This window comes from Podarcis melisellensis (assembly GCF_964234715.1).
Source record: "Podarcis melisellensis genome assembly, chromosome: 7".
Taxonomy (NCBI): domain Eukaryota; kingdom Metazoa; phylum Chordata; class Lepidosauria; order Squamata; family Lacertidae; genus Podarcis; species Podarcis melisellensis.
In genome coordinates, this window is record NC_138539.1 from 43339519 (window position 1) to 43483697 (window position 144179).

At 41.7% G+C, this 144179-nt stretch overlaps 2 protein-coding genes across 4 annotated transcripts; both read left to right on the forward strand.

The window, feature by feature from the left end:
* The first annotated feature begins 23851 nt into the window (after nucleotides 1-23851).
* CHST9 (carbohydrate sulfotransferase 9) lies at nucleotides 23852-80121 on the forward strand. Of its 2 annotated transcripts, XM_081918556.1 has the most exons (4): nucleotides 23852-24174; nucleotides 34888-35099; nucleotides 72579-72616; nucleotides 78732-80121. In XM_081918556.1, exons 2-4 carry the CDS (start codon nucleotides 35000-35002, stop codon nucleotides 79830-79832), a joined length of 1239 nt encoding a protein of 412 aa, XP_081774682.1. In that variant the 5' UTR covers nucleotides 23852-24174; nucleotides 34888-34999; the 3' UTR covers nucleotides 79833-80121. The 2 variants fall into 2 exon arrangements, with proteins under 2 accessions (XP_081774682.1, XP_081774683.1); XM_081918557.1 differs by lacking the exons at nucleotides 23852-24174; nucleotides 34888-35099 and adding an exon at nucleotides 67465-67676.
* Nucleotides 80122-100342: 20221 nt separating this feature from the next.
* AQP4 (aquaporin 4) lies at nucleotides 100343-116294 on the forward strand. Of its 2 annotated transcripts, none has more exons than XM_081918566.1 (5): nucleotides 100343-100466; nucleotides 105375-105789; nucleotides 108775-108939; nucleotides 110212-110292; nucleotides 112010-116294. In XM_081918566.1, exons 1-5 carry the CDS (start codon nucleotides 100432-100434, stop codon nucleotides 112286-112288), a joined length of 975 nt encoding a protein of 324 aa, XP_081774692.1. In that variant the 5' UTR covers nucleotides 100343-100431; the 3' UTR covers nucleotides 112289-116294. The 2 variants fall into 2 exon arrangements, with proteins under 2 accessions (XP_081774692.1, XP_081774691.1); XM_081918565.1 differs by lacking the exon at nucleotides 100343-100466 and adding an exon at nucleotides 100775-100949.
* The last annotated feature ends 27885 nt before the right edge of the window (nucleotides 116295-144179 follow it).

A 144179-nucleotide genomic window follows, 5' to 3' on the forward strand; every position in this document is an offset into this window, starting at 1 on the left:
TCTCACATTGCCTTCATCTAGGCACCACCTTAAAGCATTTTTATTTCACCAGGCCTCAATTGCTGATCAGATTTAGTTCTGATATGAATACCTGATTCTAGAAGGTGGTACCAGACTTCAAAGGGTGTTTCTCCAGGGTTGGCCAGCGTGGTACCCTTCAAATGTTGTTGACTCCCATCATCCTGGAACATGGGTCGGCAAACTAAGGCTCACGGGCTGGATCAGGCCTAATTGCCTTCTGGATCCGGCCCACAGACAGTCCGGAAATCGCCACGTGGATCACCAGCATGCATGTTCTTTCCCTCTCCCTCACACGGCGGTGGTGGCGGTGCCTCATCCCTCCCTCCCTCCTCCTGGCTTTTCCCTGCCCTGCCTAGAGGAAGAAGGGGGCTGGGCTTTGTTGGTGCCAGCAGCAGCAGCACTCGAGCAGCTGCTATTTTAAGCAGCCCCTTTTAGGAGCCCTTTTGCACGCTGTTCATTGTCCCTCTGCCACCGCCACCAGCCCTTGCTGCTCGCAAGACACAGGTAAGCACCCACCAGGGCTCATCCGGTGCTGTGGAGAAAAGAGGGGAGAGGACTGGCCCCCTGCTGAAAAAGTTTGCTGACCCCTGTCCTAGACCCTTGGCTATGTTGGCTGGGACTAATGAGAAGCAGAGCCCAACAGCATCCAATGGAGAGCCCTGCATTGGCCACCCATGTTCTAAGCAACAAAAGATTTGCTTTTGCCTTAATTCTCATTGTTCAGAGAACGGCAGGTGCGCTATGCAATAATTAAACTCCAGATGGTAGTTTCAAAGCAAACCTTAAATGTTTTGTGACCTTCCATTGTAATTTCTGAAGCAAAAGCTGCGCAGATGTGTGACCTGCCTCTGCTTTAGCACCTTACACCCAGGATGATGAGGTTCCTCTTGATGATGGATGGAAATGTCATTTTGTCCCAAATCTGCTTCAAGTGAAGCCTGCAAAATTCATCTGTTCAACATTAGTTTTAAAAGTTTCAAGGAAATAAAAATGCCTGTGTAAGAATGACCTTTGCAAACCTGGTGGAAATCAAGACAAATTTGATGTGAGCTTCCTACGCATTGTCTGATATATGTCCGTTTTTATAACACATTTGCCACCCTAGAAAACCCTGTGAAGTTTATGCTGCTAAAAAAAGTAGTCGGTCTCTTTAGTGAAATAGTTCCATGTTATGAAATTCTAATAAGTTCTAGAACTTTAAAAAGCATGCAAATGAATTGTAATTGCTCTAATTAAAAGAGGGAAATGCAATTATTATTTATTTTTATACCCTAGGACTTCCAAAATGTTCTTTGCAGCTTGAACTAGGCAAGCAACCCTCTTCCAAAATGCCAATGTTCTCTGCTGACATCTGCCAAATGGCTAGCTCTTCCTGTTTGATTAATTCTTTCTGAACATTTTGGAAATGTTATGTTGTTTCTTCATGTTTTACAAGTTATACAGCGGCTATGCCAAGCAAACAAAAATAAGGCTACACACGCCAAAAAAGCTAATGAATAGCAGATGAATGCCGTCTATTATTATTATTATTATTATTATTATTATTATTATTATTATTATTAGTGTTTGTTTCCAGTAATTTTGGACTACATTTTCCACAGACAAGCAAACAAACAAAACCATGCATTTACATAGGCTAACTACTGTTTTCATACTTTTTTTAAAAAAGGAAACATGACATTACTAAGATATATCAAGCAACAATTTTGGGGCATGATTTGCAAGATAATATCTGCATAAAGATGGCCACACTGTCTTGCATCATCCTCTATTTCCTGTCTCCTTTCTTTCATTTTCTTCCTGTGCAAACAAACCCCTGTAACTCATTGAGCAGATACAGGCTTGTGTTTGATTTAGTGTTGCCAGATGCAAAAGAGCACTGGGCTTGTGCACCTTTAGTAATTGTATAAAAGAGGGAATTTCAACAGCTGTAGCTAGCAGCTGGACACATGTTCTGTTTCTAGTTTGTCTCACTTTTGCATGCACGCATTCATAATTCTGTTCTGCTTTGTTTTTACATCAATCTGAGAATTTAAAAAAGGTAAACTTTCGTATTTAAATATTAGGGTATGTGTGTTTATAAAAATATATTTCTAAATACGTTAATCCTAACATATGCATTTGTAAACATTTTTTATATATTTATTGAACTGAGAATTGCATTGCAAAATTTGGATATGTGCAAAATGCAAAAGATAGCTATCTTCCAAATGACACATTAATCTGGGAGGTGCAGATCAGATCAATTCATACAAGAATTCACAATGATCCCATTCCTCAAACGTTCCTAGGAGCGCACCTGCTGAAAATTCTTTCTTTGCAACTATGAAATGTTCAAGATCCCTGTCTTCTTTGGTATCTGGCCACGCTAAACAAAGACTATCAGCTAATAACAACCACACTTAGATATTACTGATTAACATCTCTGCTTAGAAGTAATCTCCACTGAGTTCAATGGGGCTTACTCCCAGGTAAATGGACATAAGTTTCCAACCTTATGGAGCAGTCCTAAATATGGGAATCCAGTGTATTTTATGTTGGCTTAAGTATATCTGGAGTAAAGTGTGCCAATCCAAATTCTGTTCAGGACCCAGCCTAAGCCTCGCAGAGAGAAAACAAACCTTGAAAATAGAGTTTGACTTGCACCACACTTTTTCCTGGTGCAAGTTTTGGCAAGTTTCCAGGTCATGTTATGGCAGGGCATTCCACTGGGCAGGGGCTTCTACTAAGAAGGCCCTTTGGGTGGTTCCCTGTAACTTCACTTCTCACAATGATGGAAGCACCAGAAGACCCTTGGAACTGGACCTCAGTGTCTGGGCTGAACAATGTAGATGAAGATGCTCCTTATGTCATCCAGGGCCAAGGTCGTTTGGGGCTTTAAAGGTCAACACCAATACTTTGAATTGTGCTCAGAAACATAGTGGGAGCCAATATAGGTCTTTTAGAACCAGTGTTATATGATTCCAGCAGCCGCTCCCAGTTGTCAGTCTGGCAGCTGCATTAACTATAGTTTTTGAGTTACCTTCAAAGGTAGCCCCACGTAGAGTGCACTACAGTAGTCCAAGTGGACTACTTGGATGTGCCACTCTGGTGAGATGGGGCACAGGAAGACAGGGTGTCAGCCAGCATACTAGATGAAGCTGGTAGACAGCTGTCCTGGACACAGAGTTGACCTGTACTTCCATGGACAGCTGTGAGTCCAAAATAACGCCCAGGCTGTGAACCTGGTCCTTTAGGAAAACTGTTGCCCCATTCAGGACCAGGGAGTCCCCCACACCTGCTCACTCCTGTCCCCTAGAAACAGTACTTCTGTTTTGTCAGGATTCAACCTCAATACATTAACCACCACCCACCCTCCAACTACCTCCAAACACTCACACAGGATGTTCACCATCATCAGAAATCAGAAAGACAGAATGGATCAGAAACTGATCATGTTGCTTCCAATCCTATAGATTAAGTCAAATCTTGTGGCTGGTGCAAACCCCTAGTAAACACTTTTATTTTAAAATATGTTACTAAGATTAACTCAGTAAAGGAAGTTTTATATAAAAATCAAATCCCAGTGTATTTGTAGAGCACTGTTTTGTTGTTATTAAGAGCCTATGGCACATTTCATTTTAAGATTAGTATTAATCATTGGGTTTGAACAAAGTCCTCTGCTTGAGTCCACTTTTTTGAAGAAGGAAATTGCTTGTACCTAATTCAAGGCTGATTTCAGCCTTGTATGAAATTGCTGGATTTGAATGGTTTATAATTCAGAGCAGGATTTGGCAAATAAAGACAAAGTAATTCAGTTATTTATTGGAGTGAATGATGATGCAGATGTGTTGCTATAGATAAAATTACAAATGCAACACTGATGAACAAAGAAGCAACATTTAAACAATAATATAAATAAGTTGCCATGAATATATTTTTTTAAGTCAGTGTGAATTATTAGACATGACTCATGAAAGAAAATTGCAGGTTTCTAAACAGACTTGGTACACATGTTGGTGCATATCTTGGCATAGAATTCACAAATTGTTCCTTCTGCGTAATGTAAAGCCGGGGAATACCCAACCCTTCTGTTTTGTTTACGGCTGTATCCTTGGCTTCAACAGCAAATCTTCCATTCAAAAAACCTTTTGAACATTTCAAGGATGCCTCTTGATTTATTGGCTGCTGCACTGCTGATATGATGAGGGACCTTTCCTGTTAAGGTGTTTTAGTGGGGAGACTTAGAGTGCTAAGCCATAGACATAGCTCAACACTGCATTGCATTCTTTGTATGCAAAAGATCCCAGGTTTTATCCCCTAAGGCATCTACAGGCAGGGCTGGAAAAGCCATGGAGAAACACTGCCAGCAAACATGAAATAACTGTAAGGACTAGACTCCACACTTACTAGAGAGCCAGACTCTAGGATGCAGAGGGAAGGCAGCAATGCAGGAAGAAACAGCTGCTCCACTCCATGATGCTGCACTGCCACCCCAATCAAGCTTATGGAACAGCAGGCAGTGTCAAGTAGATGCAAGTGAGAACTAGTTGGGAGGGCAGAGCCAGGCAAGGGCAAGCCCAGATTTTCTGTCCATTGGTGGAAGTAGCACTAGGCAGGAGCTACCGACTATCTCTAAGGAAGAGGAGGAGCTGCTCTTCTCTCCCCAATCCAGCTCTTCCTACAAGGATGGTTCAGTGTCGTTAGACCCTGCTGGATCAAGCCAATTGCCCATCAGGTCCAGCATTCTATTCCCACAACAGCCAATCAGATGGACTTGGGAAGCCTGTAAATGGAACTTTGCTTTGGTTCCTCAATCCATCCCTCTGTTGGTGCATCTCAGGGCCCCCATCCTTAGCTTCAGCTGAAGTCCTTTGATCCTTCGCCACTTCAGGTGTTTCCCCAGCAGAGGTATTTCTCCATGCTTCCTTACTTCCAGGAAGAATGCCAGCACCGTGGAATATCAACCCCATTGTCGCCAACCCTATTCCTTGCATTTGTTCATCTACTGAGTATAGAACTAAATGCAATGGCATCATAACCTGATGGTCTGGACATGCCGTTTCTTCTCATAAATTTGTATTTTTTTCATAGAGCATGCAGACTGGGGGACAGTATTAAATGTCTCTGTTGCAGAAATGTAAGCTACCAAGCAGAAGTTATCAACTTGATTGAGCAATTTATTTACAAAGCATTGCATTTTGCTGTTTAGCAGCAGCAACTGCAACTATAAAGTATATTTGTATTCAATATTTCCATTTTAAAACATTTTTTCTTCATTTCCATTTATGGATCACTGTCTATAAAAGACCTCAAAGTGCCTTAACAAAGAAAATATACCAATTAAAATTATCTCATATATAAAAAGCAATTTCATATCCAGTATAGATAAAGACTGGGGTAAAAATCTATACTTAAAAGATTTTTACTGTATTTTTATTTTTTTTAAAGGAAGATCTTCAATACACATCAAAAAGACAATAGAGATGTCACGTCCAAGTGGCATATCAAATGCAAGCAATATGTTGCCTGACATCCTCAGAATTCAGACTGCTTCAGATTTCATGGGGCAGAAGATTCAGTTTATCCAAGATCATCTCTAAATGGGTGCTGTTAAACCAAGTAATATGCTTTGCCCCCAAGAAAGTTTCTGTTTTTTTTAAATCAACCACTATTGCTTAAAATTAGCACACTGCAAGAATCTAAGGAGGTTATTTTCAGCTTGAAACAAAAAAAACAAATTTTAAAGTAATATATTCTGATACACAAAGTGCTTTGTGCTGAAATGTCTAATCATGCGAACCAATTTACATAGCCACCCTTTTCGTTAAGGGTGTTTCCAGACACAGAATTGGCGCTTTTAATTAGTTTTTCAGTTCCTGGGGGGGAGGGGCGAGAGACAGGCTGAAAGCTGATAATTTAGTCTTGCGTTCAACTTAGTCCTACTCAGAATAAATCCACTGAAATTAATGATCCAAATGAATCCTGTCCATTAACTTCAATGGGTCTACTCAAAATGGGATTACTGTTAAATGTTATGCCCAAGGCCAAAGTTAGACTGGAAAGGCGGGTGGAACACCTAATAGCATTTTACAGCAACATGTTGCCAAGAGTGAAAGAAGTTCCAGACTTTTATATCAATGATACCTTATTGACTCTATCATGTCACCTAATTAATGCCCCTGACTAAGAAGGGTAAGGGTTGTGGGTGTGCAAATGTCACTTCCAGAATTCTGTCATGTTACGCTAACCTAAAAATCAAGGGAGTGGTGACTGATGTTGTCAGATGTGCCCTGCTTTGTCCTTAGCTGATGATATAATTGGTTTTGTTGATGCTACCACAGCTGCTCTCTCTCTCTCTCTCTCTCAAAGTTCCATCATGGCCCTGGGGGATATGGGCCCTCTGGGTAAGTGTGTTACCTAGCTACTAAGGTCAAGTAGCAACATATGTTTTTATGCCTAGTGGGTGGGTCCTCTTCTCACCTGAGCAGCTGGGTGGCTGAGGCTATTGGCTCTTTCTGTCAGCAGTAGTACCTGGGGGGAAAACACAGAAGGGATGGGTGCATGTCATGCTACGTATTCTCAATTCTTACAGGTTATTGTTTATTTAAAAGAAATGTCCACCATTCGTGAGAACTGAAATAATCGCAATCATGCAATATTTATTTAGCATGTATATTATCACTAGGATTATAGTGACAATCCTTTTATATCAGAATGTCTGCCAATAGGAGAGTCAAGTTTCCAAAATATGTAATTTCAGGATACACTGCAAAGCTGTACCACTCAAAAACCTTCCCAGCAAACAGTATGCCATTCTTGGGGACATTGTGGTATACTTTCTGCAGAAGAGAGAAGCCCACAGAGGACGTAAAAATATGGCAGTGGACTAGTTAAGATCAAGGGACACGGGTGGTGCTAGGGACACAGGTGGTGCTGTGGATTAAACCACAGAGCCTAGGACTTGCCGATCAGAAGGTCAGCGGTTTGAATCCCCGCGACGGGGTGAGCTCCCGTTGCTCAGTCCCTGCTCCTGCTAACCTAGCAGTTCGAAAGCACGCCAGTGGAAGTAGATAAATAGGTACTGCTCCGGTGGGAAGGTAAACGGCGTTTCTGTGCACTGCTCTGGTTCGCCAGAAGCAGCTTAGTCATGCTGGCCACATGACCCGGAAGCTGTACACCAGCTCCCTTGACCAATAAAGCATGATGAGCACCGCAACCCCAGAGTCGGTCATAACTGGACCTAATGGTCAGGGCTCCCTTTACCTTTTCAAGCAGTGAATGATGTGCATCGTGGGTTGCCAAACCTTTTCATTCCATTAAAATTCCTTCCAGTAGCACCTTAAAGACCAACTAAGTTAGTTCTTGGTATGAGCTTTCATGTGCATGCACACTTCTTCAGATGTACACGAAAGCTCATACCAAGAACTAACTTAGTTGGTCTTTAAGGTGCTACTGGAAGGATTTTTTTTGTTTTGACTATGGCAGACCAACACGGCTACCTATCTGTAACTTTTCATTCCATGAGCACATATGCATAGTGGATAAAGAGTTGGATGCACCCCACATGCACACACACACCCGAGGTACACATGCCATAACCTGTTCTTTTGGTTACAACAGAATGCTTTCAAGCCTAATTTCAGTGGGGGAAGAGGACATTGGAGCACCAAGGAAGACCTCTGTGGTTACGTGTGCCTGTGAGTGCCACGTTGGCAAACCCCTGCTGTATATAATCTGAAACATAGCATTTCCCAAGCAGGAAGTGACTTTTGAAAGTGAATGCTATCTGAAATGCAGCTTCTCAAATGAGATGGGATAGTCTTCTGCTGGAAGGCGGGGGTGTGGAATTCATTCTTGTGAACAAGCCCTGCCTAGAGCAGCTCTTTGGTTCCTGGTCATTATGTTGAAAAGTAATTTCCTTTTTGCTTTCCCCCACCTTCTCTCCCACCCGCAAGTAAAGAGGTTGAAATGCTATGAATGAAACACTTCGCTTAGAAGCGCATGATGGTTGGAAATCCTTTCATATCAAAAGCTAGAAAAGCTTATGAAAACAAAGCCTTGCCGTTTTTTCTAGTATTGAGCAAAGAATGATAAGAAACTCGGATTGTGAATGTACATACGCAATACAAATCTGACAATGGTGAAAAGAATAAGAAAAGAGAAAAAGAATCTTTTTCTTTTCTTTTTTAAAAAAAACCTCTCATATTGAGTCTCTGTTTGAAGTTCAAATGGTATTTTACCAATATTTTTTAGAGGTGACCTACTAATTTAAAGAAAAATGGGTTTCTAAACGAAAAACAACAATAAACTATTACTGTTTACTTGGCTATGAAAGGGATGTTTGTTCAGAACCAAATAATGGGAAATTACAAGTTGACATTTCTAATAGTAAGATCTACCAGCACCCAAAGCTTCAGGCCAAGCTAACCACAGTTCCCTGGACACTATTCTTTGTTATTTAATGCATAAGTAATGAATCTTTAATCATGACTGTACTATAGCATGTGTGGAATGTGCTTACCATTTTCACCCTAGGTGATTGTGTTTATGTAAAAAAAAAAAGGAAATGTATCAAGGCGTAAGACTAGTGTCAATATTTGTTCCAGTAATTGCAAAGCTGTTTCCACCTTGCATGTATTAATCTTGACACTTTGGTTAACAGAAAAGTACAAAGTCAGTACAACAGCAATGTGCAACCTCAAGACATTGTAGCACAAGATCACAGTGTCATGAGAGAGAGAGAGAGAGAGAGAGAGAGAGAGAGAGAGAGAGAGAGAGAGAGAGATTTCCTTTTCCTACATTTCAGATTAAACATTTTTCAAACTTTAAAATATCCAATGACTTCCCTCCTTCTTCTTCCGTGGTTTATATTACATATCATACTTTCCTGCATATTTTACTATAACCATTCAAATCAATTTTCCACTTTTACATCAATCAAATATTGTTTACTCTGTTGGATTTATCTTAATGCTGCCATTTCTTCTCTTCTTTATATGTTCTTCTTGCTCTCTTAAACCTGCAAGTTCTGCATATTCTGACATCCTAAATTGCCAATCCTCTTTTGAAGGAACCTCACTCACTTTCCATTTTTTGGCTAACAGAACACGGGCTGCTATTATTGCATACATAAATAAACTTTTCTGGCACCTGGGATTTTTTTTTATTTTTTATTTTTGTTTGTTATTCCCAACAAAAAGGACTCTGGTTTTCAGGGTAGGTAAATTAAAACCTTTTTTTCCAACTCATTATAAATCATTTCCCAATATTCTTTCACCTTTCTACGTGTCCACCACATATCTGATTCTGCTTTATACATCTTAACCAGCCAACTGGGAGTTGAATACCATCTATGAATCATTTTCAAATAGTTATCTTTCAGAGAATAACACACAGTAAATTCCAAATGACTTCTCCAAAGTTTCTCCCAGAGGTTTAGGTCTACATTGTGTCCTTTATCTATTCCCAGTGTGTCATTGATTCTTTAACTAGCTAATCATTTGTTTCCCACTCTAATAAGAAATTATACATTTTAGACAGAAGTTTATTCTTGTTTTGTAACAGTTATTTTTCAATTTGTGAGTTTTGGTCCAAAAACCCATTTTTTTGTCTACCTTGAACATATCATATATCTGGTGGTATTGTAACCAATCCATAACTTGACTTCTTAAGTTCTCCCTAAGATTCAGTCTGGGTTTGCCCTCTGCAAAGTCCAGCGCTTCCCTGTAAGTCACCCATTAGCTCTCTTAATTGTAATTGTTTCAATGGGGGATAACCATAAAGGTGTTTTTCTTTCTAACAGATTTTTATATTTCTCCCAGGCTCCATAGAATTCTTCCTGAGAATGTGGTTCGTAAAACTCTTATAGATTTTTGCTTTCCCATACCATACATGCATGCCAGCCGAATTTTAAGTCTTGGCCTTCCAGTCTAAAAGATCTGTATTATCCAATATAATTCATTCGTTTAATCAACACAAACAAGCTGCCTCATAGTACAATTGCAAGTCTGGCAGGGCAAAACCCCTTCTTCCTCTTGTATCTTTCAAAATTTTATATTTAATTCTTGGCTTTCCCCCCGCCAGATAAATTTACAAATATATTTTTTCCATTATTTGAAGGAGCTTGCATTATTTACAATTGGAATTTACTGGAATTAAAACAGCATCCTAGGAAGTACATTCATTTTAACCACTGAAATTCTACCTAGCAGGGAAAGTTTCATCCTCCCCCGTGTCTCCAAGTCTTTCTTAACCTCTTTCCACAATTTAATATAATTATTTTCAATTAAGTTGAGGTTCCTTGCTGTCAGCCAGATTTGACTTCTTTTTTCCTATTTTTAAGCCAGACAACCATTCTAAAACTTTTTTCAACTGTTTTTGACCAACATTTTTGTTTTATCTGATTTTTTTTAAAAAAAAAAAACTGCCACTTCTTCAAACCTTTTAATTTCTTCTAGAGCTTTGGAAATTCTCTCCAATAGTTGTTCCAATTTTAAGACCACATCAGCAACAAATGCCCTTAATTTATAGACTCTGCATCCCACTTCAATACCTTTAATTTCCCTATTTCTCCTTATATTCTGAAGCAATATTTCTAACGTTAAATAACAACGGAGATAGGGGACAACCTTGTCTAGTTCCTTTTCTTATTTGATATTTGTCTGAGAGAATATTATTTACTAATATATTTGCTGACTGATCAGTATAAATTGCTTTAATATCTGCTAGAAACAAATTACCTGTCTCTCTCCATCTTTTCTAAAACCTTGAGAATAAATGACCAAGAAATATTATCAAAGGCTTTTCCCATGTCTAGAAAGATCAAAGCAGCCTGTTTTTTATTCCTTTTTCCCAAGTACTCAATTAAATTAATTACATTTCTTATATTATCTTTCATTTGTCGGCTTGGTATAAAACCGGCCTGGTCTCTGTGGACTCACTTGGTCAATGTCCTTTTTAGTCTATCAGCCAAAATCGTGGCGAAGAGCTTATAGTCACAGTTCAATAAGGAAATAGGTCTATAATTCTTAAGTCTTTGTTAGGTCACTATCTTGTTTAGGGATCAAAGTTATAAATGCAGCTTTCCCAGAAGCTCGGACTGTGCAAGTCACAAAAATTCTTTTCATATTGTCCTTAAGTGGTTCTATAAGTGCATCCTGAAAATTTTATAATAAATTGTGGTAAGTCCATCTGGTCCCCGTGCTTTGCCCATCTTCATTCAGTTTATTGCCATCTGCAGTTCCAAAATAGATATTGGGGCATGCAATAATTTCTGGTTTTCTTTAGACACTCAGGGAATATTACAATTGCTCAAATAAGAGTCAATTTTCTTAATATCCTCTTTCTCACAACAATATAAAGAAGTATAAAAAATTTCAAACGCTTTCCTTATCTCTTTTGGGCTGGTAAGATACTTATCCTCATCAACAATATTATTTGTTATCCTATTCTTTCTTTCTCTTTTGAGTTGCCATGCTAACAATTTACCCGGTTTAATGGCAAATTCAAAAAAATTCTGTTTTGTTAATTTTCCTCTCAATCTCTTGATTAACTAGCATCAAGAATTGAGCTTCCAGTAATTTTTTTAGCTTGGCGCACATCTGTAACCTCTGGTTTTACAATTAACTCATTCTCTTTAGTCATTAGGGCATCTAATATCTCCTGCTTCTTTTTTCCCTTTCTTTCTTTTTTTGGAAAACATTTTGTTGAATTAGAAAACCTCTCATCATTGCCGTCATTTACTTTTTTAAATTAGCCGGATATTTTGTTTGTGTTTTAATTAAAGAATTAATCTGAAAAATGTCAAGCCAATGAAAGTTAAGCCAAACCAAAATGAGCTAATTGTGACATTCATAAACAAATTAAGGTATATAAACCTTTCAGCATTCTCCCTCCACTTTCCATATTTCCCCTCCTGGATTGAGATTTGAAATGCAGCTGCTAGGGTCTTAAAGGAACACCCAGATTTACATATATTACACCAGTATTGAGACAGATCTATACCAACTGCCTATTAAGTAGCATCTCAGAAAACGTCAGGGTTTTGTTGTTGACATTTAGAGCCCTAAACAACTTGGAACCAGGATCTCTTTCAGACTGTTTACTTCAGTACAGAGCAAACCATTCAGATGATGAAAGCTCAGAGATTCATCAAAACCCCTGGTCTTCACTTCCCATTAACTCCTGAGGGAAGAGAGCTGAACAATAAACTATAGTTTCCAAAGTATGAGGTAGATTTCCCTTCACAGTCACAATTTAATCATTTTAATACCACAATTTATTCCATTAAACTTTCATTCCATTTAAAGTTTTATCTTGGTCTCTTTAGGTGCCTCTGCTGCTTCAGACACCTGTAACATAATCTTTATGCTTCAATGGCTTGTTTCCATTTGACATGTCTCAAATTGTCTTACACCCTTATCTACACCGAATGGTTAGGGAATACTTCACTCAGCAGCAATGAAAGAAGTGAACCATTGAGGGGAAATGTACATTTAACTGCATCCAGCAGCTGTAGATAACCATTTAGGGTGGCAAGTATGAAATTGGAATTGCTAGGAAAATTTTAAGCAGCTACATAATTACCCTAAATGGAACTGAGCTCCAACTTTGGAGCTTATTATCAACTTGGGCGTTATTCCTAGACACCCATATTACTTCAGCACATGCAGCAAGAGTTAGTACCATTGAGTTATGCAGTATCTGGAGGGAAAACAACAACATCTTCTTTTTTAGACATGGCATACATAGAATTATACAGTTGTAAGGGATCCTGAGGGTCATCTAGTTGAACCCCCTGCAATGCAAGAATCAGAACGGCCATCCAACCTCTGCTTAAAAACCTCCAAGGAGGGAGAGTCCACTAAATCCCAAGTCTGTTCCACTGTCAAACATCTCTCCAACCTCTGCTTAAAAACCTCCAAGGAGGGAGAGTCCACTAAATCCCAAGTCCTCAGGTACCACTTTCTCAGTCTACTGTCCCATGGGGGAGAACTCTAAGGAATCATGAACCTTGAAAGTTTCCCCTCTTATGGTAAATTGAAGCTCTGGTGGGCTGGGGTGACAACTGAGAGAAAGAACAGAGAAGTAGGATTGAAACAAAAAACATCCCCCACTGCAACAGCCCCAATCTGAATAGGGTTCCCTTGCCTTTTTTAAAATGTAGGAATAGATTACAGAGCTCCCAAAATCCCATTAAGTCCATCCCTCATTCATTAGCCTTGGTCGAGGTTTTGCATGAGAAGCTCTGTGAAGCAAGCAATATGAAAAGAACAGTAGGAACAGATGTGGCTCTGCAGCTGCAGGCATGTGCTAAAATGAGCTTTATTTATTATGCATTTAATAGTACTACTTAGCATTATTGTAGGGATTTTTGAATGTCCAGAGTGCTTTAAGTTCATGTGCATCAATTGATTTCTAATTCCAACTACGCTCAATAGGCCTCATCCCCAGGCACGTGTGCATGGGATTGAAGTTGAAGGCTGCAATCCAGCTAAACTGACCCTAAACTAAAACTGACACTAAACTTTTCAAAGCAGTGGTATAAAGTATTTAATCTTCATGCTCTCCAAACTTGGCTAATCGATCTGTTCAACAGCAGTGTTAGTGCTGGTCAGTCAACCACTTGTAAGCATTTTCCTTCTGTTCTTATCAATTCCATGTATAAATAGACTCACTGCCCTGCTAATTTCATTTACTGATGGAAACTGTCAACTGTGACCAATCAGATTTTGTCAGAAATATGATGGTTTTGTGTACTGCTAGTTGCACCTGTTGCATACAGTGGAGTTACACTGAAATATTTAATGAAGCCAGCAGGAATTTCCAGCTGAGGTCCACAGCTGAGAGTCCTGGTGTTTGAATTACAAGAGTAACACATGCTTAAGAAATACTTATTTTTGGTTTAATTTACCCAGATACCATGCGTGTCATCTGACTATATAGCTGAATCTTTAGGAAAATACAAAGTGCTTTAAACTTTGTATTTGAACAAAGAAAGGGAACACTTGCCCCATATTACAAAAACAAGTAAGATTCTTTTATTATGTAAGAACTGCACATTGCTCTAATAAGTCTTCCTATTCCATCTATACTGTGCAGGCATAAAACTTAACTTAAACATTCTGTGCAGCTAAGAGAATGAGACCTAGCAATTCCTAATCACTCATTAGCCATCTGCATCATGATACGTGGCGCAAGAAAAACCTATTATGAAAGGCTTGCCCTGAGGCTGAACTGCTTTTTTATCGAGTCAGCTGAAACATGTAGCCGTGCCAGCTTCAGTGTATCAAGAATCATGTTCTCTTCTTGTCAGTCCTTTTGCAATGCTGGTTCCATATTAAGGAAGAAAAATCTGACTATGCAGGTATGCTCTGATATATTAACTCATTTCGGCAATGATAAATAGTGCTGGAATTTGGTTATGGAAATGTGTTTTAGGCATTGTTCATGCTGGAACAAATCTGTAGGCTGTGCAGTTCATACTGTTGAACGCTTGAACGAGCCTGTTTTGAGCCAAAAGTTCTATGCTCATGAAAATGCACCTATATGGACTGAGGGAAGAACAAAGTGATATGTGGAGGAGAGCCCCTAAGAAGGGGCTGCTGTATTAAATATGTGTTCTATGAATCAATGTTCCAAGTGAAATCTAGATATTATAAATACTGGGAACAAACAAGCAGTAGAAATATGTCAACAAGACAGGTGACTTCCCTATAGTCAGGCATTATATTGTGTGTTGTGTGTGTGCTGTATCTGTGTTACACCTGTGTGTGGCAACCACTTGGGCCACTAGCCCCTTTAGCCCTGCCATGTGGTCCTTGGATAGTTAGCTAAGCTGTTGAGGCCCTTACCTCATTGTGGAACATTGGGATGAGAAGGGCTATTGACATGATTCCCCCAGAGTACCTGGCCTGACATGGCAGAGCCCATTGTGCAATTCGGTTCTTTTCAGAGTTACAAGCAATGGAGTAGGCTGATCAATGGCTAAAGTAGAAATCACAAATAGGTTAGGTACAGTAAAAGGCAGCAGCAGACATCCAGAGTCTGTGCTCCTTCCAGACCCTGCACTCATTGCCCAGCTATCAGGGACTGGGCAGAGGAGGAATGGTGGAGATGGCCTCCCCAGCCTGACCCTTCCAGAGAAGAGGAAGACAGATCAGAATTGCAACAGGGGTTTGAGGGAGGTCATAGCTCATGGGACAATGAGGGGGAAAGCTGGGAAATAATGGGAGAGGAGGAAGAGGAAGCACAAGGGGGTGACAACTGATGGACACAGTGTCTTTAGAAAGCATTCCAGACCCCCCCCCCCGAACCTGGTGAGCCTTGAAAGTAGGAGAGCAAAGAGCTTGGAGACAGAGGGCCCTAAGCAGCACTCATAGAGGTGATGACAGTGACAAATGAGGAAGTGGGAGAAAAGTGAGGTGGAGAGGTGGGACAACACCATTATCCAAGAGGCTGTGTTCCAAAGTCTCTCTCTGTAAATACCGAATAAAAAGTGGATGGTAAGAAACTTTTCCTTGTCTTTGTACGTTCCTGGCAACTGGCCATGGGAGTTCCTTGCAGGTGTCTGACACCAGCCACCAGGCACCACAGAGTGCCAATTGAACAGACATCCTTGGTAATAGCAGATAACCATTTACCTTTTTATTTAAAGATCATTTGAATAGATTCGAGATGTGTGGTAGATTTGGGAAGTGCAGTTGTGATAATATTTTCTCTGTCTCTCTCCTCTGTTAAGGGGAACACAATGTGCAATAAAACCACAACCACTTCTGGGCAGGCAAAATAAGTGAACTAATAACTTTTATTAGACCCACCAGGTTTCAAAATGGAGCCCATTAACTTTTGAGTGACATTTTTTTCTTCTTCAGGGTAGATTTTAAAGAACAATATATAACCATCTTTCTTTTTAAAAAGGAAAGAAACAAGGTTCTGGGTGGGAGCATGTTATCAAATTCAGTGCACCATTGGTCTCAAAACTAGAAAAAAATCCTTGTAGACATTTTTTTCTTCTTCAGGGTAGATTTTAAAGAACAATATATAACCATCTTTCTTTTTAAAAAGGAAAGAAACAAGGTTCTGGGTGGGAGCATGTTATCAAATTCAGTGCACCATTGGTCTCAAAACTAGAAAAAAATCCTTGTAGACATAATGAGATTAAAACTAGGATCTAGTCTTAACTTAGGAAGTACTTTCTCCCATATAACTGCTAAAGCATGTGCAAGGTTTTCAATTATTCAAAAGTCTTCTGGGACAGGACAGTAATGGAAGAAGCTCCCTCTGAAATCATTTAAAAAAGTTATAGACCAATCTCTCTCAGTGTTCTCAATGCTATTTGGAATTCATAATCCCCTTGAGAGGCAGAAATAAAGAAAAGCAAACTAACTGGCCTTTATACTAAGAATGCTGGAGGTATCCTAGAAAGGGTGTGCTAAGGACAAAGGCAACAGGAACTAAATCTACATTTTAACCCAACACTTCCTCAAAGCAGTTTGCTTCCCTCAATCATTGTGTTTTCACAACAACCCTGTGAGGTAGGCTAGGGTGAGAGATAATGACCTGATTTAGAACACATGCTGAACAAAATCTTGGTATTTTTGTTTTCAAAGCTAGCATGTCACAGAGAAAATGACATCCTTTCCTATGTAGTGGGAATTATTTTTATGGAGAATAATACAGTATAAGAATATAAACTCCCTATCTGCAGTCTGAAATGGTACTGAAGAGACACACATTAATCATCTCAGTGAGAAATTGACCTTAATGTATATTTTATTTACTGTGGGTGATAGTAATTCTTTAAAGATGGGACCAAATTCAATTACTTTCAACTTGTGTTGCCTGACTCACTATCTGTGATCTGCACTGCAAAGCATTTGAGTTTATGCTGTCACTGTCATAGCCTGTGATCTGCCATAAAGAGTTTCTGAAACCTCACAGAGCAATATTTCCTATTCTTCTGGGGCTGTACCCTCACACGTGTGTGTCTGTCTGTGTGTGTGTGTGTGTGTGTGTGTGTGTGTGTAGTCCTTAAAGCTACGATATGAAAACAATGTAAGCTCACTCTTTCTATCTACAACCTTTAAAAACCTAACCCATTTTAATGAAATAATTTCAAACATACAAAATATTGAGCAGCTTTCTATATGTACTCTATACTTTTGTGGGAGGGATTCAACTGTATGCAAGAAATTTAGGTGTACATGATTAAAATGGATTCATGCATGCTGGCACAGTACATCAACTTTAATGGACTCTTTGTAGTTAGGAAAGTGATGGGAAAATGCACTAAAAAGTGTGGAATAGATAACTGATCAACAGGAATACATATGACCACCGCACAAGTAAATCAGAATGAATACCCATTGATGTACAATCTCCCGGGGGGGGGGGTCAGAATGAACTTTCAATACATATATTGTGAAACTTGTACATGAACTTTATAAAGGCACATCAGAATGAATGTTCCATAAACAAGTTGCTTGGAGGATCCCTCCATATCCAAACTGAGCTGTGTCACTAATACCTGCACTTAATTCAATTAAATTGTTGTGACATTTCCTGTTGCAGTTGTCAAAGCCTTCAAGGTCATTCACCAAAAGGATTATGTCTGCCACCAGGTGAGTGGGAAATGTTCACCATCTTCTGGAAACACTTATCCATCTTTTTAAAAAATGGGAAAGGAAGGATACTGGTGCCCAGACAGAAACTCTCACAGTTTCTGCTTGGTGTTATGCTGGGAAAAGCAAGGTGCAGCTGCACTACAGCTGCTCCCCAATCATACCATATTCATCTTCGATTCTGAGACTCAGAGCAGTCACAGCTCTCCATACTTTCAGAAATAAATGGTAGACTGCTCAAGTATGTTTTCTCAGGGCCCAGCCCCCTGCCTCTGTCAAATACCTTTGGGGGAAAAACACATCCCAGTTTTGAGATATTGGCAGATTGATTGGCATCCTTTGGCTTCTCTTAGTTCATTTGTTTAAGCTCCTTCTGTTTCTAGCTGCTGGATTTGGATTAATAGTCAGACATGACAGTTTGGTATGTGCATATATCTACTATGCATGGCAGACACATGCCCTTTTGACACCATTTCCGGTTCTTGAACTGTTCAGGCAGGAGTGCAGAGCCCCAGCTCATTTGCTCACATATGTGCTGGGGCAGGTAAATCCTGTTAGCTACATTGGCTCTCACTGCCCCCGGGATACTAAGACCATTGGTCACTTAGCTTAGTATTGTATGCACTGACAGGCTATCATTCTCCAGGATTTCAGACGGAATCTCTCCCATCTTGGGCCTACTTAGAGATGCTATAGATTGAACCTGGGACCTTCCACATGAAAAGCATGTGCTGTTTCATGAGCCATGGCCCTCCCCACAATGTTCCTGATGATTATGATGTGTTATAATTATGAGACTTCTCCCTCCCTCCTTCTGCCAGTATGATATCATATAGACTATTGGTTCTGTTTTGGCCACAGATGGAACTCTGTGACTTTGAGTTCTTGAGAATCCTTGAACAACAACTTCTAGCATTTCATGTGTTTCCTTTTTATGTTAGAAAATGAGCAGCTCACTGTTCAAAATATCGCTTGTTTTGTTTGATCACTGCTTCTAATTGGCTCCACTAAATCTCACAGGAACTGGATACCATAAAGAAGGAAAAATAAATTTGTATAGACTCTCTTAAGAATAAAATACATTTTAGCCTCAGTATTCTCCTTCACACTAATGGCTATGCAGCATTGGCTAGAATTTGCTGAAGTCCATTAAAGCGTGCCCATTTCTACTCCCACTTCATGCTTAGGACCAGTAGAGAAATGAATGTTCCAGCTAGAAGAAGGGGCTTCTGGGATCATTACTGAACTTAATAAACCACGGGCCCATTGTTCTCACTGCTGTGTCCCTTTGGAAATTCTGAATGAGATATCCTTTTTGCCATCTTCTGGGTAAACTTTCTGTGCACGAACTGTATAGGCAATAATTTTTTTGGTGCTCATTTTTGTAAGGATCCTTAAACTTAAAACTGAAACATTTAAAGTTTTGCTCCCATTTGGAGCATCATATTTATGTGAATTGGGATTATCATCAAGGCCTTGCTTTCTTTTTATTGTAATTATCTGCATCTGCAACAAAACATGTCTCTCCCATATTGGTCTGTACAGCCACAGCAGGCTCAGTAACCTTCCAACAGTTTGACTTCACCCTGAAAGGTGCACTCCTCCATTGTCTCCCGAGACAGATAGATTCCAACCACTATACTTCTTCTGTTCAATCTCACATAAGGACATTGACTGCTGCCAAACAAGTGCAAGTTTTTCATGGTTAATCTAGACAAGGTAGTCAGAGACTCCTGATCAGATCTCCCACTGTATTTTAAAAGTTAAAAGCAGCTACACTGGGTGGTGGACGAAGTAAATTGGGACTATAGAACTGGGAAAAGAGCTTTTCAACCTTCATGCTTTTCTCACTATTGAAATTTCCCCCTAAACTGGATATTTCCCCTTTTGTTTATTCTCTATGAAGCCCTTTCTGTAAGCGGCTGTCAGAAGCTGTGAAGAGTTGCAGCAGAACACATGCTTTGCATGTAGAAGGTCTCAAATTCAACCCCCAACATCTGCATCAGAGAGAGACTTGTCAGAAAAGCAAGGTACTGGCTGCGAAACAAAATAGCTAGAAAGACCAATGGTCTGACTGGGTGCAACACAAGTTCTTTTGTTACTATTAGATGGCAGACAGCTACGTATTGTGTTTTACCAAGCTCAGGAAGCTGAGATAAGATTGCTTTGTGTTTAGCAACTTGAGTGGTTGGAAACTCATGAAACCCAAGGGTACAATGGAGCAGTCCAAGTTGGGCTATTTTCATAAGTAGGAGAGGGGAAACATTTTTGAGGGCTGTGTTGTAAATAAAAATATGCCCTTTTCCCTTATGGGGTCTCCAAGAGCCCATATAGAGTCCTTACATAGGTTCCCTAGCGGTAGGAGAAAATAACAGAGGCCAACCAGAGAATATTGAGAAGCAAAGCAGCTAGTAAGCTTGATCTTTATTGATCTGTTGCAACAGGGTGCTCCCCTCACATGTAGGAGAGGAAGAGGACCCCCAAAAATGCTATGCAAGGGCTTATAAAGACTTTTGAAATTCCCATCCTCTAGATCAAGACCACCCCCAGAAACATTATGCATTCATCACAGAAGGGGTGTAACCTAAGACCACTCCTCAGATAATGCGGTCTAAAACAGAACATTTGCATGTTGTTTTCTCCTGTCGCTTTGTTTATTTCCTGTCTGGCAGGTTACTTGATTGGATTTCTTGGGGAGCCTGGGCAGTCTTGTAATGATAAGGCTCACACCCTTAATCAAACACAGATTAAGACAGGATTTGTGAAGGAAGAGACAATGGGGAAGCTTTTCCATTTTCACCATGCAGAGAAACATTTGCTCAGTTTAGGAATCAAAATGGTTCCAGGTTGGCTTTCCTGTGCTGATCTATGTACGTGTGGTTATGAACGTTGCCATATATCTAAAACCATAAAATTCCTATCACAGCTGCTTATTGAACACCATTAAATACATGCATGGGTAATATAGCAGATATATTGTTTCACAAGGCTAAGATTGCATTTCTATGCACCACACTTTCCCGGGATTACACCCCGCTGAAAACAATGGAATTAATGTCTGTGCAAATATGCATAGGATTTCACTGTAAATGTTTCAATCCTAGGATGAACAAGTCCATTCAACATCACACTTGCAAGAGGAAACCATGTGCCTTTCACCAGCAGTCACTTGGTAATTCATCCTTTTGCCAGGTAATTGATATAGAAAGAGGAAAGCTATCCCTGACCAAAAGAAACACTTGAAAACAATACAAAGGTCAGGGAAAAACCTATACAACAAAATACTTTATTATCACATAACAGCATATATAAAAAGAAAACTAAAATGTTTAGAGTACAAACAGATATATGCAGTTCATGGAAACTTTACTCAAATCAATCTCCACACACATTTTCTTTGGGTGTAGACGGAAGATGAGAGTTCAAATCACCAACAAACACAGGAGATAATAGGCAAATGGGATTTAAATAAAAATAGATTGAGGGGGAGCACTGTGGCTACATTCTTTGTTCTGGAAACTCACATGTTTGTGTTTGCTTCCACACACTAAGCCATGATTTGGTTTAGCATTATATGCAAACTTGGTCACTGTGTGTTTATCAATGCTCAAAGTAAAGTATCTTTCTAAGAAAGTATCTCATAAGAACATGTAACCATATATTTAAAAATAAACATACCCAAAATACTTCCATTCAGCTAATTGTTTTGACAAAATGATGTTTCCAGAGTTTCACCTATATATGTGAAATTGTAGCAGGGTCTAGGTTTAGAGAAAATGCCTATATAGAAGATTGTATTTCCTCCTGACATGTAAATAAACACACAGTAGGTTAGCACATGCACCTGGTCAATGAAACAACAGGACACACACACCCTCCCAAATTCCAAACCTTTGTGGGCGCCAAGGCAAGGCAGCACAGCGAAATAATGCCCCATAACTTATCATCACAATATCACAAAAAAGTAAGAACAACTTTGTTATCTAAACAAAATCATTGAGCACAGAAAGTCAAGTTCTAGTTTGGCCTGAATGATTCAAAGTGTTACATGGCTGAAATACAAAAATAAATAGTTCCGTATTCCTCGGCAAAGATGAAGCTCTGCCAAGAATATTTGGGGCAACTTACTTTGATGTCTGTAAATTGTGGAGGATTCAGAGGGGAACAGAGAGATTATAAATGGCCTGGAAATCCTTTGCCATATTTCTCTCTGCCTAGAGAGAAAAAGATTGAGGGCTAACACAACAACTTCCAGGACAATGTAATAACAAAAAATAGAAGGGGGTGAGAGGATAAAGAAAGCACAACATTAAAACTGCAGCTGTAATTTAGTTTGGCCAACAGGGAAAACATCCTAACTTTAAATTACACAAAGCCTCCTGCCACTGTGCAAAACTTCTTCCTTTTTCTTTCGTAAGCTGCAATCCTATACTCACTTCCCTGGCTGTAAGCCTCATTGAACTCAATGTTCAAGTGGGGGTGCCTAGCAGGAATCGTAAGTCCTCGTGCTTGATGCTAAACTCCCCAAGATGCTATCAATTTTGGCAACAGCATCATAAAGAAAAAATTTAACTGGCCACAGTTTAAACCTCTCTGCTCAGACAAGTGGCCTGATGGGGATAAAAATGGTCCCATCCTAGTCATCATAACCCTGGTCCTCAGTTGAGAGAAGGGGAACTGTGCACACTCAGTCATACCCAGACTTACCTGGGAGCAAGCACCACTGAGCATCATAGGCCTTAGGTAATAACAGGTAATACAGTTAAACAGTGTCTCTTGCTATTATGAGCAGTGCCACAACTAACCATAACTGTGCCCAGTGCGAACCGTATATTGTGTGCCCCCCTCAAAATGCTATTTGTATTAATGATCAAACAAAAAAAATGTAATTTGCAGGACTATTGTTGTTGTTGTTAATCATATTCATGAACCACATATATGACACAAGGAAAATCGTAATTCTGATTTAACATGAACAGCAGCAAATGCCCCTTTATCATTATTTATTAGATTTGTATACCACCATTTATCAAAAAAGGTCAGGGCAGCTCACAAGATAAAAACATTGCACCCCATGTTGGGACACTTGCCACTTGGTCCTAGCTGAGCAACTCGTGTGTCACAAAGACTTGACCCTTCATATGGTTCATTTGCCTATCCAGTTGTGTTTTAATCTGTTCATCAATAAATAGCCTCTTGTATTAATGGGTTATGGGCCAGATGGGTGGGGTATAAATAATAAAATTATGATGATGATGTTAATGATGATGATGTTTGAGTTATGTTATGGTGGAAGATACATTTTTAATGAAATCAGTTCTGAGTGCTCACTGGAAGGACGGATCCTGAAGCTGAGGCTCCAATACTTTGGCCACCTCATGAGAAGAGAAGGCTCCCTGGAAAAGACCCTGATGTTGGGAAAGATGGAGGGCACAAGGAGAAGGGGATGACAGAGGACGAGATGGTTGGACAGTGTTCTCGAAGCTACGAACATGAGTTTGACCAAGCTGCGGGAGGCAATGGAAGACAGGAGTGCCTGGCGTGCTCTGGTCCATGGGGTCACGAAGAGTCGGACACGACTAAACGACTAAACAACATGGTGGAAGAGGGAGGAAGGGGGAAATAAGGGGGGGCCAAATCTTGTTAATAACTTATTACTTATACCCCGCCCATCTGACTGGGTTGCCCCAGCAACTCAGGACAGCTTCCAATATAATAAAAACAGTGCAAAACATCAGTTATTATATTTTTAAAAATTCTTTAAAACCTATAAAAACATTGTAAAATAAAGCTTCTTGTTCTGAGCCTGCAAAGCAAGCAATCCTATCTTTTATCACACAGAAACTTAGCACCTTACTTCTCTGCAAGCATGCACAGAAAGTCAAAGTATACTTTTGAATAACTAAACCTCACTGGCTTCAACGGAAAGCGAACCTTTAAAAAAGTTTATATGCAAATCCAAACCGTGTTTCCTGAACAATTCTCCTTCGACTTACAACGCACAACTGTGCACCTGTGCCCTTTCTGCCTGTCACGTCGCTCTGACAAGTGGCAGGACCCCTCGAGGGGTGGGCAGCGCTCTCAGAGCGAGGTCTGCGCGCCTCAGGTTAACCGAGCAGCGCATTCCAAGGAGCGCCCCCCTCCCCCCGGACGCGCGCGCGCTCCGCGTCCCGAGAACTGCAGCCTCCGTGCAGCGCCAACTTCTCCTGGCAGAAAGTAAGGGCGAGGGGGGTGGAGGAGGCGCGAAAAGGAGGCGGTGGTGCACGCGCAGCCGCCTCGCGCCCCGACCCTGGGCGCGTCGGGAAAAGGAGACGCGCTGCTGGGGCTTGTTCCATTCCGCTCTGGCCGGAGAGAGGTCTCCGAGAGGGCGCCGCGCGCGCCTGAGGGGAACCTCCCGACACTTTTGCGCTCTTCTGCCGCCTCCGCCCCGTCCTCGGGTAGGTTGGGAAGTTGGCAGGGCGGGGCTCGGCCAGCCGAGGAGGAAGAGAGAGCCGGGGAATTCTGTCCCGCCCGGTGCCATTCCACAGCGAGCCGCGGGCGCGCCAGCAAGGTAAGCTGCCCTCTCCGGGGAGGGGAGGGGGGAGGCCGGCAGAGAGGAGAACTCGCTCGCGCGGGGTAAACAAGCGGCTTCTTTTGGCGCGTCCGCTTGCAAGCCCCTCTGCCCGCCTGCGAGGCGAACTCGGTGGCCGCAGCCCTCCCTGAGGCGGCTGTCCGGAGTCCGCCAGCGAGGAAGGGGGCGAGCTCGTCTCCTCTTCTCGCCCCCTCAAACTAGAGCAGAGGAAGGAGCCTCTGGGGCACCTGCTTGCCTCTGCTTGCCCAAGCCTCTTCTGACAGGCTCTTTCGCCACGCCCTCGCCGTTCCCACATGGGAAGCCTCGTCCCGCGGCGCAAACCCCCGCAACTTTTGTGCTTCATGAGGGGACCGCTCCTTCCCCGAGAGCCTGGGACTATTCTTGGTGGGTGCAGGTTGAGCGGAAGTTCAACAGGTGCTGCCCCTCTCGAGTTCCTGCATCTGTTAAGGGCGAGGGGGAGACCGTCCTACGGTGTCTTATGGGTCCATCCCATAATGAGCAAGTGTGGGAGCTGGAGATTTCCTTTCTTCAAAGGCTGCACACAACTCAAAGGGGTCGCTCTGGGCAAGGGAGGGGCTGTCAGCTGAACTCCACTTTCCCATCTGCAGTGGTGGTTTCGGTTTTTTAAAGAAATTTTAAAATATCTGAAACAGAAGTGTGAACGCTGAATGCTTGAAACGAACTGTATGGATGCAGTGTTGTTAATGAGGCTAAAGAATCCATGCACACTGTTGAGGATCTTTAGATGACCTTTAGGCACTTTGTCACTCTTTTAACTCTTGTCCTGCGAGAAGGACTTAAGGATCTCTGTCATCAAAATGGTCCTATCTAGATTCTCTCCTTATTGGGTGTGATCCTGATTTTACAAAGAGTTATTCGGGAGAATGCATTGCATTGTTCCTCAAAGCTGGTGCAGAGTCTGTGTTTCCATCTCTTAAATGTGTGTCTTTAAAAGTTTGCACATATTTATAGCTGCATGGGACAAAACCCTTTGAGAGAGAGAGAGAGAGAGAGAGAGAGAGAGAGAGAGAGAGAAATTGTGATGATGGTTGACACATGAAATCTTTGAGTTGTGCATTTAGGTCTGACATCACAGTCTACAGACATCAGTGGAAATATAGCAAGTGTCTTCAGATAGCTTCAAATTATTCATTTCCCTCCTGTATATTCTGAGTATGTGTATAACACCTATCAAGATATCACAGGAGAATGGAATAACTAGGCTGTTGCAGAAAACCCTTAAAAAGAAAGTTTGCTTTTTAAGGGCTTTGACGTGCATTAAAAGAAGTCTTCAAAGTTAAGGAGAAGTCGGGGACTTAAGTGATTCTTGTGAGAATGTCACCTAGACACTATTTTCCAGATACTGCAGTGCAAAACTTAAACGTTAGTCTCAAAGCAAAAAGCAGGCATAAGTGACAAAGACAAAGTTTCATGGGATACTGTCAAGATTGCTTACTTGGCATATATAGGAACTGAGAAAATAATGCTTTTTGGATAATTCACATCATTTTGAGCATCTGCTGTTCAAATATTTATATACGTCAAAAATTCACTAGCTATATTTTGAAAATAAGCTTCTATATGGAAATTACTTGAATATAAGTTAGTTCCATATAACTGGTTGACACAAAACTCTTTAAAGTTGCTAATAGTGTGACTGAAACAAAATAGAACAGGGTTGTTGTTTTTCTGTACTGTATGTCCATCTAAAAGGTCAAAATGGCTGTCCATTTTGCTTTATGTGGATCTATTTGATTAAAATCGGTTAATCAGTCAACTAATTTTTTTAAAAAATAAAGTGGCTTTTGGCTTCTTATTTGACTGAAAAATTACCCTGCTGGATGCAAATGGCTACCAAACATCTTTGGGATGTTCCATAACTTCGTAACTTTTATTCAAAGTGGAGATAACAGACAAAGACCACTTTAATCAGTTATGGAAAGAATTTCTTGAATTATGGGACAATTTTGTGATTATGATCCACGTACAACTGAACTTGCAATCATTTCCTATCATGTATATTGAGAATTAGGAATATAGAAAGCTTCCTTATAGTGAGTCAGACCCTTGCTCCATCTAGTTTAGTATTGGCTACACTGACCGGAAGAAGCTCTTCAGGTTTTCTGACAGGAGTCCTTCCTAGCCCTACTGGAAAATGCTAGGGATTAAACCTGGGACCTTCTGCATGCAGATCAGATGCTGGGTCATTGCAGACCCAAATGTATAGTGTCATTTTGCTAGTTAAAGTTTGCTCCAGTTTATGATTTATTGTTTGTTAAACAAAAAAGTTTTAACAGAAAAAGAATGTGTCCGACATGCTTGCTTAGAAGTAAGTCCGGCTTTGTTCAATTCGGCATAGTTTTTAGTATGTGCTACTGCAGCTTCTGACTTCACTGGATTACTAGCTAGTAGTCTGCTTTGTGTTGTGTTTTGTTTTTAATACTGTTACAGTTCTGTCCTCTGTTTCCTCTTGTAAGAAAGAAGTGAAATACTCTCTGAATGTGTTTGCTGTACTTGTCAGTGTGAACATTTCTGTATCTCTGCCATCTTCCTGTCCAGTGTTCTGTACCCCCCAGCAGAGAGAACAAGTATAGGTGTCATACATTCTGACAACCCCTCCTGCTTAATATAAACCACATTTTGACACTATTGTAGCTTTAAGCAAATGCTTTTTTATGTAGAAAACTACAGCAGTATTAGTAGAACAGAATTGTTTAATTTTACTAATATTAATAATAGGAAACAGAAGTGTTGGTGCTTAATTCTGTCTAGGAGATACAACCTGCAAAATTAGAAACTCTTGTTCCTATTTGCAGGTGTGACTGAAATGTTCATTCTCTGAGTCCCCCTCTCTAGTGGCAAATAAAACACTTTTCAAGACTGGGAAGGATCTTCAAGGTGCAGTCTAGGGCCAAACTCTGATGAGCTTCAGCTCAGGTTGTTGCATATTTTGAATAATTAGCAGGGGACTAGCAGAATTAAGGTTTCAATAGTATAATCAGTGGGTGGTGCTGTGGTCTAAACCACAGAGCCTAGGGCTTGCCGATCAGAAGGTTGGCGGTTCAAATCCCCACAATGGGGTGAGCTTCTGTTGGGAAGGTAAATGGCATTTCTGTGCACTGCTCTGGTTCGCCAGAAGCGTCTTAGTCGTGCTGGCCAAATGACCCGGAAGCTGTACGCCGGCTCCCTAGGCCAGTAAAGCGAGATGAGCGCCGCAACCCCAGAGTCGTCTGTGGCTGGACCTGACGGTCAGGGGTCCCTTTACCTTTACCTAGTATAATCAGAATCTAAAGAAGATAACAGTTAATTATCAGACACTCCTCCTCCAATTTTTCAAATAAACATTCCCTAAATAAACTGACAGTAAAATTTAAAAAGAATTTTAACATAACTTAAGTGCTGAATTAGAGTAATTCTTTTAAAAAAAACTGGCAAGGAATGACAGGTTGTTGTTTTGCATAAGAGGGATACATCAGTACCAATAAAAGGTTACTATCCTGAATAGGCAAACAATTGATAGGCAATTTCTCTGAGTTCAGCCTCCTGTAGTGAACAATTTGTTCTTTAAAAGACAACTCTAAAAGATCTCTAACCCAGTTTTTAGCTGTAGGTACAGAACAATACTCCTATAAAATAAAAAACTTTGATACAGATTGCCAACATCTCTTGTAACAGGTATGGGGATTTTCCAGATCATAGTGATAGACGGCAGTTTAAGCTGATTGTATGTGGATTCTAGCTTTAATGACAAGCTTAAATGACACTGGCATCATTCTAAAGGCTTCAATAACACAACTGATATTGTTTGTTCTGAAGCAACTCTGGAGCAATCACCACTCCATCGTATTTTAAAATACCTATAGCAAAACATTTTGGAGACAAGTACAAAATACCACCTTGCTCCACCTTTTTGTTTTTGCTGAGTAGGCCTAAGAGCTAGCTTATATTGTATGTGGGAAAGGGCAGCTACTTGAGACCCAGTGTGAGTAAGCCCCATTGAATTCAGTAGGGCTTGCTTCTGAGTAGAGAAGGTTAGGATGAAGTTTCATGGGGCAATTCAAATGCCTATACCCTGCTGGTGGGGCTTTGCAGAGTGGCAGGGCCACAGCCCTGCTACTCACATTGCCAGAAGACCGGGGGGGGGGGGCAAGACAGTTGGGCATGAAGTGGACCTGATCACCTTTTTTTTTGTCCCACTAGTACCAAATGAATGGGACGCGGGTGGCGCTGTGGGTTAAACCACAGAACCTAGGACTTACTGATCAGAAGGTCGGCGGTTCGAATCCCCACAACGAAGGGTGAGCTCCCATTGCTCGGTCCCTGCTCCTAGCAGTTCGGAAGCACAAAGTGCAAGTAGATAAATAAGTACCACTCCGGCGGGAAGGTAAACAGCATTTCCGTGCTCTGCTCTGGTTCACTAGAAGTGGCTTAGTCATGCTGGCCACATGACCCGGAAGCTGTACGCTGGCTCCCTCGGCCAATAAAGCGAGATGAGTGCCGCAACCCCAGAGTCAGCCATGACTGGACCTAATGGTCAGGGGTCCCTTTACCTTTTTTAGTGCCAAATGAAGAGCAAGGTAGCAGTGATTGGGCACCATTAACCAATATGTTTCTAATTTCTGATGAACTATAATGAGCCCAGAAATTTGGGCTTTTCATTAAGCTTTTCATTAAAGTCTATCATATATTGCATTGCAATAAAGTTGTGTTTCACAATGGTATGAGGGTTCTTTGAAGCAACTGCTATGGTGTGCATGTCAATGACATCTCATAGATCGTTTGACTCCAGTGAGAGCTATGAAGATGTCTTCTGCTGGACTCTTTCCATGTGGGTGTTTCATAGGGAAACCCTACCCCAATACTGGCTATAAAACAGATCCACTTTCTATAGATTTCTTAAGGTTTATACTGGTCTTTTTACCCAGTGTAGCTGCTTTATACTGGTTTAAATAGAATTGCTTATAAGGCCAAATCTGGCTTCTTAGCCTGTTGGAAGTCTATTGCTTCCATATTGTTTGCCTCAGCATACAACCAGGTACAATTTCCACCCCTCTTTCTTCCACAAGTACCTGCAAGAGCACTATTGCTGGGATTAGGAACTTCAGATACGGAGTCACATGGGGCTCTCCAGGCCTCTTTATCTAGCACTTGAGGGTCATGCCCCATCTCCCCAGGCTGCATCCATCACCAGCCCTGTTTTGTAGCCTCCTTAAGTATTTTTACTTGGTTGGAATGCATCCTTGAACTCTGTTAATGCTTCATGCTTGCCTAGATGAAAAATAGAGAGGAGCATGTGTAGAAACTAGCCTATTGTATGAATGTAAAATGCCTATATGTTGCTCTGCCCATTTTTGTCTCCTTATTTGGAATGTTCTGGTTATACCTGGGCATGCTACTCTTTGTTCAGTATTTTCTGCATGCTGGTTGAGTTGCTTTCAATCATTGTTGCTGCAGGCATGAAATGAAGTTGCCAGGTTGGTTGCTGGCCAGCTCCTTCTGAGCAGAGTAAAGATTTTCAGTGTGGGATATAAAGGAATAGGAATAAATAAGATGAAGTAACTTGTTTCAGGATGCTGGTGTTCTCAGCCCGAAATGTTTCCAAAATCAGGAGCCTTCCAATACAGTGGTACCTCGGTTTACGAACTTAATCCGTTCTGAAAGTCCATTCCTAAACTAAAACAGTCCTTAAACTGAGGCACGCTTTCCCTAATGAGGCCTCCCGATGCCACTGCCATTCCACCATTTGGATTCCATTCTTAGACTAAGGTAAAGTTCTCAAACCGGGATACTATTTCCGGTTTTGCAGAGTTTATAAACTGAATCCTTCTTAAATCGGACTGTTCTTAAACCGAGGTACCACTGTACTCTGAATTTTTTAATTTTTTTTTGTTTTTATTGCTTTCTGATTCTTGTGCTTTTCATAAAAAGCCCATGCTTCTCTACAAAGTATCTCTCTGATAACAGAACAGTAACATCTTGCTCATATCTTTCAACTTCATAGAGACATACTTCACTGCAGAGCTCTTGCATTCAAGTAGGGTGGCATAAACTAAATTTATCACATGAGGTGAATTCCCAGATGATGGAATTGAGGTCTGTAGAACTTTTGGGACTTGTGTGTGAAAGAGACTATTCCTTAGCAATATGCTAATGGCACAAACTTAAGAACTCTTACAGAGAATTCTAATAGAAAAAGTTACCTCCTGCTGTGTCTGACACAGAAGGCAATGATCTATCTTCGTGTCATAGTCATGGTTTTAATGAAGCTTATGAGCGCAGGCTGTAGATCACAAATCATTGTATTAACTGCACTAATTAATCAGGCTGGCATTTTTCAAATCTTATGCAGAATAATAACTGTGCAAATAGTCTGAGCCTGAAGTGTGTGAGTCTTAATTAAAACTCTGTCTAAACACAATAAAATTGTGTCACTGCCAAAATTCTTAAAGTAGAATTTGAAGCAGCAACCACAAGTGAGCCCCAGCATCCAGCATGCAACCAGTAATTTTTTAAAAGAATGAATGCTCCCCGCCCCCCGCCCGCCATGCCATTTCTCTTCTTTCTTTTCTTTTGCTGCTTTTTGTGCCAAACCACTTCCTGGAACTTCCTACCTTTAAATATAAACCCCACACCTTCAGTTAGCAAGAATGTTGACTGGGGCAGCCATCAGATCATGCCATGTTGATTGTGAAAGATTTCCGTTGGGCACCTGTTCAATTCTGTGCTGCATTTCAGATGACACTGTTGTGCTATAAAGCCCTAAATGACATGGGGTCCTGGTATTTGAAGGAATGCCTCTCCGTATATCAATCTGCTCAGGTTCCTAGTTTTGGGAGATCGGGGGCTTTTCATTGTTCTACACCAGAGGAAATTCATTAGGTGCTGACACAACATGAGGTCCTCTCAGTGGCAGTGTCCCAGTTATAGAATGCCATTCCTATGAAAGTGTAACTGGCGTTGACCTCATTGACATTTTGGGACCAGGTTCAAGCATGCCTGTTCGCCTAGGTATTTATGGGATGTTGGCCCACTGCTACAATAGATGTGGCAGAAATTTTTATTGTGCATTTGATTTAGATCAGGGGTGGGGAATCTCTTTCAGCCCAAGGATTGCATTCCCTCCTAGTCACCCTGCCAGAGCCCACATACCAATGTTGGGAAGGGTCAGAGACATAAATGGGGGAAAGCAATAAATGTCAATCCTACAGTAGTCTAGCTCCAACACACACTTATCCTTCCTTCTATCCTTTGTCTAAGCAGGCAAGCAGCATTATCAGCATTCAAGGACAAATTGCAGCCTGGCAAAAACATTTAGGGTCATTGTGAATCAGGACCAGTGAAGGGCCACATCTGGCCTAGGCCTAAGGTTCCCTGCCCCTGATTATAGCTTTCTCTTATTTAGTTTGGATTGTTTTAATTGTTGCTTTAATTTTGTTGTAACTCTCTGGGATCAATTGATGAAGTGCTGATTAAAATGTAGTTAATCAAGATGTGTGCATGAATAGCAACAAAATGAAGGATAGAACCCTCTGACAACAGCCTTCATTCAGAAATCTATAGGGCAGAGAGGACAACAATTATCAATACAACTTAGTTTCACAACCCCATAGATGGAGTACAGCTGTTCATCTGGCGATGCTGTTATTTCTTTACTTCTCAGGTAATTGAGCCAGCCTTAAAAAAGGGGGGGGGAAACATAAACGATTTTACATTGCACCTAAAATATTTTCAACCACTGATGAAAACAAATTTTGCCCCAACCTAGCTTTCTCATCATTCATCACCAGCAAGTTCATGCTTGCTATAGCAAGTAATTGACCTGACCTGACCTGGTAACTTGAATGCATTAGAGCTCATTTAGATGCTTATAAACCCATAGGAAAAATAGATATTTAGTCAGCCTGATTGAGACAGGTCTCTGGTTTGAGCGGGCTCCATGTCAAAGCCATACATTTGTTGTTGCCAAAATTCAAATAAAACCAAACCTGAGCCCAATGACAGCTTTTCCCCTTATGGAAATAGCAGCTCAGGGGGTAGACGGACTTTCATCGAAGTGAGCATAATGCTGTGATCCTACTTCTTTTTTGGTTCTGCCCCAATTCTTATCAGCCCCTCCGTGCAGCTTTTGTTTAAAGTTTTAAAAGAATCATGCAGCACCATGCCCTTTTAACAAAACATATAGTTTGGCCCTGATAGAGGAGGATGGGCAGCAGTTGTCCAATCAGCAACTACGACCTGTGGTACGATGAACCACATTGCTTCCATGCCTCTGTCACTGTGCTAGTAAGTGCTAGTTCCTGTGCAGAGTGGGGAGCCTGTGGCACTCCAGATGTTGCTGACCTCTCAACTCGCATTAGCCCCAACCAGCATGGCCAATCATCATGGATGATGGAATCTGTAGTTTTAACCTCTGGAGGGCCACAGCTTTTCCACCCCTGGTGGAAAGCCAACTTTTTCAGCACACTGGCACAGGGTTGGGTACCTTCCAAAAACTTACAGGTGTTTGAGCTCAGTATCTGCTAGGCATTTTAAAAAATAGTTTTGCTATTATTATTTACTTAAGCACAACTTGGCATTCTGATAATAATCCTGTACTGACATTTAAGTTGTTTTGTTCTTTGGTTGAAATTATCATGTTGTCCTTAACTTTTCTGTATTCTTTTATCAATGCATAAGCATTTTATTTTCAGACTTCTGGGCTACATTTTTTAAAAGGTTCCTATGATAGCTATTGCTTACATTATACGTTTCTTTTAATAAGAGCCAAAAAGCTGGCTCTGAAACTTATGGAGAATCCAGTATTTGGGGGCCAATTTCATTTGTCTGTGTACCATATGGTGTTCAATCTTATATAACTTGTTTATAGGCCTGTTCTTCTGCAGAGATCTAGGTCTACAAATAGAAACTTCACCACCAGAATGGCAAACAAAACATCAAATATTTCTCAAATGATTGTTCCCAACTGTCTTATTTTACCTTATTACTTATTTTTTTTCTTTAGTTCACTCGAAACACTGCTTATTGAATATTCTTTCCAAGGGCATCATTGTACTGAATTTCAAGATAGGCTTGGATTTTTTGCTTTGCAATTTAATACTCCCTCTATACTATACTCAATTGAATTACAATGTGCTAGATTTTAAAAGCAATTTAAGAAGCTTTACTTTCTCTAGCATTCTACAAAAGGTTCTGTATTGCGTTTTCGTCAACTCTAACATCCTGCTGTTTTTGAGTGGCAGGTGAAGGGCATTTAAATTAATGATTTCCCTCTCCTGAGGCTCTGTGTTGCAAGTAAGATTATTCTTCAGAAAGCTTTGGGCTTGAGCCTGTTCCACTTGAAGCCACTGGTGAGAATCTGGCTCTTAATAGGGTTGTTTCCTATGTAGTTTGAATCGATGACTGCAAAGTGGTCCTATAAAAAAACAAACCTTGATGTATGTTCCTTGCAGAGCCAGGTTTGTGCTTTTAATAGGAACTGCCACTGAGCTAACTTTTGGCCTATAGGAATATTGTTGAAGGTACGGCATTGCATTGGCTTTCCATATTATTGTATTTATACTGCCTCCTGCTTCCAGAGAGCTGTTCATCTTGACAATAGTGGTGTAAGAGGTTCAGAACTTTTTTATTTTATTTTTATTTTTATTCTTTTGGTTCTCCTCTCAAATCAGAGGTGTTTCCTTCTAAATTTTACCCTGTTGTAAACAAAACCTGCCCTTTTCCCCTTATGGGGTATCCAAGAGCCCGTATAGAGTCCTTACGTGGGTTCCCTATTGGGAGGAGAAAATAACAGAGGCGAACCAGAGAATATTGAGTAGCAAAGCAGCTAGTAAGCCTGATCTTTATTAAAACTGTTGCAACAGGGCACTCCCCTCACATGCAGGAGGACAGAGGAGGACCCCTAACAAAGGTGTGCCTGCCCTTATATAGACATTTCAAATTCCCTGCCCTGGAGCTCAAGACCACCCCTCCATAACTCATACATACATCGCAGAAGGGGTGTAACCCAAGACCACCCCCCACAAACATCATACCTACATCACAGAAAGGATGGTCTACAACAGAAATTTGAGTGTTGTTGTTTTCCCTGTCTGGCAGGTTTTCTGATAATGCCGTATCTGATTCCCTGAATGGGAAAGTTTCCTCACCCCCTCCCTCCTTGCAGAGAAAACATTTGGTCAGTTTGGGAGTCAAAATGGTTTCAGGAAGGTCTTCCTGTGCTGCTGCATACAGTGGTACATTTATGAACATTTATTATATGTATATGACTTTAAAATTCTTATAACAATCCAAGCACATGTGAACAAGTGTTCTGCTAGGAAACAGTAGTACAGTTGTGCTGATTTGTTTCTCAAGGCTGTTATTTGGTTTAGTTTCTCACAATCTTGGATGCCTTTACCTCTGACAGTAAGAGAAAGTTTGAGAAAACATGACTACTGTTTATGCAATCCTGAGATGAGCCTTTTTAAAGACATCAGATTTTAAGAATCTTCACAACTCCCAGTTTAAATCCAAAGCTTGATTACTGAGGAAGTGGGGGAAATAGTCCCAGAAGAAAACACAAGCTTGTTGGTTCCTTTCACTTGGAGAAATAAAAGGGAAGGGGGGAACCTGCAAAGGTGTATATAGTATGCTGTGATATTCATAAGAAGAGTGCACTAGAAAAATGAATTTTTATTATTGTGTCTTTTCCAGATTGGCATTTCCAGAAAAACAGAAGAAGAAAAAGATAATGAACTGAAAGCATCTGAAAAGTATATTGTGCAATCCTCTGAAGCTAGTAGAAATGTAGTCCTCTGATAGGGCCATGAACCTAAAACTAGTCTATGTATCCGTACTGATGTTTGGAATAATGGGTTTATTCCTCTTCATGTACCTGCAAGATTGGATTGAAGAACAACATACAGGTAAAATAACTAATAAGCTAGCTAAATCCATATCAGCTGTTCAGCGGAAAAATAAACAATGGCATGGGCTTGTGATACACACCGTTTGAGAAGTGGCTAGTGTAATCACACAGATGTGGGTTGAACCATTCACAAGATAAAGCTGAGGGGGGAGGGGGGAGAAATCCCCATGTATGACTGTCTCTGAAAGTTAACAGCTAATACATCAAAGAATTCCAAAGCAGCCATGTTTACTCATCTGAAATTAATGGCTCCTGATTAAGTAGAATTTGAGGGATTACATGGTATTTAACTTTGTGGTCAGAGTAGACCACCCACTGTGCATAATGTTTTTCTTTTCCATAATTAGTTTGAAGGGGGGAAAAGGAAAAAAATATGGAGGAAGTTGGAAAACGTAGTTGGGTATGAGGCTACATAGCTTATTTGAGAGAAATCCTAGCAAAAGTTAGACAAGTGAGTGATTTGCTTTTATTAGTTCAAAATGTTTGATACTGTTGGGAATGTTTAGACCACTACTTGATTACTTTATAGGTGGCAAATATATATATATGTAAGTACAGTACAGAGATTGGAAGTCATGCTGTATACTTTTAGGAAATAAGAAGCAGCCTTTTTTTCTATCTTACAAACATTAGTAAGCCATTATTTAGTCCAAAGATGTCAAGAGTCAATTAACACTCAAAAGCATAAATAGCAAAATTAATAATTTAAACGCAGCAGCAGCCAGGCACATCCAGCATGAATATATGATCTAAAAATTTCAATCATCATCATCATGGTATATTTATTTATATGCCATCTTTTTCCTTGACAGGGACTCAAGGTGGTTTACAAATAAAATTAAGAACAACTAAAAACATTTTTATCATTAAAAAAACAATTAAACATTAATATAATTTAAACCTACAATATACCGGGGGGTGGTGGGTGTGTATTAGACATAATTGCAATAAAAACAACACAGTTCATTAAAAACAGTCAGTTCCCAAAAGTGTTGGAATAAGGAAGTCCTCACTTACTCATTAAATAATTTGTTAGTTTCTTTTTGATAGGATTTGTAAGTTGCACCTGGCCTGCAAAGAAGCCCACTAGTAAAGAAACACTTTCTGCCGCGGCTTCTAAATGAATGGAATTGGTTGTGTTCCATTGTATATCCACAAGGGGGCTGGCCCATGCCCTAACCCCTCCCCCCATGAAGTGCCGTCCCAAAGGTACAAGAAGAGTTTGGATTTGATATCCCGCTTTATCACTACCCTAAGGAGTCTCAAAGCGGCTAACAATCTCCTTTCTCTTCCTCCCCCACAACAAACACTCTGTGAGGTGAGTGGGGCTGAGAGACTTCAGAGAAGTGTGACTGGCCCAAGGTCACCCAGCAGCTGCATGTGGAGGAGCGGGGAAGCGAACCCGGTTCACCAGATTAGGAATCCACCGCTCTTAACCACTACACCACACTGGCCCTTTGGGGGCAGCATTTTGGTGGCAGCCTCTCCCCTCCCCCTCCCTCGACAGGCAGGCGTGTGTGCAGGAGAAGGAGTAGCGAGTGTGCAAGCCGAACACCTTCACATCTCACTAAACCATAATTTGGCTATGTTTGGAAGGCAGGCTTGCATGTTGCTCTCTTTCCATCTTCATTGTATATCTGTACTAATATCCTAATTTGTACAATAAGCAACCAGTCAGTATTTCTATCCAATATTCTACTAGGTTTAATGACTCAATAGGCTATTGTGGTGTTATGAATAATAATAAAAAGTAATTTCAATATAGAGAGGCAATTCAAGAAACTATATTTTGAAAAGGAGGAGACTGACTGTGCACATGTAAGGCCCACGACAGTGAATGAAGCCTGGAAATGATGTTGAGAATCACAGCTCTTTTCCCCCTCAACCAGCCAAAACTCCATATTTGCCTCTCCACTGGAATAGCAATTATTTCAGACACCGCAAAATGAAGATAAATGTAAGGGCACACATGAGGACTTTAGACAACTTCTTTCTGTAAGGTGCATTGTACTAATTAGTAAGGAGGAGATTATCATGGAATGGTTCGAAGTTGTGTTTACAGTTCTGAAGTCTCCAATATTAGATATGCAGCCAATTCGGTGTCATGGAGGACATGCAAACAAGATTTTTATTCTGTGTTGTGATGATTTCCCCCAATAAGCTACTGCATTTTTTGTGCCCGCTGTAAGTTATGGTTTACTGCTGATTAAAATGGCATGTGGGCTATGCTAGGAAAATGAACTCTTGCTGGGAATAACTCAACTTCAAATTAGTCTTCTCAAAGGGCATACATGCTCAGCAAAATGTTGAACAGCTGTTGTCACTGTGTTAAGAGAGAGAGAGAGAAAGACTTGTCAACTCATCACCTTCCAAAAGTGCTCTGGGGTCTTCTGTTACAGGACAGCTTAGCTCTGAGAAAACTTGAAATACACACCGTTCAAAACCATATCCCTCTCTTGCTTTGCATTCAAATTCAACACTTGTACTTTCACAGTGTAGTGTATTATTAGTAAAGGAGATCAAAGCACTCTTACCTAGTTTAAGGTGATCTTCAGTTTAGAGTCTCAGAAATGTGCAAGATCTCAAAGCTTTATTGAATAGGACAGTCAAGAATGCTGTTCTGTGTTTCATTTTGTAATCCTTAATGAGACTAAAAATGTATACACAACAAAAGAAATCCATTAACAACTTTTTTCTAATCAAAGCAGCTGTGATAAAGAACTCAAACTCTACATCTGCACAAGTGTTCCATTCTTACTCATACTCTTGATGAAACAAATCCCTATTTTACTGGTGGGAAGCTGAGAGGAGTTTTCCTTTGTGTTGTGCGTGTGTGTGAAGGTTCCAGCACTCTATCTCCACTGATATCTTTCATGAAACCACAAGACAGTGATTATATTGCTTTCTTCAAGAAGAAAAAAACATGTTTTTGTCAAACAGAAAATACTAAGAGAATTGCAGAGGTTTTATGCAGGTTTTATGGTGTTGTTGAGGTCAGTTAAGCAGCACACTTCTGCAAAACGAGGATGGACAGGGTTAACATGAGCCTCAAAGATTGTACTTTGTTTCTTCTAATGGAAGTTAGAAATGAGATGAACAGATAGAGTTTCCAATGAACACATTAAATCAAAAGGTGGGACCAATCTCCTTCATGCAATGAGACAAAATGTCATATTAACTGCATTGGCAACAAATTTGTACAAATTGCAATGGTGAATGAGATACAAAAAAGAGTTCTGCTAACTTTCTGTCTAATTAAAAGTTCATTTAACTTATTTGCAGTTGTGGTAGTCAAGCTTGCCTCTTACCCCCAAAAGGGCTAAAAATGGCAGTCAGATGTGAATAACTTCAAATGACTTTTTTTAAAAAAAAACCCACAACAAAAAACCTTGCTCTCATTATTGTTCCATCATTCAGAACATAAGAATGAGGTTACAAATATAAGTAGCATGCTCCTTTCCCAGCTTTTATAATTCAAGAAACCAGTCTCTTCATTACCTCTTCAATGGGATATAAATTCCATTTATTATACACAAAAACCTTCTTAATCCACTCTAATAGGCTGAAAATCCATTGCAATGAATGAGTTATGTGATTATTTGCTTTCTTAATAAAGGGGGAAATGGCACAACATTGCATTATTTGTCAAATGTACTTTGTTTTAAATTATTTACCACAATACTTGACAGGATGAGAGTCAACATGTAGCCCTATGATTTGTAAGGGTTGTGAAAGAATTATAATAATAGGTACTCTGTACTCCACCCTGCTATTAAATCCTCAGCTTTCAAGTGATTTCATGGTGAATGATGAATTATGGGGTTCTTATGTATCTGTGCTAAATGAAATGCTGAATTTAAAAGTCTCCCGTACACTTAAATGTGCAGGGTAATTCATCGGTACAAGTTGATTGTATATGGAACGGTCAAAGACAGAAGCAGCTTGGAGCTCTGTCATCCAGTTCAGCTTACTTGCCATAAAAAGGAACAGCTGGGCAATGCTCAAGTTGTGCCATTACATAGGCAATGTAAGACGTATTCAGTGTTCTTCGCTAAGAGAAGGGTTCATCTTTCCATGTGATACTTCACCATTTGCCAAGAACTCATATGTGGAGTGGAGTGGACCTGGAAGACCTGAAGTTTGGTTACTGGTTCAAGAGGGTATGTTCTAATAAGAAGAACATTACAAGTGACCTTCTGGATTAGACCAAAGTTCCATCTACCCAGCATCCTGTTCTCACAGTGGGCAACCAGATAATTATGGAAAGCCTGTGAGCAGGACATGAGCTGAACAGCACATTCCCTACTTTTGTTCCCAAGCAACTGATATTCTGAGACATTCTGCCTCTGATACTGATGGTTGTGTGCTACCGTGATGTAGTCATTGATAACCTTATCCTCCATGCAGTTGTCTAACCTTATTTTAAATCCCTTAGAGTGGTCATTAGAGGATTTGGAGAAGGTGACATTCAGCTCCATTTCTCTAACATCTTAATCAGGTGCAGTTATGCAGTGCTTGGACTAGTGCTTGGACATACTGGTCATCTGGATGAGGGCCAATAAGCTGAAGCTGATTCTTGAAAAGATAAAGGCTGGGACTGGGAATTAGGTAGGCTGCCTGTTTTATATGGGGTTGCATTGTCTCTGAATGACTAGGTGGTACACAGTCTGATGGTGATCCTGGATCCATCTCTTGTGCTGGTTGCACGAAGTGGCAAGGAACATCTTTTCCAAGCTGTGGCTGGTGCAGGGATAGCCTGACTACAGTGACCCATGTCAAGATTGGATCACTGTAATGCACTCTATGTGGGGCTGCCTTTGGTATGGCAGCTGGGAACCTGGGGTTGTCTTCATTAAATGTTTGTTTAGTTCTTTATTAAAAAGGTCTATCCCACCCTTGTTCCTAAAGGAGCTAAGGGCAGCATGTTACAGTTCTTTATATGTTTTATAGGGGCAACAGAGCCTATCATGTGCCAGCCTCCTCTAATGTGGCAGTGGAGCCTTGCAAATTGGTAGAACTAACCACACACAATCTTGACTGGATGAATTATAGGTAACAATACTTAGTTTTCGCCTCCTCCACAACAATTGCCCACACTTCATCCTGTATGCTGCTTCAAAAGCAGTAAACTATATTAGAAGAATGCATCATTCCATTTGATGCTGAGCCATACTTTTCAATTGTATACAATTAAATACATGAAGAAACAGTAGATGTTCATTGGCCCTGCCAAGTGGTGAATGGAAAGTGGATAGTCTTAACTAGAGAAGACCCTGATGTTGCCTTTGCCTCCCTGCCTTCTTTTCCGAGTATTCTCCATGTGTGGAAAAGAAGACAGAGGACTGTCCCATCATATTAGCTTTTGCAGATCCATGTGGCATATAGTATTATGCCCTAAACATGGATAATAAATGGAAAAATACATCCTCATGCATTTCATTGAATTTGGCCCAAACTCATTGTAGATAAATTTTAAATAATGTAGTTTTATCAAATGCTTTCCTGCCTACCTAATACTTATTTTTAAGAACTGTATATTCCCCCCCCCCCAATATCATACTATATGGTACTTTTTCATAAAATCTAATTTCCAAGTGAAGCTGTGCTCTGCAAGCTAAACATTCAATCTTATTTTTCCCCGTGCACCCATACTCTTTTCAGATTTCTTTAGGTTTAGGGGTTGGTTTTAAATGTCATTTATACAAGGTCATTTCCTTGCCACCAACCTGTGTATTCCTTGTGGCATTATTTTACAAAGAGAAACATTAAGCTTAAATGAACTTTCATCTGTATCCTAGCAACAGACTATGATTAATCATACCTCTCAGGTAAATGTGGATAAATAAATGTTTGAAAGCAAAAGCAAATTCTGAATTGGCTAGTGAAAGATTGATTAATGATCAGGGAAGAAGCATCCAGTTTGGTCTTCCAGAGAAGCTTGAAATAAACACCTAGGAGTGAGGGTTTTATATAGAAATATAAATAGAGGGACATTTATAGAAATATATATGAAAGAGGAAAATAGGATGGGCAAAGACTTACCTACAAGTAATGAACAGCTGTGTGTGTACATGTGCGTTCACTTTCATCTGAATTGTTACCCAGTCATGGCGGGGAAAGTGCAATACTAAGAACCTAGGAAGCTGCTTTAAATACTGAGTCAAATAAAAAGTGCCTGCTGGATTGAGCCAATGGCCCATCTAGTCTAGCACCCTGTTCTCAAAGTGGCCCACCACTTGCCTGTGGGAAACCTGCTAGCAGGGTTTGAGCACAAAATCACTCTCCCCTTTCCAGCAACTGGTATTCAGAAGCATTTCTGCATTCAACTTGGAAGCAGAGCCAACAACAGCCCTCTCCTTCATTAATTTGTCAAATCCTCTTTTAAATCCATCTGTCTCTTATGGGAGCAAGATCCATAGCTTCACTATGCACTGTGTGAAGAAGTACTTTCTTCATTGGTCTATCTAGCTCAGTATTGACTACACAGACTGGCTGCCACCTCCAGGATTTCAGGCATTGGTCTTCCCCAGCCCTACTGGAACTTACCAGGGACAAAACCTGCTCTTCATAAATCATGCACTTCACCACTGAACTATGGCTCCTCTCTGAGGGGGAGATTTTGTGGCAGAGTAACAGAGCAACCCAAGTATCCCTTTGGTACTGATGAAAGAAACCAAGGCCTGATCTCGAGGCTGTTATAGATTCCAGGCCTTGGCCCAATCAGTGTTAAAGGGCTTCTTGTATGACTTTCTGTTGATCTTTCTCTTTCTCTTGGCCTGTGTTCAATGGTAGTGATACACAGTCCCAGGTTCACTGTATTGTTGACACACTTTTCTATTTATCAAAAGATCTCTCAGAACTACTTAGTGCTTAATAGTGGAAATGAATACTGTGCCGTTTAATTAACGGTTAGTGTTTTCATAAAACAACTGTAGTGCCGCCTTTGAGGAACATTTTTATGTTTTCAGTACAAGGAGGTGTTCAGGAGATGGAGATCCTCATAGATAATTGCCTCCTCTTGTATTTTTTTGTAGGCCTTTCTTCAACAATCAGTTGCACTCATTGTTTCTTAAGCCCTGCAAACAGTATGCTGTTCAGATGCTGAGCCTGGAAGATGGGCAATCCAATGTGTCAATATAGGGAGGGTTTTTTTGTATCGTATTTGTACCTTTTTTCCTTTTTCAATCAGGCAGCAGGATTTCACTCAGAAAAGCCCATTTAGCACAAGACTGGAATTTGAAGAAGTATTGTAAAGCTCTTGCCAGTGGCAAAATAGACATAGTTTAGTTATGTATAAATTATGGGATTTTTGGTAAAGGCACTCTTGATTGTTTTACTCCTTTTCAATGTTTTATTTAAACTTCAGCTTTTAAGCTTGCCAGAACATTGACATAATTAAAATTGAAATACCGCACAAGGCTGCATTGTTAGTTCATTAGACCAGAAGGGCTCTGAAATAATGAAAAAATGTATTTCTTGTACTATGGAGCCAAGTTGTGTCTGTGTTCTCCTTTCCCTCCCACCCAGAATAAAGGATACAATTATTTTGTATTGAGGGATATCTCACAACCTAGTCAGTATCTGAGATGTCCTTATCAGGGTTTAGGGAATTTGATAATCAAGTGCAAGGATCATTAACCAGATTTTTTTCTCAAGCAGTTTATTATTTTTAAAGCCTGGATGTTTTTTATCAACCTTTATAACTAGAGCAGAAATAAAACCATTCCAGTTCAGAGGCACAATGTGTGCACCAAAGACTATAGATCAGCTGCTGTCAAATCCATTTTTATGAACTGTTTAATTATACTGTCCTCTCGCCTGTGTGGAACAAGCAGGGAACTGTTTAGTTACTGTTCAATGTCAAAGCGGCACTTTCAATTTATTACTCTTCATTTGCAAAAGTTTTTTAGGAGTAGGGTGGAGTTATATCATGTGAGGTTAACTGTTGACAGTGTGCACAGCAGATTTTCAATTACAGTACTCAGAAATTTTGCTACTATGTTCTACTTTGCTGGATTTATCACTCTGTCCCCCACACCTCACATCTTGGGGCAGGGGGAGAACCATTCATGTTTCGCCTCCCTGGCCCAGGCAGCTTTCCCCTCCCTTCTAGTTTTTGTCAGTCAAGAGGGGTAAGGTCCAGAGTACAAGTGGTTGCCCTGACCAATCCAAGCACCTTGTCCACATTATTGAGCTTTACTAACTGAAACTCATTCAACACAGCAGGGACTGAACAGTGCTCTAGAACACCCCCTTCTAACCAAATCCCTTGATATGTAATTGAAGCTTTAGCCAAAATGAAAGCAAGGAAGATTTTAAGTGATTAATTGTAATAAATTGTGTTCTCTTTCAATTATGGAAGAATTTGATAATTTCTATTCTTAATTTTTGTTAATTGTAAATAAGTACTTATAGAAATTCTGATTTGTGACTCTGAATACCAGTTGCTGGGAATCACAAGTGAGGAGTGTTCCTTTCCTGCTTGTGGGCTTTCCATTGGGGCATCTGGTTGGCCACTCTGAGAACAGAATGCTAGACTAGATGGACCCCCTTTGCTCTGGTCCATCAGCCAGGTTCTTCTTAGGTTTGGATAACAGTTGCTGGGAATCACAAGTCAAAAGAGTGCTGTTGTAGGTAGGTCCTGCTTCCAGGCTTCCCAGAAGCACTCTATGAGGATAGGAAGCTGGATTAGATCCACCAGGGCTCTTAAGTTGAGGGAATTGGGTAGCCTGGAAAAGATTCTGATTAAACATCAGGCGTAAGAGCTACTTGACAGTGGAATGGACTCCCATGCATCATGGTGGTCTCTCCTTCTTTGGAGGTTTTTAAGGATAGGTTGGGTGGCCATCTGTCATGGATGCTTGAGTTAAGATTCCTGCATTGCAAGGGGTATCTACAATTCTATGAACCATGATCAAATTGTAGATGAGTGCTTTTTTATTAGGGGATGACACACATTCAACAGCAGCACTACCATCAAGAAGGATGTGGTGGTGGTGGTGGTTATTTGCTGGTTGCTTTATCTTGCCCAGGAGTTTCATGTACAGTACAGTAGGCTGTCATGTCAACCCAAAACTTGTTGGCTGGTGAAAGGTCCATAAAAGGACATAGCCTTCAAAGAGTTGCCACTCCTTCTTCTTGCCTTCCCATCCCTTGATGCCATACTTTCCTCTCCCCATAACTCTGCTATGATACTTCCTTTTGCACTGGACTTTGCAGGGCTGTGTCTAAGTGGGTTCCCGCCCCTGCCCCCCTCCCATCCTGCCACTTTCCCTGGGAAAACCCACTGTTAATGTTGAATTGGAACAAATTGCAAGTGTTGGAATCCCCAACTGCTGCTTGTTCTGATTCAGTGGGAAACAGTGGGTTTTCCTGTTGAAAGCAGTGGGACAAAAAAGTACTGCTTGGATGGGCCTAGACCTGGAATGTGTGGGCATGTGCCTAGAAAGCACAGTGCAAAAGGAAGTCTGAATAATTCCTCAGGTGAGCATTTCCCATCAGCAGTTCGGATTGATAATGATAATACAGACCCTGATCACTGTGCTAACTTGTACAAGAGGACATTATATTTCTATTGCTGCTCTTTGCTGAAGGACTGTAAAGCTGTAATGGCTCTTTGATCTGGAACTCACTTGCCAAACTCATCTGTTAAGCATTCAGCTCTGTAACATTCAGATCTTAATCTTTGTTGTCCCTTGGTTATCTGAGAAGCAATGTTGCATTGCCTGACAAAAAATTCACATTGTTCCAGGCCTGTGGGCAATAACATTTTTCAGGCTGCTGATCTGTCTTTATTATTCGAAAAATATATACAAAAAATAGTTCCAACAACTCCTCAAATAGCATTTTGTAGGCTTCAGCTACTTTATGTCAAAGTACAGAAGCATGTATGAATAATGTGGCAGAATTTAGTCTAGTTTTTTGTTTTCGTTTTGCTCATCTGATTTCAGAAAAATATAGATAGTTGGGAGGGGGTTTACAGTGTGTGTTCCGAATATTAATACTATTCTAGGCTCAATTATGGGGGTTAGGCTATTCATACCATTTTACTTGCAGAGATATTTGTGTTTTTTTCATGCAGTGTAATTTATATAAGAGCTTTCATGAATACTTGCATTTTAGAATGGTAAGCCAGAAAAATAAGTGTACTGTTGTGAGTTTGGGAAATTCAACTGCTGAAGTAGCCAGGCCAGTTTCTTGGTAAGAGTCCTAAGCATGTCATTAGTCTGACAAAGGAAATTGCTGTGTGCCAGAGGACAAGTGGATGGGCCCCCTCCCTCACCTGGCTGGTAGTGAGAAGGATAATAGCCAGAGTAGAGTATGTGAGAGCTGGGCTAGAAGCAGGAAGAAGCCAGACAGTGAGATCCATTCCTGATTTTTGTTTGAATCGAAGCCTATGATTATGGGAGAAGCAAAACCTTCTGGGGTGTTAATGCTGTGAGCTCCTCCATCATAGGTTCAAGTTGTATATATGTGTAAAAAGCCATATATTACAAAAACACCACAGTGTTGTCTGCTGTCCTGCATTCTAATGAAACCAACCTCTGGGTAAGTGCCTGGAACCCTGGGAGTCTCACACTGCCAGAGATTTGGGTAGGGTGCAACAACTCAATAGTGTAATAGGAGCAGCAAATAGTTTCATAGAAGTAAAGATTCACAAAGAAGAGGAAAGTATTTATAAAATTAAAGCGTATTCTATGCCAGCTAAGGAACTAAAACTTGCTTTCAGGGGTTGATCCTGTAATTGGCAACTCTAGCAATGTAGCTCCTCATAGGATTGGAGACTTGCCTGTATTTACCTAGCCTAAGGCATAATTTTCCATTATGCCTCATGGAAACACATGAAAAGCTCCCATGCATCTTTGTGGGGATTCCACCAAAGGAGCTTGAAATTGACTGTGTCTGTTCTTCATGGGTTACTTGAGGGGGTGTCTCATTAGTATGATACAAATTTGGTTCTGGGTTAACTTTGTGAAGGAAGAGAAGGTGCATTTTTAGGAGCTCATGGAATTTTCCAAACAAGGTTGTATGCCCTCTTGCATTTGTTTTGTCTTCAAAATTAAAGCTGCCAGAGAAGAGGAGATTATAAACATTACTGCCTTAGCAAATCTGACCATATGGAAGATCCCATAGAGATAACAGTTACAAAGCCCTAACCTACCTCAGTAGAAGCAGGCTGCAGGCAGAAGCCAGAAAGTTCAGAGCCATGCTTGATTTCTGCTGGAATCCCAAGCAGAAGCATGGGAGAAGCAAGACCTTTTGGGGTGTTAATGCTGTCGATCTTCGGCTCAGGTTGTACGTATGTGTAAATAAAGGCACCACAATCTCTGCTGCCCTCATTCCAAGGAAACTGAACCCTGGGACCCCTGCAATCTTGCACCAAAGATTGGGGTAGCATGCAACAATACATTTCATATAATTGCATGAAATATGACCTGAAGGATCCATTCAGATTGACTTAGATAGGAAGAGAGAGATACAAACAGTAAATTAGTTGAAGGGCTGAAATGACAGTGACAAATGATAATGAACAAACAGGGTTGGGGAAAGATAATCTTGTGGCACAGAGATCATCCTTGGGTCCAGGTTTTAAATGAACAATTAACATCTTCATTAGTGTGATAAATAAGGAAACAAACAGTATGTTTAGCACCTGTCTACAAAATGGAGGAAAAGAAAAGCAATACATTGCCAAGCACCTTGCAAATTTGAAACATGGACAGCTAGCTGTGTGCGTGTGTTTAAAAATCATACATAAAAGCATTAGCAAAACTTTTTTCAGTGTTTTATGTTAACTCAGGATACAGGGATATATCTATATATCGGATAGACTTAGAAATGGCTAATAAAATGGATGGAAACCATCATTGCCCCCAACTTGATGACAATAAAATAAATGATGCAGAGAGGGAGCTGCAGCCCAATATAGGAAAAGCAGTAGTGAGGGAGCACCTGGATTCTTTCAACAAAACATAGCTAAGAGTAGCCAGAGTTTCTGAGTAATGCTAAACTGTGTTAAATTGTAAGTGAAAGCTTCTAAACTTCTCACAGCCATGTTGGAAGAGGAGAGGCAGGGCAGGGGAGTACATGACCCCTGAAGGAAGGCATAGCTCATTCCCATCATGATGAATAATGGTTTGACGGTGCTTGATAGACTCTCATGATTCAGTTTTAATAGGTGTGTAGTATGTTTGTATAGGGGACACGGGTGGCACTGTGGGTTAAACCACAGAACCTACGAATTGTCGATCAGACGGTTCGAATCCCCACAACGGGGTGAGCTCCTGTTGCTCAGTCCCTGCTCCTGCTAAACGAGCAGTTCAAAAGCACGTCAAAGTACAAGTAGATAAATAGGTACCACTCCGGTGGGAAGGTAAACGACGTTTCCGTGCACTGCTCTGGTTCACTAGAAGCAGCTTAGTTATGCTGGCCACATGACCCGGAAACTGTACACTGGTTCCCTCGGCCAATAAAGCGAGATGCATGCCGCAACCCCAGAGTCGGTCACGACTGGACCTAATGGTCAGGGGTCCCTTTACCTTTATGTCTGTATAGTGTTCATAGTTTATTTTTAAAATTCCTAATTTGCATTTAAAATAATCCAATCCAAAAAATAATAATCAAATGCCCAATTGACTACAGGCACAATTATTTCACTCCTTGTATTTAAGTGTTTTTCCTTCCTTCAAAACAAAACAAAATATGCTGGGTTAAGTGTACACAGTCACTGTACAAGAGCATGTATATGCAGTATTAGGTCTGAGGGCATTTTTGAGCCAGATTTTCTGCAACAGAGCAAAAACACTCAACTGTTAATAAGTGGAGAGAGGGGTCGAAAATGATTGGAGCATGTTAGGCTGAAAAGCACTAAACAAGATTTTAATGTTTAAGTAACGAAGCTACCTTTTGTTCTCACATCAGCACCAACAGAACAGCTGGAAATAGATGTCCTTTTGAAAAAAGGTCATTGAAAAATGCTTTGACATGCCATTAGAAGTTATATGAGGGCAATGCACATGGTGACACCAAAGGTTCATCAGAAGTTTAAACTCTGCTATCTATTTGTAATAGAGAAGTATAGTTGCTTCTCTAGTTATAATATTTCAAGGCGTTCTGGACATAATTTAAAAAATTGTTATTGATTTCATTTTACAATGCCCACCTCTGTTTCAGGATCACTAACACAGCACCTGTGGGTCCCAGTGCTTCTGTCAGTACCTCTTATAGTGCCTGCAAAAGGTCTTGGTAAACATCTCAAAAATTCACAATGCCCATATTTTATTGGGTGCTCAGATTGGACACTCACTATTCCTTCCGCACTGAGAAGAGGTGAAATAACTTCTTTCTGTGAATTAGTGTGGTGGTGGCTGATGTAGTTGCCTTTTTTCTTTAATGGGGGACATGTCTGCACCATAGCTGTCAACGTTTCCCTTTTTTAAAAGGGAAATTCCCTTATTCTGAATAGGATTCCTCACAAGAAAAGAGAAAAGTTGACAGCTACAGTCTGCACTATTTTATCATCCTATATCTTTTTCTACTCTTTTGGATGTGGCAGTCATTTTGTTTTATGACACACTATATGTCAGCCATTTTGTGACTGGCACCTATAGCACTTTCTCAGAATTCCACATATTAGACTATTTTCTCTCTTCTTTTTTATTATAATACATGAGTTACATTGCATGTGAAAAATAGAAATATAATACCATTACAATTCTTTAACATGTATACAAAATCTGTTTCCCTACTCCAGCTTCTTGTTGTTTTCACTATTTACGGTGGTTATTTGAGTTAATGGTCAGCTTCAGTCCTTCATTTCTACAGTCCTTTGCTTCTCACATGAGATTTATAAGCCCAGTCCTAGTATGACTTACATGATTGCCTGTATGATTCACATAAGTGTGAGTGTTAGTGAGTGAGGAATAGCATGTGAGGTGAGGCCTGAGGAAAAATGCCTGACTCTTTCAAAATGCAGTGTTACTTCTCTTTTCCCCAGCAATCCTCCATCACATTTCAAGCCTTCTCAGTGCATACCAAGAGAAATTCCCTACTGATAGTTTTGTCTACCTAAATGGAAAAATTCTCACAGTTTTTAATCTTTTAGTTAGTTTTTTGAATTAAAAGGTGTCAGTGGTTTTGGTGCTCCTCAGCACATGTACTGGGTTGTGTTTAGCAGGTTGAACAGTATAACTATCAGCTAACACATCAGTTAATGCATCAGCTTAGACCAGCAAAATAACAGACTAAAACAGAATATATCAATGAGAAGTCACCACACACCCTTCTGGAATGGGAAAGCCTGCATACCAGATGTATTCCATATTTAAGTCATACTACATCCATCACTTCTGTTTCTGTTTAAGCATATTGAAGATTGTTATATGGCTTTTTTCTTTATATAAGTGTGTGTGTGTGTGTGTGTGTGTGTGTGTGTGTAGTATACCCATTGTATTTACATCAGTAGTTTCCACATGAAGCTGAAGTCTTAATATAAAACAAACTGCAGGAAAGTCATGAGGATTTCTGGTATATGTGACAAAAATTAGTCCCAAAGTGCAATACAAGTAGCCAGTTGTGTTCACATTACATGCTGGAAAATGTTCTAGCCACATGAAAACCATCAAAATGACCACAGCTAGTTTTCACAAAAACTGAATTTGGCTAGTTCTGGAGACATGTTGGCTCTTGTATATTCAATAATGCAAGAAACATTTTCCTTTGGTGAGGAAAATGTGTTGTGAAGTAGATCTTGCATTACATGAATTGGCCCACAGAACTGTAAAACAAAACCTCATCCACCACCATGTTAATTCAAATTGTTCGCTTGATACATTCATTTCTCAGTGGAATTCAGTTTGGGATGCTCAGTGCACTGATTTGCTTCCAGCTGAATTTCTTCCCAAAGAAATTGCTGGGTTTTTTTATATTACCCCCCCCCCCATTTAACTGGATTTTTAAATGTTAGGTAATTTCTCATGATTTTGCTTAGGTGATTGAGTTAGCCCGTCCTTACGTTGAATACTCTGTGCCATTCTTCCATGGAATTCAAAAGTCGCAACATTGCCATGTTTGAATGACAGTTAAGTATATCAGCTCACTCCTTGACAGGAGGTCACATGGCTTTGTGATAAAGTACAACATTAAGTGGGTTTCTGAATAATAGAGTTTGTGAGTTTTTTGTCTTGTGCAACTTTTGGCAGAAGTCTTCGGCCTTCAGTGAATAATTTTGAATACCTGGAACTCCACAGCCAAGCTGCCAATCAGGCTGCCACCTTTACTTCCCTTCAGGCTTTACAGTGAAGGAGATGGGAGAGGCTCTGAACATCAATTGCTGCCAGATTTCAGCATTGTACCGCAAAGCAACAGGCAAAAATGGCACACTTTCCCCAGCCTCCCTTGTTTCAACAGCTTGACAAGTTAGGCAGCTAGGCCCCTTGGTGAAGCAGATCTGAAGATTCTCCCTTTCCTGTGAAAGACACAGTCTTTCTCACAGTATTTCTCAACTATAATTGAAGTGGGATAAGGCAGCATGAATGATCGCATAGTCTCTGGTCAAATCCTTCTTGTGAAAGAGAATTAGAGATAACATCAATGCTGTGGAGGTCCATTCAACTTCTGCTTCTTCCAGTTGAATAAGTTATCTGAGATTTCAAAGAGACAAGTCTACTTTTTTGAAGAAGAAGAAGAAGTCTTTGAAGAAGTTCTATAAAAGTGTTGGCTAACTTCATCTAGGTCAGTGTTTCCCAACCTTGGGCCTCCAGATGTTTTTGGCCTACAACTCCCATCATCCCTAGCTAGCAAGACCAGTGGTCAGGGATGATGGGAATTGTAGTTCAAAAACAGCTGGAGGCACAAGGTTGGGAAACACTGATCTAGGTGATAAAAAGGTGATGGTCATGATGTTGCAATGGGGCTGATGTTGAAAGTCTCAAGCTTTGTTATAGGTGCCCTTGGAAAAGTCAAGTTTTTCAGTAAACCTCATATATCCTTCTAGACAATGGAGTAGTAATAGTCATTCCGATTTCAGAAGGATTGCTACGTGAATTTAATAAAATCAAACAATTCAAGACAATATATACATGATTAAGAAGAAAAACTAGGGAACACACACACGTACACAAATATATATATATGAATAAACAGCCATAGTTTTTACCCAAAAGGAATGGGAGATTATAGCACCTCAGCTACAGTTATTCATTTAGGAAACTAGAAAGTGTGTCTTCTGAGTTTATGGCTCATGGGGGGGGGGTGCTGGAATGACATGATGTCCCGTCCCCCCACCCCCTGTTTCCTTCCTTTTAACATGCTGTGCTATTTTAAATGTGTTTCTGTAATGATGCATGTCTGCTTCCTTTGTGTTTTTTTCTTCTTGTTCAGGTATAGTCATTAAAGGATCAGGTTTTGTGTTGGGGTGGGACAGAAAAATTCTGTCCTTTCCATTGTTTATAAATTCCAACAACAATGTATTTATTATTTCCCCATTATTTTCCTCAGCTAAACATAGAGAGAGCTTCCTAAAGTGTAACTACTCCCCTTGCTGGTATTTATAAGTCATGACAATGTTGGCTATAATGCATAAAAAGATTGAGCTGCATCAAAATAGGAAATGTGGACAAAATAAATTTTGCAATAAAAAGGATCAGAATAGTCATCTGCTGATAATGATAATATTTTATTCAGTTTCAGAGCAAATGTTGACTTCTGAAGTATGGAAATTTTTGATAGCTATTTTTGTTACATAAAAATAATCATAGTGCAGAAACAAGTAGCAGTAGGATGAAAAAGATACCTGTGCATAAATAAATAAAAACTCAGTTTTGAAACAGTTACACATTCTTAAATCATTTGGAAACAAGCTATATTGTTTCTCAGACCATAATTTGCCTGGCTGACATCTAACAGCAAACTAATACTATGTATCAGTAAACCACCTTATGAGGTCAGTATGTCCTGAAAGGAAGGTTATTAATTTTGTTCATTAATTAAACTTTTAGACTGTCCTTTATTGTTGCAGTATACAATCAGCATGATCAAAATTAATCACACTAAAACATAATAATACAGTAGAACAAAAAACGTTCATATAAACAATGTATAGGTAACTAAAATAATAGAACAGACTAGTCAACACAAACAACATAAAATGTCCAAACAGATTAAAAATTTTGAAATGGCACCAACGAGATTGTAAAGTCAGCACCAGCCTCTACATGGAGGGTAATCTACAATTGAGGTGCCATGTCAGAGAATGCTCTCTTCTGTTCTTGCCGTATAGGAGCCCTAGTGAAGGAACATAATGAAGATCCTCAGCTGAAGTTCTTAAGACATAGACATGATGTTCTAGAGAATAAGTAAAGTTATTCGCCAGTTTTCTAAAATTCAAAAGAAAAGGAAAACTCAGAGCAGTCATCTTGAGGGAAGATTATTCCATAGCTGCAACTTAAAATGCCCATCCCTGAACCACCATAGATCTTTACCTTCTTTTCTGAATGTTTACATAAGGTTGAAAGCCATAAAAGTACTTGGGCCTTATATATATTAAGGATATATATTAAGGAGACATTTGCTCCTATTGGGACCTCAAGACAGAATTTGCTCTTGCCTGTAGTTGTTCTGTTCCTAATAGTAGACTAAGATACCTTAAACACCCTAAGCTGAATAACATTTGGATGCATTGTTAGCTGTTGTCTGTCAAGGTAGGGGTTGGGAGCAGGTCAGGAAGAACTCACAAGCTCAGTGAAGTTAACTCTTTATTCAAAGAAACGAAATGGCTCAGGCTTACTGAACAGAGCAACTCTTCCCAGCAAGTCTTGCCTCAATGAGGCAGTTGCAAGCACTGAAGCACTGATCACTCATTGTGATCCCACCACCAATCCCCTGGCTCTGAGATTTCTTTCCTTGGGGGTACCCCAGCTGGTACCTCCCACCATTCTTCTGCATCCAACTAGTCCAGGCCCAGGGAACCCAAGCCCTGAATCTTTTGTGATGGGTGCCAGATCCTTTTCCTTTTTGCCTCTCCTTTTCAAAAAGTTTTTAAACTATGCTTATGGAATGGTTTGGTGCACTGCAGTCAAATGCTGGTGGAACACTCTTAGGCACCCATCACCTTTATTTGATTAGAGGCCTCTGTGTATGTCAGCTGGCATGTGCAAACTTGTGTCATAGGCCTGTGCACTGTAATTTAAATACCCATTACCCCATCTGGAAACTTGCATTGTTTGGTTTGGTTTGGTTTTCTTCCCTCCCCTTCCCCCTCCCCCTCCAACCCCCCATCTTGTTGCATTTTCTTCTCAGTTGTGATTTTTTTAATTGCTGCTGGCAGAAAATGTGCGTATGGGAGAGAGAAGATGAATGTGACTCTGCTATCCATTAACCAGGCACTTTCTGTGAATGGGTGTGTAAGAATCAGTTCCTTCATCTATGATCTCCTTGTGCTATTCCACTTGCCACAGTTCCCCACTGATGTTGTCTCTTCCTCTCTTCCCATCAAAAAGAGCTTCATAATTTTAATAAAGACAACCCTGCCAATGTATGACTACTTGTGTTAGGCATACTGCTTGGAGTTTTTGGGTGCTTTGTGTCCCTTTCTAAAGGCGCTGCTTATCAATGTTTCACAAAATGCAGTCATTTGGTCACCAACCCAGCCAGGAATCCCTTCCTGGTGACTGTGTTAGTGGATGAGCTTCCTTCCACACATGACTTGGAAGGGGCTGGGTTTCTCAGTGAATGACAGAAGCAGAGACATTTCCCACTCCTTACAGACCTCGCGGCACTTGCAGAAAGCCTTGGGCGGGTGCTAGATTTTCACTTCAAGCTAGCCTGGGAGAAACAAGCAGTGATGGGGAATCCTCACAGCGTCAACATATTTTCTACCCCGGCATAAAATGAATCCTTCTCCCAAGACCCATGCACATGCCAGAGGACTTGGGGAAAGGGACTTGAGTGACAACATCCAGTTCTTGATTGTAAAGGTAAGCCATTACTGCCACTGATTTGACACCATTGCTTTATTATTTTAAGTTCTAGCAACTACAAAATATTATAACTGAAATTCTTATTTTTATTAACTATTTTGTTAACTTTATAGAGATATTTCTATCCTGCCTTTCTAGTCCCTAGGCATAACTCAGGGTAGCTTACAACTATTTAAAATCCACAATGTAATAAAATACAATAAAACATGACATTGAATTTATTAATATGATGGGTAAGGGTGAAAACTTTCAGACTGATTTTTTAAAAACAGAAAACCAATAGGAGGTTATTTCTTGCAAAACCTATTTTCCTGATTTTCATTTTGTCACTAGAGGGCACTTCACCACACAGAATCATCTTTGTTAACTTGTTCATTGGAAATGCAGCACTTATTTCAATATAAGGTTCCCCTGTATGGAAACTCCCTTCACTGCATTTTGAAATGATATATGGTACAACTAAAAAGGAAGTGATGCTTGCAAGAGATGCTTTCTTCCTGGACACATTGAAAAACTGGTTAACAGTGTTAATCAACATCAGTCAGTTAAATTTAGTCTAAGGCAACTTCATTTAAGATGCACATATCATCATGATAAAAATCAGGAAACCCTTTTTATGTTACATGCAAAAAAAAGGAAGCACTGTAGGGAGCTTAATTCTACATCTGAAAAACTGTGAAAATCTCATGTGTTAATACTGAGAGAGAAATGTGTTTCATGTGTACTTTTAAACTTCAGATGTAAGCAGCATCATACAGAAAAAGGAAAGTGAAACTGGGTGATCTTGTTCAACCCCTATACAATACAGTTGATTTTCTGCAAAATTAGCTCTGGAGAGTTACCTGTATATTGTCAATGTGCAGGTTGTGGACCTGGCATCTAATTTCAGCAGTTGAGGTACTTTAAAATGAAAACTACTAACCTCCAGGAATTTTGAAGTTGATATAAGTTGGCATTCCTGTCCATACACAGGGTAGTATTCAATAAAATTTACTCAGAGTAAACCCACTGAAATTAATGGAGCTGGCTTAGTAGTGTTCATTAATTTCAGTAGGTCTACTCTGAGTAAAACTTATTTGACTGTCACCAAAGGTGTTGTGCTGTTATTAAGGGTGATTCAGACATCACTCTTACACAGATATACTGTGTTGAGAAAACACAATTCACACAATCAATTGTTTAGTGTTAGGGCGTGAGTTTTTATGTTTTTTGAGAATGCTGACATGAAAGGAAAGTGATCTATTTAAGAAAAATATTTATTATGTATAAAAGTGTCTCTGATACTAGGCACTGTACACAATTAGGTTATTAAGAACAAACCCTGACCACAGGGTTGCAATCTAAAAAAGAAGGGGAAAGAAGAGAAGAGGCAGGTGTTAAAGGCTTAGGGGAATAAATACATTTAAATGCTTTCGTAGAGAGAGAGAGATTGAGGGGGGCATCAAGTTGCACAGAAATGAAAGCAAGTCTGAAAAGGATGGAGGAATGGAATAGAAGGTTTAGACAAGGAAAAGTATTAAGAGCAGAGAAATTAAGAAGGCCAAGTGAGAAAGGAAAATATCTAAAAAGGAGACAGAGGTACAGTGCAACCCTGTGTGTATCCTTGCAGAAGTCCCGTTGTGCTCAAGTGGGCTTACTTGCAAGAAAGATTTAATTTTTTAAAATTGTGCCACTTCATATAAGAAAAATATCGAAGCAGTTTCCATAAAAGCAATAAAAATGCAACAACATTCAGTAAAACTTTCCTTTAAAACTAGATAAAAATGATTTAAGGGAAACACAAACACAACTGGATATCAGAACTAAAACTGGGCAGTATAAGAAATTAAAACATTAAAAGTCAGAGCCCAAGAAAGCTTACTGTTTCCACTTCACAAATCACCTGAGGAAGGACATTTCAGATGGTGATGCTATAACCGAGAGGGCCTGCTGCCACATTGTGACCAACAGGCAGTCCATTGGTCATGGAACACAGCCTGAACCATTCTGTTGCAGTCCAAGTCACTCTGTTGTTTTGAAAACTGAATCTGAATCATCTGATAAGGAGGTGGGGGCCTGTGAAGTGAGACATATCCAAGGAGAATGGAGGCAAACTGCAGATACAGAACAAGCCAAAAATGGAGGATATCAAATTGAATTGTGGCCATGGTGTTTGGGGAGAGGAGGATTAACCTTTTTTGTGCTATGTCAATCTATGCAATGGGTGAATAAATTGGGGAAGTGGTGTCATGGCTATTATCTGGTCCACAATAGTTGTTTTGAACCTTAAAAAAATGTTGGAAATCAAATTGGAGGTTTTGCAACATATCTAGCTTAGCATTCGAAAGGAGTCAAAGCAGAGGGCAGAAAGTTATCATAATTAAGCTGAGAAATGTATAAAAAAACCTGTAATGGCTTTACAATAGAGGGAGTCAATAAAGAATGCATTTTAGCAAAGCTGTAAAGTCTAAAACTAAGTTTCTTGTGTAGCTTGAATGAAAAGAATCAGAGAAGACTTCAAAGAAAAGAACACTGTTCCAGAAGTCCCTTTGGGAGAGAAGAGCTAGTTAAAAACTGTTGTTCAATATTTGCATCAGAAACATAGAGGGCAGTAGTGCTAACATTAGTTGCATGCTAATGCTTGGTGCATAACCAGACTTCTTTAACTATAACATAGGTCACTGTTTCTGGTTCTAATGCAGGAAGGTACTTTGGAGTGTGTCTGAGAATGCAGCACAGGGGTGCAAGCTGTGCTACAGTGTTCTGTTTTGCACAGGTGCATAGAGATTTTTGATGGCTGATAGAATTATGAGCAGTTATCAAAAATAGAAACAAAATTGGACTTGCTGCAAAACAATGTGTTGTTTCTCTTTATTCTTCCAGAGTTGCCCCTCACTATGATTCTAGATTCGGGTAGGTAGCCATGTTGGTCTGACGCAGATGAAATAAATAAATAAAAAATTTAAATTGTCCAGTAGCACCTTAGAGACCAACTAAGTTAGTTCTGGGTATAAGCTTTCATGTGCATGCAATGAAAGCTTATACCCAGAACTAACTTAGTTGGTCTCTAAGGTGCTACTGCACAATTTTTTAATTTCTTAATTTATTTCCCTCACTATGAGATCAGTATGATTTCTATGAAATTTCACAATTTATATTGATCTTTGCTGGCATCAGTGGAGAGCTATTTTTGTGTCTACTAGTTTGCATTACCTAGCATGGGCACGCAGAGGGCCAGCTTGCCAAATTATTTCTTCCCCCGCCCCTCCTACTCTGCCTGTGGCCAAGCTATTCAAACTATGGGGAGAAGTAAATTGAGAGACCCCTGAGTGGCTTGCTGTACTTTGCTGATCTGCTGCTGCTGCTGCTGCCGCCGCCACCAGTCACCATGGGCAAGGAAGGCATGTTGGGATTCTAATGCTCTCTACTTGGATGTTGAATTATGCAATAGACACAAGTGTTAATTTATAAAGACTTCACTCCTGATCTGTGCGGTGACACAACTGTAACAATAAAGAGTTTTGTAGCACCTTAAGGCCTAACAGATTTATTGTGGCATAAGCTTTGTGGACTATAGTCCATTTCATCAGATGCATGGAGTGTTATTCTGAGTTGTGGGGGCACACACACACGCACGACTAGGTGGAGGGAGAGACAGATGATAAAAAGTGAGGTCAAGTGAAAATGAAATGTATAAATGTACTGTGTTAATTAGGTGCTTAATAGCAGCAATTCACACACAGAGAGAACTCTTGATGACACAGACATTCTGGTGTTGGTCAGCCAATTAACACCTATTCCATGCAAAAAATCTGCACATGAAAGCACTGAGTACTGCAATTCAAGAGTTTCATGTTGCAGTCTCCCTTTACAGTTAATACTGTATGTTGTTGTTTTTGGAGTGCCACAAGAGTGTTTTTGGGGTGTCACAAGAGTGAGCCAGTGTGGCATAGTAGTTAACAGCGGTGGACTCGTAATCTGGTGAACCGGGTTCGATTCCCCGCTCCTCCACATGCAGCTGCTGGGTGACCTTGGGCCAGTCACACGCCTCTGAAGTCTCTCAGCCTCACTCACCTCACAGAGTGTTTGTTGTGGGGGAGGAAGGGAAAGGAGAATGTTAGCCGCTTTGAGACTTCTGAAGGGGAGTAAAAGGCGGGATATCAAATCCAAACTCTTTTTGCTCCAAAAGATGAAAAAGGCTTTTCCTCTAGAAACTTAACAATGCTTGTCTTGATAGTTCTTTTCTTTTCTCAAATACCTGCTGTTCTGGCTGAAAATGGACTTGCTTGTAATACAAATACGCATTCTTGTAAGGATTACATTGAAAATGTATGTGAATTGCTTGGATAGTCAAAACTATATGCACCAAGTACTATTATTTTGTGCTTCAAATATTTTTTTCAAAAAAAATTATACAGTACATTTTCTCATTGATTAGATTTCTTCACCCTTGGAACTATTTTCAAACTGGGTGTTTCAAATTCTGTGTTTATCTAGGCATTGTTGAAGTAAAAGTTACAGCAGTCAATTCAATTAAGATTGCCATTCATTTTAAAGCTTGAGTGAATATGGAAAGCCCTTAATAACCTGTCATTTTAACATGCTGTATTATTTATTTATTTGTTTGTTTATTTGGGAAAGAAAGGTTGTCAACTTTTTTCCTGAATAGGTTGCTTTGTCTTTAATGGAGTTGAGTACTTTTATAGGTTGTGACTGTTTTTCTTCATGTAACAACCAGTTTACTGGGTGAAATCAGTAGGGGATTCATTTTGGTTCCAATGTTGCTGCAGTTAGCTATGTTGATATTTGCATGCTGAGTGGTTTTTTAAAATTGCAAGGTAAGCTGACAGTGCATGAGAGGGCCTTTTCTGTGATGTCTTCCCTCCCCTAGACCTCCCTCTCTCCCAGATGACTAATAATGTTTCCTTCAATGACAGTGTTTAGAAGGCAATTAAAACTTTTATTCTTAAAATCAAGCTATTGAGCCCTACTAGATATTTGAGTTGCTGTTCTGATTCTTCATATTGTTTTACTGTTTATAGATTTATGTCCTTCTAACTTTCATAGGGACATGGGTGGCACCTAGGACTTGCCAATCGCATGGTCGGCGGTTCAAATCCCCGCGGCGGGGTGAGCTCCCATCTTTCGGTCCCAGCTCCTGCCCACCTAGCAGTTCGAAAGCACTCAAGTGCAAGTAGATAAATAGATACCGCTTTATAGCGGGAAGGTAAACAGCGTTTCCGTGTGTTGACCTGGTGCAAGCTCACCAGAGGCAGCTTCGTCACGCTGGCCACGTGACCCAGAAGCATAGGCGCCGACTCCATGGGGCCTGAGGGGGCCTGAGCCCCCTCAAAAATTCATTTGGGGGGGCTCTGCCCCCCCAATAATTTAAGAAAATTATTAGTTATATTATGCTTTGTAAAATCACAAAATTATGTTGGTATTTTTTATTTTCCTTCTTTGACGATAGTTACCTTTTAAAATACATTCAGTAATGAGTTAAAACAAAGCCACTCCCGATCTAGAGAGGGGGTGGGGTTGCGGGCTCTCGACCCATCAACAATCTCGCGGGGCTGGCGTCAGCCCCGCGAGAAGCGGGGATTCCCCCTAGCTCATTAATGTTCACCGCCCACGGCGGCAGCCAATCGGCTGCCGCAAAGGGCGGGCCCTCACAGGTTCACTTAAGGTCGGAGCCAGCCCGGGGCTCGCCCCTTTCGTTCCCCCAGCAGCAGCGGTTTGGAGGTCTTGGGCCCCCCCAATATTTTTTATAAGTCGGTATGGGCCCCCGCCCCCCCAATATTTTTTATAAGTCGGCGCCCCTGCCCAGAAGTGTCTGCGGACAGTGCTGACCCCCGGCCTCTTAAGTGAGATGGGCGCACAACCCTAGAGTCGGACACGACTGGCCCATACGGGCAGGGGTACCTTTACCTTTACCTAACTTTCATAGAGAAGAAAAGCAGAATATTGATAAAAACACATACTTATAAAACCCTCGAAAGCCAAACAAGAAAATGTCTGTGCCATTTTTTGGCCAATGCAAGAGAAACCAGGACCATTAATTCTAGGGGAAATTCGAAGAGGGATGACTCAGAAGCATTCCTAATGGCCTTTTAGGAATGAAGTTTTATTCTGGGTATATTCTGCTACATGTTTATGCCACAATAATAGTGCATTAGTGATTGATTTTTTCTGCTATATTAATCATTTGGTGATGCTTCCAAAATGCTATCACATTATTGCTGTCGGGAAAGGCTATAGCGCAACAAAAGCGGTATAGAAATAAATCAGAATATTTGTGTTATAAAAAGTTACAGGATTTCAGCAGGAAATTATTAGATATGAACTGATTGGAAAGCAATGTGACCACCACAAAGCAAAAACAGGATTGAAAGTGGGGTCATGTATGACTTGCCCTGATAGCATCATGAGCCAAATCATCAAGAATGTGCAATATCAAGGACATATGCAGTCACATATATGCTTACTTTTGTGTTGACATTCATTTCTGTCTTGCCTCTCTTTAGGCTTGTACAGCTCCTCCACCCCCCAATTATATTACTTGCATTATGCAATAATGGCACCATGCCACAATTAGTGAAGATGTTTGTCTTCTTTCTGTGGTCTTGGGAGCTAGTTATCTTTGAAATCCAAAGGGGGAAAATGCTTGAAACCGGCAGTTGTAAACATCCCATTGACACAATATATTAACAAAAAAGAGTCTGTTCATCAGGCTAATTGAAGTTATCATGTGCCAGATGGCTAATTACAATACTACATTTTTAATAACTTCCACACATAACAATAAGAGTCATATATGGAATATACTAATAATCTGCATTTATCTCCACATAGAGATGGCCCTGGGATGAAAGGTGGGGATATATATAGGGCATCTCCAGACTATCAGTGTTTTGTGGGAGGCTTCAAGTGCACACCAGAACTTGGGGTTTGTGCATTTTAAGTAGATTAAAGCTCTCTGTCACCCTAGCACAGCAAATCCACTTCAAAAACCAAAACCCCATACTTTCTACCATTTGAAAAATGAGGGGGAAAGGCATTGAAATGTGTAGGGTGAACAAATGGCTAATGGGAAGATATGTAAATCACCTGCAATCAAATCATGTAACTGAACCAAAACAAATCAGAATGAATACTCAATAAACACCAGATATAATCTAACCTCTGTGTACACTTTACGCAAGCAAATCATGATGAACGCTCAATAAATGGGTCATCTGGAGGGGAGCCCAAAGAAATTGACATTCAAGCAAGTGTTCAATACAAGGTGCAAAGGGAACCAACTGCCTGAAAATATGCAGTGGAATTTTATAATACAAAGCAAACATCAGTTTTGTGGAATCTACTTTTTTTCTAGAACTCTGAGATCCACAAACCAGAATCCAATTCAAAAAAATAGTACACACAGAATTAAAGAATTCTGAATGCAGGAATTGAAATCACACTACTTCCACACCCAAAATCATTCCTCCTTACCCCAAAATCTCTTCATTTCAGCAGCATAATTTGGCAGGAGGCCATCATTTTGTTGCTGCCATTGTTAAACAGTTGGGAGTCAGAAGTCTATGTCAAATCATGCAGAGATCTACTAGTATCATAGAATCATAGAGTTGGAAGAGACCACAAGGGCCATCGAGTCCAACCCCCTGCCAAGCAGGAAACAACCTACAGTACTTCTGCCCACTTCTTTCAAGGAGATTGCTATTTCCAACTGAAAAAGCTTGGAGACTGGGGGTTCAGGCCAAAGCCTAGATAATATTTGCAAATAACCCAGCTGTTGGCTTAGACTGGCTGTAATATTTCTGATCCTAGAGCCCATCAGCAAGGAAGGCAAATTCTTACCCAAAAGGTGTTCATATAAAGCAGTCTTTATAGTGAGTCAAAGTATTCATTGAACTAGGTATCGGCTATTATTTATTATTATTAGTGGTGGGTCTTCAAGGCATAAAAAGGAAATCTTTCCTTGCTCTGCTGCTCTTTTCATGACAATGCTAGGAATGGAACCTGGGACTTCCTCCACACAAAGTGCATGCTCTACAGCCTAACCATTAGCAGCTGAATCAAGATATAAAGTTCGGGGACCAGTTTAGTGGGACGAAGTTTACCTGAACTGGATTAGCTCAATCAGAAGAGAACTCCATTAATTGATAAGCTGTTGGAAAACAAACGAAAGTGAAATGGTAACCACAATGGGAGTAGTAGCTGGTTGAGACCTGAGAATGCAAGGGTGGGATGTTAAGTGGCAGCTGAGAAGAAAGAGTTGAGCATCTCCAAAATTTTCAATTCTCTTGAAGTGTCTGTGGTCCCCCCCCCCCCGTACCCAGATGTTACTGAGCATCAGCCCTAATGGTTGGCCGTGCTTGCCAGGGCTGATGGGAATTAGAGTCCGACAATGTGAAGGACCCCTGATTCTCCACCACTGCCTCATTCTTGTAGCTTTGTTTGTGGCATCTGTCTTGGGTGACAATGGAGGAGTGTGCCTTTTAAGGTGATGCCAAACCATTGGAGAGTTACAGTGCCTGCTGTGGCCGATATAGGAGAGACATGTTTTGTTGCAGCTGGGGCAGATGAATGTGTCCTTAGAATCCCCCCCACACACACACACTTTTTAAATAACAACTCACAAATCTGATGTGATAATGATCTTCCTCTATACTCCTTTTTGAACTTTAGGGTGTAAAGCGGTACCAACTTGATCTTTTGCATATATAAAACCAGTATTCCCATTCATGAATGACCTTTAACAAATTATTTCCAATAAATGCAGCTGGATCTAAGTAGAAGCTTTGAAAGGTCATAATCTAACTATGGAAAATGTAGGTAAAATGAACTCCCTGCAGCAACTGATTACTTGGAGGTTTTTGTGTGACATCAGTATAATTATAATTTAAATTCATGCATTAGGAATGAATTTAAAGGTGATGGCCTCACCTGGTTTCTTCCCACTTTCTGGCTACTGCCATGCTTCACTACAAATAAGATAATTTGGAGTATGCTTCTTTATTTTACTCTAATAATAAAACAAGATGAAAGCGTTTTACATTCTGTTTTAGAGAGCCCCCTTTTTTTGTAACATTTCACTTTCCATCTTCATGGGCATAGATCAAGCAAAGTATTTATGTTGAATCACACCTTTCAGAGCAGCCAAATCTATCACTCCGTTGGACCTTTGTTTTTTTCTCTATGGATATTCGTTATTTTTATTGATATTCCTTACTGCAACTAAGTTGTTCACCAGGCACCAAAGACAAATGTAGAAGCCAGATTAAAATAAAACTGTCCACATTACAATGCAAAAGCCTAAGTCAGATTGATCGTAACACAAATAAATGCCTGGGCAAAGAGAGCAGTCTTTACCTGCCACTTAAATGCGATGAAAAGAGGTGCATGATAAATAGCCCTGAGGAGGGCATTCCACAGATAGAAAGTCCTCTCCCTCGCAGCATCCCTCTCATCTCTGAAAGTAAGAGGCACCTTTGCCTAGGTTCACATGGGAGCAGGATGCTGCTGCTGTGGAGGCTTCTATAAACCAGAGTTGAGCATCATTAGTAAACTGAAAGAGCAATTTTCTTCCATTCTGCTGCTCATTTAACCACCTTGGCAGCATGACAGGTTTTATTTTTGAAATGAATTAGCATTCCAATAAGGCTTCACTTTGAATCCATGTTTTTGTTTTTTCCCCCTGCTGCCAACAAATGTACTACATGTAGTGTACAGGCATCCCCCCACTTACAGTGAGGCTAAGTTATGGGCCCCATGCACATAAATTGCATAAAGTGGGGAGCACCAATTTAAAGGGTTTTAAACACCCTCTCTGCCACTCTCTCTTCAATCTATACAAAAAATACTGTATTCAAAAATATCCATAACTAGAATTGAAGCTTTGGGGCTGGCAGGAGGTTGGAGGACATGCAGGAAAGGGGCTGCTATTGCACTACTCCACACATCAGCTGCTAAGCTGGGAGGCTGAGCAGCAGAAACAAAACCCCACTGCTCCTTTGGTCTCTTCAGGGCTTCATCCACCCTCACTGATGTTCTCTTCAGGGTCTGGGGAGGGTCTCTTCATGAGCCATGAGGATTCTTCAGCTCTCTCCCACCATTTCTGAGTTTGAATTGAAATATTTAATTATTTCCTGGTACCTATACGCAATTGAGTGCAAGTCAGTTGTTTGTAGATGCAGAGACGCCTGTACTACACAAGCTGGATTGGGGCAAAAGTCTTGCCTTAGAGTGTTGGTAGGTAATGAAACCACAAGCACAGGAAGACAAGATGGGACTGCCAATCTGATTTGGCGGGGCAGCAAACTTCCATGTTTGGTTTTACTTCTGTTGCCCCCACCCTTCAGAATGAGAAGAGTGGGAGAACTTCATTCACTCTCAGTGGCATCATTGCATATTCAAATTTGATTGGCTACCAAGCAAAGCACTGTGAGGTCATGTTCACCACATGGACCCTGAATGAGCTTATGTAGAGCTATTTTGTGTTTAAAAAATAGGAAGGGGGGTGGCGGCATCCAAGCAGCAGGAGACAATTACTGTGCAATAAAAGTCAATGGTCATGATGATGATGATATAAACTGTGAACAGGTGTTGCAACATGAAACCATTGGGCCATATTCAACTAAATAATGTGAGCAGAATGACTTCCACTTGCACAATGGAGCTTGCACTCTCACACACAGGCACACTGTCCCCAAATCTCCTGCAGAGGTTGGGGCAGCCCTAGAACAAATTTTTGGTGTGTGCAAGGGAGGAGAAGAAGAAAATGTTCCACTACAGGGGGGAAATAACATGACTTCGTGCCAGGTATAATTCTACCCATTTTCATGACACACCCATCACAGGACCTTTTACAAAGAAATCAATATTTTAAAAGAGGAAGAAGAATTGACCTGACACTTCATTCTACAGCCTGTTAAAGAGCAAGTAAATGTTTTAAAATTAGTGTAAAGCCTGATTTCAGCTCTTCTGAATTGGTATGGCAAAACTAGGGGTTTACCTCTCCCAAGAAATGAATGACTACATTCATAACCTCCATGTTGCAAACATGACCAAATCCATGAGCTGCTGCTTCCTGATAACAATCAAATTATTCCATCAGGCTGACTTAGTGCGCAGCCATATGGTTCTTATTTAGGAAATTAGGTATAGTGTTCTTGTGTTTTCTGAACACTTGCAGTTACTGTTTTAGCTTTCCAGTGCAAAGTAAAATCTGATATTAAAAATAATGAAATGTTTAAGCATAGTCGCAATAATAATGAATAAGAATCATTAACACTTGTATAGTGCTTTAAAACATTTTACATGGATTTTCTTGTTGCAATCTTTACAACCCTGTAAATCACTGCTATTATCTGCCATCAAACATAGACTGAGGCTAAGAAGTGGCTGCTTATCTAAAGTCTCCTATTGAGTTCATGGCAGAGACAAAAGTTCAAACCAGGGACTTCCTGATTCATAGCTCAGTCTCTTCCTCATTACACCATGCCAGCTCTTCATTTATACATACCTCTTGTATGTATACCTCTTACACATACTGCTGAGCTTAGAAAAGGAGCTAAGGCAAATTTTGGCTCAGAATTGAAGTCTAATTTCACTTTCCCCTTTTTATTCACAAAAACATTAATGAATGTGTACTCCCAAATTCTTTTCACATGAGAGTCCCTTTGTCAAATTGAGGAGAACATCTTGCTTGGTTGGCATTGTTGGTAATGACTTCATTAGGCAGAAGCTGAATGTGCATACGTGGGTCAGCACAAGATATTTGGCTGCATTAACTTTTGCAAATGTTTATGTTCCCAGGGTCCTTTGAACCTCCTAGGAACAGCTCTGCATCCTTATTAGAGACTGACAATTAAAGAACTGTTTTCATATCAAAAGTAATCACCAAAAATTAGCCAGGGAAAGACTGTAGAATGCTGTGAGAATTCAAAGGCTCTGAAATGGCCAGCTTTCCTTCATTTGGTTCAATCAGTTTCAACTTGGGGTTCCTTTTTATGTTTAACGCTGCCAGGGTAACTGGTGAGTTGGCGCCGTGACAGCTTGCTACGATTATGCAATACTAAGGAAAAGGCAATTAATTCATGGCGGGACCTTTTCATCGTACCCTGTCGCTTAATTTGAACAAAATAAATGTGGTGAAGCTATAAGGCACTCCTAAGAATAGGGAGAGGAGGCATACATCTACCATATTTTATTGAATTTTGTTTACATATCTATATTCAAATCTGGTCAAATTGGAATGGTTCATTGGGGGGTGTTATTTAATCTACTAGCTTGCATGCTTCTTAAGCAAAGAAGCAGTTCTCCAATTTTACATTGTTGAGGTATTAAAAATTTCTGTGGTCCAACTTTCCAGCATGTCAAGCCTACAACGCAAATTATTCATTCAATGCTATTCAGTCCACTATGTGCCATATGCATGTGCTTTCAAACGAGAGCAAGTGCAAAGAGCAGTAACTAGAATGATTGCAAGGAGAAAAGATTCATTCGACAAGCCTATATTTTTAGAGTTTGCTACATTTAGAGAAGGCAAAAGTGCCTGAGAGACAATGTGAAAGCACTGTTGCAAATGCAACAGATACAATTACAGTAGATGAGCTATTCAGATTGAAGAAGGTGCTTGTTATTAGAACTAATGGCTGCAAAGTAGCAAATGTGGAAGTAAGACATTCAGGACTAGCCTCCCTAGTGATAACGTTGGGATATGTTAAGAAACTGCTATTGTTGTCTCAGAGCTTGCAGGAGTAGTAACGCAGGTGGATAAACAGAATTGTGATAATGTTTGTCTGATTGTGTAGAGATGCACAAAGGCTTGTATGCTAGGGCAGCAAATTGTGTGTTAAGAATTTGGCATCGTTTTTTCTATACTATTGCAACACCACGAAACTTTGTATGTTGCCACTGTGGTGGAAAAGAACATGGGTACGATGTGGGTGGCACTGTGGGTTATACCACGGAGCCTAGGACTTGCCGATCAGAAGGTCGGCAGTTCGAATCCCCACGACGGTGTGAGCTCCCGTTGCTCAGTCCCTGGTCCTGCCAACCTAGCAGTTTGAAAGTGCTATAAAGTACAAGTAGATAAATAGTTACTGCTCCAGCGGGAAGGTAAATGGCGTTTCCGTGCGCTGCTCTGGTTTGCCAGAAGTGGCTTAGTCATGCTGGCCACATGACCCGGAAGCTGTACGCCGGCTCCCTTGGCCAATAAAGCGAGATGAGTGCCGCAACCCCAGAGTCGGCCGCGACTGGACCTAATGGTCAGGGGTCCCTTTACCTTTACCTTACAAACAGGTTGAGTTTCCAGAATATAATAGTTTCAGATAATGGTGCAAGTCAAAATACTTAGGGGAAACTACCCTTAGTAATGAGGACTTAGGCCAATGATCCTGTTGAAATCCTTCAAAATGAAACTGTCAGAGAAGTCTTTCCAGAGTTCTACAATTTCTTGGTATGTTTGAGATAGATACCATAAATGATCCCATTTGCATTTGTAGGCATTCCTGTAAATACAGTGAAACGGCAGGCCACATGCACAAAATTCAATTTCCCCTCTGGGCTGTCTTTAGAAGCTCATTGATGTCACTTCCTTCCTCAGTCAGCAAGTGAGTTTTTCTTTAATTCTCAGCCCCAGCTGTCTATGCTGTCAACACAAAGTTATTAAAATTCCTTTAAAGTGAAATAAAAATAGCCTAAAAACAAATGTACTGGGAAGCAGGAAAGCATCAGTATTCAAAGTCCACAAACCTTTGAGCAAAATAGAGTTGATCCAACCAGAGATTGCAAACATTGGTCTTTCCAAGCATCTTGTACATCATTAAAGGATGTTTAAAACACATACTCCTTAATCTTTTATTACCAAAAAGAGAGAGCCTTATTTGGTTACAAAAATTAGCCTCAAGATGTGATTTCAATTGTCACAATGATGTTCTCAATGAACACAGCAGTGCCTACTGAAAGACTGCCTAAATAATGTTTAATTTTCCTTCTTGAAGCAAAAAAGTAACACTTGTATCTACAAAACAAAATAGTACACCATTATGCAGGAAGTAATTACCATAAAGAGACAATCCTCTGCCATAGCCTAAAGCAATAAGTAATCTTGATCCTTCTCTCTCTCTCTCTCTCTCTTTTAGGAAGATAGTTACTTTAAGAGATCATTAGACAAGATACTACTTTAAAACCTACCTTTCAAAGTAAGAAAATACTAGGATTGTGTTCACAAATGCCTTACTTGGAATTGACCTAGAATCCAAATTCCAAGCACTCCGAAATTCAGGACACCATTGGTCATAAACCAATAACTGAGTCCATTTGGGTTTCCTTGTTATCACCCAGAGAATTACCTACACTTGCAGATATTTATCTTCCATGCCTAACAGCCACTCTTTATTCTTTATTATCCTGTCTTTCATCCAAAGAGCTTGATACAGAATGCATGCCCTTATTTTACCTTCACAACAACTCTGTGAGGTAGGGCAGGTTGAGATATGGTCCCTGGCTCATTGTCACCTAGGGCTGAGTGGTGAAATGAGCCTGGATATACCCAGTTCCAGTCTGACATTCACCACCACCAGCTCTCAGAAGAAACTCACATATTTCAAGAAATAACCACATTATGTTGCTTTGTTGCAGAAATAGGGAGCCTCTGGCCCTCCAGATATTCATGGACTGCAGTTTCCATCACCTTTGGCCATGCTGGTTGGGTCTGATGGGAATTGGAGTCTAGTAACCTCAGCGCCTAGGACTTGCTGATCGAAAGGTCGGCGGTTCGAATCCCTGCTGCGGGGTGCGCTCCCGCTGCTCGGTCCCAGCGCCTGCCAACCTAGCAGTTCGAAAGCACCTCCGGGTGCAAGTAGATAAATAGGGACCGCTTACCAGCGGGAAGGTAAACGGCGTTTCCGTGTGCGGCTCTGGCTCGCCAGATGCAGCTTTGTCACGCTGGCCACGTGACCTGGAAGTGTCTTCGGACAGCGCTGGCCCCTGGCCTCTTAAGTGAGATGGGCGCACAACCCCAGAGTCTGGCAAGACTGGCCCGTACGGGCAGGGGTACCTTTACCTTTACCTTTTTAACATCTAGTTAAGGGACGCAGGTAGCGCTGTGGGTTAAAGCCTCAGCGCCTAGGACTTGCCGATCGAAAGGTCGGCGGTTCGAATCCCCGCGGCGGGGTGCGCTCCCGCTGCTCGGTCCCAGCGCCTGCCAACCTAGCAGTTCGAAAGCACCTCCGGGTGCAAGTAGATAAATAGGGACGGCGTTTCCGTGTGCGGCTCTGGCTCGCCAGATGCAGCTTTGTCACACTGGCCACGTGACCCGGAAGTGTCTCCGGACAGCGCTGGCCCCTGGCCTCTTAAGTGAGATGGGCGCACAACCCCAGAGTCTGGCAAGACTGGCCCGTACGGGCAGGGGTACCTTTACCTTTACCTTTAACATCTAGTTAGCCATAGGTTCCCTATCCTTGGTTTATTGAATCATGCTATTAATCTATCCAGCCCAATGCAATCTACCTGACTGGCAACGGCTCTCCCATGTTCTCAAGCAGAGGCGATGTCCAAAAATTAAACTTGAGACCTTCTGCATGCAAAACAAGTGCTCTGCCACTGAGCTATGGTCCTAGATGAGTCAAAAAGCAATTACTTAATTTGCAAGACTGATGCAAAATGCTTCTTCTATTCAACTGGAAGACCTCTGGGACACCTGGTAACACAAGCAGAACTTGAGCATGGAGATTTTGGGATTTGTTCCAATCTGCATATAAAGTACATGTGCTTATCAGTTGGTCTATGTGCAGAAAGGAGTACACACATGGATCTCCACCAAAATGAATAAGCCATCTCATTTGCAGGGGAGCTTATGACATGCATACATTACTGGATAGATATGATAATATATGCTGTTAAATTAAGGGAATCTCTTAGGAAGATATGTATATTTCACATCTCTAGTTAATGTGTGCCTTATCTCATTTGGTCATTTAATTTAGATCTGCCACCTTTTTAATTCAGCCTATCAGTTTTAAAGATACTAATCACCAGTTTATTTGGATTGAATATGCTCAATAACAAAAGTAACCATGAAGGTATTACTGGATGTTCTGCCATGTAGAAAGATCAGCACCTGTAAATCAGGTGAAAAATGCTTTTTTTTTTTTTAAAGAGCTTTGACCCATTTGTTGTCCTGCAGGAAAAAAAATGCAATTTTGTAAACATGAAAGCAAACCTTCAACCTCCTGTGTTTGAAGAAGAACAAAAGTGAGCGCATTTGTCAATGTCTTTAAACCTGCCAGTTTGATAGTTTGCCTAATGTGGCTCCACAGCAATCCCTCTGGCTACACAAATTGTGACACTGACAAGCTGTAAAAGGAGTGCCATCCACATATCCTTGGCCCAGAAAACCGTGATTGATGGAGTTCAACTGAAATTCCCATAAACAAGGTGAAAGCCTTTCAGTGATAACGGTAACCTAGTGCACATGAAAAGTTTTTAAAAACCACACAACAACAACCTTTGTTGCCTTTATTTTCCGACATATTCTTTTAAGCTGCATAAGTAGAGAGGGGAAAAGAGGATTTCAGCCTGCACTTCCCTTTTCTAAATGGCCCTGCTGGCTTTCCCAAGTCACTTCTAATAAGAGAACAAGATGCCTGAATCTGTCAAACCACCACTTTTCCACCTTACCTGCCTCAGTTGAAGTGCTGGCGTTTTCTGTTGTAGAATGAGTATTACATATTACCGTATTTTTTGCACCATAACACTCACTTTTTTCCTCCTAGAAAGTAAGGGGAAATGTCTGTGCGTGTTATGGAGGGAATGCCTACGGGTCACGGGGGGGATCTGCTGCAGTCGTGAGCTGAGGATCCATGGTTCCCCTTCCTTCCCTCCTCCGTGGATCGCTTTGAAACAGCAAAGCGGGAGAAGAGCCGCTGAGTGGGGAGGAGAGAGGGACAGAGAGCTTGCAAAGCGGGAGAGGAGAGGAGCCACTTACATGAGTGTAAGCGGCTCCTGTCCTGTTGGTTCCTTTAAAGCAAGCAGGCTCTCTATCCCTCTCTCCTCCCCACTCAGCTCGCTAAATAGCAGCAAAGTTTTTCAGCTCGCTAAGCTGGGGATGAGCTGGGAGGAGGGAGAAAAGCAGAGCCTGCTTGCTTTAAAGGAGCAAAGCGGGAGAGGAGAGGAGCCTTCTCCCCTTAAACCCCTCTTCTGCATTATTAGCAGCATCCTTCTCCACACACCCCGCGCGTGCTCCTTGTCCCTTGAGTGCTTTTCCTTCCCTCCCCATTTAAAACGTGGTTACAAAGCACGGATTCACATGGATCCTCAGGATTTTTGCACTGGGTCACCCCAAATTCACCATCAGATCACATAGCATGTCCATGGCTACATCTTGCACCAAAATAATCATGCACCCACTGTTGCCTGGGGCCGCAGTGGTGCAAAAACATGGTTACAAAGCATGGATCCACATGGATCCTCAGAATTTTTGCATTGGGCTACTCCAAAGTCACTGTCAGATCACATGTCTGTGGCCACAGCATGAACCACAAAAATCATACATCCACTGTTTCGTTTAGAATATTTTTGTATGTATGTATGCAGTCCCTGTTCACTTTTGCATGTGCAAGCTCCATCTCTTTCTGTTGTATCTTCTCATATGTAGTTGTTTTTGGGGATTGCAGCCCTAGATAAAGCTGTGTTGTAATAGAATACGCTAATAAAAACTTTCCTAAGCAAGCCTCTAGTACATCAGCTCCTCAGTATTATGGCTTAGGAAATGTTCTAGGAATCCATCCTGGAGCTTGCATGGCCTGAGGTAACTGCCCAAGAAGCCTGCGTTTAATGCCTGCTGTCTTCAAAAGGCAGAAGCAAAATTCTCTTTTATTTGGAGCATCCTCTTCTGAAGGGGAATGAAACTATTAAGATGTAACTATATATGGCATGCAGTGACTGGTGTGTGAAAACTCCTTATGTTATAAAATGTTAAGTACCATGCTGTTGGCAGTCATTTAGTATATTTCTGCTCAACCCCTTGTCCTTTTGGATTTATTAAGGAAATATAATTTAATTCCCAGGCAAGAGTTTTTAAAGATGTAGGTATAAGATGAGGATCAAACGATCGGACAAGAAGTGGTCAGCCACAGTGCTACTCCTTGTGTTGCTTCACAGTGTCACCGATGTGCTACTACTGGTGTTGCTTCATAGTGTTGCAACAGCACACAGTTAATTGTTAAGGTGCTGGGCTGGGTTTGCATGTAACACTACACCATGATTTGTTAACTAAGGTTTCTTTAAACCATGTTTTAATGTTACATGCAAACTAGGCCAATATGCTTTTCTTAATGTGTGAACACTCCACATATTCTAAAATACTGATTAAAAAGGTAGCTAGTTTCAATATTTCTGTATACTTTTGCACTTTGTTTCATAACTTTTCTCTCGTAACTTAGTTTTGTTATGAACATGATCACTTCATTGCAATATACTACTACTAACTGATTTTTAATTTTTTCTTTCAGTGTCTGAAGAAAAAATACAGCAGCACGCAATTAATCAGGTATTTTAAAAATGTATATACATCTTTTAACTGCATAGTTCATGAGATATACATACAGTACTTTGTATTAGATATTTTGCATTAGATAGGTTAATACCCATTCAATAATTTATAGGCAGATGTTTGTTGTTTCTGCCACACTACACTCCCTATGGTAAAAGGTAAATGACTGGATGGTTAAGTTCAGTCAAAGGTGACTATGGGGTGTGGTGCTCATCTCATTTTTCAGGCCAAGGGAGCTGGTGTTTGTCCACAGACATCTTTCGGGGTCATGTGGTCAGCATGACTAAACTGCTTCTGGTGCAATGGGACACCGTGACAACTGTCAGAGTGCATGGAAATGCCATTTACCTTCCTACTGCAGTGGTACCTATTTATCTACTTGCACTGGTATGCTTTCGAACTGCTAGGTTGGCAGAAGCTGGACAGAGCAATGGGAGTTCACCCTATTGCCTGGATTCAAACTGTCAACCTTCTGATTGGCAAGCCCAAGAGGCTCAGTGGTCTAGACCACAGTGTCACCTGCATAACCTGCTCTGTCCCAGCATCTGCCAACCTAGCAGTTCAAAAGCACACCAGCGGAAGTAGATAAATAGGTACCACTGTGGCGGCAAGGTAAATGGTGTTTCTGTGCACTCTAGCACTCATCACAGTGTCCCGTTGCACCAGAAGCAGCTTAGTCATGCTGGCCACATAACCAAGAAAGCTGTCTGTGGACAAACGCCGGCTCCCTCGGCAGGAAAAATAAGATGAGTGCCATACCCCGTAGTTGCCTTTGACTGGACTTAACTGTCCAGGATCCCTTAACGTTACCTTTACCTTACTCCCTATGAACAAATACAGTGGTACCTCAGGTTAAGTACTTAATTCGTTCAGGAGGTCTGTTCTTAACCTGAAACTGTTCTTAACCTGAAGCACCACTTTAGCTAATGGGGCCTCCTGCTGCCACCGCACCGCTGCTGCATGATTTCTGTTCTCATCCTGAAGCAAAGTTCTTAACCCGAGATACTATTTTTGGGTTAGCGGAGTCTGTAACCTAAAGCGTATGTAACCTGAAGCATATGTAACCTGAGGTACCACTGTAGTCATATGAAACAACCCCCTCTTAAAAGCAGGATTGAAACATAAAAACAATGTGAAAAAAACAAACTGTTTAGAAGTAATTATGTCTAATTCAATGAATGGACAAGAAGGAATTAAAAATGTAGAAACTGCAGACTGGAGGTGGAGCCAGACATTGTGTGTAATGAGAAGATTCATTAAAAACAGGTTTTTTGTATAGATTAAAATAGTTATTTTAACATTTAATAAAAGGAGCACAACAGTTTCAGCTGAAAACATATGGTAAACAAATTGATTAGGTATTTTCAAAATAATTTAATCTTTTGTTGTTTTATTATTATTTCAAGGTTCATCTTAATCCATTACCATGTTTGAATACAGACAAAAAGAATAATGTATTGACATAGAATAAAACACTTGCAGAAGCCAGTGGGTTGGGTTTGTTTTTCACTTTTCTCTGTAGCTGGCTTGAAATTATCTATCAGAGCTCAGTTGTTCCTATCCAGAGTAAGTTGGTCTTGCTGAAGATCTAACTGGAGCTTAATTTAGTTGCAAGTAATTCATCTCCTTTATTTGAATAAAACTTAAGCACAACTAACTTTCTCTGGATTAGAGCCAAAAACTGCATGCATATAAATATTTACCAGCAGTTAATTCCATTCAGAGGATCATAGAGTGTAGCCCTAATGTGGAGATGCTACTAGGCTGGCAAAGATTCAGAATTCCTCAGCCATCATGAAGTTCAGCTTATTAAGAAAAAAATACATAATATTTTGACTGTAAGAGGAAGACAAGGGGGAAATTAATTAGCAGTTTAACAAGAATTGGCAAACAAAATTGGAGATTAATTCCGTTTATCCAAGTTACTGCCTACACAAATCAGTTTGTTGAACCAGATTGTGCAAACTGTCTCATTTCATTAATGCATGTGATTTTATACAGTCTTGTATGAACAAATCAGAAGCTAAAAGAAAGTGGTATGTTTTGACTTAGCCAAGGAATTATGTCTTGATACTTTCTCTCCGCCACTCCCACCCCACTTAAGATAGTCTAGCTCCCACCACAGCCCACTCCATGGGACTAACAGCTGTTCTTGTTGTTTTGAGAGATGAGAATCAGGGAAATTACTCGTGGGAAAAGGGTTAAACCTTTTCCCCTGTGCCACTGACCCCCATTTCATCCTCTTTTTGTGGCTTCTTTCTGTAGTTTTTAACCCTTTGTCATCTATAAGTGGGCACTGGCTGCTGCATTCCCAAGTTTATTTACTTAAAACATTTTAATGCCAACTTTCATCTTATCCAATTTCAGGGCATAACACAAATACAATACACAAATACAAAAACAGGAGAATGGAGAATAAAATTTAAAACACAGTAAAGCTTGCTCCCATTTTTCTCTTTCTGGTTGCCTTTCCTGGACTAGACAGAATATATTTTATTTCACATTTTGTATATTTTTTACATTTTAAACAAACACATTGCTAAATTTAAAAGGTTTAAAACATCATTGCAACTTAAATAGCCTTTTAAATAGCTTCCCTAATGGAAATCCCTGCTTTTCCGAACTGTTCTGGTTTGCTTGGGTTATGCAGTCAAGATGCAGAAGTTACTGTATCACGGCAGGGTTAGCCAACGTGTGCCTTCCAAATGTTGTTTGAATACAACTTCCATCAACCCCAGGCAATCTGGCCAATAGTCAAGGATGATGGGAGTTGTAGTCTAGGAACATTCAGAGGACACCACAGTGGTTGATTTATCAAGTCAACTGAGACCCTTGTCTCACTTGCATTGAACAAGGAAATCCTGGGTATTCTTAGACACAACCCCAAGGCTAACCATTATTGAGACATTTAATGACCACTGTGATTCCTTATGGAAGACCATCCTTCAAAGGTCACCTGGTTTATGAGTTCACAGATTTCATGTAGAAAGTACATGAAACGACCTCGGCAGAGAGCTGCTCCACGCAGGTGGCCATAACATGAGTAACATAATGCACAGTAAACCAGTGTTGCATGGGTGCACCAGGAGCATCCATTGATGGCGTCATGGCCCCTCTTGTGTGTCTCACAAGCCCTGTCCATCTCCACAAGATTGCTGTGAGGGTAAAGTGACCTTTCCGAGCTTCTCGGCAGTACAGGGAATGCAAGAAGAAATGCACATAGACACTCTGCTTCCTGGAATGTCACATCTGATGCACTGCAGGGAATGCTCGGAAGGTGAAAGTGGGACTCTTGCTTAGGAGCACTGAAAGCTGATTAGCTAATACAGGGAGACACAAAGTCACTACTTCCAAGGTTTTTAATTTATACAGAAAACATGAAAACAAGTTCCAAGATATCTAACTTGCATCCATTTGAGTAGGTGATCAGCTGATCTTTGCGCTTTACATTTTTCTCTTTGCTCCTTTCCCTAAATCGAGTCAATAAAATGAAGCACTTATGGAGGCTGCCAGTGTTCAAACATTAGTTGTTTTCATTCACTAATTGCAGCAGTTAGTGGGCCAGATTCAACTGAGCAGATGCACTAGCAGGAGCCAGAACAACAAATCCTGCTAGTGCAATGGGACCTCTTTCCCCTATTCCTCTGTGCCCTCCCACCAAATTAGCTCTAGGGGGTCAGGAGAATTCCCAGAACACCCCAGGTGTTTTTCTGTGTGTGGAGAACATTCTTTCTGGCATGTGGAAACACTGAGAGAATGATCAAATTAGTGCAACATTGAATTCCATCCATTATGTTTAACATAAACCTATTTTATCTATCTGTTTATTTATATGCATTTACATCCCACTATTTTCTCCAAGGAGCTCAAGGTGGCTCAAGCTCAAGGTATACAGGGTTCTCCCCCATCTCATTTAAACACAACAACCCTGCAAGGTAGTTTAGGCCCAAAGTTTTGAGTGAGGAGTTGTACCCTCGTCTCCTAAGTCATAGTCTGATTCTGTAACCACTATACCACACAGGTTCACAAAAGGAAGAGAGACTGTAGTGATGATTTATTTATTGACAAGCCAGTATACCATTGCAATTTCAACAAAAAGCAGGATAATACAGGGACTATTCATGCTACTTGCATCAAAATATTCAGTGCTTCTCACGCTATCTGATGTGGTGGATCAGCATTCCCCACAGATACTGGTACCCTATTTGGTCCCTGAAGCATCCCACCCAAGCTGGGCTGTGGTGGAGTCACCATGGACCAGCAACCGATGGCTCACAGACTGACATGGATTGTCCTTCCCTCACTCTGCACTCACTTACTCAGTACCTGACAATCACCAGCCACTAGTCACTACTTGGTACCATTGTTAATGACTTTGGAACTACAGAAATATTAAGTATGGGGGCCATGAAACAAAATAGCAAAAATGGTGCTTTACATAATGTAACCCTCACCTTGCAACATCCATTTCCCCTTATTTTTGTCTCCCTTTCCACCCCACATCTGATTAGTGCTGCCTTCTTCGTGACTGACAATTTCTCTCCCAGAGCTGAGCAGGGAGCAGTTCCACGGCACTCCTGCTGTGTGTGTGTGCCAGTTGAACCTGGGGAGAGCTACCTGAGGCACTTTTGAGAAGCTTAGCTGCTCTAGCAAACAAAACAACAACAACAAAAGTCACTCCTGTCATAGTGGTTCAGCATCTCCTGCTGCAAGTGCGTACTCTCTTTCTCAGGTAGCTGCACTAGAAGTCCTCTGGTCACTTTCTGTTACCTCTCCGCAATGTCCTTAGGGATAACTTTGAGCTTTGGTCAGGGGTCCCAGCTGACTTGTTTATTTAAATCAGTTCTTGGATAATAGCCATCACCTGGCTTTTTATATCTCATTCCCTCTTGTTGAAATCGTTCAAAGGTTTTCCACTCATAATACACTGAGGGTAAATTTCAGATCTACAGATGTTTGTGATATCAGTGTTGTTATCTGTATTTGCATATTTCCTGTATATATCCTCAGCTGCAGAAGTTCATTTGTATCATTTAGGGATTCCTGGGATTCAATCTACACAACATTCAGAAAAGTACAGTTATAAATAGATTCCTGGTTGCTAGTCAATTTCAATCAGTTCGTTTGTCTGTTTGTTTATTCAGCTTTCACCTCAACCCATGCTAAGCCCTGTAGGCAGTTCGCCATATAAAGCCACTAAATTGCAGCACAAAATAAAACAAATAAAACCACCAGTAAAATCAGTTGGAAGATTCCAAAAGTGTCCTTCCCTTCCACACATGAAAGGTGTCTTCTAGTCATGGAAGGATAGTTTATGCCACATCCTAGATCTTTTTTTAATCAGAAAAGTTAAGCAGAATCCAAAGATGTGGTTTCTCTAGTGCAAGATAAAGCAGAAGTCCCACAGAACCTGGTATTATAGTACTGCACAAATCCTTGTGCAAGCATTTGTGAAATATGTGGGTTATAAATCTGCTCATAAATAAATAAATCTAGCAAACCCCTGAGAACCATGCATGAGAGGACTCCTTGTTACTCAACTTCTGTAAAAAGATAAGTCTCATCTCTTAATATTCATTTTCCCCTTTAAAGAACATAGAACTACTTGTTCAATAAAAAATATACGGAGAAGCCATTTTCCTTATCTGCTAACAAGGATTCCAGAGTGCCTTCCTACAGCAAATTTCACTCATTACCCATCACTTCATTACTTTGTTAATGAAGGTTGACTGGTGGTGAGCAATGCAGATAAGATCTGTTTCAGCAAGCAAGTGCTATTTGTTTGGCTTATGTGGCCAAAGCAGACAGCACCCATGCTCAAGAGGGAAGTGCAAGCATACACTGGAAACATCAAGGGCTGCAGTAGTAGTTGGCGGTTTTTTCTAAAGAAACCAAAACCCTAAGGGAGTGTGAGTCCCAAAAAACATGCTTAATTGCTACAACATGATGGGTGAATGTTGGGGCAGTGGGGGGGATGAAAAATTGGAGGGAAGAGAGAAAGGAATGGAGCAGATGGAATCCTGAAAAGCAGCTCTCTATGCAGCAACATTTTTAGCAGGCCCCAATAGAGGAACATTCTAAGAGTTCTCTGGTTTCTTTTTTCCCCTCTTAGAACTTCAGATTCTATTCTTCAGAGGAACCTGAAAGAAAACCAAAAAACTGGGTCACTGGTGAAAAGCTTGACAAGCCAAGTAAAGCTCTTATTGAGATTGGACATTCTCAGGGAGATGCTGACCCTATTCTAGGGATGACCGTCTCCTTGACCACTGGATTATCTGAAGAGTCACAAAAGATTAAATCGCTTCTTAAACAGTTCAGGCAAGTGAATTTACCACCAGTTCTGCGCCCTTTAAACAAAACTTTAATCAAAAGCAATCACTGGAAAACCACAGATGAGATGCAAGAGAAACGAAGATCTTTCCTTTACGATTTCTGCAAAAGGTACACTGGCAAAAGCAGACCCCGGACTCACCACCTTACGCGCATGGTGTCCAGAATCTATGTGGAAGATAAGCACAAAGTCTTGTACTGTGAGGTGCCTAAGGCAGGTTGTTCCAACTGGAAGCGGGTTTTGATGGTGCTCAGTGGCGTTGCTGATTCTGCTGCTAACATTACGCATGATGCTGCACATTATGGAAAGCATCTCAGAAAACTAGACAGCTACAATCTAAAAGGGATACACAAGCGTTTAAAGATGTACACCAAAGTTATATTTGTGCGGGATCCCATGGAAAGATTAGTGTCTGCATTCAGAGATAAGTTTGAACATCCAAACAGCTACTACCACCCTGTATTTGGGAAGGCAATTATTAAGAAATACAGACTTAATGCAGATAGAGTGGCTTTGGCAACGGGCTCAGGAGTGAAATTTAAAGAGTTCATCCAGTATTTGTTAGATTCCCATCGGCCAGTAGGTATGGACACTCACTGGGAACAGATCAGCCAACTCTGTTATCCTTGTGCTATCAACTATGATTACATTGGAAAATTTGAGACTTTGGGAGATGATGCCAATTATTTTTTGAGACTAATAGGTGCACCAGAGGGGCTGACTTTTCCTAATTTCAAAGACAGGCATTCCAGTGAAAAAAGAACAAATTTAGAAGTTGTCAGACAATACTTGGCAGAAATTTCCAACACAGAAAGACAGCAGATTTACAACTTTTATTATCTGGATTATTTAATGTTTAACTACAGTGTACCATATGTATAACCCTGACTTGGATTGGTTTAGTATGTAAGCAATTTTTACCATTTAGTTTGAGAGCAGAAGAAACGCAACACGTTATGAGAAGAAAATTAATTGCACTGAAATGTCTGGACAGAAAAACACTTTTACATTAAGAAAGTTTTAGAGACTTCAAAGCAATATATCTAAAGGGAATAAGCCAAGCATTCAAAACCTCTGAAATGGCATAATATTATTGTATCTAGTCATGTTTCATGAATGTATTTTTGTATTTCCAAGGAAATATTAAGTAAAAACTAGCTTTCTTAACGAATTTGTATGTTGTATCTCAAGCATTCATAGAACATCAAAATGTACTGTTGGGGTTGGATTGGTTGCTAGTAAGCAAGTCCAGCTGTGTGTATACATAGAACTTTGTTAGAAATAAAATGGCTGTACCAGTCATAGCTCTTGCCCACCTAGCAGTTCGAAAGCACGTCAAAGTGCAAGTAGATAAATAGGTACCACTCCAGCAGGAAGGTAAGCAGCATTTCTGTGCTCTGCTCTGGTTCGCCAGAAGCAGCTTATGTCAGGAGTGCATGCAGGAGCCAGGCCCTGTGACCAGTAGGGCTTCACAGGACTGGGGCCTTCCTAAGTTTGTTCTGGAGAGGCAAGGCGCGGCTGCACAGGTGAGGCTACTTGGTAACTCACTGCACCTGGTGGCAAGAGCCAGGAAGGGATATAAGGTTAGCATTTCCCTTCAGCTCTTTGCCACAGCAACACGTTTCCTGCCTTGCTGCGTTTGGCTCATTGCTTCCTGATCCTTGGACCTCATCTCCTTGACTCCTTACTTCTGGACCCCCGGACCCTTGACTTCATGACTCCCTGCTTCCTGACCCTTGGACCCCTGGCTTCTGGACTTTTGTTCCTGCTCCCACCCCACCATCTTGCCCCCGGTCCCGACGTCCTCAGCCAGGACTTTGATTGCCCGTAGACTGGACCATGACAGCTTAGTCATGCTGGCCATGTGACCCGGAAGCTGTACGCCGGCTCCCTCAGCCAGTAAAGCGAGATGAGCGCCGCTGCCCCAGAGTCGTCCACGACTGGACCTAACGGTCAGGGGTCCCTTTACCTTTACCAGTCATAGGAACTTAAGAAGTAGTTCATCTAGTCCAGCATCCTGTTCTCACAGTGGCCAACCAGATGTCTATGAGAAACCCAGAAGCAGGACCAGAGCACAACAGCATTCCAACAACGGAGATGCAAGACACCCATCATGGTTAGTAGCCATTGATAGTCTGATTCTCCATAAATTTGTCTTTTAAAGCCATCCAAGTTGGTGGCCATCATGGCTTCTGGTGAAAGCAAATTCCACAGCATAACTGTGTGCTGTGTGAAGAAGCACTTTATCCTGAATCTTTCAACATTCAGCTTCATTGGATGAACCTGAGTTCTAGTGCTATGAGAATGGGAGAAGCAGCTGTTTGGGGGGCATGGGAAACTCAGTCCACCACCACTCCCTCACTGTTCCCAGTTGTGTAGTACCAACTGGCTTTCTAACTGGACTTGCGTATGCATGGCAGCTGGATCACCATCTCATCCAGCTTGGACCATAATACTGTGACATGGTTAATTACTCCTCAGTTACTTTCCCACCAGGAAATCTGATAAAACTTTCACATCAAGCTAAAATCATTGAAGAATTTACAATATGTGTTCAGCTTTGACCCTCTGAATGGTCACCTTGTGAAATGTGAGCTGGTAGGCTGAAGAGATGACTCTACAGAAGGTGATTAAAAGTAAGCAGCTTCTGCTTTTTACTCACATTTTCTTTTGTTGTGGGCCAAAATTACAGCTTGCTATCACTTGCTGAACTGCATGTCCCTCATCCTGTTCCAGGAAGAGGCTTTGGAGCAGGGCCAAGGGTGGCCTGGGGGAGTCTTGAGGGCCAGGCAAATAGGCTGCCAGCCTGAGGTTCCCCAGCCCTGTGCTAAATGATAGCTCCAGTACTCGGCACCAGATGGGAATAGGAGACCATAAACTTAGTTGCTAAAAATCATATTTTGTTAGCACAAGTATCGTATGATTAATTTTTCCATACATTCTCCTAGAGCAGAGGTGGACAAGCCTTTTGGCCTCAAGGACCACATAGAGCAATGTGTGACCATTGGAGGGCCTAAGTTGGTGGCATCAACGTGGTCTGAGTGCACATGTGCGCACACACACATGCACAAACATTGCCATAGTCTCCCCCTGCTCAGGCCAAGAAAGGCAGGCTTCTCCATCACAGCAATGAGTAAGAAATCCTTTTAAAGTGGGGATTACAGGGGCAGCAGCCAGCGTGATCCTCACTTTCAAAGTCCCTGATGAGGCAGAGGAGAGCAGATCCTTCCCCACCCTAGCAATGAGAGATGGTGCTTCCTTTAGTTCCCCCAAACAGCTTCCTCCCCATTGCAATCACACACCCTCCAACCCAGCAATCAACTATGGGGCCGGCTGGGAGGAACACAGTTCATGTGGTGCTCCTCTACCCCTTCTGGAACAGTATGCCATTGCAGTGGAGTCTGAGAGAGAACCCTTCCCATACCTAACTTCCCTTGTATTCTGAGGGTCATTTTTGGTGCTTAAGAGACATGAATGAGCACCAATATATGGCAGCCACCTGCTCTCCAGGCTTAGGATCATAGCAGCTGAAATGCAACAGCAAAAGTCACTGCATTCCCCTCCTTTGGCCATGTCTGCAAGCAAATATGTGATGATAGTGACAGTCTTCTTGAGTAGCAAAGTAAGATGGGAAGTGACAATGCCAGTCCTGATCTGAGGTTTCCCCCCTCCTCTTATAGCCAACTAAGCCCAAGAGGATCTGCAGTTTCGACATTACAGAAAGGGAAGGGATGGCAGGAACCTTTTGAGAACACAAAGCACTAATAAACAGTGCAGTGCTCTTCAGCATCTTGAGGTTGGTTCTTCATTCTTATTTTTTCTGTTGGATGCATCCCATTTTTGTGAGAACATAAGAGCAGTGGCAATAATGGGAGACAAATGTAATTTCACAACTATATTCTGTCTGAAGCACTCTAAAGTTCAGAAGCCAGATATGCACACGAAACAAGGTTGGACTAATAAAGCAATTAATCTGCACATATTTGTGTCATTCCAACCATTTTTAGAAATGAGCTGAAATCCTGCTTAAATTATATAACTTTCAGTTTTCCAGCTTCTGAAAAACTCCTGGAGGGCTACAAGTTCCCCATTCCTGACTTAAAGCGAAGGTCTGGTGAACAAAAACTAACTGTGAAATTTTAAAATTAGGCCTAATCTAAAAATTGTACCCTCTTCACTAAAACCATGGTGGTCATTTGAAATCTGCAAAGTTGATCTGAAATTGCTAGCAACGTGTAGCAGCAGTAAACAAGTGTTGATATTGATGTAGCTACACTTTCATATCAAACAAAAGCTTGATTCCTGGAACTTTAGTGTTGGGATAGCTGCATTCTGATATCCTTAGATAGCTATGTAGCTCCTTGTACCATTAAATGGCATAGTGTAAAGCTGCAGCAAAATGTAACTCTGTGTTTAAAAATTGCTATTCCTTTTCCTGCCTGTGCTTGTCAATGTGCTCTCTTTGCCTGTAGGGAAAAGTGGCAAAGAGGTATGGACAGTGCTTCCCAAGCCAGTCTTGGAGGCAAGCATTACCTGTCTTTATTGAGACAGGTTATGGAAAGGACCAGATCTGGCATTGTTCCATCTGTTATCCTACACACCATCTGACAGCTGGTTCTAAATCTTCTAAGAACATGAGATGAGACCTGGTCTTGTTCATAGCCCACAGATGCATTATCCTTTCCTTGATGAGATTCAGGCTGCTCCCAGATGACCTGCTTATTGAGCATTCATCCTGATTCAAAGCTGGAATTTCTTGTGTCAAAGCAAGTGCTATCCCTCACTTTATAGTGCCTCTTCCCATCACTTTCCTCATTACAAAAAGTTCAGTCTTTTGGGAAAGATCTCCCAATCCACTACAGTTTTGAATTTGCCAGCATGTGTTTGAATCCCACCTGAAACTAGTGACAGTCTGGGAGCCTCCTTAGTCTTGCTGACAAGTATGGACACATGCTGATAACAGATGGCAGTCTTGTCTGGTACATGGATGGCTTTTGAGCACAGAGATTCTATTAGGATTCTATCAGGACTTCCTGTCCTTGTGTGCAGAAAAGTACATTATATCTGGTGCAAATCAGAAGAACAAATGTTGGCACTGATTTCACAATAATAATGGCAGTTTGTAAAACATTGTGTTCTGGGAAGGGCTTTTTCATGTTCCCCTTTGGAGTTCCCCTTTGTCTTCTAATTTACTCTGCTTCCCGTTCTCCTCTTTGTTCCCCACATAGCTGCTAACAAGTTCATGTAGACACAGATCCACATGTTTTGTGAAGGAGGCAGGGAACATACAGGAATCTCACGTCCCATCCAAGCCTACAGAAGTTTTAAGTGTACTTAGAATTTGAAAATTTTAAAAGCTGAAAATTGCAGCAATACTGTATTGCCTCATTGCTAAAACATAGGCAAGCAGGCAGAAATGGGAACAATAAACTGAATTTTGCTAATAATTCAGTATTTAAAAAATTCTCTAAAAGTTACTGTAATAATAGTCTTAAGTAGTTCCAACATATGTCTTCAATCAAAATATGGCAGGTTGAATCAACCCCTTGCTATCAGCAGGATGACAGATGTCGTAGCCAGATCGCCCTCACATCCATTGGTTTGATTTGATGGCAGGTCAGTGGGGCAAAATTCAGGTGCTTGTTTATCTCTGGTAAAAGAGTTCAAGATTGTGACCTGCCTCCATCTCATATTTTGAAAGAATTCACTCTAGAGTAATGCATAGGACTGTTTGCATATCACAGAAAGCAATAAAATAAATAGCAATGTTCTTCTTCTGTGCTTCTGAGATCATGCATTAAGTGAAAAAAATGTACCTCTCCTCATTGAAGAGAGTAGTTTCACCTTCTGGCATCTTTGTCTTTAATTGCATTCTGTAATTTGGGAGAGATGCTTTATGTAAATGACAATTCTTATTGTCAAACTAATAGTGCTTCTTTAAACTAGCTTTCATTAAATCTTCATTTTACCTTGATGCACCAAACCATCTATAGTTTTATGTGCAAGTAGTTTAATTCATGTAAACAAATAAGGCACATGCAAAAGAACAATTGTTTGTGCGGACTTTAAGACAAAATCCATGATATGGTGCTGTCTTAACCAAACGTACAAATTACTGTTTATGCAATAACACTACTGTGTGGTGCAACAGCAAGTAAAATACAACATCCAGAAGAACATTCATTAGTTAGAAGGAGGACTTGATCCCTGAATGAATGGTTCTGCTAAAACTTGTGCTATGTAAGCAATTCAAGTAAATTTGCAGGTACCGGTAAATGCTGATCTAGATATCTGGCATCAGATTGAAAACTCAGCCATTGTTGTTATTATTTCTTAAGTCCAGATAGCTGCTGCAGGTTCACTTAGGGTGCCCTTCTCCTTTCCCAGAGAAAACCCTTTATTTGGTGTTAAATTGAAGCAAACATTAATTTGGAGAAACCTCAAATTGTTGTTTGCTCTGATTGAGTGCTAAAGAGTGGTTTTCCCCTGGGGAAAGCCATGAGATAAGAGGAAGTATGGATGAGCCCTTCATTATAAAGACAGGCTGGGTATTTTTAGTTGCAGGAGCCAAAAAGTGGATGCTGGCCATATTTTCTTCATGCCACAGACCACAGAATGAGTCCTATTTAGCCATGTTAGCCTTTTTTTAAAGAATGCATTTGAGCAGAAACAAAGAGTCTCATGGGTACTGCCAAGCCATCCTATGATTCATAGTACACATGGGCCAGACTTGAAAGCAAAAATCACACTAAACACTTCTTATGCAAATGTATTAATACACGGGAGTAACGTGCAAAAGCGTAGTGCGAAATCACCTCTATTCACTTTCAGTGCATCTCCTTTCTTCCCCAAGCATCCTTTTTGCCAAAGGAAACAAGCTCTCCCGGGGAAAGCTTAAGGGATGCTTGCTGCTTTCTTTCTGCCAAAGCTGTTCTGCTTGCTGAGCAGTGTGAATATGCTGAACGAGAAAATCTGGGTACTTGTCAGTGCTTGGACTTTCCATTCATTCGCATTTATTATGCCTAGACTACGCACCTTGGCACAGCAGCAAAGTCCTAGGATCAAACCATTGTGGGGCTTCACAGAAAGTTCTTTTGCTGCAGTTAGAGGTAGCAAGAAATGCCAGCCTTTTCAGTCCTGGCAACCACCATTTACTAGAAGGCCATGAAAGGCCTCTCACTCTCTTTCTGCCTCTTAACCACAGAACAGTACCCTTTTCATGTTAAAAGGCCTCTGAAGTAATTGGAAGTTCTAAGTATCCTTGGGAAGGAAATATGCCATCTCTTCCTTTTCTTAGTTCTTGCTTCAGTTCTTCACATTCCAGACAAATTGAACTTATTCAAAAGTCAAGCATTTCCCTAGCCTGCATTTATGCTGTGGGCGCCTTGGACTCCACCTCCTTAGTGATAAAAGACTCATTGGGAGCTTCCAAGCAGCTGAAACATTTTTACCCAAAACTGAATCTGTGTAGTGTGTATTCAGAAACACTTTGAAAATCCACTGCCCCCCCAAAAAATTATTGAGTCCATTCCCAGCCCTCCACTTTTTGCAAGTTAAAGATAGTTGGCCCCACATTATCTGGAAGATACCCATCTGTTCACTGTGCTTTCTGTTAGTTTTGCAGCCTTGCGCCACACTCTTGCTAAATCTCAGATCCCTTGAGCATGAATAATTTTGAACAACTACATGTGATCACAACCATTCAAAAGTCACCAGGTTTGTGAAAAATATAATGTACTCTTCAGAAGACTAAAAGACTCCATATCCAACATGGATTTCTCTCCCCTCTCCTCATTGTAGTACCTGTGCCCTGCAAGCAGCCTTTCTTGGAGTTCAAGGAACCTTTCAGGAAAGGCCTGAAATGTGATAAGTGAGGCTACAGTGTGTCAATGAGAACTGGGTGAGGACAGCTTGAGTGAACAGAGCTTCTGGTATGGAAGCTGTTTCTGTCCATCCCCACCCCCGTTTCCACCTCCCAATACACCCCCGACAACTCTATGCCAGGCCCATAGGCACACCCACCCACTCCAATTGTTGAGGCAGAGCATGAAGCAACATCAGGATGTGGAGCAACATCAGGACATTGTGTTGGGCCCCCTCAATGTTCTTTGGAAGATGGCGCCTCTGCTCAAGCCTTTCTTGAAGGTCAGCCAACTACCATGAGAGACTTATTGAGTGATGTAGGGAGCTGCGGTAAGAGTGGCATTCCGCTCATGTTACCGTTAGGATACAATCCTATTCAGACTGGAATTAAGAACGCATATTTAGTTTTTGTAATCTAATTTCAAAAAGAGACAAATGCCTCACCTCTGCTAACTGGAATAGTGTTGCTTTCCTTTCATGTTGTCCTGTGAAGTTAAACATTTGAGTCATTGGTGGTGTTTTAGGAATAGCACGACTCATTCTGGATTGGCAAAGAGAGAAGTTTGAGTTAACCACAAAGGAGCTAGCAAAACACCTCTAGGTCATCAAAGTTCAGGTACTGCCGGGAAAGTCTCTGATTAACAGTTTTAACATTCTTTATCTCCAAATGATTCTTTAACAAAACCAGTTTGCTTCCTTATCATGTTTTGCTTTGTTGTCACTATTCCTAACTGGCAGCTTTTCTTTCTCTGCTGTCATCAATAGGATGTTTTGAAACAGGGTTGCTGTTGTCTTCTGGAAAAAAAAATATATTAATTGTTCACCGACTCTTCTTCCCACTTCCAGTTGTAAAGGCTTCACAACTGGAGGCTTATAGATAATTGTTTCAGCGATGCGTGTAGTTGAAAAGAATCTAACTTTGGCTCTGCAGTGTTCATGGTAGTAAAAACTCAGCATTGGGAGTCAAGTAAGCAGATGGGCAGTTTAAATGGGAAAGGAGACAGGCCTAGTGAACAACTGACATGTTAAGATGTTTGTGTAGAGGGGACAATGTGGTGGAAAAGCCCACCATATTTGCCATCCTGTTTGGTCCAGTTTTTATTCAGGCTAGTTAAAAGCCACTTTTCAGCGTCTCGAAAGGCTAAAGCATTTGGTTAAGTTCCTCCTTTACTAGGAGGAAGACATGGTTTTGTGACTTCCTTATTGGGTGGGTATGAAAACATTGCTTAAATGTTTAAATGTTATTTAAAGCCTTGTGCCAGATGTATTTTACCCTGCTTCACGTTTTCCTTAATGCTCCTGCAAGAACCAGCCCCCAACAGTATGATTTGAAATCCCTGCTGCTGTCTGCATAAACCCACTAGCAGAGGAAGGGGGTGCAGCCCGCCCAGGTGTCATCCCTGAGGGAGGTGACATTGCCTCCCTGGGATGCTCACCCCACCATGTGGGTGGCTAGCCCCACCCCCCAGTGCACAGCATGTGCGCCGCTCCAGGTGCCAGAGCAGCTAGCTCCGCCTCTGCATATACCCATGCACACACACCTTGTTTCTTTACAAATCTTTTTAGCTGTGTGTTGCACAGCCTGTGAAGAATTTACTTAAAGAGCATAAGGGTAAAAGCTCATGCAATGGTGGGCAGTGGTGCCACCAGGGCAGATCTGTGGGGTGGAAGATCGGGGCCCCACTCTGCAGAATGAATCAGAAGAGCCCCCAGACAAAACAGGGCTACCTACTATGTTTCGTTCTGTATTTTAATTATGGATGTTTGTGTTTTGATGCTTGTGTCATTGGGTTTTGTGCTTGTACACCACTAAGAGGCCTATTTTGGCGTTAAGCAGTATGCAGATACAGTAAATGCTTCTCAAAAGTTTGATTTTGTTTACTGCAAGATCAGAAATAGTATCTATTCTTCTGGCTAAACTAAAATGTTGTAAATAAAAATAGACTGGTGTTCTGGAGAAGATGGAGTTTGTAGTCTTGAACTTAGCCTTAGATTGCCCCACAAAGCAGCTTCTTTTATACTTGGCTTTGGAGAAGGAATTCCTGTGACAACCTGAAATGTGAAAACTCTGGCACTTCAATTGTGTTAGATGCCCTTCTGTGGGAACAATGGTCCAATGCAGTGTGAATCCAGCTCCTGCACACTTACATGAATTCCTGGTAATTGAAGGAGCTGCTCTCCCCATATATGCCAATCTGTGTATTGAGATCTGCTGGGGCAGCCCTGCTGATGCCAACTTTAACCACAGCTCATGCCATGGTGACACATAGCAGGGCCTTCTCAGACTTGGCACCCTAATATTGTAATTCCCTCCTGGGGGGAATATACATATATATATATCCCTTGTTCTTATCATTTTGTTGCCAGTTGCTAAGCCTGACCCTTGGAAGGTCACAATATGATCTGTGGTTGCTTTGTGACTAAATGCTGTCCTGCTGTTGGTCTTTTCTGTATTATCATAGTTCTCGGGTTAAAATGCTGATATCTTATTTTGCATTTTAATATAAATTGTTCAGCACCCTGGGAACTTTGGTTGAAGGGTGAGCCAAAAAAACTGATAGGTTGATAAGAAAAAAATACTGGACTGAAATATGCAGAATGAGAGAATCTACACACCCTGAATGAGCTGTGTGTTGGATGTGCTCTTATATTAAACACCTATCTAATAAAGCACTCTTGCCCTAAGTGCCACAGCAACTGTAGCGATTCATTTTGGGAATTGCACACCCCATTGCTAAATTACTTGACTACTTATCTTGCAGGTTTTGTTCTTCCATTGTAACACTTTCCATCTGTTTCCATGTTGTCCATTTTATTTGCTTTACGATTTCTTCTTCCATAGCAATTTCTTCTTTAACTATATATATATATATATATATATATATATATATATATATATATATGCTTTCGTAGATTTTCACGGGTACAGGAATGCAGGTTTTGGTGTCCTCGGGTGTCTTCCCGTGTAAAAGTTGGGGTGTCTAGGCGACGTTTCGACGAGGTCTCACTCGTCATCTTCAGGCTGGTGCTTTCGGCTTCTTGTTACTGGAACAGAGCAGGATCTCAGTGTTTGAGTTCCTATAAATACTGTTGAGGGGGTGTGGTGTATAGCCTCCAATGTTCTGGGCAGAGAGGAAGTTCCCAGGCTAGTGTGCCTTTTCTTCTTTTGTTCCTTAATTACTTGAGGGATATCTTGTGTGATTTCTTGAGTGATATCCTGAGTACCACTTAGGTGGGTCATTAGGTGTGGATTAGTTGCTAAAGTCTTTGTGTCTTGACCTCTTGAACTTTGTGAAGAGTTTTTCTGAGAAGATGGCTGTACTGCACTTAGTTGTGCTCTGGCTTGGCTTCGTGTATAGGGGCGAGCTGTGGTTTTGTGGCCTGTGTCAGCCAGATCTGTGTAGGGATTGCAGGGGGGTGCAGCATCCGGAGGTGCCACCATGGTTTGGCTACTGGATGGTGTCTGTAATTTATCTGTGGAGAGGGTCTGGGTTTGGGTCTGGTGTGGTTGATTGGTGATAGCGTTCTGTGTGCCTCTGGATCTGGTGTCAGTTTTTGTGGGGAGGGCTAATTTCCAGATGTCTGGCAAGCGGGATGTGTCGTCACGCTTGTTCATGTTGTGAGGGTGTTTCTCTATCTCGATGGCTTCCATGATTATTCTCTTGTGGTGATGTTCCATGTTAAAGAGCAATTTGGAATCTGCAAAATTAATTTCGTGTCCTGTTTCTTTCATGTGTTGGAAAAGAGAGGAAGTTTTTTCTTCTTTTTTGACGGCATTCTTGTGTTCTGCGATACGTGCATTTATTCGTCTGTTTGTTTGTCCAATGTACGTGGCTGGGCAGACTTTGCAGGGTATTTCATAGACCCCTTGGTTTTCCAACTGGATTTTATCCTTGGGGTTTCTGAGGATATTGGCTATTTTTTGGTTGGTGCAAAAGGCTGTTTTGATATTGTGTTTATGGAGGATTTTGCTAATTTTATCTGTAGTGCCCTTGATATAAGGAAGGAGGGCCATGCCATTGTTTTCTTCTGTGTCTTGGTTTTTGGGGGGTGTTTCTTTTTGGATTAGCTTCGTAACCCTGTTTTGCTGGTATCCATTGGCAATTAACACATTTGAGAGATTCTGTAACTCAGTTGTCAAGTGGTCTTTGTCAGCCAGGCGTTTGGTTCTGGAGATGAGAGTCTTGGCTACGGAGTTTATTTGTGCAGGGTGGTGGTGTGATTGTGCATGTAAGTAGCGGTTGGTGTGTGTTTTTTTCCGGTAGATAGTGTGTCCTAGGGAGCCATCAGGTTTTTTGTAGATTAGGACGTCAAGGAAGGGAAGTTGGTTGTTGGCTTCTATTTCCATAGTGAATTGTATTTTGGGGTGTAGGCTGTTGAGATGTGTGAGGAAGCTATCCAGTTTTTCTTTCCCGTGTGGCCAAATTACAAAGGTGTCGTCAACATATCTGAGCCAAAGTTTGGGTTTGTGTTCTGACTTGTCTAAAGCATTGGTTTCAAAGTGTTCCATGTACAGGTTTGCGATGACCGGTGAGAGGGGTGATCCCATAGGTGCTCCTTCTATCTGTTTGTATCTTTGTCCATTGTGGATGAAGTACGTGTTGGTTAGGCAGTGGTTGGTCAGGTCCAAGATGTATTCGGGGGGATTGTATTTGTTTTGAATGGCTGTCAAGGCTTCATTAATGGGCACTTGTGTGAAGAGAGATACAACATCGAAGCTCACAAGTAGGTCATTAGGATGTAGGTTTTGCTTCTTTATTGTTTCTATGAACTGGAAGGAGTTTGGAACGTGTGAAGAGATGGATTCTGCATAGGGCTGAAGTTGCTTGGCGAGAAATTTAGCGAGATTTTGTAGAGGTGAGCCTATGGAGCTGACTATTGGTCTGAGTGGTGTTCCTTCTTTGTGTATCTTGGGGAGGCCGTAGAGTTTGGGGCATCTGGATGATTTTTCTCTGGGGATGATTCTTAGCTGGATTTCTTCACTGATAGGAGAGGCTTTTATTTTGGATTTGGTGGTTTTTTGCAGTCGCCCCGAGACGCATCCCCACGGAAAACATCATATGCGGAGTCGAAGCTAGCCTAACCAAAATCAACCCAGATGAAGCCAATAAAATCAGACTTGAAGTCACCAACATCCTCTGCTCCAGCAAACCACCCAGAAGCAATTTACACAAAGAAGAACAGAAAGCACTCACCAACCTGAGGAAAGACAACAACATAATCATTCTCCCAGCAGACAAAGGTAATGCCACTGTTGTGATGAACACATCGGACTACCAAGCAAAACTATCAAACCTACTCCAAGATCCTACCTACCAACCTATAAAAACAGATCCCACCACCTATCTGGAAAAAACCACCAAATCCAAAATAAAAGCCTCTCCTATCAGTGAAGAAATCCAGCTAAGAATCATCCCCAGAGAAAAATCATCCAGATGCCCCAAACTCTACGGCCTCCCCAAGATACACAAAGAAGGAACACCACTCAGACCAATAGTCAGCTCCATAGGCTCACCTCTACAAAATCTCGCTAAATTTCTCGCCAAGCAACTTCAGCCCTATGCAGAATCCATCTCTTCACACGTTCCAAACTCCTTCCAGTTCATAGAAACAATAAAGAAGCAAAACCTACATCCTAATGACCTACTTGTGAGCTTCGATGTTGTATCTCTCTTCACACAAGTGCCCATTAATGAAGCCTTGACAGCCATTCAAAACAAATACAATCCCCCCGAATACATCTTGGACCTGACCAACCACTGCCTAACCAACACGTACTTCATCCACAATGGACAAAGATACAAACAGATAGAAGGAGCACCTATGGGATCACCCCTCTCACCGGTCATCGCAAACCTGTACATGGAACACTTTGAAACCAATGCTTTAGACAAGTCAGAACACAAACCCAAACTTTGGCTCAGATATGTTGACGACACCTTTGTAATTTGGCCACACGGGAAAGAAAAACTGGATAGCTTCCTCACACATCTCAACAGCCTACACCCCAAAATACAATTCACTATGGAAATAGAAGCCAACAACCAACTTCCCTTCCTTGACGTCCTAATCTACAAAAAACCTGATGGCTCCCTAGGACACACTATCTACCGGAAAAAAACACACACCAACCGCTACTTACATGCACAATCACACCACCACCCTGCACAAATAAACTCCGTAGCCAAGACTCTCATCTCCAGAACCAAACGCCTGGCTGACAAAGACCACTTGACAACTGAGTTACAGAATCTCTCAAATGTGTTAATTGCCAATGGATACCAGCAAAACAGGGTTACGAAGCTAATCCAAAAAGAAACACCCCCCAAAAACCAAGACACAGAAGAAAACAATGGCATGGCCCTCCTTCCTTATATCAAGGGCACTACAGATAAAATTAGCAAAATCCTCCATAAACACAATATCAAAACAGCCTTTTGCACCAACCAAAAAATAGCCAATATCCTCAGAAACCCCAAGGATAAAATCCAGTTGGAAAACCAAGGGGTCTATGAAATACCCTGCAAAGTCTGCCCAGCCACGTACATTGGACAAACAAACAGACGAATAAATGCACGTATCGCAGAACACAAGAATGCCGTCAAAAAAGAAGAAAAAACTTCCTCTCTTTTCCAACACATGAAAGAAACAGGACACGAAATTAATTTTGCAGATTCCAAATTGCTCTTTAACATGGAACATCACCACAAGAGAATAATCATGGAAGCCATCGAGATAGAGAAACACCCTCACAACATGAACAAGCGTGACGACACATCCCGCTTGCCAGACATCTGGAAATTAGCCCTCCCCACAAAAACTGACACCAGATCCAGAGGCACACAGAACGCTATCACCAATCAACCACACCAGACCCAAACCCAGACCCTCTCCACAGATAAATTACAGACACCATCCAGTAGCCAAACCATGGTGGCACCTCCGGATGCTGCACCCCCCTGCAATCCCTACACAGATCTGGCTGACACAGGCCACAAAACCACAGCTCGCCCCTATACACGAAGCCAAGCCAGAGCACAACTAAGTGCAGTACAGCCATCTTCTCAGAAAAACTCTTCACAAAGTTCAAGAGGTCAAGACACAAAGACTTTAGCAACTAATCCACACCTAATGACCCACCTAAGTGGTACTCAGGATATCACTCAAGAAATCACTCAAGATATCCCTCAAGTAATTAAGGAACAAAAGAAGAAAAGGCACACTAGCCTGGGAACTTCCTCTCTGCCCAGAACATTGGAGGCTATACACCACACCCCCTCAACAGTATTTATAGGAACTCAAACACTGAGATCCTGCTCTGTTCCAGTAACAAGAAGCCGAAAGCACCAGCCTGAAGATGACGAGTGAGACCTCGTCGAAACGTCGCCTAGACACCCCAACTTTTACACGGGAAGACACCCGAGGACACCAAAACCTGCATATATATATATATATACACACACACACACACACACACACACACACACACACACATACATACTTCGGACTGGCAAATTACTTTCACGCCAGCTAAGGAAACAAACCATTTTGCCGTATTAAAGGTTTTTCTTAAACACTGCAACAAAATCTGGAGGGACTTGTTCAAATGAATTGTCATGTTGTATTTTCTAGTCCCCTAGCATGGGATTATGTGTGCAGCTTCTGTGGGGAGAAGGTGTGCATGTGCTGGAGAACGATGGTAAAACTAAACCCCCTGGATGATGGCCAGCAGCAATGTCAAAATCCCTTGACTGATTTCCCATGGAGTTCTTGATCTAAATGTCAGGGGACGAAGCATCTAGTAAGGCTTAATGAACTGACCCAGCTAAGATTACAGTGTTGGAAATCTGTCGTTATTATGGATCTGGGAAGATTCAGTTTACGACAAAAGCTGGAGTAGTGCTTGGTGTGTTTTAGATGTGAGAAAGAATACTGTGCATCTTTATTGTGAGATTTGTTTGCTTTAAAAATATGAAAGATAAAGATCTGCTTTGGACTACTGAAGTCCTATTTATTCTGACTGGGGATGGCCCTCCCCAGAATCTGAAACCTTCATAGAAGCATGTGTTCTACCAATATGGACAGACGCCAAGTATGCACACAGCTGTGTCTCCCTACAGTCAATGAGGATGCTGTTGTACCATCTGTTTTGAAAGACTAGGTCTCTGTTGAGGAAAAATACATCATTAGATTCCCACCCTTGTGGATAATTTAAGATCTCTGTCCAATCTGCCATTTTAAGCAAGGTACTTGGATGAGTTGTGTCACCTCAACTCCAGGCTTTCTAAGATGATATTGATTACTTGGATCCTTTCCAATGTTTGCTTCAGGCCCAGTTTCAGGAATGAAACAGCTTTGGTCACCTTGGTGGCCAGTCTTCATCAGGAGGAAAGTGTCTCTGTTGGCTCTGCTAGGGCGCAACAGCTTTCACTACCATTTATCACAATGTCTATTTGGGACATTCAGTACTTACTTGAAATGACAGGAGAGAGATGTAAAGTCCTCGTGGTTCACAAGAAGACTCTCCCCAGAGCCTGATGTCCAGGGGAAAAAAAGACTCTAAGGACTCCAAAATGGCACACAGGAGCTCTCACTGCTAACATGCTACCTGACAGGGACTAGGTAGAGGAGGAATGGTGGAGACCATCTCCCCATCCTGACCCTTCCAGGGAGGAGGAAAAGGAAGACAGTATAGATTTACGACAGGGGTTTGAGGGATGTAGCAGCTCAGAGGCAGATGAGGGGAAAAGCTGGGAAATCATGGGAGAGCCAGGACAACACCCAGCTGAAATGTTGTTGTTAGAAAGCATTCCAGACCCTCCATCTCCCAGAAACCAGCAAGCCTTAAAAGTAGGAGATCAAAGAGCTCAAAGACAGAGGGCATGTAGCAGCACCTGTAGAGAAGATGATGAGAATGACAAATGAGGAAATGGGAGAGATGGGGAGGTGGAGATTCACTTGGGACAATGCCATTATATCCAAGAAGCTGGGTTCTATAGCCTCTCTGTGTAAAGATTGAAAGACATTAAGAAACTATTCCTTGTCTTTATACTTTCCTGGGCAACCAGCCGGGAGCTGCCGGCAGCATCCTGACACTACCCTACTCAACAGCTGTTGGGTGGGAAGCTGTATTTACTATGCTGGGCTCCCTACTTATGTGCATTTCACTTATGTACACCGGGACCCAGAAAGTGATCCCCACGTAAGCAGGGAATCGCTGCTTCAATGATCTTTGGAAAGGGCCATTGCTCAGTGGCAGAGTACATGCTTTGCACACAGAAAGTTCCCAGGTTCAATCCCTGGTGTTCCCAGGAAGGGCTGGGAATAACTTTTGCTGGAAAGCTGCTGCCAGTGACCTCAATGAGTCAATGGTCTGACTTGGTGTATGGCAGGCTTCTGTTTTCAAATGTAAGGAACAAAGCAGATGAGCCACTGGAAAAACATTGGCCTTTCCTTTTACAAAAAAGACAGACAGACAGACAGAAAAAATACCTGCAAGAGACTTTGATTTTGTTTGGCGTAACAGCCCTTTAGGGATGAGCTGCATGACCCTTTGCCCCAGGCTATTTTCTTGCTCTAAATATCCCCTCCCCAAAATTAGCAACATGGAGGAACAAGGGGGATGCAGGAACTATATTGGTACCTACATTATTGTCCAGCATGCTAACAGCATCTTTCAAGTAAATGTACATATATATGATTGATATTGAGGGAAGTAACAAGGGGAAGACAAGGGATAAAGACATGCACACCAAGACTGTTGCACAGGTTGGTAGTTCGCAATATATTTTGGGTGGAGTTGTTTTTGAAGGCAATTTTTTTTTACATTGATTCCCGAGCAAAAACGGCTTGGGAAAGCAGTCGTGCTGCAGCTCACCAAAGCAAACTTTAAAAGGGCCTGCATATATAAAAGCACAGCCTTCTGTTGATAAAGAAACAGTCTGAGAACTGTCAAGCAGTCTCTCCCCCCCCCCCCTTCTGCTTCTTGGAAAAGCGTTAAGCACCTGTCTCTCCAGTGCTGTTGCTCCATTCAAACTGAAGTTTCTTGCAGCTGCTTCAATGTGGTTTTTGGTTTTTCTAAAAAGGTAATCTGACTCTCAATCTCCTGCATCACATCTGTTTTGGCCCTAACAAGGGAATGATAGGAGAAAGAGAAGGGAGATGAGGCAGCGGTGGAGGAAGCCACTCGGGTGCCTAGGGCAGCGCACCCAGGGGTGGGGCGAGCCAGCCACAGAGGCGGGGTGCACCACGGGGCCTCCAGAGTCTGCCTGCCTCCTCCCACTGCCTGCCCTACAGTGGGGGGGGGCAGTGGGCGAACCGTTTGGGCAGCGTGGTGCCTATGGTCACCCAAGCCACCACGTCTCTCCCAGGAGAGACACATGGCTCGGGTGTGCTGAAGGCCTCGCAGTGAGTGCCGCCCAGCATTTGGTCACCCCCCCCCCTCAGTGATGACACCCAGGATGACTGCACCCCCCTTCCTCCACCCCTGAGATGAGGTGTAGGCAATGTTAACCCACAAGAGAGCAGAGGAGCAGAAGAGACAAAGCGGGGTATCAAACAAGAGATGGATGTGAAAAAATGCATTGCACTTACATGTGCTTCAGCTTCAATTCCACTGAAGATGAGAACTTGAAGATTAAGCCTAACAGGAAATAGAAGCTTTCAGAATAAATTTAAAGGCAGAAGGGAAGCTGTAGGCAGAGCTAGCCCACTCAGGAGGCAAGGTGAAGCAACTGCCTCAGACAGCAAGATCCACAGTGGCAGCAGATCCGGATATTGATCTTTATTCCCCCTCTGTTCATGATGGAGATGTTCACTCGCTCCTTTTTCCCTGGTGGGGAGGAGAAATCATTTTGTGATTTGCCTCAGGTGCTGAAATGTATTGGGCCAGCCCTGGCTTTTAGCATCACCTAAGTGTCCTGAAAGGGTTGTTAGTGTCAAAAAAAAAGGTGCCCAATGTATGTAGAGTTTGGTGTCAGCGTTGCTTGTGTTGTTCACTTGTGTCCCATCCATCTTCCCTCCCTCCACCCCCTTTTTTTTCTTCTTCTCCCCCTAATGTCTCAACAAATGAAACGGATTTGTAAAAATGTTACATGGAAAAAATATGAGGCATTACACTTACTTCTGTAAAACAAGAAAATCCTTAATAAATAAAAACAATTTTTTAAAGGTGCCCAATTCTGCCACTTTATTTAATCTAGGTTTTCCCTTTCAATGAAAATCCAATTAGTCTTATTTAAAAAAAGAAAAGAAAAGAAAGTCTACTGCCATTGTCCCTTTTTGCAATATCTTAATGCCCAATTTGCAATATTAACCTCCTGTCTAGAAGCACCTCAGTGCTGTGAAGTAAAGCTATCCAGCCCTTTTGATAAGATAGAAAAGACTTGTCATTTCTCAGCTTTGCACATCCAAGCAGGGGGAGTCTGAGTCTTAATGATCTCAGTCATGGGTGTAATGTAGGAACACGTTGCCTTGGATCTGTTTCAGTTCATTCTGCCCAATGATGTGGAAAACTCTTCTTGGAGGTTTGAGAACTGTCACCTGTTCTGTGGATCCTTACCCTTCCTAGGTAATGAAATTTGCCAGCTATGGGCTTAGTTTATTTTATCAATTTATTTGATTGATTTCACACCTGCCTTTTACCGTAAGGCTTAACTTCTGCACCTCAGCAGTGGATAATGTTTCTCTGGTGGAAGGTATTGTCCTTTTTTTTTTTTTTAAGCAATGATTAGATATATTTAAAAGAAAATAAAATTTTGATCTTTTGATCTTGGATAACTATTGTTCAATTACTCAGGTTTCATTCCTGAGTATAATATTGGAAAATGTCATTTTGATTATATTAATTTACTCAGCTCCAGTCAGATGTCTGGCCTGCCCTTTTTTTTTTTTTATCCTGGTGGATGACTTATGCTCAGGGGTGGAGGAAGGGGGATGCGGTGGGTCAGGCCGCCCTGGGTGTCACCACTGAGGGGGGGGTGACAAAATGCCGGATGGCACTCACCACAAGCCTGGAGCGTGCCTGAGCCATGTGTCTCTCTTGGGAGAGACAGGGTGGCTTGGGAGCACTGCAGGCTCTGTGCTGCCCAAATGGTTGCCCACTGCCTCCCCCCCAGCTGTAGGGCAGCTGAGTGGGAGGAGGCAGGCAGACTCCAGAGGCCCCACGGTGTGCCCCTATGGTGCCCGAGTGGCTTCCTCCACCACTGCTTATGCTGGCATGGGAGTACAGTCCTATAAGTCAGCAGTGTAGAACATTTGGTCCACAGGCCTGATTAGGCCCATTAAGGGTCCTAATTTGTCCCATTTTCCCCACACCATGTGACCTGTCCTACACTTGATGACGACAATAAGGGAATAATAAATAAATAAATAACCACAGGTTTAGGGCAGATAAAGACATGGCTCCCTGCTAAAAGATCAGGTGCTGCCTGATCAGTTGATTGATGGTGCCTTGGTCTGTACAGTTTGATTTCAGACCCATGGACAAAGGAAAACATCGTGGTGACATCATGTGCTTAGTCCCACCCACTGGTCAAAATGGCCCATGGAAGTGCCAGGGGTGGGGGGGAGGTCAGGATCAGACTTGCAGGCTGGGACCAATTCCTCACCCCTGAATTACCTTCTCATGGGCCTTGCAGCTCAGCATCACTGTAGTCATTGTTGCTCTGGTTACACCCAGAGTAAACTGTGGTGCAGTCTCTACAGGGCTGCTGTTGAACACAGTTTGGATACTTCCACTGGTGCTGAATGCGGCAACCTGTCTATGCTTGCAGATGCTCCATTGTTGACCATTAAAAAAAGATGTTTCTTTAAATCTGCTGTTCATTGAATATTTTTGTAGTTCTAAAAGGGTGCAGAGAAATTTGGAAATCTCAGGAACTGTTGTGGCCCCACAATATACCCCGTTGACCAAAGGAGCACTGATGCTGCTCAGAGCCCCACCCTCCAAACAACTGGGTGGGCAGCAGGGTGTGTGTGTCTAAGGGTGCTGTTAAGGATCCCCAATCTAGACCAAGGATAGGCCACCCTTTTCTGTTGATGCCCACATTCCTTTAGGGGCACCTCTGCTGATGGTGGGTGAATCGAGAGTGAGAAAGATGTTCTGGATTAAAGGCTGCCCTCCTTCAATTTCCCCAGCGCTATCTGCAGCGAAGTCACCTCCACCAGCTTTGATGCCTTGGTTTCAAGGTTGTATTGATGAGCCGCCTGGAGGGGGCATTTAGCCCTGAAAGGCGGTGTAGAGAGTCCTGTAAACAAACAAACGACGTCGAGGGAGGGCCTGATCTACATTTGCTGTGATGATGGTCAAAACTTGATTTCCTTCACGACCGTGTGTATCCGATACTGTTGCTGCTGCGTTTTGCTGCGCTTGGCGAGGCGGTCGCCGCGTGCCTCGAGCCGATCAGGTAAGGGAAAGTTATCTGCCGTTCAAATATAACTTCGCGACAACCTGCCATCTGCTCGGCCAGCCGCCCTCGGCTCCCCCAAACCCCACCAGGCCAGGCGCACAGTAATCCGACTCCCCAGAGCGCGCCGGGCGGCTTCCCTCCGCCTCCCTCATCGCTCGCTCTCCAGCAACTCCGGCGCGTCTCTGCCAGGCGCACAAACCCGGGAAGGAATGAGCGACAGGAGCGCATCCGGAGGCTGCTGGGGGTGAGTCGTCAGGGCGCTGCAGCAAGGCGCGGTGGGGTGGGGTGTAGGGCGCCCCAAGGGCTGCTTCACGCCAAATGGCAGGGGAGGCGAGTGTGGAATTAAGGGGGGGTGGCGCAGGTGGGGAAGGCGAAAGAAGGGGGCGCGGGGCCGAAGGTGGCAGAGAGAGACACGCAGAGAGAGAAACGCAAAAAGTTTGGCTACTGTGCACCGCTCCAGACCTTGGAGTCCAATTCGCAGAAAAAAAAACACACACCCAAAAAACCAAAACAAAAACCGCCCAACTTTTAATAGCAATGCCACGGTTGGACGTGGGCTGCAGTTGAGATGCATGAAGACAGCAGCTACACACACATACGCGCACAAAAGGTGGTTTGGGGAGAGCTACCCCAAGAGGGAGAAGGGAAACAAGCCCCGCTTTGTTCCGGCGCGCCAAAAGAGCGAAGCAGGCTTGGGGCTTTCCGTTTGCCAAAAGACAAGAGAGAGGCGAGTTTGAGATTTTCCTGGAACTTTTCGGCGGGTGGGGTGGGCAAACGGATTACGAGGAAGGGATGCGATCTGCAACAGCAACAACAACGCAAAGAGTCTTTGGCCAGGGCTCCGCGAGTGGCAGAAAGCGTAAAGGCGCTGGGAGAGTTGCGGCTGCTGCTGTAGCAGCTGCTGCTTCGCGAGGAGGACGTCCAGCAGGCTGCCCGCTCGCCCCCTTGCCCCTCGGAGGCCAGTGCCTGGGAGGCGGGGCGAAGCAGAGGCCGTCGCGAGAGTCCTCTGCCGCGCCGGCCCCTTCGGCAGCCTCGGCGGAGCTCGCTCCGTCGTTTCTCTCCTCCTCCCCTGCAATCCCACATGTCTCCCACCGGTGGCCTCCTGCGCCCGGATCGGCACCCTCCGCTCGCCTTTGTGAGTTTGGATTCTGGGTCGCTTCTCCCACCTTCTTTGTAGGCTCCTTTGGGATGAGCTCTGGGTTGATCAATATCTGCGACGGTGTTTCGTTTGTTAGTTTGTTTGGTGCTTTTATCTTTGTTTTGGCAGCATGTATATTCCCTCTCCGCCAAACAAGCCGCCGAAGTTTCGTGAGAAAGCCCCACTTGCAAGTCTCCCCTGTTTGCAATATATACAGGGTTTGCTGCGTTCGCGTACGCTCGCGCGCGCTTGGACACATAACTGTCTAAGCCTGAAACGTTAAACCTAGGCGATCGGCGTCCCCGGAAAGGTCAAGGGCAGTCCCCGTCTTTTTCACCTATTTGGAAAGAATCCTAAAAATATACCGTTGCCAGCAGTTTGTGCTTACTCCGCGAGGTGGCGGCTGGGTCAGGGCAGAGAGGGCGGCCAAGGGACCCGCGACTGCAACTCTCAGGTTTGCGTTCCAGAGGACTCCAGGCGCGGGACCCGAAGGTAAAAAGTTGCGCCTTCCAAATTCTTCTCCCACCTCCAATTTCAAACCCTTTTGGACGCCAGCACGGGCTTGACCCTCGGCATTTGCTGAGGTTTCGAAACCCTGAGCGTTTGGCACAAGTAAGGGAGGGGGGAAGGATTCCATTCTCGTGCTTGCAAAGATAATATTTGGCTTGTTCTCTTTCGTCCCTCCCCCTCCTACTGGGTTGCTAAGTGGCGCTCAGGGGGAAAAAGATGCAGGCAGGCACACACGCACTCCAGACTGCTGTGCTCTCAGAACTTGCAACCAGGCACAGTTGCTGCCAGGAATGTCTCTCTCTGTGTGTTCATAGTTAGAATTCTCCTCTTCGAGGAAGCATGAACCTGCAGAGGGTGTCATGTCTGTAAGATTGCAACTGGCAACTTGGAGTGGATCTGGCCTCCACAATGGGAATGGCTTGGAACAGAGGGCCATTAAGGTAGGGAAAGGGAAGGCCTTTCTTAGCCCTCTTCCTTCTGGCTAAACTTTAGGAAAAAACTTTCTGGTGGAAAGAGCTATTGGACTGTGGAACTGACTTCCTCCGAAGGTAGTGGACTCTCATTCATTGGAGGTTTTGAACAGAGGTTGGGTGGCTGTGATTTCTGCATTGCACCAGTTGAACTAGATGACCCTTAGTTTCCTTCCAACCCTTCTATGGTTCCATGACTCCTAGTGCCACTGTTGGGTGCAGGTGTTAGAAACTCAGGTTCAGATCCCTGCTCAGTTGTAAAACTCTGGAGATGATGGAGAATTTGTTGATTTAATTAGTTGAAAGCTTAACTTTTTGTGGGACCTGCTTCCGTTTACTGTCCAGATCAAAAGTTAGTTTATTGTACTGGCCAACTTGTACAGTTAATTTGGCAGGTATCTGAAGTTGTCATGTCATAGCTGGCGTGTGATGGAGAGTGTAGCAGTAATTATATAACAAATATGATGTATGCTGTTTATAAGAAGGTATAAAAGCTATGTAAAACCTGTGGTCATTACAGTACCTTTCACTTATGGGACTGTCCTTTACTGCAGTAAAGTTAATAAAGAAGGGTATCATCTTGCTTAAATATAGGTTGTGTTTTTATTCAACAAATTCCCTACCTGGGGATGAACAGTAATGCTCATGAGTAAATGTCCCAGCAAGATAGAATCCTATACAAGTTTTGCAAAAGTATCTGTAGAGTTCATTGGTTTCCAGTATTTTGAGTATATGACGGCAGTATTAGGATTGCCAACTGTTTAAAAGGCAAAGGGCTCATTTAAAAGTTGTACAGCACACAGAAATTCATGAGGTGAAGCTTTGCCCATCACTTCATCTTTGTACCAGGAAAAGTTTCACCTGCTTGATTTCTGCCTTTCAAGAAGCTCTTAAATGACATGAGGAATTCTGCAAAAGTGAAAGTGATCAACCTTATAAGGTGTTTCCAACTGGTTTTTACATCATGCATCCCACTATATTCTTTTAGTTGGAACTGAGGCCTTTTAGGAAGTTTTGTTATTTCATTCCAAATCAGCAAAAAGTTGCTTTTATAAAATCAAAGCTGAGTTAGTGGAATTCCAACAAAGTGTATAAAATGTATAATTCAGAAAAAAGATGGTATATCAATCTCTGGAATAAATAAACTTTATTTTGTGAAAGCATAATGTAAAATACAGTGGTGGATAGCTTCTATTTTGATAATGTTGGTTTCTCATAGAACCATGCCAACAGCTGGAAAGAGAAACTCAAGTATGTGACATGATTTTCTTACTTTGGCAGCAGGTCATTGGCAGGGTTGAGTCTAGTAGGTCGGGCAGGGGAGGATGAAAGCAGGCAGTGAGAGAAGCCAGGAAGAGCAGAGGCATTAGGCTGAGGAAGCAGAAGAGCCTGTACAGCAGTAATCCTAGTTGCTGCACCATCATACCCTAACTGCAAGTGGAAGTACATAGGGCACAATAGACATCTGTAGGTGGCTTAATTAACTACGTAGCATCAAGCTGGAGTTTCAGGACCTTGGATAGCTCTAATCAGACAACTCGTTTTACCAAGGCCTGGAGCTCAAATGAAACCTGTATCAGCCTTTGGACACCCTATCCTTTCCATGCTCTGCATCATTCTTGAAGAGTAGAGTGCCTTCAAGTGGTAGTTCTCTGGCCTAGAACCCTGTTGCCTATCAGTCATCTCATGTCTTCTGCATTGCCTGGATTGTGGAGCAAGGACTGGGAAGTGTGAAGTCCCTGCTATAAAGGGAATCTGTCTCCACGGGTGCTGTCTTGCTATCTCTGGGGGTTCCAGTTTAGGGAGCTCTTGCTGACTTGGCTCTGGATTGGTTCAAGACTTGTACGGCTTACATTGCTGGCCTTCATGATGTAACTGGTTCCACTTCTGTTTTACAGCTCAGGGTCAGGGCATTCTCCAGCAAAGTCCTGGCCTTATGAATTTACACTATACAGTGGGGGATATTGCTTCCAAACTGTTCAACCCTTTGGCAGTAACAACCTTGGTTGGCTCCTTGAGATTGTACAGAGATTGTGAAGCCAGAGGCCCTGGGTTCATGTATTTAACTTGCCTATTTGACCAACTAATATATCTGATGCGTAGTGCAATCAAGAAAGTACTGCAGCTGTGCTGCACACAGACTCAAATAACAATTTTAAGGTGTCTTTGGATGTTACAGGGAAGAGAGCAGGGAAGGGGAAATGAAAATGACTCATTCTTCCAAAGGTATCCATCCAAAGTGGAGATTGTGCATCTTCTCCCATAGTGATGTGAGGGCATAGTTCAGATAAATGACTGGTTACCATACAATCTCCTGTTGGGAAGATTGTATGGGACAATGGCCAAATCATATAAATGGGGGTGTATATCCCCCTTCTAAAGAGTCTAGGATTGTGGGGGAAGATGTATTTCCTATACTCTGTCCTTGCCCCCCCCACTCAAAAAAGGAGGGAGAAAGCAGTCTGAGCTGTTTCCAGGATTGGGGGTGGGTCACCTTTACTAAACCCCCTTCACTTGAAGGCATAGAAAACAACAATTCTTTCATGCCACTTCTAATTTGGTTGGGCGCTCCATGCAGTTTGACAATGCTGTGCTGTTGGAGAAGTTTCAGGTGTTTACTGGAACCTGGACCTCACCACCTTTGAGAAAATTCTGGGACATGGTGCACACACTACTCCTAAATGCAGTTTGTGGGTAGCAAGTAGGATTCATTCATCACCTCTTACTCAGTGCTTGATAATTCTGGCATAGCAGAGAGCAGGATCAGATCTGAGAAATCCCAGATATCCTCCCATGGTCATAGCCTCAGCCATGTACAGTATGTAAATGTAGGAAATAACAGTGAGAAATAGGGGAGGCATGTGGTAAATGGAAGTGGGAAGTGGGCACCCTTCCTTCACCCCGCTCTTAGCTAGTTATGAATAAATGTTAGCCCCACCTAGTCTGGGACCTTCTGCAGATGATTATGAGTATTTAGAGCCAACCTTGAAGTTACTGGGTCAGCTCCTGATGTTGCTTTGTTTTCCTTTTTCAGTAAGTGCAGACGTCTGTGTAAGTGCGAAGCCATCATGGTGGCATTTAAAGGCATCTGGACTCAGCCTTTCTGGAAAGCTGTTTCTGCAGAATTTTTGGCCATGCTCATTTTTGTCCTCCTCAGCCTTGGCTCTACAATCAACTGGGGTGGAGTCGAAAACCCTCTGCCTGTCGACATGGTCCTCATTTCTCTCTGCTTTGGACTCAGCATTGCAACAATGGTGCAATGCATTGGACACATCAGTGGTGGCCATATTAACCCTGCTGTGACTGTTGCAATGGTCTGCACTCGGAAGATCAGCCTTGCCAAGTCAGTCTTCTATATTGCAGCCCAATGCCTGGGTGCCATCGCAGGGGCGGGAATTCTCTACCTTGTCACCCCCCAGCGTGTGGTGGGCGGCTTAGGAATTACCAAGGTAGGGTAGAGGACTTGGGAGTTCCCTATTCTTATGAAACATAATAAAATGGAACCTGAACCCCACAGCACGTTTCCAATTTAAATTCAGGAAGATACATATTTTTGCTCACTGTTGATTTCCCTACAGATTATAGGTGGGTAGATAATATGTATTAGCTGTGGTCAAGTACTAGGTATGGTGGAACAGTTATCTATCGAGCATTAGAATGATGCAATGTGGAGTCTAACGTATCAGTTATTGTGACTGAGGGAACACAATGCATTAATTAAACTTTAATCAAAGACTACAACTGAATTTTATTTTATTTTTTGGCTGATGAAGCTTCAAACAGCTATTGCTTCAGCCAGTTTGCAAAGCAAACCATCATTCTTGCCAATATAGTTTCAAATTGAATTATATTTACACTGGCACAAATGCTCATTCGCATTAAAATGTATCACTTCTGCTTTATCTTGCTTCCGCCAGGCTCTTTATATTAACCTTATGCATGGAAACATTCACACTTGAGTATAGATTTGTCAGAAGACCAGCATGGATATAAACTGAAAGACTAATACCATGTAAATGTGCTTTAATGTCCTTATTTATATGAACAAAGGAGAAATATGTGGCCAAGGTTAAACAATCTGCAAGAAGATGTTTTGAGAGTGTGCCTTCACATTTGGAATGGCTTCTCGTGTGATTCACACTGCTATCTTTTAATAAAAAGGGTGATCTCTTGATAGTCATCCTGTGGTGGAGACTGAAATGGAACCCATTTCCATGAAAGAGTTTAGCATATGCTTGGCAAACGGTTTTTCAAAAATCTTGATAGGCAGGCTGCCAAGGGCTTCATGAATCCATTCATAAGAACAGATTCCATGTAGCTCTCCATAATTAAGTGAATGCTACAAATCTATTTCATGAGAGCAGGGTTGGTGGGGAGGCAGCTTGTGTAAGCTTTTAGTGAAGAGTAGGTAGCATTTATTCTTTAACTCAAAATAACAGCACAATTTTATGTAAATGCCTTCGATTTATCCTACTGACAGCCTTTTCTTTACACCCAGCAATTGTTCTCTAATAGATATTTTCTTTTTTAAAAACTTTTAGAAATGATTTAATACCAGGTACATAGCAGCCAGGTGTGAAATGCAATTTTAAGATGAAAACATGGGAGTGTCGAAATCTATGTCATTATTATAGTGACTGATAATGCCATATATTTAAGATGACACACTTCTTTATAATAGACTGTGCCTTAAATTCTGGTTTCATTCTTCACTAATAAAGAATCCCATCAGTTAGCCTCACTGAAGGAAATTAAAATGCACTTGGGCTGCATGCTGCCTACTTTTAATTGAAACTGAAATTAATTGAGTTAGAGCTAATTAATGGATTTATAATAGAACACTAAACTACAGTCCTCCTAAGGAAAAAAGAAGCCTTTCATTTCTTAAGTATATCATGTGAACATCTAATGGAAAAGCCAGCGCTCTGTCCTTATTTGCTCTATATGCATATAGCAGACTGCATCTTGTGCTATGCCAAATCTTGTATGAATGAACTTTATTACGGTCATAGACCAGGATTAAGAAAAGCATATACAGTGGTACCTCGCAAGACGACATTAATTCGTTCTGTGAGTTTTTTCGTCTTGCGAATTTTTCGTCTTGCGAAGCACCTCTTCAAGCAATGCACCCTGGGTATTAACGGTTTTAAGAAAAAGGAAACAAACTTGCAAGACGTTTTCATCTTGCGAAGCAACTCAAAAAACAAAAAACTCTTTCGTCTTGCGAGTTTTTCGTCTTATGAGGCATTCGTCTTTCGACGTACCACTGTAGATAAAATAGCAGTTGGGATTTTTGACCGATAATTGTTAGGGCAAATGAGGGCAAGGAAACAGGGATAAAACATCCAAATAAAATACAAGATTAAACACAGATAATGGGTGGATAAAAAACTAATAATTAAAACAGATAAGAGCTAAAAACCAACAAAGACACGCAGTTAAAACAACTGTAAGAGCATAAGAACTAAAAAACTCGCAGATAAAACAACTATAAGAGGCTGCAGAGTAGAAGCCTCTTAAATAGAGGACACTCACAATGTTAAAAACTGCTGTGCAAATATGGTTAAAACAGACAATTAAAACAATATACAACACTAAATTTAGAAACAATGTACAGCAATAAACTGTCCCAGGGAGTTGACTCAGAATCAGTCCCCACTGGCATACCTCCCTGCCAGGCCTTGCAGCCTATTCTCAAGGCCCCATTGCTATAGCAACCTCCCAGACCTTCCTCTGCTACAATGGCGCCCTTCTTGCTTCTCCCATCACTGCTGGTCTCTGCAGCAGTGGTAGTAGACCTGGGCAGTCACTGTGGCAACAGGGCCTGGTGGTGATGGGCACTCCTTCACAAGAACCTTCCCTGACAGGAAGAAGCTTGTAAAGGAACTCTGCCACCCTGTGGGACTGAATCCTCTGCTCAGGACCGAGGATTGTGGAGGACTATGTGGGGTGCTGCTTTGCAAGCCCTTTCCCAACTTGACCTAGGCCCAAATCCCCCCCAAATCAGCCCAATTAGTCTCAGGATTAGACCAATTTGGTCCAGAGCCCTGTCCACCACCACATGGTCTACCCTTTAAGGAAGGACCAGAGCCATCAATAAGCACTGCCTCCCAGCACTATCATCAGTCAGTGGCACAAGCCTGTTATTTCAATGACTTTAAATTAATCCATTATTATCATCAACAACAACATTATTTATTCGATTTCTTACCTTATCTTCACCAGGGCAGCTTACAGCAATGTAGAAATACAACAGTAAAATTAGTCAAAACAATCTTCTCCCTCCTTTCCCTTTTCTTAACTTCACTACAGACACATCCAATTTGAAACGGCTTTAATTAGTAGAGAGGAAATTATATTTTCCTGATGTAAGAAAAGTAGTTTACACTTTTTCTGTGCTTCCTGAAACTCCAGTGTGTTTCCTTTATTTCTAGGTACATGATGACCTTTCTGCTGGCCATGGACTAGTGGTGGAGCTGATAATTACATTCCAGCTGGTCCTTACTATTTTTGCCAGCTGTGATTCTAAGCGAAGTGATGTCACGGGTTCAGTGGCACTGGCAATTGGACTTTCCGTTGCGATCGGACACCTGTTTGCTGTAAGTTGCCGGCCTCTTCCATGAGCTGTGCTAGGTAGCTAACAGTAAAGTGTATGTCATTACAATGCTTTATGAATCTTACTCCAAAACCCACTGTTGGCTCAAGTAAATTTGATGTGATGCCTGTATATCCCCAAGTACCTTTTGACTAACTTGCTCCAAAATATTGACTCCCTGCTTTGAAATGATATTATTGTATACAGTGGCGTAGCGTGGGGGGTGCAGAGGGGCCGGCTGCACCGGGCGCAACATCTGGGGGTTAGGGTTAGGGGGCGCAAATCCACGGGTTGGGGGGCGCAAATCCACGGGTTAGGGGCACAAATTACTTGCCTTGCCCCGGGTGCTGACAACCCACGCTACGCCACTGATTGTATATGTGAAATAGGAATAATCCTCGTTTGTCTCACAGGAGACACCGATAAGGTGTGGTAGAAATATTCCTGAAGGAAACATATAAAGTCAGCGTACCTAGACATCTTGTTGGGACCCTTTCAGATTGGTGCTTTATTGTGGATGCATTCTGTGACATGTTTGTAACATTATAATAGTGGTGGATTTATTAAATAGTAAAGAATCAAATAACAGTGTGTACATATAGGTGTTTGGTAGGCATAATTGTGTGACATCCACACTGTACACATTTGCTCAACATTTTGAAAAGTGTTATATAAATCTAGGCCCACCGGCACATTTTGCTTTTTGAGTGCGTGCCATGCGTACTCCTCCAGTCACTTCTACCAACCCCAGATTACCCTCCCCCACTATGCTGAGAGAAAGAGGGCAAGGATGCACACACATACTTCTCTTTTCCAAGAGGATCTGGGTAAAAGTCAGATCCGGCAGAATTAACCTGAGCTTTGAAAAGCACATAGAGATGAAGAAGAAAGTTGGAAAGAGTATTCATATTCTATGAAGTATGAGTAGTCCAGAGGGATGCTCACAGTCCTGGAAAGAATTTCCTAGCAGTCCTGTATCCTGGTTTCCATTGCTGTCTCTGGCTCATCGCTTCTGGACTGGCATGAATCTTGAGGATAGACTTCATCAACTGGAGGTCCATGGGCTAGAACTGGCCCACTGAGAAATGTTTCCTATCCCCATTGGCTGCCAACCAGGTGGGGGAAAGAATGCAGAGAAAGTGGCATTAGTGACTTGGGCAATAGATCTAGAGCAATGCCAGTCATAAGCTGGTTCCATCACAAGATCATTAAAACATGTGGATGTCTGATGGTTGTATAATGATGATTAACAGTCTTCCTTTTAAATATCTTGCAGATTAACTACACAGGCGCCAGTATGAACCCTGCTAGGTCATTTGGACCTGCAGTTATCATGGGGAAATGGGAAAACCACTGGGTAAGTGAATATACCTGGATACTTTTCATTCATTCACTCATGCATGATTTAGCAATGGCCACCAACCTGCTGGTTTAGGATTAGACCAAATTGTGGAGGACAAGGCTCATCTATGGCTTCCTCCACCATCAATAGCAGTGTTATTACCATCATGTATTATATTTATTTCAAAAAAATTATATACTACTTGATTGTAAAAAAAAAACAACCCACATGTTCCAAGATGAGTCAAAGTGAGACATTACCTATATTAAGTTTGATTCTGTATTGAAACAGAATCAATCCAATCTATAAGAACTTGTACTTAAACAGGATGCTCCTACAAATGTCAGTTGTCTCCTGTAACTAACTGATCTAATTAGATAGATTTCAGAAGGTTCTGCTGGAATGCCATCGTAGAACCTTAGCTGTGTCTTCATGAATGTATGTTTCTAGGCTTGCTTTGAATTGCTCACCAGATTTCCTTTCTTAGTGTTAGAAAACTGCTGCGATATGCTGGCAACATAAGTGACAGCTGAAATAAATTAAAAAATTGTCCAGTAGCACCTTAGAGCCCAACTAAGTTTATTCTGGGTATAAGCTTTCATTGTGCATGCTTATACCCAGAACAAACTTAGTTGGTCTCTAAGGTGCTACTGGACAATATTTTAATTTATTTCAACTGCATCAGACCAACACGGCTACCTACCTGAATCTAAGTACCAGTTGTTTGACTTCAGGTGTTTGTATTGTTGTGAGTTTGGGGTGTGGGTAGGCTGTATGCCTGAGTCACTTCCAACAAGGATCCACTTTCTTGAATAGCCAGACAAGTTTCTTGGTAATCATCCACTAAGTATGAGTTGTTAAGATAACAAAGGAAGTGGCTCCATGGCAGAGAGTAGAGGATGGGGCCTCACTGCCTCAACTGTTAGTTAGTTAGAAAGACAAAGGCCTGAGGCATGTGAGCTTGAAGCTTGAAGTAGGAAGAAGTTGGCTGGGAAGCCTGAGAGACAGAGTCATGCCAGATTTCTGCTGTAATCCAAGGCTGTGATTATTGGGAGAAGAAAGACCCAGTCGGGTGTTAATGCTGTGAACCCCTCCATCATAGGCTAAGGTTGTATATATGTGTAAATAAACTGTATATCCTAAAGACACCACAGTCTCCGCTGTCCCTCATTCCAAGGAAACCAAACCCTGGGTAAGTGCCTAGAACTGCTGGAATCTCACACCACTCAGTGGTTGGGGTGGCGTGCAACAGTGTGTTGTATTGATTTAGTTTCATCCAAAGCTATTTTATGCTGATTGATTCATGAACAAAGGCATTGCTGATACAAATGACAAAGCACCATCCAATTAGAATTCAAGAGAATACTAGCTATTCTTCAGTCAGCCTAATTAAGGTTCTTGGCTGTGAGTTTATCATTCTGTGTCTGTATGTGCTTCTATGCCTATAAAAGACACAGCATTCCAGGTATTTATAAAACATCTGTTCATGTGGCTTGGCTGAACACATGTGTTCACATACTGTGCCAGCAAAGCCTCTGATGTGCCATTGACACATCCAAGCCCTGCTAAACTGAGTAGGTTGTTAAGATTTCCTGCAGCACCAAGTTAGGGAAGCACCAACTATGCTAACCTTGGTAACATCCAACTTCCTTATTGGACTCTTGACATTTCTTTGAAACGTGACTCCCAATCCATGCTTTAATGTATGTTTCTTTCTCCCTGTTTTGTACAGATATATTGGGTGGGACCAATTATAGGAGCAGTTCTTGCAGGCGCCCTTTATGAATATGTCTACTGTCCTGATGCTGAATTCAAACAGCGGCTCAAAGAAGCGTTTACTAAAACGAGCCAGCAGTCCAAAGGGAAATACATAGAAGTTGAAGACACCAGGAGCCAGGTGGAGACTGATGATTTGCTTCTGAAGCCTGGAATGGTCCACGTCATTGACCTTGAGAGGGGTGATGATAAGAAGGGTAGAGACCCAACCAATGAGGTGCTATCATCTGTATGACTAGCAAGGAGCACTGAAAGCAGGGAACAGTCTACTAGCAGGCCCACAGATAGCCTTCCACCCATAAAAGAGACAGATTTGTTGTAAATTAGCCACCTGCGACATCATAAAATTGTAGGAAAATGGCAGCAGTGAATCAGACCAGACTCCCATTCTGTTGACATGGTAGCAGCTAACTATGTTGAGGGATCCTCATAGATTATTCCAAATTCATAAATGTCCTTTTGGCAATAGCCATAAGGGAATCCTTTTATTCCCTCTCTGCTTTCTGAGTGAATTTTGAAAGAGGCATTGGTTTTAACGCAAGCAGTTATGAGCAGGAAATAGCAATCTTTGTCAATCAGATTGACAGATGAAACTTATCAAAAGATGCCTATAGACACAGAAAGAAGTGTCTATCAGATTGTTCTTCTGACACTTAATTGGCTGTTGTCAATCCTGATTAGAATTTTAATGACAAAGTCTATGGCAGGTTCAGTGAAAGCAGAGCCAACATGCAGGATACAACAAATGCTTGCAAAAGCCTCATTCCTCCCTTTCTTCTAGTCCTCCTGTTATTTTTAATCCTTCCATGCTACATTTGGGGAGAAGACATTTAAACAAAACAGAACAAAAAAACAAGAATTGCCATTTGCTATTTTATATCTACTACATATTCATACATTTTATACTTCCACAAAAAAGGAAGTCCTCTCCTTTTGACTCATAATCTTTAAAATGTCCCCCACATTGAGTTGTCCTTCCACAAAAACGTTCTCATGACATACTATTGCCGGAACTGTTAAAGACATACAATGAACAAAATAAGTCTGTATTATATGCCGTCTTATAATGTGTGCATTCCAGCCAAAGTTAAGCCCTGTGATTTCCAGATACTTTTACCAGGAGACATTTATACACAGCTTAACTTTCCCAGTGACATCAGTGGGACTTAACAGTGGTTAACTTTGGGTGGATCATGTCAAATAAAAATACGCAGGTATCAAAAAGAAGTTGAAGGCTGTTCTGTTTTCAGTGCACTTATTCAAACAAATAAAATGTTACTGTGCCAATTTTATATAACTGAAATGTTAAAATTGTGTAACTATTTTGCTCACAATGTGATTTTTTTTTAAAAAAAAAAAAGCATAACAAGTAGGCTTTTCATAATTATTTAAAATACTGCTGGGAAATGCTTTGGTGACTGATGCTTTGCTTTGAATACTCTGTCGCTAAAAAGATTTGTTTTAGAGCTGCGTCAAACACAATGCATTTCCTATATAAAAAGCTCTACATCCAGGCAAACTGCATGTAGATTTCCACGTGTGACAGTCGCAGACATGTCTGTTCCACTGCTTGCACTCAGTGTACATAGGCCAGAAAGCCATTGTCAACAGAGATGTGTGCAATTGTTGCATGATCTCCATGCAGTTATAATATCAATGAAACAGTTAAATAGCAACTGTGAATTTTCAGTGCATCAAGAAGCCAGAGCATGGAATAGCTTACAACTTTGTGTGATGTTGTGCTGCTGAACGGTGAGTTTGCCTTTTATAAACTTCAAATGCTTTTGGTCAAAAAGGAGTAACGTTTACACTTTTTCTGAATGTAGCCAGAACTGAAATTTGCTATAGCTGAGGTTCTTTGTATGGAACTCATCCATTCCTATTAAGGTTTTTGGTGGTGAAATGTGGTGAATGTACAGAACCACCCTGAGAACACCTGGTCTTGTAGAAAAAGAATACTATACTAAGGGTGAATATTTCTAAGTAGAGAGAAGTACATAGATAATATTATGCACAAGAAACACGACGTGATAAAAGAAATATACACTTCTTCCTCCATAGAAGAAGCAACACCCATCTAACAAAATTGCCCAGTGTGAAGCACAAAAAAGGAAAGAACTGAGCGTATAGCAAAGCCAAAACAAAGAAATCCAACTAGGGCTGTGATCCTAAGCAAACCAAGTTACTTCCTAAGGAGTAAGCCTTGTTGGGTTTAGTGGAACTTCTGAGTAAAAAGACATCAATTTGTGCAGTAAAATTCACCAGGTCTGCCAAAGGGAGACCATATGAAGAAAGATACTAATGCCCTGATGAGCGCTGCTGCACTCAGATCCCTCTTGATGGCTTCCCATAGGCAGCTAAACAGTCTGGTGAGAGCAGGATGCTGGACCACATGGGTCATTGGCCTGATCCAGCAGACTCTTCTTTTGTTCTTAGAAAATGAACTACTGTGTATTTTGTAAGCATTGCAAGCCATTTGGTGGTCATAAGGTAGTGTACAATTACGTTTATACCTGAATAGATGCGGCAATGAATCATTACCCCAATCAAGATGTCCATGTGTGTCCCAATGCACACCTAGAGCTGTTCCATTCATCTGTGGTGCAGCACCTCAGCAAACAGAAAGAGATGTGCACGGAACTCTCAATGAAAATGTCTAGGGAAGTTCTGTGGACAACATCAGAGCTCATTACTCAAGAGCAAATTACTGGTTCAAGATCAAGTGTCATGTGATTTTGACGTAGAACGCTTTTCCTTATCTTCTTCAAGAGAGAGATCAAAACAATACCTTTTTAGTCACCATTTCCAGGTGGAATCTCTGTAATTTCAAAGTTTACAATAACTCTCTTGCCAATGCTCAATATGTGAACCCTCGGTGTCTTTCACAACCTTAAAAGTCAGAAAGATTCCTCAGCCAATGTAATATAGAATCCTGGAAGTAGATACAGAATTTTCATTTCACTAGTGATGTGAACTTCACAAGTGTCCTTGGTTGCATTTCTCAACATGTTTTGCACTGGTGTAACAGTTACTCTTTGGTTATACACTGAAGCTCCACTTCATAAATACATGACTGTACTTTCCCTCCTAAGCCTTTTGCTTTAACTTTGTATTTTGGTAATGTTTCATCAATGCATGTTTATAATTTACATTTTGTTAACTCACTGACTGTGATAGGTTTATTTCAGTGGCTTATTAAGATGTCTTACAAACTGATGTAACATGTCTTATATTTGAGATAGTGTTGTTGCCATGTTGTTCATAGCAAGCACTAGATGCAAAGCAAATCATTTAGAGACTGCTACAGCTTCACATACCCTCATCAACAGAAAGACCTGATAGTTTATCCCACTTTGTGTACCATACCAGGCCAGCATGAAGTCATAGAAATTATTCTGAAAGAGATGCTTTATACTCACAGCTGCCTTTCTCCTAGCTTTTCTGCCTTAAAATAAAAAATCCTCCAAATAATTTGAAATTTGGATGCTGAAAGTACCCTAAGGACTTTGCTGTGTGGGGGGGAAAGAATAGATTGTGTATAGTTGTACACACACTTTCTAGTGTGGTACTGGCAGAAATGGCAGCATGAACATCACCTTTGTAATGTTCTTGTTTTTATTTTTTGCCGTTCATATACAGCAATTCCCTACAAAGTTAATTGCCATAATCATTTGCATATGTTTCAATTGAAATGTTTGGTACAAAAGGCAGCAATATTACTTGGAATGTTATCTGTTTGGAGTAAGCATGCCAATTTCCTTTGCTAGTTTTGGGAGCATGTGGATTAAGTAGGGGGAACATTGTCTTCTGCTTCTCACTCGTGTCCCTCCGCAACTGGAGGGTCAAAAGAATCTTCATCCTGAATGTGGAAAGCTGTAATAAATAAAATGCGATGTCACAAAATATTTCATTCTGAAATCTCAGATGCATATCCAGAATCCAATTTATAAAAGCCTATTAAGAGCTGCACGAAGGATAATCTATCACTTGTAGGACCAATGATAAGGGCTAAACTAGTAAACATACTAAACATATGGCCATTAAAAAAAATTATTACAAGTTCATTCAACCTTATCAGAACTGATGTGATAATAGTATTATAAATCAAAATGTGTAACATTTGGAATAATCTACTTAAGATGTCCTACTGTCAACAATAGAGTTTTATCTTGTTCCTCTTCTCTTCTGCTGTATTCTTTATGGTTATGTCTTGTAAATAAACTATTGTCTGTTTTGATTCATCCCTGCATTTTCTTCTTGAAATGCATTTAAAATGTTATAAAGAGATCAGATATGAACGCTGACAATTAGGTGTCATGATGAATAAATGTCATTTTGATAAGGAATGAATAGTTGCAGGTTGTGGGTTGGAATAATATTCCAAAGGGGTTCGTGACAGAAACTTTAGGCTCTTTAAGGCAGGGATGGGTGAACCTCAGGCCTGGGGATTGTGTGTTGCCTTCCTGGCTGGAATGTGCCCTTGGACTCTGATAATGCCCCTTGATTGTCTAGAGAGGATACATAGGGTTGTGTGGGTATGTGTAGAAACTGACCTGCTGTACAAAGGTAAAATTTACATTTTCCAATGAGTGAAGTCAGACCTCTGATTGCCAAGTGAGTTGTTTGGACACTAGGGGAGGGATAGTCCCTCTGGAGCCCTCTCCGCCATTGTTTGTTCCCACCATGCACTCAGCTCTACCTGTGGCTCCTAGAAGCAGTCAGCATGTAACAGCAGCCACACCCCGGGAAATAGCTTCGACTGGCTGGCTAAACCAGGTAAGGGTAGCTGATGGGTCTCATCCCTTTGGTGATAGTCAGTATAGTCCAAAATATCTGGATTGCACCAGATAGATGAATGTTGAATTAAGGTATCCTAGGAAAACCACTCTTCTCTGTCATAAACTTGCTACCTACCATTTTACTGAGATGACCCTGCATTATTGTATTTTGAGTGCACAGTTTCTTCCATGTCATCTCAGGGATCATCTCAAGTCTGCTTTCGATACTATCCTTCCTATTGCAGTTGTCCACAAGGAAGGTTATCCACTCTCCAAATATTTATTTGCCTTTTCATTGTGCCTTCTCAGTGGTCTTCGATCTGTTGCACAGCTAAGCTCAGTTAATACCTCAGAGAAATCAGTGGGATTTGTAGGTCCTTAATTCTACTGTGTTACAACCTGCATCTCTTGGGGGAACATGAATTTATCGAATGTTTAAATATTGTACCATTGTTGTACATATAAGGCATGTGCCCCCTTTTCTCTTTATGCTTCAGTGAAGTCCAGCTATTCTGTGCATGTTATGTGAACTGCTATTTGTCAAAAGGGTCACTTTTGTTAATCTGTGGAGGTGAGGCTTACTCAAGGTTCATTTGGTTTTCTCAAAAATCCTTTGTTAATTCAGATCATAAGTCTACTCTGCTCTATCCAGGATTTGCATCATTTCCAGTCTTGTGACCTTGGAGATGCTTAACTGAGGACTCTCTGTATTTGGATGAGAAAGTGCTCATCTGAGTGGTGAATTAGATGTTACAGCAACAACATCAGGTCATGCCTTATTCCAAGAAATCAAATTGAGGGTGTATGTGTATGCTGTTCATGCCCCTGTTTTTAAAGGTTAAGATACAATGATTGTGATCATTATAATACTGGGTCCCTGGGCAGGTTTCAGCAATTTAAAAATGCAATATTAAAACCGTTTAAAACAAATTATAGGCAACCCCTTATTTGCATGGGGCTTGCATTCCAAGTTATTGTGCTCTTGCATGAAATTGTGTGCCATTGTAACACCCCATTCCATCCTGTTTCCTTCCTGCTCTGCCCTGTTCCCGCCCCACCCATTTAATGACATATTTTATTACGTTTCTGGGTTTGGCACTGTGTGTGTGTGTGCGCGCGTGTGTGTGTGCACATATCAATCACTCCTAAAATGGAGGGTTACCTGTATCTCTGAGATGTCAAAATCCCACATAAAGAGGTGTGTCTTCAACATATGGTGGAAACTGCACAGTGAAATTGCCAGACACACTTCTGTTGGAAGGGAATTCCACAATTTAGGGGTTGCCACAGAAAATGTCCTCTCCCAGGCTGCCACTCCCTGAACCTCTGAGGGTGGTGGAATTACCAAGGGGGCCCCCCTCTGTTGGTCTTAACACCTGAGAGTCGGCCTGTAGGAAAGGAAGTTGTTTTTCAGATAGTCGGGGCCTAAGTCATTTAGGGCTTAAACAGAAACAAACTGGCATTCAATACAACTAGTTTAAAACAGGAGTTATATGAGTTGTAAATGAAACCCCAGCCAGTAATCTGGCTGCTGCATTTGGGACCAGTTGAAGTTTCCAAGTCCTCTCTGAGGGCAGTATATAGTGCATTGGAGTAATCCAGTCTGGAAGAACTTGGAATATGTAACACAACTTTCTTTTCAGAATTCAGCTTCACTTTAATAACCCACATCCCTCCCACCACTGCCTCCAAACACCAGTTTAGCACCAGCCCTTGATCTAAAAATGGAGGCATGTTTCCTGGGCACCAAACAGCACCCTATCCTGAGACTGGAAAAAAATGGTTCTTCTTATATATTCCTTGGCAAGTTGTTTATTTTGTGCAAGTAAATTCTAGCTAGCATAAAATCCTAACAGCATCAATGACAAGGAAACACATTTTTCATATATGTCAACGGGGCATAGCCATCATTCCCTGCAGAAGCTGGCCTTGAACTTGGATGGAATCATCTGTTCCCAAAGGGTGAACCTTTCGTATGGAGAAAAGACAGGAAAACACTAAGTTGCTACAAGAAACAAGAAACTTCTCTTGGCAACTCTTTAGGGGCCAACTGGAAAGTGGGAGGGAGAAGGGCATTTCATGGTGTGGTAAGTTGTCCCTGTAAACTTCTGAGCACATGCCCAGGGACAACACTTTAAAATAAAGACTTAATGTGTATAGAGATGAAACATGACAGGGTAGGGATAAAACAAGTTACAGAGATCAGGAAAACGTTGGGCTGTGATGCCATTTGCCTGGTGGTGATGCTTCAGAGAAACAGCTGCACAACATCTTCTCAGAGCTAATTTGGACCAGCTGCATCACAAACAGGAGACCTACAAGCAAGGACGAATGTTTTCCAAAGCACTTATGATTTCTCACTCTCTACACAGCTGTCCAGAACAGTTCAAGTTTACTGACTGGCACACACTGCTAGGGGACAAGAGGAAAGCTTCTGTAGCCTCCAGACTCAAATCTGAGCATGTTGCTCTGTGGCTTACAACCTTTTATATCTGAAAAAAATGCCTAAAACAGAAATGGGGGGACAGCTGACCACAAGGGAAGGAGGAGGTCAAAGAGTCCATCTAGGCACATCCCTCAAAGTAATCAAGTCCTCAAGCTACCCTTAGAAATGGATGCCGCAGATACATTTCTCCTTGTGTGGAAAGATTCCAGTTGTCAGCAGCACCAGTATTATTTTTTCTTCTTCCTTTTGTAGGAAATGATGATGCGCTTGTAACACTTTCAGGGACAGGATACCCTTTCCCCTCTAGTTGTGCTGTTAGATATTGGGAAATCTCATTTTCCAGGCATCCATGCAAAACCTGGCATGGGTGTTAAGTTAAAATGAGATTCCTAGCCTTCATTGCCATTGAGATTGCTGTAGTGGTCTTGGAGAGTGCCTGTGACACCACAGATGACAAGAGGCACAGCTCCACCATTCCTTAACATTCTTCATGTGCAGTTTGTGTTTGTATATAATTCTCTCCCACCACCACCTGTACCACATGGTAACTCACACAGCCCTTGAATGGGGAGGGACAACCCATTGCAAACATGATCAAGGTCACCTACAGGAATGCGTAGTCATTTCAGATTGTTTCCTACAGGTTTTATGAAAGATATGCATGTTGTTCACCAGCAATGTGGCTGTGCACACACAATATCTTAAAAGCCTATTTGAAGCCTGTTCTTTTCATCAAACAATTCTGGGCACTGTAGTTTAGAATCATAGAGTTGGAAGAGATCACAAGGGCCATCGAGTCCAACCCCCTGCCAAGCAGGAAACACCATCAGAGCACTCCTGACATATGGTTGTCAAGCCTCTGCTTAAAGACCTCCAAAGAAGGAGACTCCACCACATTCCTGGGCAGCAAATTCCACTGTCGAACAGCTCTTACTGTCAGGACGTTCTTCCTAATGTTTAGGTGGAATCTTCTTTCTTGTAGTTTGGATCCATTGCTCTGTGTCCGCTTCTCTGGAGCAGCAGAAAACAACCTTTCTCCCTCCTCTATGTGACATCCTTTTATATATTTGAACATGGCTATCATATCACCCCTTAACCTCCTCTTCTCCAGGCTAAACATGCCCACCTCCCTTAGCCGTTCCTCATAAGGCATCGTTTCCAGGCCTTTGACCATTCTGGTTGCCCTCCTCTGGACACGTTCCAATTTGTCAGTGTCCTTCTTGAACTGTGGTGCCCAGAACTGGACACAGTACTCCAGGTGAGGTCTGACCAGAGCAGAATACAGTGGCACTATTACTTCCCTTGATCTAGATGCTATACTCCTATTGATGCAGCCCAGAATTGCATTGGCTTTTTTAGCTGCCGCGTCACACTGTTGGCTCATGTCAAGTTTGTGGTCAACCAAGACTCCTAGATCCTTTTCACATGCACTGCTCTCAAGCCAGGTGTCACCCATCTTGTATTTGTGCCTCTCATTTTTTTTGCCCAAGTGCAATACTTTACATTTCTCCCTGTTAAAATTCATCTTGTTTGTTTTGGCCCAGTTCTCTAATCTGTCAAGGTTGTTTTGAAGTGAGATCCTGTCCTCTGGGGTGTTAGCCACCCCTCCCAGTTTGGTGTCATCTGCAAATTTGATCAGGATGCCCTTGAGTCCATCATCCAAGTCGTTGATAAAGATGTTGAATAAGACTGGGCCCAAGACAGAACCCTGTGGCACACCACTAGTCACTCTTCTGCAGGATGAAGAGGAACCATTGATGAGCACTCTTTGGGTTCGGTCAGTCAGCCAGTTACAAATCCACTGAGTGGTAGCATAGTCAAGTCCGCATTTTACCAGCTTCTTTACAAGAATATCATGGGGCACCTTGTCAAATGCCTTGCTGAAATCAAGGTAGGCTGCATCCACTGCGTTCCCTTCATCTACCAGGGTTGTAATTCTGTCAAAAAATGAGATCAGGTTAGTCTGACATGACTTATTTTTCAGAAATCCATGCTGACTATTGGTGCTCACAGACTGTTTGTTAAGGGCTGCTGGGGACTGTAATTCTGTGAGGGGTAAACTACAGTGGCCAGAATTCTTTGAGGGGAAAAATGTGCTTTAGAGTTCCAGAATGAACACAACTTAAAGTGCAATCCTTGGTTTCTTTAACTGGGGTTAGTGGTGGTTTTTCTCTCATATAGCAGAGGCGGACAACCTGTAGCCCTCCAGATATTTCTGGACTACAACTTCTATTCTCTTTGATCATTGGCCACATTGAGTGGGGCTGATGGGAAATGGAATCCAACAACTTCTAGAGGGCCTCATGTTGTTCATTCCTACTCTAGTATGTGGTCCCCCCAGAATTACTCTGTAGTTCTTGTAGCTTTAATAAAATATAGACCTACTTATGGAAACAAGATTCACAGCAATCAATAGAAATGTTGTTCCCAACTAAATGAATTGATAGCCATTGTGAAGAATCCAGCTTGTGTGTTTACGGAATGTTTCTTCCACTCTGTTAGCAAGTGGATCTCATGGGAGGCTGGAGAGGTGAGGAGCTGTTTGTGTTGCTAATTAGAAAGACAGACATGAAGATGAGCTCATGGTCCCAGGATGGCTATGATTTGCTCTAACCTCTTTGGAGAATGAGTAATTATCTCAGTAGAAGATGTCACCTGGCTTATGATACATAGTCATAATAATCCATTGAAAATGGAGTTTTAATTTTCTTTTGAAAGGATAATTTAATGGTATCCAGCGGAACCTGAAAAATACATTAAGATGGCAAGAATGAAATGCACTGGGGTACTAATTAATGGCATGGTGGCTGGCCAATTATTTTTGTTCATTAAAGAAACCAGGCACCTTGGGATGTAGGCTTAAATCTAGTGTCCAGTGCTCAGTGTTTTAGCAATTTACTTGGTTTCCCTTGCAGCGGAAGATAAAAGTGTGCAAATTGTTTCATTTGAGATTATCCTGCTGTATGTTTGTGTATGACATAAACAAAGCTGACAGCAGTACATAAATACAAAGATACTCGAGGACAAAATAAACGTGATGTGGGAAATCCGGTACCAGATCTTATGACTTTTCTTAAAAATTAAAAGGGTGCTGAATGAGGGGTGCTTAAACTAATTCTTCCCTTCGAATCCCTTTCCCAATCACAATCTCTCCCTGCTTGAAGCTGGTATTAGCCCTGCTCAGGAAAAAACAAAATGTCCCTTTATTGCATTTGTCTTTTTTCCACAGCTGAACCAATAGCAGCTTGGGTAGATGGGAGACTTAAATCAGTAAAAAAAGGATTTAGTACACCCTTCTGAAACGCTTCTTCCTTTCCCCAGCCAAAGGGTAGGAAGCACACACGGTTCCTTCTTAGGATTCGAAAAATTGCCAAGAGATTCAATTGCACATCTAGACTGTAAGACTGTAAGTGTAAGTGGATTCAATCTCTTTTCAAATCAAGTCTTTTTTGTGCAGTGCACATCGTCATTCAGTTGTATTTCAATGCAGGAACTTTTAGTTTCCAGTTATTGGGCTGGCATGCCATGCAGATGGCATGTTCAGTGCTGAAATTAGAAGAGATGGGGGCATCATGTTGAACCATGTTCTGGTATGCATGCCTCTCTATGTGTCACCAAATGCTTGAAATCAACCCTATTGTAGACACTGTGGCCATTATGCTGACCAGAAGCTGTGCCAGCATTCTGAATTCTCCTGCAACTTGAACACTGAGATTCTCGAGTTCTGAATTGTGAAACAGCAAGTAATCTATGCAGCTTGCTGACCACCAATGCAACGTGATGGCTACCAAACAAGATGGCTTTAAAAGGTTGGTTGGCATTCATCTGTCTTGGGAGACAATGGAAGAGAGTGCTTTTGGGGATAAAGTCAAACTGCTAGAGAGTTACAGCACCAGCTGTGGCTGTAGTGACCAATGCAGGAGAGACATGTTTTATTGCAGGTGGGGCAGATGAAGGCATCCGGTTTTGCTGCTACAGGTGCACCATGGTGTTTCTTCTCTCTGCCCTCCTCCCAACAGTCATTCCTCATCTGGTCACACCTATGGATACGCAACCTGACTGTCTCCAGGTACTGCAATCATCTGCAAGCGATTCCCATAAGGCAGGGTTAATGTTGCCAGTCTTCATATCACATTTGCAGACATCTTGGTAAAGCAGAGTTGGTTTTAAGATCAGGAAAATTCATGGAGGTAAGGGAGATCAATGGCAACTAGCCATAATGCTTATGTTCCGCATCCATGGTTGGAATAAGTACCGGTAATGCTTTCAAATACCAGTTTCTGGAAACCACAAGAGGGAAGAATGCTCCTGTGCTGAAATGCTGCTTTCAAGTTTCCCGGAGGCATCCAGCACTGCCACTGTGGGAATTTTAAAGGATACCAATTGACTAAGCTGATGAACATGCTTCCCACTCAAGTTTTCCTCAGAATATTGTTAATATATCTTAGTGCCCAGGTATTGTTCTGGCCCATTGTATCTTCCAGTTTGTGTAGCTGCTCCAAACTTACAGGTATGGATACAGAGCATTTTAAAATTTCAAGACATTTTAAAACATTTTTACATGAGAAAGTGTTTCAGATCAACATTGCTGCAAGCTTGGGGGGTGTGGTTTGGGGAAAACCTGTCAATCCTACAGCAACTATCCCACAACCCTCCTTAGTACACTGAGAGTAAAAAAGACACTAAGGCTAGATGGGCAGGAGAATGAACAGCAGGAGGCATAGACAGTCGCAATAGGAATGAGATTAAAAAAAACAAACCAATGCACAAGAGGGGAAAACAAGGCAGCTTTGTGAAACTCCATCAAAGTCTCCTGTGCAATGTGAACAATTTCAGCTGAGAGAGAATCATTTCACTTATGCTCACCTGAAATGACAACTATACTGTGCCACCTTATGGTTGAATCGGTTACTTTTTTTCACCTAGAAGGTTCATGAGCCAATGTTGATTATTTCAAACTATGCAGACACTACCTGTGTCTTCGTACTGACTGGGAAAGCGGTACTAATTTTTTCCATAGTGATATTGTAAGAAACAGTCCATTTTGTCCTCTATATTTGGTGAGCCCAACCCCCTTTTTGGTAGTGTGTAAGTGGCCATGCTAAATATGAGAAAAGGTACCCAGATATTGGGTATCCTGTGGCCAGATAAACAGCAAGGGCAGATGGGAAGGCGTGTCATTCCACATGTCCAATTTGCCCATAGCAGCTGCAGTCTCTGTGTCATCTCACATCACAGGGTCTCTTCATCAGTATACAGAAGATACCCAGCTCTGCCTATCTTTTAAATAGGAACCTGTGTGAGTGCCTGGAGGTGGTTGGAGGATGGATGACGGCTAACAGATTGAGGCTGAATCCTGATAAGAGAGAAATACTGTTTTAGGGGGACAGGAGGTGGGCAGGTGTGGATGACTCCCTGGTCCTCAGTGGGGTAACTGTGCCTTTGAAGAACCAGGTGTGCAGCTTGGGAGTCATTTTGGACTCACAGCTGTCCATGGAGGCATAGGTCAATTCTGTGTCCAGAGCAACTGTCTACCAGCTCCATCTGGTACGCAGGCTGAGGCCCTACCTGCCAGCGGACTGTCACACCAGAGTGGTGCATGCTCTAGTTATCTCCTGCTTAGATTACTGCAATGCGCTCTGCATTGGACTACCTTTGAAGGTGACCCGGAAACTACAACTAATCCAGAATGCGGCAGCTAGACTTGTGACACAGAGTGGCCGCCGAGACCATATAACACCGGTCCTGAAAGACCTACATTGGCTCCCAGTACGTTTCTGAGCACAATTCAAAGTGTTGGTGCTGACCTTGAAAAGCCCTAAACAGCCTTAGCCCAGTATACCTGAAGGAGCATCTCCACCCCCATCGTTCTGCCTGGGCACTGAGGTCCAGCACTGAGGGCCTTCTGGCGGTTCTCTCACTGTGAGAAGTGAGGTACCAGGGAAAAAGGCAGAGGGCTTTCTCAGTAGTGGCACCCACCCTGTGGAACGCCCTCCCATCAGATGTCAATCAAATAAACAACTATATGACTTTTAGAAGACATCTGAAGGCAGCCTAATTTAGGGAAGTCTTTAATGTTTGAAGATTTATTCTGTTTTTAATGTTCTGTTGAAAGCCGCCCAGAGTGGCTGGGGAAACCCAGCCAGAGGGGCAAGGTAGAAATAAATTATTATTATTATTATTATTATTATTATTATTATTATTATTATTATTATTATTATCTCTGACCAGACTCTGGTCCACTGCCATGGAAACGACACAGCAATGGCACATGCTTCCAAGGATCTGAAGCTCAGGTTGCTTTCTGTCTATCATTCTGCAACAAGCTCAATTGTCCACTTCTAGTACAAATTGCTGAATGCAAAAACTTTGCTCTGAGTGTCATCTACCACTCCATCCTTCAGTTCACACTCCTCTGTCATGAGGAGGCAAGATTTGTTGTGCAAGCTGCATATAGTTCAGGCACAGATTGTTCCCAGAATAGCTTGTCATCTCAGGGTATAGTTTTATAATGATGCCCAAAAGTCACATGTGCACATCCTGGTATTTGTTACTAGAATTTATTTGTGTATGTATTTTACCTCTGGCACAGATTCACCCTACAGTGCCTGCTTACCTATGCTTTCCATCTTTCTGTGTATTTTTTTTTAAGCCACATATAACATTTTCTTCCTTTTTTGCAGTTGGCATGGCAGCTTCAGAGGCAGCTCAAGGCATGAATCTTTGTTCACTGTAGAACACATGACTGACCTTAATACAATAAATGCAACAAAACAAAACAAAACCATTCAGCTTCTTTTCCCCTGGCTGTCAAAGCCTTGCAGTCAAAAGACCATGCTAAAGTTTAATGACAGTTTGTATGATAGAAGAGTGGACAACTTATAGAAATTTATTAAAACAATAAGGAAGAGAGTGTGAATTAAAACAATTTAAGAAATTATCAGGAAAATTAACAACATGAATACAATATCATATCATCATTTGAATGAAGCATTTAAGAAAGATAGGATGTGAGGGTTTGGGGAACAAATATCACAACTGGGGAGAGACCTGTTGGAATGTAATGCATAAAATGTATAAAATATTATTGGAATGGGAGACAAAGGATGAGCAGATAAAATACTCAGTGATACATTGGGCAATAGACATTGGTCATAATATAGACATGGAAACATGCAAATGATTGTGGAATATGGAAATAAAATTTACAGCATGCTATGGTCTAAGAGAAAATTGTCTGAAAATGATATATCGCTGGTATCTAACACTGAGTAAATTGGCAAAAATGTATAAATCTAAATCAAATAAGTGTTGGAAATGGAAAGAGAAAGAAGGTTCTTTTTATCATATGTGGTGGTCTTGTAGTAAGGTTAAAACTTACTGGGAAATGATATGTAATGAATTGAAGAGGATGTTTAAAATAATGTTTGTAAAACAAACAAACCCAGAAGCTTTCCTTTGGGGATTATAGGGACAGAACTAGCCAAACTGTATCGGAACTTATTCAGATATGCAACTACAGAGGCAAGAATGTTACTTGCCCTAAAATGGAAAGAAGCAGAAGTCCCAGCAAAAGATGAATGAATACAAAAATTTACAGAATATGCAGAAGTGGCAAATCTTACCAGAAGAATAAGAAGTCAAGATAACAAACTTTTTATAAAAGAATGGAAATGGTTCGTTGAATATTTACAGATGAATTGTAAACAGATAAGAACAGGATTATTGTAATGACCAGCAGTTTCATAAGAGTATATATTTAAAGTAGATGAATAAATGAGCAAATCGGGGTGACTAACATGCAACTCTCAAGGTGTTGCAGGACTACAATTCCCATCAGCCTCAGCCAGCATGACCAAGGGGGATGCGAGTTGGAATTCAGTGATGTCTGGAGGGATATGGGTTCTTTATTCCTGCCTCTTATGTTCCTTCCTGTCCTTATTGAGCCTCCTTGATGGAAATCTTGAAACAGCAGAGGAAATCATTGACAGTTCCTTTCTTCTCTAATGCCTCCAGGCTATCACAGATGGCTACTCTGCCACGGAGGTTCCCGTAATATTTGACATTTACTATGATTCGGTGTTTATATTTGGTGTGCTGGAAGGTCACAGACAAATCCCAGTGATTAACATGATTTTTCCATTGCCACCCGCTGGCTTTTTGATGCGGAAATCTCAGAAGCAAAGTATTTCATGTTTATTATATTGGGCTGCATTTTATTCATCTGCCTTTTCTTTCAAGCATTTTAAAAACCTCCTAGTTTAGCAAGTAAAAGGTTTCCTTATTAAATTTTGTTGACATGTTTTAACTCCAATATTGTTCAGAAGAGCTCTTCTGAAACACCTTGCTATTCCACACCTATCTGGTTCTGCTGTCACTGACTGTCTTTTTCTGTTTTCACTTTTAAATAAAAAAAAATGTTTTTTTATTACAGATCCATTTTCTTCAAGAGGCTGGTGCATACATGATCAGCATTAGAGCTTGAGATCTACTACTGTTGGGCAGGCACTGGTGCTTTTGGCATTTCTTCCTACGACAAACTGTTTCTTTTTCAGAATTCACTGATCTGTTGGCTCAAAAATATAATGGCTTTATTGGAGGTTACATGCATCTCTAGTTTTAAAATCGGACTAGCCAGTGTGGTGTAGTGGTTAAGAGCGGTAGACTTGTAATCAGGGGAACCGGGTTCGCGTCTCCGCTCCTCCACATGCAGCTGCTTGGGCTAGTCACACTTCTCTGAAGTCTCTCAGCCCCACTCACCTCACAGAGTGTTTGTTCTGGGGGAGGAAGGGAAAGGAGAATGTTAGCCGCTTTGAGACTCCTTCGGGTAGTGATAAAGCGGGATATCAAATCCAAACTCTTCTTCTTCTTCTACAGTCCCATGGGTGCTGTCAGTGTTAGGGTCCTAGTCCCAGGAAGTATAAGCCTCTTACCAAAATACACACCATTACAGACAGGGTTGGTCATGCCAGCTGAGACTGATGGGAACTGTAGTTTGCCACATCTGGAGGGCCGCAGGCCAGCCTCACCTGTTTCCATCAATGACCTTTAGTATTAATCCCTTGATCTTTCAGGGTTGTTTTCCTGGATCAGGGTAGAAATTTGCCAAATAAAGGGACTGTTTCTGATTAGCTCATTGAAGTCTGAATGTAAATGGTATGTACAGGGATATAAACGAAACCTTGTGGTATCAAATACTGCTCCCATAATTTTATTTTATGAAAGTCTGAAGATCTGCATTATCTTTAATAACATATGTATGTGCAGGTCATAAAAAGGACTCTATACGGAACGCGAACCGCCTGAAGCAAGAAAGATAAACATTAGATTTATTAACTAATGAAATAATGTAGTTCAAATTTTATTATTCATTTGAGCAGAATATCAGGTGTTCATTAAACTTGAATGATCCTTTGCATAAAAGGTAGGAATTGGGTGGCCAGATGGCTAAAAGAACAGAGTTCCTGCACCTATTATAGTTGCATGGAAGGGAGCATCTCAGCGGCTGTAGGCGGATGTACAAGTTACACCAGCTAAAATCCCCCCTTCTTACAGACCTTTCAAGGTTCTTCATTTGCATCTGGCCAGCCTACTTGTGTCTGATTCTGATTCACACCCATTATAGAAATATGCGTGTAAATAAACTTTACCTGTGGCAAGGGGCATGTGTTTTACCTGTACTACCATTTGAATGCTATGGTGGTTGATTCTGCAAAGGAAAAGGTGAGTGTTGGGGATCACTTTCCCTTACAAACCCTGTGACTTCAGTAAGAAGTCAAGAAGCGTCTGCTGGAGAAGGCCAATGACTCGTCTCGTCCACCATCCTTTTCTCACAGTGGCCAACCAGGTATCTGTGGGAAGCCCGCAAGCAGGACACAAGCACAGCTTCACCCTCCTCACTTGTGATTCCCAGCAACTGGCATTCAGATGCACTCTGCCTCTGACATTGGAGGGAGAATGTAGCCACCACAGCTAGCAGTCTATGAGAGCCTTGTCCACCATGAATTGGTCTAATCCAGAATTCTCTGGGGGAAGCCATGACTGTTTAAAGAGCTTTACATGTATGGTGTGATGGTGGCTTGCTGTTGTTGTTTTAAATCAAACATCCAAATTCTGTGCTCTATCTTTCAGGGGCCCTTTTGACATATTCTGCAACATGCTGTTGACACAACGTTAGTGGTGGACTTATACTGTACAAGCCCACACATTATTCTCCTTTATTAGTCCTTCTCTGGCTGGAGGGGCGTTCCTGTGCTATAGCACAACAGAAGCAGAACAAAAAAGAACCAGAAACAGAATATATAACACATTGCCTCCCTGTATGCTTCTGAGCACAATTCAGAGTGTTGCTGCTGACCTTGAAAGCCCTAAAGGGCTCGACCCAGTAGACCTGAAGGAGCATCTCCAACCCCCATCATTCAGCCCAGACACTGAGGTCCAGCCTTCTGGCAGTTCCCTCACTGCAAGAAGTGAAACTACAGGGAACCAGGCAGAGGCCTCCCCGGTAATGGTGCCCTCCCTGTGGAACACCCTCCCATCAGATGTCAAGGAGATAAATAACTCTACAGCTTTTAGAAGACATCTGAAGGCAGCCCTGTATAGGGAAGTTTTTGAGGTTTGGTGTTTTATGGTGTTTTTATATTTTCCTGGAGGCAACCTAGAGTGGCTGGGGCAACCCAGTCAAATGGGTGTCAATAATAATAATAATAATAATATAGAAAGTTATAGGGTTTCACGAGGAAGCAAAGGGCCACGCATTGACTGGATGCAGGTGCAAATGGCACCGATAGAGGGGATTGCTATAACCTTTCCAATGTCACCATGAGCACAAATCTTCATGAATGCACAGGGGTGTCAAAGGGGGCCCTGGTCTTCTCTGCAAGTGATCAGGCAAGAGAAGGCCTACTCTGAAGTGTTCAAAGAAGCTGGACTTGCCCCATTTTGACCCTTCAGAATTTTTCTCTTTGCCATCTTTTAGCATACTCACAAGGGACAGGGGACCACCAGGAAACACACGTAAAAAAATCATCTGCGCCACGCAGAAGGGGAAGAGAGAAAGTTGTTGGTACATTTCAGCATGCCTCATTAAAAACAACTCTAGGCATTACAAAGTGCATGTTATCAATATGCATATGTGAGGTCTCTGAGGCAGAGCTGCCTGTAAGGTATGTTTTCAGCAGGACAACGTTTTCCCATGTGAGGCAGGGAACAACAGTGAATCATATGTGTGGGAGGGAAAGTGCTGCAGGCTATGTACAGTATTTATTCCCTTTTGTGTCTTGCTTCCCTGCTCCCACCCCCCTCCTCTCCCCTCCCCTCCCTTTCCTTAATGGCTTCTGCAATTACTGGAAAGAGGGCTCTTCTAGCTGGCAGGAAATGGTGGCTTTTCTCACAGTCAGATTGTTTTCAGGAGATTTCTGCAAAATGAAAAGATGGCTTACTGCTGTCCAATGAAGAACAGTTTGTCTAGGATGATGCTGGAAGACTCAGAAGAGCTGCGACATCTGCAAATCAAGTGTTGCTCAGATTGATTGATTTATTTTAAAAAAGAGCCAGGTGTGGCAGAACTTGCTGTCGTAATGTGAAATGTGGGCCTTTAGTAAAATGTGAAGGGGTGAGCGAGGATGTGCATGTCAATATTTCGGAACATTCCAACAGGAGATTTGAAAAGTAGGTCAAGAGAAGCTGATTGCCACTAGATAGAGAGAGCATAAAATATAATAGCTTCTCCGATGCACTTATTAGCAACATCAGCTGGGAGATTTCGATGTGTGTTTTTACTCTGTGGTGTAGATTGTGAAAGGAGAACTGCATCTAAAACAGCTGCAGAAACAAATCAATAACAAATAATTGCTATAGCGCAGTCCCCTGACCCTTTAAGATGGTCTCATTTAGTCTCACAGCCACCCAGCGACACTGAGAAATTATGTTCTGCCCAAGCCAACCAATAAAGATTACAACTGAACATGGGTATGATAGAATCTGGACCTCCTATAGCCAAACCAAATAACTGTAAGAGTGAGAATCATGATAACTGAATGCCAAGAATGTGAAATGTGGTTAGATTTCTGAGATTTAGAATGTTGCTGGGATTCAAATCACATGTCTGGTTACATTTCGCATATCTTTTAAAATTATTTAAATAACAACAGTGAAACAGTGTTAGGACTGGAATTGCACCATGTGGAGGTTTAACCTTTTCCCATTATGTAATTATTATTTTTATTTATTTTATTTGTTTGTTTGTTTGTTTGTTTATACCCCACCCATCTAGCTGGGCTTCCCCAGCCACTCTGGGCGGCTTTCAACAAATGTAGGACTTTCCTGGACATATTTGTGATTTGTACGTCAGAAATAGCATCCAAGTGGAATTTTCAGAAACCCCTAGTCATTGCCACCCATGTTGGAAGTGTTGATTTTTTGACAAATTTCCTTAAAATCCAATTTTTGGGGGAGGTTTTGCAAAAACAACAACAAAAACCCTAAAAAGCTTTGACCCAAAAAGCTTAACAACTTTTTTGAAATAAGGCAACCCTACCATTATGTTGTGGCCTTGCTAAAATCTCTCTCCATCTTGAAGCTGCCATTCTCCTGAGGGGAACTTTTAGCAGTTCCAGTGCATGGTTTCTTCCTAGAGAAACATGGGGGGGGGGAGCAATTGTAACTGGTATTGTGGCATGTAGAGAAAGAGTTAATCTCACTCTCATTGCATGCCATGGGCCCATTCGTGATTAGGTCCCCTTTGGCAGCTATTTTTATTTTATTTTATTTTTTTTAATAATATTTAATAATATTTATTAGGCATTTCCAATTATAACAATATAAAAAACAAAGCATCCCAATTTAGAATCTTATTTTCCATATCATCTTTCCAAGACTTCCCCTCCCCTCCCCCTCTTGCATTCCAATTCTTACAAATAAGTTCAGCAATTTCTTATCCCAAATTTTAGACTTATTGTCATTATCCCAATTTTAAAAATATTTGCCCACCTCCTAAAATCGACTTAGTCCCTTCCACGCGTTCTCCCCTTTAAAATACATAATAGATTAAAATATAATAAGATAAAATATAGTTTTACAACCTTTGGATTCCAAATTTCCCTCCCCCTTTCCCCGGTTGCATCCCCAATATTTCTCGAATCTGATGTCTTCCTGGAGCTCCCACATTTTTTTTTAAACCATAGTCCTTTACCAGTCTTTTTTAATTTTATATATCCAATCTTGGAAGGAGTCTATCTCAAAAAGGCCCATTTTTTCCATCCAGACTTTTATATACTTGGGAGTGAAACTCCAATTTTACTTCTTTATACTTTTTCAAGTCTAGATGTTCCAAATGTTCCCGCTTCCAACTTTGTCCAGTTGTTAATTGTTCTTGTTGTTCTTGTTGATCTGTCTCCTCTTTTTCCCCTCCTTTTCTTTTCTTATTTTCCTGCACAAATGTTCCAATTCAAAAAGTCTCTAAATTCCTCTGCAAAGGCTCTGTTATTCAGGAACCAAACATGATGCCAAGTCCCTTCCATTTTTCAATAGATAAGTCTATTGTCTGCTTTGCATGTATGAGCCTCTGTAGCCAAAATAGTGTTCCATTTCTGCAGTTTCCCAGGAGATAAAGAGTTCTGTTCAAATTCAATGCTGACAACTTGTAATATCCCTCAGCTCCTCTAGGTGGATTGCAATAACTCAGTTCCCTTCCAGATCACAACCAGCAATCATAGTAACTTAGTATTCCTTGTTTTAAACATTCTAAATCCAAATTATAACAAATGTAACCGGTAAAGTCCTTGCAACAAAGTTCTTTTTTGTTCTTCTGCTTTGACAGCTCTTTGACAGCTGTCAAAACCTCTCCTTGTCTTCTCCGGGCGCTCTAACTAAGACGCTCCCAGGTTCCGTGGGGGGGTTGCTTTTTGATTCACTTCCACTATTCTCCTCCAGCACAGTCTTATAATTTTCCATCGCGAAATTTAATAACTTTTTCAAAATAGGGTTGCGCTCGATCTTAGATGTTAAGTCCTTTGCTTTAGCTCCTCTACAACAGGGGGGCTGACTTCCTTTTTACGCCCTCCCCGCTCGTTCCAAATTTTTTATAAATTTAGTCCTTTTTAATCCAAGTTCCAATTACTCACGGGTTATACTTTGAGTCCGAATTTCCAATGGAAGAAGTCAGCGCTCTCCGTCGAATGGCATGCGGCTTTGCTCGGCAGGGGAAGCGGAGTACTCAAAGCACCACCCCCCCCCCTGCCACCCGTTCCGTAGCCTTTAAAAAGGCTCCTTCGCAGGTCGGGGGGGCTTAAAAAGGTGCCAGCCGAGTCACCATGTCCATGGGTTTCAGCGCCCATGGTTTTTGAGGGTCCCCGCGTCGCCGGCGCGGGAGGACCCAACCCCTGCCGAGCAGGCTCCCTCCGGAGCTCGGAGGGAGTCCGCCATTCGGCGATGGCGCCAACCCGGAAGTCTCTATTTTAATTTTAAATAGGGAAATTTTACTTGTGGCACTGCACCCTACAGAATACCAGAGGGTGTTGACCTGATCATGGGCATTCTCTGCCACTGTCCCCATGCTGTGGGCTGCAGATCCCTCTTTCATGCATGAAACATAACCTATTAGTTGCTTGTGAAGACTTCTTCTTGTTGTTGTTAGGTTTCCCTGACCCTGTTATTTCTGAATTCCTGTTTTCATAATACTGCTTTACTGATTTTATGTTGTATCCTTGTTTTCATTATACTGTTTTATGGTTTTGTGTCATTTTTCTTCAGCACATTGAGATTTTAAAATGTTAAGCAGATTAGAATTGCTTTGCAGCCAAACAATAAAATAAAATCCAGACATGTGACATTAGTTTCAGGTTTGCAATTAACATCTAGTTTTCCCTAACCCTTGTGCATTAGGCCACTAGCAGGAGTGGGGCTGGTGATCTGCCCTGTCATGGGGGGTGAACACAAAGGTCTGAAAAGGAAACCTAGCTTTAACAATCTTAGAGAAGATGATGGGGAAACATTCTTTAAGAAACTGATAAAAGTTCCTTTAAGTCTTAAAGAGGGTTCCAGAATTTTCTTTAGTGTGTGGGAGTGGCACTCCAGGCTTGATTTGGTGTCAGCTGGAGGGGCAAATAAAGGGAGGAAGTTGCAGGCTGCAGTTTCTGCATGAGGAAGGCTCTCTCTCTCTTTCTGAGTTTATACCATGCTGCAGAGATACAGATGTAATGTAAATAAAGTGGTACCTCGGGTTACAAACGCTTCAGGTTACAGACTCCGCTAACCCAGAAGTAGTACCTTGGGTTAAGAACTTTGCTTCAGGATGAGAACAGAAATTCCATGGCAGCAGCAGGGAGCCCCATTAGCTAAAGTGGTACCTCAGGGTAAGAACAGTTTCAGTTTAAGAACGGACCTCTGGAGGGAATTAAGTTCTTAACCAGAGGTACCACTGTAGTTTGTATATATTCGGAACAGAAATGCTTGTGCAACCAGTAGAGCAATAAAGAAGTTCTTGACTGAGGAATTTGACTATGACTACTGTTCTTGTCCTCTGCCTCTGGGGGGAAAACTCTGCTACAACGCAGGTGGTGCTTTGGGTAAAACCTCAGTGCCTAGGACTTGCCAATCGTATGGTCGGCGGTTCGAATCCCCGCAGCGGGGTGAGCTCCCATCTTTCAGTCCCAGCTCCTGCCCACCTAGCAGTTCGAAAGCACCCCTAAGTGCAAGTAGATAAATAGGTACCGCTTTATAGCGGGAAGGTAAACGGCGTTTCCGTGTGCAGCGCTGGTGCTGGCTCACCAGCTGCAGCTTTGTCACGCTGGCCACGTGACCCGGAAGTGTCTTCGGACGGTGCCGGCTCCCGGCCTCTTAAGTGAGATGAGCACACAACCCTAGAATCGGACACGACTGGCCCGTACGGGCAGGGGTACCTTTACCTTTACCTTTTACCGTTCTTGTCCTCTGCCTCTGGGGTGAAAACTCTGCTACAACAGTAAGAAGTGGTTTTACTGAGGTGCCACCACACAAGCAGAAAGTGTCAGAAGACTTCTGCATCTGTGCGAATATCTATGTGAGTAATTTCATGTATAAGGCTAGCAACTAGTATTCCACTAGCAACATTTATCCCACAAAATGTGCACATAAAGGATACCATGAAGGCCATAGTCAGGAGGGGGGGGGGGATACTCATCTTTTATTAAATGTTTTAGAACTTAGCACTGATAGCATATATAGGCTTCAGCCCAGAGAAGTGTATTTTCAGGATACGCAATGAGATAGTTTCTTAAAATTAATATTATATTAAAGTGTTTTTATTATAATTTGGGATGTGCATTACACACACATAATACCATCTCTTCAGCATTTGACCAGACATGTTGAAGTATTGGACATAGTGATATAATACATAGTGAAGTATTGCAGTCTCCAGTTTAGGTCTTCGCTAATCAAAGTTTAACCAGCTGAAGGAACAATAAATGAAAGCGTGGTAAGTTACTTAAACCATCTGGCTGCAGTTCCCTCCTCTGAGTGAATGGAGCTAATTGTCAGTTGCCACATAGGGGAAAACCTGTACAGTTATAAAATATAATTTGGCAGGTATTTTGAATGTGAACATGCTGAGTTCTAGCAAGGTTTTGCATTTGTCTGTGGGGAAGAAGGATCAGTGCCAAAGATGGGAACACAACACTAACCAGTGTTCCTTTGGGTTACTGTCTTAATCCATCAAGTGTGTCTTGCTTAAAATGGCACTTCTGAATGCCAGATTTAAATATTATGTTGATCACTCAGTCCTTAAACTCTTCACCACGAGGCAGGAGATATTTATTACCTATCTATGCTGAATAGATTACATTACTATGAAAGAAAAACAGAGCAGTTGAAAAGTCTGCTCTTGGTATGGCTGCAATCACATATAATGCTAAACCATTGTTCTGGCCCATGGTTTACAAGGCTTTGGGCTCATGCATTCTTGCCTCCTCCAAAGCAGCCATGAGGAGGAGTTTGGGAGATTCACATCCATTTAAGATTAGTCACAACTTAATCTAAAATGGAGGAAGAAGTTTCCAATCTCCTCACAGGTGCACCAGAGGAGGACTTGAGAATGGCATGGAAAGAATATTTAGTTTTCTCTAAGTCTGCTTCATGGCTTGCAAGCTACTGCAACAGTTGGAGTCAACAACCTCTGAAGTAACTTGAGTATGGTGGATTGTGTGTTTTATTATTGTGATATTTTATAGTGTTTGTTGTCCATTTTATGATTTTTATGTGATTTATCTTTACCCTGGGGCCATGTGGTGAAGGGTAGACTATAAATAAGGTAAATAAATAAAACTTATGCAGCTACCATAACTAGACACAAGTGAAGCCCTGCCAGGGGAAAAAACCAAGAACCTTGTAACCCCTTAAAGACTAATAAATTTATTATGGCATAAGCTTTCATGATCAGATGCATGAAAAGTTTTCATGAGTTGCTGGCACTTGTGTACAAGCTGAGGAGGGGATGTGCATGTAAACAATGAAATTAGAAGGAAAGGAAAAGCAGAAATCTATAGATTTAGTGACCAGTCACTAAAATACATGTGTTTGATAACACAGACATCCTGGTATTGGTAAACCAATTAACGCATGTACTGTTGATATAAAAATCCATTTTTCTGTTTCAATCCACAAGTGATTGCACTGAACCACCTGACAAATTGTAATTCAGCCGTTTCAAATTGCAGTCTTCCTTTGAAGTTTCCTTGTTCACTTACGTCCATGTTAAGGTTGCTTGAAAAGTGCCCTAAGAGGCTGGATTTCCCTTTTTGCAATTTCTGACAACAAAAGTATGTGTATTTACTCTTTTGCACAGAGACTGGCCTGCTTGTCCTATGTAGAATGCAGAAGGGCATTATTGGTAGATTATGGTACGAATCATATTGGAAGATGACCAGGGGAATGAACCAATGATGTTGCATATGACATCATTAGGTCCTATAAAAGTGTTACATACAAGTAAATGTGGAGACAGAGTTGGCATCTGGATCTGCCACAGAGCTGATCTCTGTTACCATGTGCTATTGTGTTGTTGCTGTTTTAGTCAGGGGCTGTTTTAGGCAAGCACAGGCAGGCCACCCAAGCCCTGTTAGAAGGAAGTATCATTGTCCAGGATAGGTTGTGGATTATAGGTGGCCTTGTTGGTCTCCTTTTTTTTTTTTTTTAGTTTGTTGGGTCCATATTGTTGTCAGAGGAATGTCAGATGTATTTTGTTTGTTTTTGAGTCTCTGTCTTGACAGAGGTGGTTGTATTATAAGGCTCAGCTGTAGACGGACAGTGGTTTTTGTGTTGTGTTCTTTGTGGAAGCTGGGAGAATGTAAATATGTGTAGAAGTCAGTGAGTTTACTATATAAGGTGATGTTTAAATGTCCATTGCAGAGTTGCACAGTAGCATCGAGAAAATGAACTTTTTGTGTGGGGTGGTCTAGGCTGAGGTTGATGGTGGGATGAATGTTCTTGCAGTTTTGGTGGAACTACACAAGCATTTCTGTCTGAGTACAGATGATAGAGATGTCATCAGTGTGTCTTGGATAGAAGAAAAAAAAGGGGGTTGGGGGGTAAGGAACTGGGCAAGCATTGTTCCCGGTCAATGATGAAGGTGCTGGAGTAATGTGCAGCCATGGGAATACATGTACTACCCAAAACTGAAGTAATTATGGGTAAATACAAAGTGACAGAGTTTGAAGCCAGATGCACTGGTATGATATTTCTGAATACTTGTAGTCCATCCTTGTGGACCTGAAAGTCTCTAATATAGACAGTTATCTATTAGTTAAAACAAACAAACCACAATCATATGCCAACAACAATAATGCAAAACATTAGAGGTTCTCTGTTTCCACAAAATGGCTTCCTAATTCCAAAACAATCAAACATGAGTGCCTACCCTTATAATGTGCAAACCCTTGGGGTGCATGAAGATTGAGTCTTCCATAGTGACCTGCTCATCACATATTTTCCCAGAATAATATCAGCCCTGTTTTTGTTTTGAATTGTGTTGTGTGACCATGTCACTGATTCTGTGACTGAGTCAATGTGACCTCCCTCAGGGTTTCTCTCCTTCATTTAGACTAAACATGGAAAGCACATATCCGTGCTCCTTGCTTTGCTTATTTTAACCCTGCTGTGACTATGAATTTGAGGCCTCCAATTCCACTCTTGACCCCAGAATAGCTCAAGTAAGATCAGGGTAAAGATATCACTAACATCAATAAATATTTCTGTGACCTTTAAGATACTCAAGGGAAATTAGATATTGATTTCTTTGAGAATGGGTGTGAAGATGGCTCAGGGGGCTGGCAATGGAAGATGGGTGATGTTTGCTCTTTGTCATCAGTCCAAATACCTGTCTGGTCAGGAGCGGATGACCAAAATCCATGTGTGAATGCTGTTTTGTTAAGGCACTGTTTGAAAAGATGACACTCAATTTGGTCTCCATAAGGAACGCAAGTTTGTTTAAACTGTATGTTGTGTGTATTTGTGCAGCTGACAACTGGGTTAATCAGTTGGGGATTTTTGCTATTAGTTCCTTTGTCCATGTTACATACAAAACCACAACATGTCAAAACAGAAATGCCTGCAAATGAATTTGAAAACTTTATTTTGAAAATCTGAGCTTTAAGTGTTAATTGAAGTCATGAGACATTTTCCTTCCATGCAGCTGAGTTTTACAGACATGTTCTATAGAACAGCACTGAGGTTTGGAAAACACAAATCACTCAGCAAGTACAGTGGCACCTCGAGTTACAAACTCCGCTAACCTGGAAGAGTTACCTCGAGTTGAGAACTTTGCCCCAGGATGAGAACGGCAGCACAGTGGCAGCAAGAGGCCCCATTAGGAAAAGCATGCCTCTAGTTAAGAACAGTTTCAGGTTAAGAACAGACCTCTGGAACGAATTAAGCTCGTAACTAGAGGTACCACTGTACATTCAAATGCATAACCTCACCGTATCTGCACCATGTGTGCTGCTTTCTGTCATGCAAATCACATGTAAGATCTTTGAAGTTTATATTTGGCAGAAATTAGTTTGGAAATTTTATTGCCTTTAAAAATGTACAACGAAGAGAACATAAGCTTTGAATTGTTGCATTTCACACGGAATTGTCTGGATTAAGGAACACACGTTTTCCTTTTGTTACATCAAATACCAGGTCTTGGAATGCTGTAGGCTTGCATTATTTTAATTGTGCTGGACCAGACCATAAGTCCATCTAGTCCAACATTCTCTTCTCACAATGAACAACTAGATGCCAATGGGAATCCTGCAAGCAAGACATGAGCCCAAGAACACTCTGAAGTGACTTATTATATTAGTATATAGTGTATTATGCCAGGTAAACTCACGTTAGCTATTACAGTCTTTCTTAGAGCTTTGTGCTCTTTTAAAGTTTTTGAAGAAATATTTAACATTCAGCTACCACTACACATACAGCAAGCACAAACAGTAAAACGCATATTGTACCGAGATAAGATACTAAAAACAAAAGGAAACAATTGTTTTTAAGGTGACAAACAACAGTTCACCCCTCTGACCAGCAGGAGGAGGAAGAGCTCATTTAATGTTCCTTTCTGTACCTCTTCAGCTGAAGTTGTACACTTTATTAGTACTCGGACAAGCTCAGACTGCTCCTCTGAAACTCTGTACTCTACTCATATTGTAATTGAGAAATCAAACATTGCTTCACACATTAAACTGTTCTGACTCAGAGCTTAGAACCTGAGTGTGCAGTGCAATCGTCGTCTTGTCACAAAGCCACATGAGCAAAATAAACCTTGTTGCCCTCACCCAACTAATCAGAAGTTCTGGTATACCAATGCAAGACAAGTTCTGCCCATCATACAGCTCTTAAACACACAGGAGCCTTGCCAGAATGGTGGCATTGTTAGAAGTGGTATTATTATAATAGGTGGTATTATTAGAGAACAGGGTGGAAATATGGGGTAATTTGGAAGCCAAAAGGGAACAGAGGATTGTAAGGGTGTGTTGCCAAATGATCCCTGACCCTTGTGGTTTTCATCAAAATAGAGATTTGGTAGAGTTGCCATATTTCAATAAGTAAAAAACCAAGACACCCTGAAAGTTGTTGACTTTTTTAGAAAAACCCCAAAATTCTTGAAGAACAAAAGGCTGCCTTTCAGAAATTCCCCCAGAAATCAATTCTGCCTTTGAAATCCCACTGTTGACTTTATTCCGTTTTTTTTAAAAAAAGCAAAATCCTAATCCTTTTCATTCCTACCAAAGTCAACCGCCCCCCCCCCCATGCACGCAGCTGCCTTTGGGGTTAGACCTTCAAGCTGGAATAACAAGTGTAATATGTGGGTGTCCTGTAATGCATTGAAGTGACTGAGGTTACACCCCTCTGCACACCTATTGGAAAGTAACCCAATTGAGCACAGTGAGATGACTTTTTAGTAAACATGTAGAGGATTGGACTGCAAGAGCTGGTCTGGCCACTGTTACCAGTTCCAAAATCAATGGTCTTTGTTTTTCTGTTGACATCAGAATCTTTATTGTATTTGTATACAGAACAGCAGGCAGGTGCCCAGGGGCTGGTTTGTGTCGGTAGACACAGCTCTGAGCAAAGCGGGTGGTATGCAAGATATGCAACCAAGAGGTATTCTGCCTGAGAGGCAACTTCCCTCCTGCTCGCTCTCTCCTGATCTGTGATACTATCACTTGGCATTATCACTTTCTCTGCAAGAGCAGTAAATTACCAAACATCCCACTTTGCGAGCTCGGCTAATTTAAGCCATTCACCTTCACTGACCTCAGATGATCTTCAGGTTTGGAGTGTGAATCTTTTCAGCTTCATACACAACACCCATGCAGTAAAACATATGGTTGGATCCAGACAGGCAGAGCAGTCCTAAGAGGGGCCAGGTAGTTCCTGCTGACAAGGGTAGATGGTGTTCTTCTTTGCTGTATCACCTCCAGCTACAGCAGATCAGATTGGGATCCGGTAGATTCATGCACCCACTCCTGTAATTCCCCACTTCAGCACCCTCCAGGTCGCTTCTCAACCACTTGCTTCTGGTGGCTGCAGCAGGGACCTCTGCAGTGATCGATTTCCCCTAGTGGAGAGACAACCACACCTACTGGTAATCATTTCTCCCTCCATCAGAGGAACTTCTTGAGTTAGTGATGATTAACATTTCCCATTGACTTCAGTGGGACTTAAGTGTGGCTAAGAGTACAATCCTACATGTGTCTACTTGGACGTAAGTCTCATTGCACTCAGAGCAACCTACTTCCAAGGTTAGTGTGCAAAGAACTGTAGCCTTAGCTTTGTTGTTGTTGTTTAGACATTTAGTCGTGTCCAACTCTTCGTGACCACATGGATCAGAGCACACCAGGCACTCCTGTCTTCCACTACCTCCCGCAGTTTGGTCAAACTCATGTTATTAGCTTCGAGAACACTGTCCAACCATCTCATCCTCTGTCGTCCCCTTCTCCTTGTGCCCTCCATCTTTCCCAACAGCAGGGTCTTTTCAAGGGAGTCTTCTCTTCTCATGAGGTGGCCAAAGTATTGGAGCCTCAGCTTCACGATCTGTCCTTCCAGTGAGCACTCAGGGCTGATTTCCTTAAGAATGGATCGGTTTAATCTTCTTGCAGTCCATGGGACTCTCAAGAGTCTCCTCCAGCACCATAATTCAAAAGCATCAATTTTTCAGCGATCAGCCTTCTTTATGGTCCAGCTCTCACTTCCATACATCACTACTGGGAAAACCATAGCTTTAACTATACGGATCTTTGTTGGCAAGGTGATGTCTCTGCTTTTTAAGACGTTGTCTAGGTTTGCCATCGCCTTTCTCCCAAGGAGCAGGCGTCTTTTAATTTCGTGACTGCTGTCACCATCTGCAGTGATCATGGAGCCCAAGAAAGTAAAATCTCTCACTGCCTCCATTTCTTCCCCTTCTATTTGCCAGGAGGTGATGGGCCCAGTGGCCATGAACTTCGTTTTTTTGATGTTGAGCTTCAGACCATATTTTGCGCTCTCCTCTTTCACCCTCATTAAAAGGTTCTTTAATTCCTCCTCACTTTCTGCCATCAAGGTTGTGTCGTCTGCATATCTGAGATTGTTTATATTTCTTCCGGCGATCTTAATTCCGGCTTGGGATTCATCCAGCCCAGCCTTTCACATGATGAATTCTGCATATAAGTTAAATAAGCAGGGGAACAATATACAGCCTTGCCGTACTGCTTTCCCAATTTTGAACCAGTCAGTTGTTCCATTTCCAGTTCTAACTGTAGCTTCTTGTCCCACATAGAGATTTCTCAGGAGATAGATGAGGTGATCAGACACTCCCATTTCTTTAAGAACTTGCCATAGTTTGCTGTGGTCCTTTTGTCTCTCCTTGCTATTTTTTGGAAATCTGCATTCAATTTCCTGTATCTTTCACTATCTCCCTCGCATTTTGCTTGCCTTCTCTCCCCCGCTATTTGTAAGGCCTTGTTGGACAGTCACTTTGCTTTCTTGCATTTCCTTTTCATTGGGATGGTTTTAGTTGCTGCCTCCTGTATAATGTTACGAGCCTCCATCCATAGTTCTTCGGGCACTCTGTCCACCAAATCTAAATCCTTAAACCTGTTCCTCACTTCCACTGTGTATTTATAAGGGATTTGACTTAGATTGTATCTTACCGGCCCAGTGGTTTTTCCTACTTTCTTCAGTTTAAGCTTGAATTTTGCTATAAGAAGCTGATGATCTGAGCCACAGTCAGCTCCAGTTCTTGTTTTTGCTGACTGTATAGAGCTTCTCCATCTTTGGCTGCAGAGAATATAATCAATCTGATTTTGATGCTGCCCATCTGGTGATGTCCATGTGTAGAGTCGTCTCTTGTGTTGTTGGAAAAGAGTGTTTGTGATGACCAGCTTGTTCTCTTGGCAGAACTCTATTAGCCTTTGCCCTGCTTCGTTTTGAACTCCAAGGCCAAACGTGCCAGTTGTTCCTTTTATCTCTTGACTCCCTACTTTAGCATTCCAATCCCCTATAATGAGAAGAACATCCTTCTTTGGTGTCATTTCTATAAGGTGTTGTAAGTCTTCATAGAACTGGTCAATTTCCATTTCTTCAGCACCAGTAGTTGGTGCATAAACTTGGATTACTGTGATGTTAAAAAGTCTCTCTTGGATTCGTATCGAGATCATTCTGTCATTTTTGAGATTGCATCCCAGTACAGCTTTTGCCACTCTTTTGTTGACTATGAGGGCCACTCCATTTCTTTTACGGGATTCTTGCCCACAGTAGTAGATATGATGGTCATCCGAACTGAATTCGCCCATTCCTGTCCATTTTAGTTCACTGATGCCCAGGATGTCAATATTTATTCTTGCCATCTCATTTTTGACCACATCCAACTTACCCAGGTTCATGGTTCTTACATTCCAGGTTCCTATGCAATATTTTTCTTTACAGCATTGGACTTTCCTTTCACTTCCAGGCATATCCGCAGCTGAGTGTCCTTTCGGCTTTGGCCCAGCCGCTTCATCAGCTCTGAATCTACTTGTACTTGTCCTCCGCTCTTCTTCAGTAGCATGTTGGACGCCTTCCAACCCGAGGGGCTCATCTTCCAGCGTCATAACTTTTATATGCCTGTTGTCTTTGTCCATGGAGTTTTCTTGGCAGGGATACTGGAGTGGCTTGCTGGTTCCTGCTCCAGGTGGATCACGTTTGGTCAAAACTCTCCACTATGACCTGTCCATGCATGGCATAGCTCATAGCTTCTCTGAGTTATTCAAGCCCCTTCGCCACAGCAAGGCAGTGATCCATGAAGGGGATCACTACATAGGATCCCCATAGGATCCCCTATGTAAGTTTACATAGGAAAGCCCATAGCTCATTGGTGGAGCAGACAGCTGCTTATTCCTGCATTGCAGAGGGTTGGACTAGATGAT

What these genes read in the sequence shown, in the direction of transcription:
- AQP4 (XM_081918565.1), top strand. Translation starts at nt 100,795, where the DNA reads ATGAAGACAGCAGCTACACACACATACGCGCACAAAAGGTGGTTTGGG. An exon ending in TGCCAAAAGACAAGAGAGAG is followed by an intron (nt 100,950 to 105,374) that starts GCGAGTTTGAGA and finishes TTCCTTTTTCAG; the next exon opens with TAAGTGCAGACGTCTGTGTA. An exon ending in GCGGCTTAGGAATTACCAAG is followed by an intron (nt 105,790 to 108,774) that starts GTAGGGTAGAGG and finishes CTTTATTTCTAG; the next exon opens with GTACATGATGACCTTTCTGC.
- CHST9 (XM_081918556.1), top strand. Translation starts at nt 35,000, where the DNA reads ATGAACCTAAAACTAGTCTATGTATCCGTACTGATGTTTGGAATAATG. An exon ending in GATTGAAGAACAACATACAG is followed by an intron (nt 35,100 to 72,578) that starts GTAAAATAACTA and finishes TTTTTCTTTCAG; the next exon opens with TGTCTGAAGAAAAAATACAG. An exon ending in AGCAGCACGCAATTAATCAG is followed by an intron (nt 72,617 to 78,731) that starts GTATTTTAAAAA and finishes TTCCCCTCTTAG; the next exon opens with AACTTCAGATTCTATTCTTC.